Below are 121,896 nucleotides of genomic sequence, written 5' to 3' on the forward strand. Positions count from 1 at the left end.
TTGGAGCAGATGGTTTGCATTACTTGAGATCTTGCACAGGAATTCAGTCTCCCACCTCAACAATTTTTGTATCTGCTTACAAATTAAATCATCGTTTCATTTTTGACCTGAGGTCATTCTCTAACTTCACCACCCCTATTCCTTATTCACCAATATGCCAATCATTTTTACTTTAATTTCCCTTGGTGCATGTGTAAATGTGATCCCAGAGACTTTAGTATCCAGATGCAATTTGCCTTTGAGTTGAAAAATTACATCTTTGTGTCAAGTACTTAGAGATGACAAATTAATTTTAAATGATCATGAATGACATACATGCACACAAGAAGCATACGTGTGAAGATGATTATTGATATGGATGGTAAAACTTGCCACATGGACCAGTGAATTGTTTAGACTTCCCAACATTATGCATTTCTCAGAATGTGCTTTCTTTGTCTAGAAAGCACAGGTGCATGTCCAATTGCTACACACATGCCCTGATATGGATTTGAACTCATACATGATTTGAAATGTTTAGAATCATAGATTATTAGAGCAATACAGCATAGATTCAGACCCTTCCGCTGATTGAGTCCATGCTGACTACAGTGCCCACCCATTTGTCCCAATTTCCTCACTTCAGCCCATATCCCTCGAAGTCACGCCTCTGTATGTTCCTGTCCTGGCTTCTAAAATGATATCATTGTACCTGTCTCAGCCACTTCCGCTGGCAATTTGTTCCATATACTCACAACCCACTACATGCAGAAGTTGCTTTACAGGCCCCTTTTAAATCTTTCCCCTCATCCTAAATTTATGTCTCCTAGTCTTGGACTCCCCTACCCTACAGAAAAGACTGTTACCATCTACCTTACCTCTGCCCCTCATAATTTCAAACATTCCTATAGGGTCACTCCTCATTCTCCTATATTCCAAGGAATAAGGACCTAGCCTGGCCAATCTTTCCCTAATAATTAAAGGCCCTCTAGTCCTGGCAATATCCTTGTAAATCTATTCTGCACTCTTCCCAGTTTAATCACTCATTCCAGCCAACTGGGGTTTCTTTCTAAATGCATTTAACTTTCTTCCTTTTGTTTCAATCTTGTCAAGTTTTGATCGAAGCACAGTGCTAACAATGGTCCCTGCTTACCTTAGTCCACGTTCTGGGAAAGAAGGTTAATGATTTAAATAGATGCTGTTAAAGGAGCGGTATTAATTAAGTGCTAGGTTACTGCTTTTGAGTTGCAGTGATGGCATTAGTTTTTCAGTTAATTTGAGACTTTTTAGATAGTGGCTCTGTTGGCTTAGCATCTATAATTTTCCTTTATTCTGTACAGTTCTTAATTAAACAGAGTGAACTATCCACTCTGTGCCTGTATCTCTCCCTCTGCACTTGGGCCATCACTGAACTCCTGTCACGTAGCATAAGCAGAAACACTGCAGTGGTTCGCCAGCAACTTCTCAAGGGCATTGAGGGATTGGCAATAGATGTTAACCTGCTGCTATTATTCACATCTTACAATTGAATATAAACAAGCTACTAATAAGTACAACAGATGGATAAAAAGAATGGCAAATAGATCTCAATGTGACCAAGTGTGATGGTTAAAAAAGGGTAGGATAGAGTGTTTCTAACTGGTTAGAATATAGAGGTGGTAGAGATCCAAAGTGAGTTGAGTTTCTGCATGCATACAGTATCAGCTGGTTCCTGCTCCACTTCCACTACATATGGAAATTCCTTTTTAGTGGGAAGTTCTGGGAACTGTGGGCCAGTCTATTCTCTGTGCTTGATTTTACACAGAGTCGTGCCAGATGTTAGGGAAGCAAAATCAAACAATTCTGCGTCCAACACCAGCATGCCACCTCCTCAGATTTCTCAAGAGTCTGACAGCAATGAATGAGGGGAGAAAGAGACAGAAAGAAACCATCAAAATGAGAGAAATGGGGACAGAAGTAAACAGATAAGATGAATATCAATCACCGAGAACAAAGAGAAGCAGGAGAAATGGAGAGACAAGAGAAGAGACAGGAATAGGAAAACAGACAAGAAATAGAAAAGTAGGAACAACGACCCCTACATAGATGGTAGGGGTATGGAGAGCTATGGACCCAGGGCAGGTCAATGAGAGTAGGCAGTTTAAATGGTCTGCACAGACTAGATGGGCTTAATGGCCTGTTTCTATGCTGTACTTTTCTATGACTCTATAACTAAGAAAAAGTGGAATGTGTATAATGAAAATGAAATTCAAAAGTGGATGGAAAGAACATATAGAATTGAAAGAGAGGAAGAGACCACGATTGGGTATGAAGGTGGAGAAGAAAGTAAAGGCCCAATGTTTCTCGTGGTCTGCAAAGGTGTGCTGGATTGCTGCAGCATGGTAACATCTATTGTTCCAGACAATCATCACAAACTCTGGTCAAGGGATGTATGAGACAAGATTCGATGGAGACCAGGGGCATGTGCTGAACGAGGAGCACCATGGCCATTGACCAACCAGATCGGTGCTGTGGTCAGGGGGTGGTTGGGAGAAAACCAGGAGCCTTGGTCCCTGGGGAAAGGTTTTATGGTGATCGATGGAGGTGACGAGGGGTGTGGGGAATGGTAAAGGCATCAGGGCAAACTGTAACTGTCGTCAGGAAAGGAGTGGAACTGTTGTTTTAAGAGGTTTGGGAGGAGGAAGGAGGAGAGGGAGGTCATGCTGGAATTGTTTTGGTGATTGAAGTTCGAAAGTATCCAGCTGAAGTGTTCAAATAACCCAAAAGAAGCTGTCATGCTTCACTCTGGCGAGAGAAAAAACTGAAAAAGTGTTAGTATTAAATTTTTGGACAAAAAAAATTCAAAAAGGATGTAAGAATATAATTATATGTATTATATCACATTAGATGTAACAAAATCTATTTTCACATGAGTTAGAGCACTTAATGGAAAATGGTAATCACATTGTTGCCTATCTTTCTTGAATTCTAAGGATTTCTGCACACTCTGAAATATACCCAGTAACAAAAGCCATTAAAAACATTAAAAATAGTTGTCTAAAAGAAAGGCCTGATCAGATTATAACAGAAGTTATATTTTATATATATATATATATACTAAACTACCTCACTGATATGTAATATCAGCTCATTATTAACACTGGCTGGCTCTCAGACAAAATTTTTGTAAACCATCTCTCATTCAGCACTTGTGGTGAACAATGTTACAAGTTAAACACAGTAGACATTTGAAAGGAAAGGAGACCCAGGTTATTCAATTTGTGCAGTTGGAACTCAACATGAGATGGCTGAAGCCTCAGCTTGTGTCTTAAGAATTTATTTTTATAGTTTTGTGTAAAACTAAATACTTTCTGTACTTGGAATTTGAGCCAGTTCGTAACAAACAGGATTTTTTAAAAAGAATGAATTTCAGGCAGGAGACCCTCCTGAAAGTGGAATTATCAGTAGTTTTAGCACTATTTCATTAGCTGATTTTCCTTATGTTCCAACATGCGTTTTTTGCCAGTCTGTTTGACCTGCTGTTGATTGATCCTTGTAACCCGATACATCTTCAACAAATCCATTTTACTTCCAATAAAAATAAGAATAGCAGATAGCTGGTTGGTTGCATTTTATTCGAAGCCCAAGGGGACATTTTTCAGAATTATTTTCAGGTTAACTTTCTTTTCCTGTTGTGATGTATATTGGTTCATTTATGTTTTCACTTGAATAAGGCAATAAACACAGGTAGAACTATAAACAAGACATTGAAACCATTACACTCACTCATGGTTCAGTAATAAAGCAGAAGATGTTTATCGGGCAGCACCTGTGGAGAGAACAACAGATTAATGTTTCAGGTAAGTAATTCTTCCTCAGACTGGCGGAAAAAAAATGAAACATGCATACAAAAATGGGTAGTTGTGAAAAACATGTGAAAAATTTTACAATAGGGTGATATCAAGGTTATCTTTTTCAGTTTTAATGAAGGGTCCTGGTCCTGAAATGTTAACTGTTTCTCTTTCCATGGATGCTACCTGACCTGCTGAGTGCTTACAGCTTTTTCTGTACTTTTTTTAAAAAAAAATCTTTGACATGTAGATCATTAGGTTCTTAGGATTTGTCGGCTTTCAAGTACTTTTCTCAAGTACTTTTTTTGTAGCTAATACTTATTTCCTTCAGTTCCTTTTTACCGGTAGACTTCTGGTTCTCCAATATATTAATCAGTTTTTGTATAGCGATAGACATGAAGCAGGTGTTTAATTCCCCTGACAACTGCTTACTCCCCATTGTAATTGTCTCTGGCTCTGTTTGTACGGAATCTAGATTTGCCCTCACATCCTTACCTTATTAGATACCTATAGAAGCTCTTACAATCTCTTTTTATGTTCTTGCCTATGCATGCTTATATTCTTCCCTGCGTTTATTTTTTAGTTCTCTAAACACTCCCAATCCTCAGGGCTACTGTTATTTCTCACATCATTATAAGCCTCTTCCTTTGATTTAATGCCATCTTTAATTTCTCTTGTCAGCCATGCATAAATCATTTTTTGTTTAGGTTAATTATACCTTGAAGGATTTTTTGGTACGTGTGTACTATTTTCTGAAATACTAACCATTGTCTGTCTGCTATCAAACTGTTGAATGTCTTTTTCAATCAGTCACCGCATCCTCTCCCCTCATAACTTCATAGTTCCCTGAGTCAAGATTCGAGTTTTGGGTCACTTTAGTCTGTAAGTGATTATTTGGGCAATCTAACATGAAAACGATCACTTTTAAGAACAAATAACATGTTAAAAGTTTATGGAAATGGTTTCTATTTCCAGAAAAATCATCCTTTATTGTTGAAAACCTCTGCAATTACTGCATTCTATTGCTTCTGTTTCTCTTCAATGCCCATCCCTGGCTGTCCCTGAGTAAGTGGTGGTGAGCTATCTGAATGAACTGCTGCTTCTTAATGATGAAGTTACTTGCACGACACAACTGGGAAGGAAAATGAAGGAACAGCAATAAATTTCTCAGTCAGGGTAGTGTGTGTTTTAAAAAGGAACCTGCAGTTCGAGGGGTTGCAATGTGCCTGTTGCCCTTGTCCTTTCTCACCTTTTAGACTGGCTAATAGAAAAACCAAGTTGGGTAACTGTTCTGTGGCTGCAGTCTGACAATGGTGGAAAGAATCAATGGTCGGTGCAGTGACTGGGATGCAGATCAAAGGTCTGCTTTGTTCTGAATGTCGTGCTTTGGGGAAATGGTAAGTATTTCTCAGGTCTCAGCAATGACAATGGTAATGAATTTCATGTCTCGGTACATAGGACTCTTTTTGTTAGACCATAAGATACACGAGCTGAATCAAGCTATTTTGTCCATCTAATCTGCTCCACCATTTCATCATGGCTGATCGATTTCCCTCTCCTGCCTTCTGTCATGTATTTCTTCCTCCCCTGACTAATCAAGAATCTATCAACCTCTGCCTTTAACATAAGACTTGGCCTCCACAGCCTCCTGTGGCAATGAATTCCACAGATTCCTCACTCTCTGGCTAAAAGGACACTTCCCTGTTCTGAGCCTGTATCCTCTGGTCTTAGACTCGCCGACTATAGGAAACATCCTCTCCACATTCACTCTATCTAGGTCTTTCAATATACAATAGGTTTCAATGAGTATGCCCCTCATTCTTTTGAATTGCAGTGAGTAGAGGCCCAGAGCCATCAAATGCTCCTCATATGACAAGCTGTTGAATACTGGAATCATTTTCGTGAATCTCCTTTGAACCCTTTCCAAAGTCCTTTCTTAGATAAGGGGCACAAAACTGCTCGCAATACTCCAAATGAGGCCTCACCAGTGCTTTATAAAGTATCAACACTACATCCTTGCTGTTATATTTTATGTTAAAGGTAGTCACTGCCTGGTACTTTGGTAGCAAGAATATTATTTGCCATTTATCAGCCAATTGTCTGGAATACTGTCTAGAACCTGCTGCATGTAAACATAAACTGTATCATTTCTGGAGATTTGCATATGAAATTGAAAACTGTTCAACATCACTGAACATCCCACTACTGAAATATAAACAGAAAAGCCTGGATATATGCACCAGGCCATGTATGCATTATTTTCTTAAATGTTAACCATTATTTGTCCCCCTGTCAAACTGTTGAATATCTTTTCTCAATAAGCCATAACCTGCTCTCCTCTCATGATTTCATGGCACCCTGTGTAAATATTTAAGATTCTAGTTTAGGGTCAAACTGGGATTGATCATTGCTGCAATCTAACATTCACACAGTGACTTTTAAATCCATTGAGAGAAGGGAGACACAGTTAAGCATTCATGTCACTGAAAAGAACTGTAAAATTTAGAAACAAATCAAGTTTTAAGTTGGAGGAAAAGGGTATGGAGTGGTGAGGCCATAAGTAAGGATCTGTTACTGGATTGTGGGGGAGAAAAGTGAAAGGAAGGTTATTAATGGAGGCACTGAAGATGGTTGCATCTGAGACACTGACCTAAGGTACTCATGTAACAATGTCCTGTGGATAGGATGAGTGACTTCGTTTGTACATGGCAAGACTTCAGCCATTAGTGTGTACTTCCTTGATGCACTTTGATTTAGTTTTAGCAGTGTCTCTTTGACATGTTGCTCTGTCAATATCTGCCTTGAAGTCATAATTAGTCCTTCTCACCTCACCTCCAGGATTCAGCTCTTTGGTCCATGTTTAGACCAAGACTGTGTTGAGGTTTGGAGTTGAGTGCTGCTGACAAAACCCAAACTGACTATGGGTAAGTAGGTGACTGGTTAATAACTGGCCCTTGATAACACTGTCAGTGGCATGTTCCATCACTTCGCCGATAATCAGTAATCAGTTAGACATTAATTAGCTGATTAGACTCGTGCTATGATGTGATGCTTTTTTAATAGAAACAAGTATTCATGGTAAATGTTCAACTAAATTCTGTTTAGGGAAGACTGACGAACTTCCCTCTCTGAGGATGCAGCTGTGTAAGCATCCTCATAAATTTATTTGTGCAGTGACTCCTGGCTAACACTGTGGACTCTTATAGATCTGCAGTTTTCCAATGCTCGATATTATTTTGGAATGGTTGTAAGGCAAATAAAATTATAATTTTCAATATGAGGAACTGATTTCCTAGCTTTTGTGGGACTTAGACTAAGCAAAAAGACAATGATAAATTTATTGTCTTGTAGATAGATAGATAGATAGATAGATACTTTATTCATCCCCATGGGGAAATTCAACTTTTGTTCCAATGTCCCATACACTTGTTGTAGCAAAACTAATTACATACAATACTTAACTCAGTAAAAAAATATGATATGCATCTAAATCACCATCTCAAAAAGCATTAATAATAGCTTTTAAAAAGTTCTTAAGTCCTGGCGGTAGAATTGTAAAGCCTAATGGCATTGGGGAGTATTGACCTCTTCATCCTGTCTGAGGAGCATTGCATCGATAGTAACCTGTCACTGAAACTGCTTCTCTGTCTCTGGATGGTGCTATGTAGAGGATGTTCAGAGTTATCCATAATTGACCGTAGCCTACTCAGCGCCCTTCGCTCAGCTACCGATGTTAAACTCTCCAGTACTTTGCCCACGACAGAGCCCGCCTTCCTTACCAGCTTATTAAGACGTGAGGCATCCCTCTTCTTAATGCTTCCTCCCCAACACGCCACCACAAAGAAGAGGGCGCTCTCCACAACTGACCTATAGAACATCTTCAGCATCTCACTACATATCAGGTTATTATTTCCATTGAAATCACAAATCTGGATTAAATGTTAAATTCAATAACGTTAGCATTGGTTAAAAGCTCATATTGGAGATATTAATGGGAGGGGAAAGGATTACATTCTCAGGAGCATCCCAAAGTTTTAAAAGAGGTGGAAGTGGAGACAATGGTTTCGCTAGTCATAACAGAATAATACTCATGTAATGTAACAAGTATGACCCCACCATTAAACTTGCTACATAGGATTATAAAAGGGGCATGAAAATAAAGAAATACATAAACCTGTTAGTCTGACATCAGTAATAAGAAATTGCTGGAATTTATTATTATACAAACACTAAAAGTGTATTTCAAAATTGCATTATTTGGCCATTGAAAATTGCTCCAAGCATGTAGATGAGTGATAAAATCTGGGGAGAGTTGTTGGAAATTGTCAGAACATTCTAGTTAATTATTATTCCTAGTTCTGGTAATGCAAAGAAAACTATCAAATAATGATTCATTTCCAAGGAACATTGGGGCTCCAAGCTCTGAACCACTTGCTGGCCTATTTTATTTGGGAAGTATGCATAAGGTAATACTTAATAATTCTAATCTTTCAAGGATGTTTTGTATTAAATTTGAATTGTATTATTTATGAAGTAAATAGTATAACAGTATTTATCTGGTTCTGCACTATAATGTTCAGCTTTTCCTATCTAAGCACAGAAAACAAAAAAAAAGGTAAAGATTATTCAAGTGAGCAAGTGTGAGACTTCTTTTAATATGATCCCATGGTCATATAAAGCGCTTGTCTTTTACTCTTTTTTTTGTCACATTCTCCCAGTCCATCAACCGATCATCCACTGTGGCACTCATAAAGTAATGAAAAACTTGCACAAAATGTACCTTTCTCTAATTCTCTGTAGATAGGCTAAGAATATTTTATAAACAGGCAATATGATGTTGTTTGATGGCAGTTCTATAAAAATAAAAGTTACTTCTTGGGATCATTCTGCACATTTAAAGATTTAAAATAATTCACTGAACAGAAGCATGAATACTACCTTGTTTATTATACTTACTAGGTGGTCAATTAGTTTGTTCTACCATGCATGTGATACCTTTGTTTATTTGGAAATATCAGTGATATTTTTTCAAGTCAAGATAATGTGTGTATAAATAGAGAACAAGGAGGTGGTCAGATTCCCATAAATCTGCAGCTCTTGCTTTTCAAGGTGTTTGATGTCAGGGATTTGGGAGGTGTAGCTGATAAACTTGACAAGTTACTGGAGCATATTGTATAAGCTGGTACACATTTCAGTCACGATGAATTGCAGGTGGAGGGGTGTATGTTTAGAGTGGTGAATCATCTGCTTTGTCCTGAGTGGTGTCAAGCATTCAGAGTTTTTTTGGAGTTACACTTGTCCAGGCATGACTCAACCTACTAGAGTAGTTTCCCTTTAATACTGAATGCTGAGGAATTGTGTTTCAGAAGCCGTTTCAGTACAGTTACAACATTGGCAGCTACCTGGAAAATTGCCTAGGTACGTCCTGGTCACAAAATACAGGAAAACAACAATTTGTTGAAATACTGCTCAGTCTACTCTCTATGAAGGATGCCATTAGACATCACCAGAAGTGCTCTCCAAAAACATTTATGCACCTCATCACTAATCTCTTCACTTATGCTCTGTGTGGGTTTCCCTTGGACCACCCAGTCCCAAATATGGCACAAACAATGGACTTCCAGAGGTGAAGTGTATCACTGGAGATCACTACAGACATTCCTTAGAGGACTGTCCTAATTCTAGCCATCTTCATCAATGAACTTTCCTCCATTATTAGGTCAGAAGTTGTGATGTTCACAGGTGAGTTCATAATGCTCAGCTCCACTTGCATCTTTTCAACAAATCAAGCAAGTCTTACGCACATGCAGCAAAACTTAGACAACATTCACCCATCGGCTGATCAGTGAAAGCACAAAAGAACTAGACAATGGATAACTCCAAGAAAAGAGAGGCAATTCATGACACTCAATCGCATTGCCATCTCTGAGTCTTTCGTCATCAAAATGTTAAAGATCACCATTGAGCAAAACCTCAACAGGACCAGCTTCATTGTTACAAGAGCAGATTAGTTCTCATGTTTCATGCAGGGTGTAATTCGCTTCCTGACATTCCAATGCTTTTCCATCATCTACAAGCGAATGGACAGAAGCACAATTTAGTTAAGAGCATCACCAACAACTCCTCTACCACTGTGAAAAACAAGAGTAGTAAGCTTGAAGCAACACCATCAAGATGATACACCATCATGGTTTTAAATATATTTCCGCTCCTTTATCCTCAATGGTTTAAATCCTGGGAATACTCTCTACACAACTCTATCAGAGTTCTTTCAGCAGAGGGATGGGTTGGTCTTCAAGCTATGTCCAGATTACAAAGGTAACTAAAAAAGAAATCAGAATGGACTGCATCAACTAGACTACCCACATTGCAACACTTATTTACCTTCTCACAAAAAAACACAAATTAATAAAACCATATGTTAATGTGATCAATCCCTGCATCTCCAAGTGAAACTAACCTTTTCTTAGATACTTTTCTATTATCTCCCCACCTATTATGTTTGATTCAATTGCCTACATTCAGCTAGATTATCCATACAGCTTTCTTGAATTAATGTACTACATTTGGTGCCCCTCTGCACCTCTCCCACATCTCATGGTTTTCTGTATTGGAGAGATCATCCAAACCCCGTACCCAAGGAGAAGTTTTCAGCTACTCTTCTCTTAGTTATGAAGAATGACCAAAAACATTTTTCTGCACCACAGGCTTCTCCAGATCCTCTGTATGGAAACTGCCTTCCATTATTGCACTCAACTGTCCCATCTTCTTGCAGCACTTGGCTATAACTCTTGAGGGTCCCTGTGGTTCTCATGCACAAGGAACGTGCATCCTGTAGAAGCAGGGTCTTTTCAGGAAAAAAAATCATTGTTTTCCATTTAAAATAGCTTGGATGATTTTTTTCCTCTCTCAGACAATCTTGAGTCCTTAGAACCCACTTTATCTAAGTGAAGTGAAAGCAGAATCTGAGTATTTTTAAGACAGAGATAGAAAAGCACTTAATAAGCGAAGGGGTGAAAGATTATTAGGAGTAAACAGAAATGCAGAGTTTGTGGTTACTTTCAGATTAGTGATGATCTTATTAAATGGCAGAGCAGGCTTACGAAGCCTATTCCTGCTCCTAATTCATGTGTTTGTATATTCCCCAGCGTAAATTACTGAAATAACCCTCTCCTTTGCTCTTTATACTAGTATTATCCCAATCAATATTGAAGTACTCGAGAATTCTTTCACTTCTCTAATTTCCCTGTAGATTTGCTCCTCCAGCCTATCATGCTATTTTATGACCTATGAGACTATTCTTTTTCATTAAGTGATAATGAAAGATGACAGTTTGTGCGGGAAAAATATTAATATGCCAACTTCGTGTAAAAGGGAAAGGACTTGCATTCACATTTATTCTTTTATTGAAGAAAGGGCCAGAATACAAACATCCTTGAATATCTAGGATCATTAAGGTTAACACACAGTATGATGCAAGATCATTAACTTGAAAGGTTAACTTTCTATACATGCCTCCTGATATTCTGAGTATTTCTTTAACTTCAGATTTCTGGTATCTTAAGTTTTTTTGCAATTCTGCTTATATACTTTATTAGTTTTAGAAATTATACATCTGGAGCACTGACAATGTGAGCTAGTCATACACTTAACTAGCTTCCACATAAGAAATAAGAGCAGAAAAAGACCATAAAATCTCTTGAACCTGCTCCACTTATAAATAAAATTCTGCTGGTCTTGCTGTCAACTCTACTTTCCCATCTGATTCATGGCTACCATAGTTGATTTCTGCACAGTCCATGGGTCTAACTTGCTCAGCTCTCACAACTCTCTTGGTGAAAGGATTCCAAAGATTTGTGAAAGAAGAAATTCCACTTTATCTCTGTCTACAGTGGAAATCCTTTATTCTGATGCTTTCTTATGAACATGTAATATGCTAATTTAAATTACTGTTGGCCTATGTTTTATCTTCAATACCTGGTTCCTTATTCCCTTCAGAAATAAATACACTATCACATATTTCTTCAGTATGGGCTATATATCTCTTGCATCAGCTAGTTGATCAAATTGATATTTCTGACTTCTCCAATTTTTATGTCATTTACTTTCTCAGCAATATAATTTCTGTGTATTATATTAGCTCTCTCTGAAATGCTTCTCACTGGCACTCAAATACAAATCATGATTTTTCTTTTGCTTCATTTGCTTTACCTGCGTCTCTCGGAGTGAGTCCTGTGGTGGAATGTGGAGATATATGATATTTGAATAAGCCGCGACCTAAATGATGATTTGTAATTGAATTTGGAACACTCCAATTGGTCTACAAGGATACACACAAAAGGACTGCTGCAGGTTAGAGCTATGAGGAAGACAGTGAACCAGGATCTGATTCAGTTTATTAGCACTGGCCTAAATGATGTGAAATTTGTTACTTTGCAGCAACAGTACGTAAAAATTCTAAACATTACAAAAGCAAATAGATCGTGCATGAAAAAGGAATAATGAGGTAGTGTTCATGGGGTCACAGTCTGTTCACAAATCTGATGGCGGAGGGGAGAAGACGTTTCTGAATTGCTGAATGTGGAAATCCAGGCTCCTGTAGCTCCTCCCTGACGGCAGCAGTGAGAAGAGTGCATGTCCCATATGTGAGGTTTCTTAAATGTGGATGCCGTTTCCCTGAGGCACTGCAGCTTGAGGATGTCCTTAATGATGAGGAGGACTGTGCCCGTGGTGAAACTGGCTGAGTCTGTAACCCACTACAGCCTCTTTCTCTTATGATATGCACCCAACCGTGCCAGCTTCTGGAATTTCGATGCTCTCCAGAGAATGGCTAGCTGCTGCAGCCCCTTTAAGGATTCAGGACCTTCCCGCTAATTGGCTGCCATATTTTGGTGCCAAGATTTCAGTATTCAAAGAGAACCTGGACGTAAGCTCAACGTGGGTTATCGTCTAGCGTCTTGTTTAATGCTCAGTTCACATTTCAGTCTTGGTACCGCGTCTCGATTCCAGTCTCAGATACTCCAGCACTTGGGTCCTAACCGTCCTCATCAAGGCCTCTCGTCACAATTGAGCCAACAACGACCCAGTGGGTTCTCAGATTCTTTCGTCCACTTGGCCACAGCAAGAGGATTTCTTGACAGAGCCTGGAGATTCATGACCTCTAGGTTGCTGTGTGTCAACTTTCACAAGGAGGAAAGCAGAGTCACTTGGGTGAGCCTCAGTGGAGCTAGTACGTTTTCTGACCCTGGAGAGCTTCGATGGTGTGTCAGGGCTGTCGGTCAGTGGCTAACCACACTATAGAGTTACAGACTTTTGCCCAAGAGAGTGGCTGGAATGAGGAAGCCTTGACCACTCAATACCACCACTGTCTCCAAGATGAGCTAAAGGATGCCCTCTCCCTGGGAGAGCCAGCAGGAGACTTGGAAGTCCTGATTGAACAAACCACCTGACTCGATTATAATCAAGAGGTCACAGAAGGCTAGCCAAGCCTGGTCTCAACCCATCGCAGTTCCACCCCTGAACTTGGACCATGACCAGGCCATCTCCTGTTCAGGATACTGCTGAGCCCATGCAGATTATTCACACAAGCCTCTCCGCCAGTGAGAAGTCTTAGCAGTGGGGTCAAGGCTGCTGCTATTACTGTGGGGAGACAGTTTGGTTTCCAAGTTCACTGGACTCTTCAAAGTCCTCGAGAAAGTAGACCTAGTGGCTTACACCCTACAGCTCTCCAAGACCCTGAAGGTCAATCAACTTCAACATCTCTAAATTAAAACCTGTCAGCACCACACCCTCAGCCCTACCACATCAGCTCTGCTGCCACCCAGGTTTACTGATGGGGAACAGGTTTCACAGGAAGAAGAGTTTTGCTCTCATGAACTGTTTGGGATGTTTGACAGTGTCTCATGGACTGAGAAGGATTTAGACCCAAGGAAAGATGCTGAGTGCCTGAAAAGGTCATCTTGAATCCGACTCTTATCCACAATACCATCACTATCTCTCTAAGCAGCCAGGGCCTTCAGGAGCCAGCTTCCTGAGTTTTGATGCACTAATTCTCCGGAGTATGGATAGCTGTGGATGCCCCTTTAAGGATTCAGGAGAGTTACACTAACTGGCTGCCATGTTTTGGCGCCAGGATTTCAGTATTTAAAGAGAACCTGATCGGAAGTTTGGTGCTCAATCATACGCTCACATGGGTTATTGTCTTATGTCTTGTTCAGTGCTCAGTTCTCATTTCAGTCTTGTACCATGTCTTTATCCTAGCCTCGGATACACTAGCACTCGAGCCTAACCGTCCTCACCAAGGTCTCTCATTACACTTACGATCCTGTGCATTGGTGCCTCCATACAAGTCTGTAATTCAACTAGTCAGAATGTTCTCCACAGTACACTAATAGAAATCTATGAGTTATTTGTAAGAATTACTGTATAAGAAATTTGTAATACTTGATAATCTTGCACTTGTTAGAGCATTCACATAGCTTTCATGTGCATTGAGCTCCATTGACTAATAATATGAGGGGTGATTGATAGGTTTGTGGCCTAAGGGAGAAGGAGTCAATTTTAGAAAACCTAGCACATTTATTTTTCAACATAATCCCCTCCTACATTTACACACTTAGTCCAGCGGTCATGGAGATACAGATCTTAGACCTCCAGAATGTGTCCACAGATGGGTGATTGATAAGTTTGTGGCCTAAGATAGAAGGAGATGAGTTATACAGCTCTCGTTACATGTACATGCAGTTCAACTCTTTGAGTGATTATGCAGAAAGTTTGAAGTTAATAACTCATCTCCTTCTACCTTAGGCCACAAACTTTTCAATCACCCCTGCTGTGGACACTTTCTGGAGGTCCAAGATCCATACGCTCCACAGCTGCTGGACTAAGTGTGTAAATGTAGGAGGGGACTATGTTGAAAAATAAATGTGCTAGGTTTTCTAAAATTGATTCCTTCTACCATAGGCCACGAACATATCAATCACCCCTGGTAAATGTTCTGGTATCCCAAAGCATTTTGGTGACCAAGAAAGTTACAAGAAGTCCAAGTACAGAAAGCCATCTCATAGGCAAAGTGGCAATTCTGGACTAATCTTGAATCAACGAAGGATGCTCGACAGTTATGGCAGAGCTTGAATAAAGTTAAATCAAGCACCATAGGCAACAACAGGGCTTTGATTCCAGATGAGGTCAATGCTTTCTATGCTCAATTTGGCCATCAGGACATGGAGGAACCATCATGAACTCCCACACCCCTGATGATCCTGTGGTTTGAGTCCCTGAGGCCGATGGGTAAACAGCCCTCAGGAGGGTGAATCCATGAAAAGTATCTGTCCCAGATGGAGTACCTGGCCAAGTATGAAAGAGCTGGAGTGTTCACTGAGATCTTTAACCTCTCACTTCAGCAGGTTGAGGTATCCAACTGCTTCAAACAGTGGTCTACCAGTGTCTAAGATGGATGTAGTAACGTGTCTTAATGACAATCATTCAGTAGAACTTACATCCACAGTGTTTAAGTGTTTTGAGAGTATAGTAATGAAACATAACAATTCCTGCTTGAGAGAGACTTAGATCCATTCCAATGCACCTACCGGAGCAATGAGTCCACAGCAGATGCCATCTCATTGGCTCTTCACTCAACCCTGGAACATCTGGAAAACAAAGGTGCGTACATCAGGATACTCTTTATCAACTACAGCTCAACATTCAATACCGTCATCCCTCCAAAACTAATCAATAAGCTTCAAGACCTTAGCCTCAATGCCTGCTTTTGCAATTGGTTCCTCAGTTTCCTCACTTGCAGACCCTAGTCAGTTCATATTAGGTACAACATCTCCACAATCTCCATCAGCACAAGTGCACCACAAGGCTGTGTGCTTAGCCTTCTGCTCTACTCACTTTATACTTATGACTGTGTGGCTAAGCACAGCGCTAAAGCCATATTCAAGTTTGCAGACTACACCACTGTTGTAGGCCAAATCAAAGGTGGTGATGAAACATCATGTAGGAAGGAGACTGAAAATCTGGCTGAGTGGTGCCAAAAGAACAACCTCTCACTCAATGTCAGCATAACCAAAGAGCTGATCATTGACTGTAAGAGGAGGAAACCAGAGGTCCATGAGTCAGTCCTCATCAGAGGATCAGAGGTAGAGAGGGTCAGCAGCTTTAATTGCTCGGTGTTATCACTTCAGAGGACCTGTCCCGCGTCCAGCATGTAAGTGCAATTACAAAGAAAGCACAGCAGAGTCTCTGTTTCCTTAGGAATTTTGCAAAGGTTCAGCATGACATCTAAACCTTTGACAAACTTCTGTAGATGTGTGGTGGAGAATACATTTACTGGCTGCATCACAGGCTGGTATGGAAACACCAATGTCCTTGAATGGAAAATCCTACAAAAAGTAGTGAATATGGCCCAGTCCATCATGGGTAAAGCCCTCCACACTATTGAGCACATCTACATGGACGGGAAGACAGCAGCATCCATCATCAGGGACCCCCACCACCCAGGCCATGCTCCCTTCTCGCTGCTGCCATCAGGAAGAGGATACAAGAGCCTCAGGATTCATACCCCCAGTTTCAGACAGTTATTACCCCTAAACCATCAGGCTTTTGAACCAAAGGGAATAACTTCACTCAACTTCGCTTGTCCCATCACTAAAATGTTCTTACGCCCTATGGACTCATTCTCAAGGACCCTTCATCTCCTGTTCTCAATATTTATCTATTTATTTATTTGTTTGTTTGTTTATTTATTTATTTATTATTGTTTCTTTCTTTTTGCATTTGCACAGTTTATTGACTCCAGCACACTGACTGAACACTCAAGTTGAGGCGATCTTTCATTGCTTCTATTATGGCTATTATCCTATTATGCATTTATTGAGTATGCCTGCAAGAAAATGAATTTCAGGCTTGAATACAGTATATGTATATGTACTTTGAACTTTAATTTGAGATTGCAAAAATCAATCGTATATTTTTCCTTTACATGCAAAACCTTAAAATGGTGTAATGGTAATGATCATTGTTAGCAGTGGAACCTTTTGCACTATCATGGATCTGTTTCTGATTGTGTTTACTTTTGGATGAAATTCTAGTTTTGCATCGTCTTTTTCCTCGGTGTCTTGTAAAATTTATGCTCTGTGTATTGCCTGTGATGTTGCTACAGTTAAGTTTTCCGTTATACTAGTGTCTCACTATACTTGTGCAGGTGACAATCAACTTGACTTGACTTGAAAGAAGGCATGAAGGGGTTTTTATGCTCTCTGCCTCACAGAAAGTCAAACTAAGCCCTTCTCAGTAGCTAAAGAGTTGCTTCCTGAATCGCTGTGGACTCTCTTCATGTTGAGTCATCTCTATGTTATTCAACAACTCTAAAGAAATTGCAGAGACTACCACCATCCAATAACAGTGGCCTTTTCTAATCTCACTAAAGCTTTGAGTCTATCATCTAATTCACATTTCATCTACATCTCATGTTTGCTTCATGAAGACAATGTTCCAACAATAGATTTTATGACAGTCATTCTCAGTGAAGTCCAGTACCAACTATGACTGCATGATTGCTCCAATATTTTTTTCAATCTTTAGCACCACTTATCCAAGAAATTTCCCAAGAAGTACAGATAACCTTCAGAACTCATCTAAAACTGTTCAACTAATGGCAACTACTAACCAGAATCAACGTCACCCAACCTCAGCAAATGACTGACATTAAGCAGATGGATTTTTGTTTGTGTGTATTCAGAGGCCAAGATCCAATCCGTCATTAACCTGCTCACTGAAGCATATGAGAAGTAATTCTTACACTCAGCAGCATACACAAATTTGAGGTCCTCTACCAACCTGTATGACTGTATAAAACAGACCTCTGCCAAGAAAAGGTTCATGGCAAGACTAGGGAAAATGTGGACACTTTCAGATCTTGGGAGCTACCTCTCAGCAAATTAATGATGAAATTTACTGTTGCCTTCAGAGTGTGATTGAACCATAGTATGTTTCAAGATCATTGATTTCTGCAGCTATCACTGGAAATTTATTGCTCTGCTTAATTGCAAATGTACATAAATCATACTTTCACTACCTGTATCAGATGCTTTAAATGATACCCTGAATGGATTACCTCCTTGGGCATAAGCACACCTGCTCAATCAATGTCTTGTTCTCTCAGCCAATCCTTGGTTTTCCTGCATATTCAACTACAACTACAGGAAATTTTAATTATAAACCATTATGATAGACAATGCATTGTATCTGAGACACGAGACTCTGTAGATGCTGGAAATCTTGAGCAACATATGCATCACCCTTCATCAGGACCTAGAGTATTGTGTGCAGTTTTGGTCCCCTAATCTAAGGAAAGACATTCTTGCCATAGAAGGAGAACAAAGAAGGTTCACCAGATTGATTCCTGGGATGGCAGGACTTTCATATGAAGAAAGACTGGATCGACTAGGCTTATACTCACTGGAATTTAGAAGATTGAGGGGGGATCTTATTGAAATGTATAAAATTCTAAAGGGATTGGACAGGCTAGATGCAGGAAGATTGTTTCCAATGTTGGGGAAGTCCAGAACGAGGGGTCACAGTTTAAGGATAAAGGGGAAGCCTTTTAGGACCGAGATGAGGAGAAACTTCTTCACACAGAGAGTGGTGAATCTGTGGAATTCTCTGCCACAGGAAACAGTTGAGGCCAGTTCATTGGCTATATTTAAGAGGAAGTTAGATATGGCCCTTGTGGCTAAAGGGATCAGGGGATATGGAGAGAAAACAGGTACAGGGTTCTGAGTTGGATGATCAGCCATGATCATACTGAATGACGGTGCAGGCTCGAATGGCCGAATGGCCTACTCCTGCACCTATTTTCTATGTTTCTAGGACGTGATGAATTTTATTTGACCTAGAATCTTGTATGCTTCTTGAGACTAAGTACACTTTCTGTCAGAAGATAGGTGGCTGAATTTCCTGTTTTTATCATCTCTTTCCATGATAGAAGGTATGCAACATGCACAGTGATAACATTCTGTTAAGTGACCTTTACAAAATTTGGGAGGTTTGGCAAAAAATTATCTTTAAATTAAATTGTTGGGAGGGCCTTCAACTGTAATTATGTGTTAAAACTTTATCTGCCTGGATCAAGGCAGCACCTGCATGAAGAATTTGCACTCAATATGTCATTACTGTGTTGCCTGGTGGGAAGGTGATCAATCCCTAAGGAGCCCTCTCCACACCAACCAAAGATCAGCTGTAGAAAATACTGTCATGGATTTGTGGGAGAGGAGAGGTTAACAGCAGACTTCACTCTGTGGCACTCTTATAGTGAAATACAGATTTATTTATCACATGTACATCGAAATATACAGTGAAATGTGGCATTTGCATTAACGACTACACAACCTAGGAATGTGTTGGGGCCGGTCTTTACATTCTGGTGCCAACATACACTCAAAAGCTGTTTTTTTTAATAAGGCCCTCATTGGTCACGGTTGACCATAGATGTTGCATTCTAGCTGTCATATACAAGCCAGGGCAGCCACTTTTTTTAAGTACACCCGCACATTATTGCAAATACCTAAGCAGCCAATCACATAGCAGCAACTCAATGCATAAAACAGCAGACATGGCCAAGAGGTTCAGTTAATGGTGAGACCAGACATCGGAAGGGGAAGAAATGTGATCTAAGTGACTTTAACCGTGCAATAGTTGTTGGTACTATTTGAGTTTTTTAGAAACTGCTGGTCACCTCGGATGTCCACACACAACAGTCTCTAGGGTACGGTGCGATAAACAAAAATGTTCAGTGAATGGAAATTACATAGGCAAAAACAGCTTTTTAATGAGAGAGGTCAGAGGAGAATGCCCGGACTGGTTCAAACTGACAGGAAGGCGACAGAAACTCAAATAACTACGCGTTACAACAGTGCTGTGTAGAAGAGGATCTCTGAATGCACAACACGATGAACCATCAGACATAGGAGATACCTAATAAAGTGGCCACTGAGTGTATCATGCCACAGTGCTCGGCAGAACACAACAAACAACAAAACAACAACAGCAAAATAAGTCCTTTTCCCTTCTGCCACCCTCCCTCTCACCCACCCACACACAGAGACATCCCCCCAGCCTCCAGGCTTTGGCCATCGGACTTCAACTTCTGGACTACAGATCAACCTTCAGACTCCCAGACTAGCCGATGACAGGACCCCGAACTCCAGGCACACCGACTGACCAGCCCTCATGTCTCTTGATCACACAGATATCTGATTCCGGAATACACCGACTGGGACAGCCAGACATCCATGAATGTCCTTCGTCACTTGTCCACGTTGCTGACCTTTGAGCACAGAGACCTGGACTGTGGATGTCCTCGATCACCCATCCACATCGCTGGACTTCAAAAGCAGAGTGGGGATAAGCACCATGGATGCACTTCGTCATCGGACCTCGTAACTGGACTTTGAATGTGGAGCGCGAAGACAAGAACTGACCTCTGACTCCTCCACATCCTCATCGTTAAACCCTCATCTGTCCTCCAACTTCCCCAAAGTTGCTATCCTTAACCACTAGCTAACCCTAAACTTCCAGGTCTATGTTTCTTCGTGTTCCCGCCCATTCTTTCTTGTTGTGGATTGCTAGCTGGGGGTTTGGGTGATGCGTTAGTTTTGTGCGAGGGAAGGGTTAGGAGTGTTTGGCGTTTGCAAATTGTTATTTATTTTTCTTTACACATGGGGATTGGTTTTGATGTCTTTTTCAACTACTTAAATATGGATTTCTGTATTCTACAGCTCTCTGGAAAAGACAAGTTTCAGAGTTGTATTTTGCAAACATACTTTGATAATAAAATGAACCTTTGAAACTCCCTTCTCTGTCCCCAAAACCATCCCTACAAACTTAAAAGATAACTAAGTCTGAGCCATAATCTCAGTAGAGACTGTAGCTCAGCACCATCCTGAAAACAAAAATCCATATCATTTTGAATTGACTTTATTTCTTACATCCTTCACATACATAAGGAGTAAAAATCTTTACATTATGTCTCTGTCTAAATGTGTATTCATAGTAATTTATAATAAATAGAACAATCAATGTAACATAGAAATACACTCAGATCAGCGTGAGTTAATCAGCCTGATGGCCTGGTGGAAGAAGCTGTCTCGGAGCCTGTTGGTCCTGGCCTTTATGCTGCAGTACCGTTTCCCAGATGGTAGCAGCTGGGTTAGGTTGTGGTTGGGGTGACTCAGGTCCCCAATGATCCTTTGGGCCCATTTTTCACACCTGTCTTTGTAAATGTCCTGAATCATGGGAAGTTCACAACTACAGATGCGCTGGGCTGTCAGCACCACTCTCTACAGAATCGTGCAATTAAGGGAGGTACAGTTCCCATACCAGGCAGTGATGCAGCCAGTCAGGATGCTCTCAGTTGTGCTACTGGAGCGAGTTCTTAGGATTTGGGGGGCCCATACCAAACTTCCTCAACCATCTGAGGTGAAAGAGGCATTGTTGTGCCTTTTTCACCACACAGCTGGTGTGTATAGACCACATGAGGTCCTTGGTGATGTGGACGCTGAGGAACTTGAAGATGCTTACCCTCTCAACCCCAGATCCATTGATGTGAATAGGGTTTAGCCTGTCTCCATTCCTCCTGTAATCCACAACCAGCTCCTTTGATTTTGTGAAGTTGAGTGAGAGGTTGTTTTCTTGACACCACTGTGTCAGAGAGATGACTTCTTCCTGTAGGCCACCTCGTTATTGTTTGAGATTAGGCCAATCAATGTAGTGTCATTGTCAAATTTAATTAGCAGATTAGAGCTGTGGGTGGTGACACAGTCATGGGTAAACATGGAGTAAAGGAGGGGACATGGTACACAGCCCTGAGAGGCTCCTGTATTGAGAGTCAGAGGGATGGAGGTGAGGGAGCCCACTCTTACCACCTGCTGGTGATCTGACAGGAAGTCCGGGATCCAGATCCAGCTGCACAAGGCAGCGTCAAGGCCAAGGTCTCCGAGCTGCCTGTCGAGCGTGGATGGAATTACGGTGTTGAAAGCTGAACTTCTGGGACTTGACTGATGAAATTGGGAAATGTGTATCTGATGCTGGTCAATTGGCTGACATTCTATTGTACATCATGATTAGAAGCCTCCAATCCAATCACACACACACACACACACACACACACACACACACACACACACACACACACACACACACACACACATTATTCTTTGGCTTTTGGTCTTTGTAGATTTCTTCTGATAATTCATTTAACCTTGTTGTTGTGGATTCTACAAACCCTATCTAACTTTGCCTTGCTGAGAGTCATTGGCAGTTTGTTGGAAACTTTAAAGCAGACATGACACCAGTAATCCACTTTGAGCTACAAGATCTGAGAGGAAGTCCTACTAATCTCTGTGAACTCTGCACTGGAATCTATTAGCTGATAACCATCCACAAAATGCTTTCCATTCAATATTATTCCTTTCTGATGAACAGCTTGTGGTTAAGGATGACACTTTAACCACAGACAACCATTAAATCTCCACCAGGCAAGAAATTTGAAAGATAGGAGGTGCAAAAAAGAATACAAATTTTTATTATATTTGAGATGAACCAGAATACTATAGAATTACTTTCATTGATGTTGCAAGCAGGATGTAATGCTTGATAAGGCTTTTACTAAAGATGTTGTCAGTGTCTCCCAGCCCCTGGAGGGCACACTGATCAACCTTACTACAAAACATGATCTGTCTGTCTTCAACAAGTTAACTTCCCATGGAGTTATTAAGACAGGCTTCAAATTATATAGTTCAGTGTCCACCTTTGAAAAAAACTAGTTCTTAATGCTCTCAAATATCATAGGGATGCCTTCATGTGAGTTTCACGAAGCACCAACATCGGTTACGGATTCGGTATATTAGTACTGATGAAACCTGTGAATGACTTGAAAAGTCAAACGGAAAGGAAGTGAAATGACGCACAACATACATTAGTTATAGTTTATGTTCTGTAGAAGATAAACACTGTTTCTCCAAAGACTAGTTCCCTTATTCATATTTCATCCACCTGTGTATTTCTGTGCTAATCTAGCCCACTCCATTCTTGGTCAGATACTTTTATCAATGATTGGATTTCCAGAATTTAATTCTTTTATACAGTATATGCCTCAATGACGTGTGTGTGTGTGTGTGTGTGTGTGTGTGTGTGTGTGTGTGTGTGTGTGTGTGTGTGTGTGTGTGTGTGTGTGTGTGTGTGTGTGTGTGTGTGTGTGTGTGTGTGTGTGTGTGTGTGTGAGAGAGAGAGAGAGTATGTGTGTGGTGAGGGTCCTATCCACTCCATAGAGAAATACACAACTATGACATGTGAGAAATACTTGGTCTTAGTCTAGAGCTTGTTATTAAGGTTGACAATCTCCTTCCAATCTGTAAACTTTGCTCACCAAATAGAAATTCAAGCCTGCTTGATGTCAAACTGGATTTACTTACAGCCACAGACTTTGTGGCCTGAAAGAGGATAGAGCTTATACACTCTGACTGTCTGCCAGCTTTGTCTGAAGGATCAGCTTTGACTGAAGTGATTAGCAAAAACTTTGGTGGAAAAAATTGCCTCTCAATTATTTCAGACAGGGGAATCGTTTGTTTACTGACTGTTACAAAGCCCTTCACTTGAGACATGCTCATATATTTCCTCAAGATAAAGGCAACAGGGGTAGGACGGAGACGAAACAAAAGAAGCATAATAAAGATATGGCTAAACAGAAGAAGATAAACTAGGTGTCTTTTCATCAGAATCTATAGACCATGTGGTTCTCTTCATGATGTCCCAGAGGAGATTCATTACGGAAATATCCTGTTGCAAACTGAATCAGCAACATCCTCAATTGCAAGCAGAAACAAAGAACGGACCAACTTATTTTACAATGTTCTTCTTATTCCCACTGACTCCACATTTGATGCCTGTCTGTGCTGTTAATATCTGCGGGACTGAAAAGATCCAAGTATGCTGTTTCTGTACGTGGTCACAATTCATAAAACTGTGGGAAGTGGTCAGGGCTCCAATGTCGCTGGAAAGTTCCTCAGTCTTGCTCTTGTGAGGTTACCCAGGTCCTGCATCAGAATAAACAGATGATAGATTAAAATGATCATAGAAGTTAACTCAAAAGAGTAGAAAATAAAATGAATTCAGATTCTCATCTTCATCCTGCTCCTGGAAATGAGTAAGCACAGTTCAATGTTTGCAGTCTCAGTAGTATCCTATGGACCCTTCAGTAAAGTTTGCTATAGTCACTATACATACTTTTCCCAAGTCATTTGATCACTGGATACTCTGGACTCATAAATATTCATAGATCGATGACCTACGTCAGCTAGCAGTATTTTGTGTCAAACTGTTTTGGATTTGACTGTTCAGTGTGGAATCATAGTCTATTATTGTCATTTCAATATGTCTCAGTCCCTTAAAGACACTTCCCTGTGAGTGTGATCTTTATTCAGCGTGAATAATATACAGTGAATGTCTATAAGCATTCACTGTATAGCAGCCTGAGACACCCCAGGATCTGTGAAATGTATTTTCTTTAACCCCTTCCTCTTTTCGAATCTCTCCACCATGCAACCTTCACTTTACAAATCCTAGACATGTTTTGGCCTACAGTTTTCTGTACAGTGCTGTGCAAAAGCCTTAGGCACATATATATAGCTAGGGTGCCTAAGACTTTTGCACAGTACTGTAGTAATTTTATATATTACAGTGTACTGCTGCCACAAAAGATAAGCTAATTCCGTGGCATAGGTGAGTGATGATAAGCCTGATTCTGAAATGGATCTGTATTGTTGACTGAGAGTGGGAGGGGGGGCAAGGAGAGGTGAATTATGGTTGGCCAAAGGGGAAGGGAGAGGGGAGGGAGCAGGAAGCTCCAGAGACACATTCTGTAATGATCAATAAAGCAATTGTTTGGAATCAAATGACCTTGCCTAGTGTCTAAGGCCTGGGTGTGTCTGCACCTGTGCCACCACCCCAAACATGTCACTCCTTTTCTGCCACCTGTTCCACACCCCTCACTCAGTGCTCCGCACTCAACATTTCCAACATGTTGTTCCTGCCAGATTTCTAAACTTGTTCTCTGCTCCACATTGACAAATACAGTACCGTGCAAAAGTCCCATATAAGTCACCTGGACCAGATGGCGTACACCCCAGGGTTCTCTAAGAGGTGGCTGAAGGGATTGTGGAGGCATTAGAAATGACCTTTCAAGAATCACTAGATTCTGGAATGGTTCTGGAAGACTAGAAAATTGAAAATGTCACTCCACTCTTCAAGAAGGGGAAGAAGCAGAGGAAAGGAAACTATAGGCCAGTTAGCCTGACCTCAGTGGTTGGAAAGATGTTGGGACCGATTATTAAGGATGAGGTCTCAGGATACTTGGAGGCACATGATAAAATATGTCATAGTTAGCATGCTTTCCTCAAGGGAAAATCTTGCCTGACAAATCTGTTGGAATTCTTTGAAGAAATAACAAGCAAGACAGACAAAGGAGAATCAGTTGCTGTTGTGTACCTGGATTTTCAGAAGCCTTTTGACAAGATACCACACATGAGGCTGCTTAACAAGTTAAAAACTCATGATATTACAGGAAAGATTCTAGCATGGATAAAGCACTGGCTGATTGGTAGGGGGCAAAGAGTAAGAATAAAGGGAGCCTTTTCTGGTTAGCTGTTGGTGTCTAGTGGTGTTCCACAGGGATCTGCATTGGGATCAATTCTTTTTATGATATATGTTAATGATTTGGATGATGGAGTTGATGGATGTGTTGCAAGATTTGCAGACGATATGAAGATAGGTGGAAGGGAGGTAGTTTTGAGGCAGTTGAGAGGCTACAGCAGGGCTTAAACAGATAAGGAAAATAGGCAAAGAAGTGGCAGATAGAATGCAGTGTTGGGATGTGTATGGTCATGCACTTAGGTAGAAGAAATGAAAGGGTTGACTATTTTCTAAATGGAGAGAAAATACAAAAAAGTGAGGTGCAAATGGCCTTGGGAGTCCTTGTGTAGGACTCCCTAAAGTCTGTGGTGAGGAAGGCAAATGCAATATTAGCATTCATTTCAAGGGGACTAGAACATAAAAGCAAGGATTTAATGTTGAGAGTTTATAAAGCACTACTGAGGCATTACTTAGAATGCTGTGAGCAGTTTTGGGCCCCTTCTCTGAGAAAGGATGAGCTGAAACGGGAGAGGGTCAAAGGAGGTTCACAAAAATGATCCCAGGATTGAACGGCTTGTCATATGAAAAGTGTTTGATGACTCTAGGTCTGTATTCATTAGAATTCAGAAGAATGAGGAGTGACCATCGAATGGTGAAATGCCTTTGTAGAGTGGATGTGCAGAGAATGTTTCCTAGGGTGCAAGAGTCTCAACCAGAGGACACAGTCTCAGAATAGAGGGGTGTTCTTTTAGAACAGAGATGAGGAGGGATTTCTTTAGCCAAAGAGTGATGCACCTGTGTAATTCTTTGCTGCAGGCAGCTGTTGAGGCCATGTCTGTATGTATATTTAAGGCAGAGGTTGATAGATTCTTGATTGGTCAGAGCATGAGTGGATATGAGGAAAAGACAGAAGATTTGGACTGAGAGGAAAATTGGATCTGCCATGATGAAATATGTATGCTGTAAAAATACAAAAAATGTATGCTGTACTGTTCTGTTCAACACTCTACTTTTGCCACAAAACAATAAATTTCATGACATATGTGAAATTGAATTGACTTTGTTTCCTGGATGGTAGCAGCTGGGTTAGGTTGTGGTTGGGGTGACTCAGGTCCCCAATGATCCTACAGGCCCTTTTTACACACCTCTCTTGGTAAATGTTCTGAATCATGGGAAGTTCACAACTGCAGATGTACTGGGCTGTCCGCATCACTCTCTGCTGAAATCCTGCAATTAATGTACGTACAGTTCCCCATACTAGGCAGTGATGCAGCCAATCAGGATGCTCTCAATTGTGCCCCTATAGAAAGGTCTTAGGATTTGGGGGCCCATACCAACTTCCTCAAACGCCTGGGGTGAAAGAGGCACTGTTTTGCCTTTTTCACCACACACCTGGTTTGTATAGACCACGTGAGGTCCTCAGTGATGTGGATGCCGAGGAACTTAAAGCTGTTTACCCTCTTAACCCCAGATCCATTGATGTCAATAGGGATTAGCCTGTCTCCATTCCTCCTGTAATCCACAACCATCTTCTTTGATTTTGTGACATTAAGTGAGAGATTGTTTCTTGACACCACCATGTCAGAGAGATGACTTCTTCCTGTAGGCCACCTCATTATTGTTTGAGATTAGACCAATCAATGTAGTGCAGATTAGAGTTGTGGGTGGCGACACAGACATGGATATACAGGGAGTAAATGAGGGGACTTAGTACACAGCCCTGAGGGGCTCCTGTGTTGAGAGTCAGAGGAGTAGGGATGAGTGAACCCACTCATACCACCTGCCGACGATCTGACAGGAAGTCCATAATAAACCTGATTCTGATGCCAAACTATGGCATAATTAATACTGATATTAAATAAGTAATGCAAAAAGGGAACAAAAATAGTGAGATAGTGTTCATTGGTTCATTGTCCATTCAGAAATCTAATCGTGGAGGGGAAGAAGGTGATTCTCAAACATTGAGTGCGTGTCTTAATGATGGATGCTGCTGTTCTGTGGCATTGCCTTTTGAAGATGTCCTTGATGGTAGGAAGGCCATTTCCCACAACAGAGCTGCCTGAGCTTACAACCCTCTGCAGCTATTTCCAGTCCTCTGCAGTGGCCACTCCAGGCCAGAGAGTGATACAACCAGATGAAATACTCTCCCTGTTACATCTACAGAAATTTGTTAGAGTCTTTGGTGACATATCAAATCTCCTCAAACTCCCAATGTAGTATACTACCTCAGAATGCCTTCCTTGTAATTGCATCAATAGGCTGCATCCAGGAACTTGAAACTGTTCACCCCTTCCACACCCCTCGATGAGGACTTGTTCCCTCAACTTCCTCTTCCTGAAGTTTACAATTAATTCCTTGGTCTTACTGACATTGAATGCAAGGTTGCTGTTTCAACACCATTCGACCGGTGATCTATCTCACCCCTATATGCCTCCTTGTCACAGTCTGAGATTCATCTGACAATGGCTGTGTCATTTGTAAATCTATGGATGGTGCTTGCGCTGTGCTTTGCTACAAAGTCATAGAGAGTAGAGCAGTGGGCTAAGCATGCATCCTTACTGTGTGCCAGTGTCGACTGTCAGTGAAGAGGAGATGCTATTTCCAATCACATTGTCTGTGGTCTCCTGATGAGGAAATTAAGGATCCAGTTGAAGAGGGCAGTACAGAGGCCCATGTTTTGAAGCTTATTGATTAGCATTGAAGGGATGACAGTGTTGAACATTAAGCTGTACTCAATAAACAGCAATCTGATGTAGGTACTGTAGTTGTCCAGGTGATCCAAGACCGAACGGATGAGATTTCAGCTGACGTAGACCTATTGCAGCGGTAGGCAAAGTGTATTCTTACTGCATTAGTTAATCCAGCTGCGTGTTCTACGCTCCCCTCTTGGTCTAAAATTCTTCAGATGAATGAGATCTGTGATACTGCTTTGAGCCAGCAGGACAGATGTACTTCCAGCAGTTTAGCTCTATTTCATATCACTGTGTTATTTTTATGTTTAATAGTATGCTCAATATTATTGATATTCTCCATCTTTAGTATTTAATATCCAAATAACCATTCTGATAAATGGATATAATGCACTTGCCAATGAATGTAGATTTTCAGCATATCTGCACTCACTCATGGGCAGCAGTTCAGTCAAAGTACTCAGCTTCAGGTTTATATCCCTACATGGCATTACTTCTCCATAACTGTGCAACCTTCGACTGTGATACAATCTACTTCCCTCTCACCCATTCCTTCACCCCCCCACAAAATATTTGGTTCTCTTATCTCCTCTCTTTCCATGCCTCTCCCTCAGCAATTACACCTACTTTTTAAATGCCACTATCTGATGACTGTATGTCATCTTAAACTTGGACAAACTTCTATAGATGCATGGTGGAGAGCATCCTCACTGGTTGCATTACGGCCCGCTATGGAAACACCAATGCCCAGGAACGGAAAAGCTTACAAAAAGTAGTGGACACAGCCTAGTCCGTCACAGACAAAGCACATCAACAAAGAGTGCTGCCACAAGAAAGCAGCATGCATTCATCAGGAACCCCCACAACCAGGTTATGCTCTCTTCTTGCTGCTGTCATCAGGTATAGAAAGACATATTGAAGCCTTAGGTTCCAAACCACAAGGTTCAGCCACAGTTACTACCCTTCAGCCATCATGCTCCTGAATCAGTGTGGATAACTTCACTCAACTCAACTCTGAACTGCTTCCACAAACTAGGGACTCACTTTCAAGGGCTCTGCAACTCATGTTCTCAGTGTATTTTTATTAGTTATTTATTCATTTGTATCCTTTTTGCACAATAGTTGTTTGTCAGTCATTGTTGGTGTGTATTTTTCATTGGTTCTGATCTAATGTGAATTCATGCAAGAAAAGGAAAGGTGACACACATGTACTTTGAAGGTAAATTTATTTTGAACTTTGAACATCTTTACATCCTCTCCTCTGTTACGACTTCACAAGGTCCTGAAGACGTGCAACCCTGAGGATGAGACCTTTCTCCTTTCTCATCACGCTTAGGTCTGGTACTACTATTTTCTGTAAATAAGGCTTCAAATTGCTATATTAAAAGAATCCTACAATTATATATAAAAAATTGAACATATGACATTCAATAGGAAGCTGAGGAGAAATGTATTTACAATTAATGCTGTTGGGGAATAAAATGCTTTGCCAAAGGGAATATTTGAAGCAGAAATCATTGGCAGCTGTGGAGAAAGAATAAATAAAAAGGAAAAAGGATTTTCCCTGCAGCTTTTACGTACTCGGGCAGTCTGAAAGCACTTCACAACCAGCAATTGACTGCTGCACTGTTGCCATGTAAGAACGTGAACATTTCGGGGAAAGATCAGAATCAAGGGATTAGTTTTGATTAACTCCACCAAAGGACAGTCATAATATAATAGGCCCAAATGGTCACTGTTTGTACTGTACTCTTCAATTTTTAACATATAAATAGGACTTCCAAAGTGTTATAATATTTGTTGTTCTGAATTATCTCCCAGAATGATGGAGTATTTAATCAGTGCTAAAATGGACATTTTATCTTATTAACTGCCAGGTTTTAAGTTACACCTGATTGGCCTCAATTAATGAAACTCAAATGGACCAGAAGTAACACAATGATAGCTAATTAAAATTTTCAGCCTGGTTCGTTGTTTACTAATCACAATGTAATAGATTTCAATGGCTTTGATGACATACACAGTTGAGGTTCAATCTGTTACCTTTCTAGCTTTGCAGCTTTCGCTTGAATTCTCCATTGAAATCTCAACCATTCTGAAATAGTAAACAAATGACTAACGTGCGAAAATCTGCAGGCGCTGGAAATCCAAAGCAACGCGCAGAAAATGCTGGAGGAACTCAGCAGGTCAGGAAGCATCTATGGAAGGTCCTGATGCAGAGCCTTGACCTGAAACATCAACTGTTTACTCTTTTCATTAGATGCTACCTGGCCTGCTGAGTTCCTCCATCATTCTGCGTGTGTCGCTTTAGTGAACAAATGAGACTGTTCCCTCAAATCTGCTGCAAATGCATCACTCACGTACCTCTCAAACACTTTGCTGTTTCCCGCACCAGTTACTAGAAGTTAGCCAAGCACAGGTAGACCTGCTTAATCACTCTGCTCTGCTCCCTTCCATTCCAATGCCACTGTGTCAGGGATGATGAGAGCTGCAGTCAGCTCTTCCTGAGAATGCATGCAACATTACTGAGTCTAAATTTTCTGCTCCCTGTTTCTTTCTCTCTCAGCGAGATAAGTCAGAACTTTTGCCTCTTTTCACTCCACTCTTCTTTAAGTATTTACCTAAAAAAAAATGAGCTTGTAGGAACCACTTTTATGCAGAAGTTGTCCCTTTTATATAGAACAATTGAATCTGTTTCCACTACTAGACCTAGTAGTGAGATACAGATCCTAGCCACTCCAGGACAGAATGTAGACCATAGAACAGGCCCTTTGGCCCATGATGTTATGCTGACATTTTAATCTGCGCTAAAATCAATCTAACTTTTCCCTCTTACATAGCCATTTTTTAATCATCCATCTTCTTTATTAGGAGTTTCATAAATGCCCCAATGTATCTGCCTCCGGCAGGGTGTTCTACACATCCACCATGCTCTGTGTAAAGAACTTACGTTCCACATATTTCCTTCTGATACTCCCTTCCAGTTTCACCAGCTGTCCGCATATATTTTATATTTTAACCAATTAAATACAGATTATCATCTGCCTTCCCATTCCAATTTATTGACAGTTTTCCAGAATTCATTTCTGCCTCTGTCATCTGCCGAACCTTCTGTTGAACATTTGTGCAAATTTCACCCACCCAGACATCCTCCCACAGGGAGTGGATTTGATGATTTTATTTACCATTACCATCCTGTGCGCATCAGCATCATTCCCACCACTATAAATATTCATAACATTCCCAGACCACTAATCCATTGCAATCTCCACCATCCCACGCCCCTGGATGTTTTCTGTACCTCTAGGATATGCATAACATAATATAACCTGTGTTCTACAGAATTATCTACTGCCATGGCTTATAATCTATCAAGCAATTATTCTGGGTTGATGTTGCTTGGTGTTTGCATAGAGTAAGTTGTCACAATTAGGTCAGAGGAGCCACGTAAAAATGCGCTGTTTAATGTATCCATTGAACGCAACAGATTGCTAGTCCAGAACTACCGAAGCACCTCTTTGTACTTTGCAATGCCATCACAGCTTCCAATGCGTAGAAACATTCTGTAGATAAGATTGTTCTCCATTATCTGAAACACAGGCACAAAAACAAAGAACAAAGTTTTTTTGATCATAACACTTTTGATGTTCAGACTCTTGTTATATTATTCAGCTGAAGGATGTCCCTCCCTGGACCTTGCCCTTTGCTGTTTCTGTATTTCTATTCTCATCATTTATCTGTGGTTCTTGGTATCTATGTTACTCACAAGTTCCTCACAGAAATGTCTCTATGAACAGGAAGAAAGGCCACTGTGGTGTGGATAACAACATGGCAGGTGTTGCTTTTTAGAACAGTCTGAAGGCCAAATGAGTCTCTCACCTTGTCCTCCAAGTTACGTACATAGAAACATAGAAAACATACAGCACAATACAGGCCCTTTGGCCCACAAAGCTGTGCCGAACAAGTCCCTACCTTAGAACTACCTAGGCTTTACCCATAGTCCTCTATTGTTCTAAGCTCCATGTACCTATCCAGGAGTCTCTTAAAAGACCCTATCGTATCCGCCTCCGCCACCCTCACCAGCAGCCCATTCCATGCAATCACCACTCTCTGCATAAAAAACTTACCCCTTATATTACATCTTATAATACAGACTTGTGATTGATTATGCACAAGATGATATTTCACTTTGATGAAATAATAGATGATTGTAATTGCAAAACACTGAGGAAGCATGAGAAGTTAAAACAAATATTTAGTAAAATCTGTCCAGTCTTCACCAACACTCTTTTGTCCACTCACCTTCAAAACCACGTTCTCCTGAAGCCACTTTTGTATGTTTCAGTGATAGTCTTGCTCTGTAATTGTTGTATACCATCAATTTTTACTTTCAAGAGAGAGAGCGAGATAAAACACAAAAATACAGTCCTGTTGTGGAGGCTTCTTTCAGAGGATCTTACATTATCAATATTCTGCACCAGTCTAACTAGAGCAAACTTGGAAATTAATACAGAACTACTTTTCTGAATTGACGTATCATCTCCAATCTTAACAAAATAGAAACAAAATTAAAGGGTTGCACTTTTCTCCAGCAAATAGTGTTTTTAAAAAAAAATTGAAATAATTCCAACGAGAAAAGTATCAGTAAGAGGTCGATTGAAATTGTGTTTGAACGGGCCCTGGTCAACATTATTAGTAAGAATAAGTTACATCTTGTTCTTTGAATTCTGTAACATATGTTGACCTCAGTATGAATATAATGCTATTTCAGTTCAAATGCCAACAAAATTAAATACTTCTGCCAGGATTTGGCACAAAAGTTGTTAGACTTTTGCAAAACAAGTCAACTTTTTATATCTGAGACTAGGCATCAGATCAAAACCAGCAGGCTTGGTGTGTTTAGATAAGGTAGAAGTTTAAGTACTGTATTGAATGGGTATATACAAATTATGCAGCTCATTTCCCCATGTTTATTTTACAGAAAAAGTCATAGTTCAAAATTATACAGGAGAGTATGTTGATGTAATGCAGCATTTCCACTTTTTCATTGGCTTATTTCTGCTTAAACAATAATAGCTTGGGGTGAAATCAAAGTAGTTTTTCCTCATTAAGTCACGTCAGTGTGGAAGAATACGATTTGAAAAGACTATCTATATTGACCAGTGATTGAATGGACAACTTGATACTTGCGAAAAGTACAATCTTTGACATCAGTGGTAAATTATACAAAGTCTGGGGGTGGGTATCTAATGTAAGTAGTGGAAGTTGTCATATTTCCTCTACTTGGTACAATAATACAACTCTTATTTCTCAACTTTGCTAGTGGCTCCAAAAAAAATCACAACTTGACTAAATGAACACTGTACTTTCAAAACACTCAATGCTAAAGCATAATGAAGAATAATACATTTTTGTCAAGTGGTAGGTTATTTGACCCACACTAAACTACGATGCAATATTTAACTGAGAACTTCCTTCAGTTTAAACTTTCCTTTGACAGCTCATGACTGACACAGTGGCCAAAGGAACCAGTCATTTTTTTACCTTGATGTTAAATAAGTTAAGCCATTATGTCTGAAATGTTAGACCAAATGAACATTTGACTCTGGAAATCTGAGTTGACTGCTGTCATTATACCTGATGGATATTTGGTGATGACCTCAATTTTAAAAGGTGACTATAGAGACAGAGTCAAATGAAGAGAAATACAAACCCAGTGGTGATATTAAAGAAAAACCACTCCATAATTCACTGGAGTTATTTTAAATAAAATTTCTCCTGCTGATTAACTTTCTTTCTTTAACAGTAGTAAATTATATTAAGATGTGGTTCTGTGGCTAATAATCATCATGTCTCACTCAGAGGATTGTGCTTCACGGTGAGGAAATGCTTGAAATTTCTGCATCTTTCTAACCTACTGGAAGCTGATAATTTTAGCTAGGAACAAAGATACTTCATTAATGAAGGAGTATTAAGTGGGCAGTGGAAATGATTTGTACAAACCCTCACTGAATAAATACAACATTCCCCATGCCCCCCCCCCCCCGATTCTTGGATACCTCTCGTCTCTGAATGCTTAAATGGAGAAGAAACTGTTGGGATACTGATAAGAACTTTGGGTCCATGCTCTTAGAGCATTGGGAGATCCTGATAAGCAGTCAAATGAGTCCATCATCTCACCATCTATTCACCCTCCTGCCTCCACTCGCAAATTAATGTCATTTTTGGCAGTCCCATGTCATTTTCTTCAGCCACCTTAGAGCCAATAAAACTGGAGTGGAGGCAAATAGCCCTTAATCCCAAAAAGAGGAAGATTATGAAAAAAAAACTTAAAATGGTCAGCAGCATTCTTCATATCACTTTTCTCCATATCAACTGCTTCTGGAACTTTCTAAACACACATTATTACATTTCAGCAAGAAGTGATTCACATGACGCAACTAAGGGCATGGTTGCCTTGAAGAAACAATTATTGTCCATTAGTAGTATGTGGGACAAGCTACCAGAGGCAGTGGGAGAAGCAACTACAATTACAACAGTTAAGAGACAGGAAAGGTTTAGTGAGGTATGAGCCAAACACAGGCAAATGGGGCCAGCTCAGTTAGGCAGCTTGATCAGTTTTGATGAGTTGGGCCAAGCAGCCTATATTCCATCTTGCATGGCTCTGTAACCTTAGGTTATATATGGCACATATATTATGTCCCTCCTTTAGAAAATTAAAAACTCAAAGAGAAAAAGCAACATGTAAATAGCTACCCAGTTAATATGATCTACTTTGGCAAAATGTCTTGCAAGTGTTCCAGTCAATGGAGTGTGATAAAGACACAAGGACACAATGGGAACATGTGTCAGCTACTCAGCCCCTGAACACTGCCATGCATTGAGTTTGAGGTGCCCATGCATCAACACCTCTTCTCCGCAAATTCCATATAGTTTGAACTGATTCATCAATATTTATTTACCTCCCCTTTTAAATACCTCCAGTGCTCTAATCTCCACAACTTTCCAAGGTAGAGAATTCCAGAGATTTGTTGCCTTCATCAAGATGAGATTCCTACACACGTCAGTTTTAAATTAATTGTGTTCACTCTTTTAAGATTTGCTGCTTCAGTAAAGCAGCCTACATTATCAAAGACCTCACCCACCTGGGACGTTATCTCTTCTTCCCACTCCCAATGGGCAGAAGATACAAAAACTTGAACACACGTATCACCACACCCAAGAACAGCACCTACTCCACTGACTATTGAATAGCCTCCTAGCACAGTAAGGTGCATTTTTGACCTTATAATCTACTTCATTATGGCCTTGCACCTTATTGTCTTATTGTTTGGCATCAAACAAGAGAAAATCTGCAGATGCTGGAAATCCGAGCAACACACACAAAATGCTGGAGGAGCTCAGCAGGCCAGGCAGCATCTATGGAAAAGAGTACAGTTGACATTTTGGGCCAGTTGATTTTATTTGACATTTTATCATTGTTTTCCATTGTACCACCTCAATGCACTGTTGTAATGAAATGATCTGTATGGGTGGCATTCAGAACTACGTTTTGCACTGTACATTAGTACATGTGCCTCATTCTTCTAAATTCCAAATAATACAGATTCCTAACAAGGGAATCCTCTCATCCAAGGAACTAACCTAATTAATCTCTTCTGGACTGTCTTCAATGTAATATATCCTTTCTTAAATAAGGGGATAAAATTGCAGAACAAGTCTTGTTTTAACTGGTTGCAGTTCTGTCAGTGCTTATTGTGATATTGCAATTCTTCAGGATCAACGTGCACCCTCTAGTACATGTATGTCTTCTTCACTCAAGTAAATTTTGGACACTTTTTCAGAGAATAGGCATAGTCCTTTAATGTGGGATGCTTATCACAGACCAGAATTAACATTTACTGGGATGTGGATTACGGTCGATAACTGTGATTTTCTGCCTCTGCTGCTGTGAGTCTAACCACTTTTTTAGCAGTGTACCTCTCTCCATCTGTCTTCATCCTGTTAGTACTTTTACCACTTGCAGCTTGTTTTGCTCTTGTGAGTCTAATAAGATCTTTTAATGGGGGAACCACTTCTTCAGCAGAGCACCTCTCTCCGGCTGCCTTTCTCCTCTTTGTGCTTTTACCACTTGCAGCTTTTTTGCTTTTGTGAGTTGAAGTCCAATACATCTACTCATATCTGTTTGGGACTGTTCATCATCAGTCCCGAGCAAAGAGATGAGTCAATGTGCTTGGAACACGGTATTGCACTAGTAGGATCCATGACCTTGAGTGGGTAGGCTCAGCTGCTACATGGTATCGAACCTGATAGTGAAGATCCCTTGTCCACTATGCTCTCTGCTTTTCCACAAATTGGAAAGTGTTCTAATGTTTGCTAGTCATCTGCCAGTCCTTTGAGAACTTCATGTGCTTTTTCTGCTTTAAACTGAGGCTGATAAGTTTCAAGATTCAAGATTGTTTAATGTTATTTCAGTACACAAGTGCGAAGAAGAATGAAATCATTGTTGCTCAGGCTCCAGTGCAGCACAAAAAGTACACAAAAATAATAAAAAATACAATAAATATAAATACATAAGACAGCCTATACACATAGATAGATTTTATGTCCATAAAGTAATGTTAGGCACAGGAGTGTCTGTACATAAAGTCACTCTGACAGGACATGATAATATAGTGATGATTATGGAGAGGGGTGTGGAAGTGCGGGTTAGTAGATGGAGGTGTTGATAAGTCTTACTGCTTGTGGAAAGTAACTGTTTTTCAGTCTGGTGGTCTTGGTGTAGATGCTATGCAGCCTCCTCCCTGATGGGAGTGGGACAAACAATCCATGGGCAGGGTGGATGAGATCCTATATGATATTACTGCCCCTTTTCCAGCAGCTTTCTGCATATATGTCCTTGCTGGTGGATAGGCTGGTACCGATGATGCTTAGGGCAATTTTGACTACCCACTCTAGGACTGTGCGATCTGCCGTGGTGCAGTTTTCATACCATGCAATGATGCAGGTTGTTAGGATGCTCTCTACTACGCATCTGTAGAATGAGTATGGATGTGAATTGTCCGGCTCTGTTCAGCTTTCTCAGAAAGTAGAGGCATTGGTGAGCTTTTCTCATTGTGTAAGATGTGTTCTGGGCCATGAGAGTTCGCATGAGATGTGCACTCCTAGGAGTTTGAAACTGCTCACAGTTTCGACAGCTGTGTACTGAAATAACATTAACCAATCTTGAGTTAGATAGAGCTCTTATAGATAGTGGGGTCAAGGGATATGGGGAGAGGGCAGGAACGGGGTACTGATTGTGTATGATCAGCCATGATCACAGTGAATGGGGGTGCTGGCTAGAAGGGACGAATGGCCTACTCCTGCACCTACTGTCTATTGTCTGTGCCACCAATGTAGAGAGGAGTGTGAGTTCTCCTGACGGTGATAACGATTTTCTTTGTTTTGTTGACATTGAGGAAGAGGTTACATGCCTGGCACCAGACCTTGAGCTCTTCCACTTCCTCCCTGTAAGCAAACTCATCATTGGTGATGAGCCCCTCTACTGTTGTGTCATTGATGAACTTGCCAATGTGATTATTTGGTGTTTGGCCATTCAGTCGTGTGTGAGCGGAGTGTATAGCAACGGGCTCAGCACACAGCTCTGAGGAGCACCGATGGTGAGGGTGATGGGAGGGGAGAGTGGTTGTATATGCTGAGTATCTGTGCTCTGTTAGTTGGGAAGTCCAACCCATTTGCACAGTTGTGTATTTAGGCTGAGGAGTAGGAGTTTGTTGAATGTACATCGTGGGTAAAGCTCTCCCCACCATTGAACGTATCTACATGGAGTGCCATTGCAGGAAAGCAGCATCAATCATTAAGGACCCCCATCATTCATAATATGCTCTTGTCTTGCTGTTGCCCTCAAGAAGGAGGTACAGAAACCTCAAGACACACACTACCAGGTTCAGGAAAAGTTATTACGTCACAGCCATCAGGCTCTTGAAAAAAGTTTCGAGTTTCAAAGTATGTTTATTATCAAAGAATGTATAAACTATACAACCTTGAGATTGAGAATCCTGACGAAGGGTCTCGGCCCGAAACATCGACAGCGCTTCTCCCTATAGATGCTGCCTGGCCTGCTGTGTTCCGCCAGCATTTTGTGTGCGTTGTTGTTTGAATTTCCAGCATCTGCAGATTTCCTCGTGTTTGCAACCTTGAGATTTGTTTGCTTACAGACAGCCACAAAGCAAGAAACTCCAAACAACCCAATTTTAAAAATAATGACCAGCACCCAATGCACAGAGAAAGGGAAGAGAAAGCACAAATTATGGAAACAATAGAAGAAAGCAACAACATTCCATACCAAATTGAGTCCTTAGATCCAAACCCTGGAGCAGTCTGGAATAGGCCCAAAGCCTTGGTCAGCCATCCTATCAGTGGGCATGGAGCACAGCAGCTGAGGCAGCCTTCATAGCCTCATTGCCATGGAGCTGAACATCGCAGGAGAAAAAGTATATCTGGACCAGCGTTAACTCCACTCAGCTTCACTCCCCATCACCGAACTGTTCTCACATCCTATGGTCTCACTTTCAAGGACTCTTCGTCTCATGTTCTCAAAATTATTTGCTTATTTTTTATTTTTTTCTCTCAGCTCAATCTGGTAAAACCTGAGGTACAGGCATAGCCAACCACACTGATTTCTCAATTGCAAGGAACTTTTGGACATTCTAGTGGTGATTATTATTGTGGCTTTCTGCAGATTTACATTAATATTGCTGAGTAGGTCTAATCATTTAATACTATTGTGTAGTGACTTTGGGATGATATGAATTGTAGATATTACTATTGGGACAATGTATACCCTGTTCATGATCCATAGTCTTTCAATTTCCTCTTTTAATTCAGCATATTTCTGGTGTTTTTCACTTACTGTTTTTTGCATGTTATGTGTTTGGAGTGGCTATATCTATTAAGTATTAAGTTCTTGCTTGTTTTTCCTGTAATATTATATCCAGACAATTTATATGGATTGTCCTATCTGTAATAATGGAATGGTCATAATATAATCTGTAGGACTCTGACTCTAAACTGGATGAGACTTGTATTTGAAGTAAGGTATGGTGTATTTTATGAGATTATATTTTAAGCAAGGATTTGGTGAATGATGTTTGCCTACTTGATTGTTCCTACATAAGTAATCAGATTGAGTTAAGCTGCTGCAGGATCCTGTCATGTGTATTATATTTAAATTATTATTATTGTTGTTGTTGTTGTTATTATTATATTTTATTTAATTTTGTGTTTGCAGAGTTTGTCACCTTTTGCACACTGTTTGGCTGTCTGTCCTGTTGGCTGTGGGTTTTCATTGATTCTATAAACTTGAATGCTGAACCGAAATCTGGAAACCGAATTCTGCCGTAAGTGTCCAGGGATGACGGTGGCTAACTTGAAGGATGTGGGGACAGCAGCCTGGATGAGTGAAGTGTTGAAGACGTCAGTGAGCTGGAGTGCACAGCTTGGGGTGTTGTCTGGCTCTGCTGGGGATTGGCTTCCTGCAGAGTCCTTCTCAGGTCTGCCTCTGTTACAGGCAGTGGCTGCACACCTGAGAAGGGAGTAACTTTTGTGCTGTCATTGTGTGCGTAGAAGTTGTTTAGAGCATCAGGGAGGGAGGAGTCACTGGTACAGCTGACACTGTTTTACCTTGTGTAGTCAGTAACATCCTTGATAGGGTGGGATTCATTACCCTACAGGTGTTCCTAAGTTTTTTGTGCGTAGCCAGTCTTTGCCCTCTTGAGGCCTAAGATGGAGTTTCTTCTGGATGCTCTGAGAGCTGTCCTATCACCGTGTAAGAAGAGCAACATGTCAGTGATGTCGCATTCGGCAAACTGTCCTTTATCTTGCGAATGATTAAAATCTACTTGCTAGGAATTAGAAACGTAAAAGACAAACACAGCACCAGACAGGCCTTTGCCAAGTTCATGATGACCATCAACCACCCCTACATTGATCCAATTTTTTAATTCTCCCAACAAACTTAACAATTTCCCCCAGATTATATGACTCTCCAACAGTACATATTCAGTAGAATTTACAGTGACTAATAAATAACAACTCATATATCTTGGGGGGTAAACTGGAGCATCTGGTGAAAACTGACTTGATCACAGGGAGAGCATGCAGACTCCACACGGACAGTATTGAAGGTCAGGATTGAACCAGGGTCCTTGGCACTGCAAGGTAGCAGCTCTTTCAAAATGGATAGGAAGGGTTTCAAGGGAGATGAGTCGAATACAGGGAAATGGGACGAGCTCGGTTATCAACATGTCTCCATGCTATATAGCTGTATGACTCCGTTTCTCTACTTTCTGTCCATAATTCCAAGCAGTGTCACCAGACTCACTTCCGCATTTGGATGAAACAGAATTTGGCCCAGTAACAGATTGACAGATGCTTTACAGCAGTGATTCCCAATGGGAGCAATACCACCCCCCCATAGGTTACGTGTCCTAAGGGGGGGGGGTGTTAGGGGAAATAGAAGTCGTCAGGGGGCATTCAAAATTGTTGGAGGGATGGGGTTGGTATGCAGCACCTTAACTTGAGGTGCGGGACCTGACGGACAGTTAGTAGAGCAAGCACTTCCAAAAAAAAGGATAAGGCACTGGAACATGAAGAACCATAGCTCTGCAGGTGGTGATCACTCATCATCACAACGTATCTGAAACTCGGTAATCTCATCTGCCCTTGCCAGCCAAACAGACATTATTGGGGGTGCATAAATTAGCAACCAGGGTGTCCAACAGTTCCCCTACACTCGCAGCATGGAATGAGCTCATGCAATTTAATAGTTGGTAAGTCAAGTACACCCCCTCAACTTCCTCTGCAGATCTACGGAAACCAGCTCACACAATGATACAGCGCTGGCCGGAACCAAACAGTGAAATAAAGCCAATTAGTGAACCTGCCAACCCCAAGTATTCTTCTTCAGGTGTTCAAAGTGACTTTGGCTTCATATGTGCAGTCAAGAACCACCTTTGGGCATTATGAGACTTTGTGTGATTGGTCAATCGTGCTAACTGGAATAGTATAAAGGTAGCTTGCAAACACGAGCTCCATCCTAACTAACATTCAGATTCTAATCTAAATCCTTGTCAATGTGATTTTCATTGTTGTAATCATCGTCATCTTCACCTTGCCAGTCTTTGTGTGCTGCTATCATTGCTCCATCTGTGTCAACTCGCTATTATCATCAGCATCTGATAGACATTCCCAGCTTGTGTTAGCTTTTTATTTTAATTTAGCCCCATTAATGATGGATAAATACATATGGTATGATTTCTATGAGTCTGAAGGTGATGAAGCCTTGAATTCCAATACTGCTAAGGAACAGAAACTGCAGAAAGTGTGTCAATACAATGTTACATACCTGGAGTATGGTTTTATTCCATTCCCGTCAGATCAGTGAGCCCCATGTGTCTTATTTTTAATACTGTACTGTTTACTGAAACCATGAAACCCTCAAGACTCGAGGAACATTTCCATAAAAGACACTCTATAAAGGTTACATATGGTATTATGTATTACTCAGTTCCAGAAGATGAAAGAAGCATTTGAAAAGTGTTGCACACTCGAGTCATTTGCCAAGAAAGCTAAAAATCACTTTGATAGTAGTCTCATTGCTTCCTACAACATTTCCAAAATGATAGCAAAGTGTGGAAATATCATACAATTGCTGAAAGATTAAAATATATGTTGAGGATAAAAGTATTCTGATTAGGAACATGATTTCTTGTACAACAGATGGAGCATTATATACAACAGGTCACCATGTTGGTTTAGTGGCATTTATGAAAAAATAAATTCTAATTCTGTTTGTAATCCATTGTGTAATTCATTATCAACATCTCGCAGCCAAAAACCTCAGCCAGCAACTTCTTTCAAGCATGACTCTTGTAATAACTTCTATCTACAAAATTAAAGTTCATCCATTAAATAGAATATTTTGCCAGTTATGCCAAGGTAATGATGAAGAGTTTGAACGCTTGCTTCTTCACACTGAAGTGCATTGGCTGTCAAAAGGCTGCTGCTTAAAATGTTTCCTTGATCTTTTTGACAATTCTGTTGAATATTTGCTCAAAGTCAAAAAGAGTTTGGGAAACAAGATTGAACTTCTATGTGGAGATATGGCATACCTAGCCAATCTGTATGACAAAACAAATACTATAAATATGAAACCAGGGTGAGAATTTCGATCTAATCCAAGCAAAAAGTGCAGTGTCTGTTTTTATCGGAAAATTGGAAATATGTAAGTAAAACACTGGGAGAATGTTTCCCTGCATAGGAAGTATGGCACTCTTTTTCACAGACAGTGATTTGCAAGAGTAGTGCTTAAACCCGCAGTCACTGAAGAAGGATTTTCAGAATCGATTCAAGGACTTGAACGATCTGGAAATTGTGGGCTGGGTAACTAACTCATTTCTTTGCAAGGTGGAAGAACGGGAAGAGAGCTTGCAAGAAATTATCAAAATTCAGAAATGATGAAGAAGCAAAAGAGCTTTTCAAAAATGTTGACTTTTGTGATATGTGGTTACACTGTCATACAAAGTTTCCTGGTCTTTGAAGAAGAGCCAAATTGCTCTTCATTCCTCGTTGTTGAAAGAGGCTTCAGTGTAGTGAACCACATTCTAAAAGAAACAGAAACCGCTTGGACATTGTTATGTGTGGAGACTTAAGGCTTTCGCTGTCACAACTTGAACCAGTTATTTCAACTCTTGCTAAAAACTTTCAAGCTCAAGGATCACATTGATATTGAAGCCACTGTACAACACACAGGTACTGTGTAAGCTAAGTTTAAAGGCAAATAGAAACTTAAAGCAGAATCATTTTTCTCATGTTAGCATATGGTCAACATGTTTTTACACTATGGGGGGTGCCAGAAAGTATATTGTGCCCAAAAAGGCATTGGGAAGTATGAAGGTGCTTCAAGGGGGTGTTGGCAAGTATGGAAGTGTTTTAGGAGTGTGTTGGGCTGAAAAAGGTTGGGAAGCACTGCTTTACGGGAACGTCATCAAACAAAATTTGACAGATATGAGATGTTTGAACAGGCAACCCAAACTTGGCCAGTGTAATATGCTCTGAGGAATGGCTTCAAGAACAGGATATAGATAAGTGGTGTGATATGAGGGAAGGAATTCTAGAGTTTAGGCTTAAAGCAGCTAATGGCAAAATGAAGGTCAGAACTGAAGGACTAAAGAAATCCTGTAGGAATGGAGGGCTATAGGAGAATGCTTTTGTGTGTGAGGATAATTTTTTTCCTAAGATTAAATTCTATTTATTGTACAGAGGGTAAAAAAAAGCCAAACTTCTGTTTTGGAGTGTACCAAGAAAATCAAGGAATTCAGAAATATATATTAAACAAAAGCTTTATCTACTCAGTATCAACAAGAACCAAGAGATCTTGTTCTTATTAAGTAGTCTGCAATTTTCTGATTCCCTCCATATACTAACTCTTTTGTATTGTAGAAATATCATTTTTCCTTGTTTAATTTTATGTTATTCTAAGGAAAAAAGGTCTTAAGTAAAATACTTTTTAAAATATGCATTCATACAATTTGTCTGGTTGAAGTTAACAATATCCAAGCAATGCCAACAAGGAGCAGTTTTCTATACAAAGGTTTCATGTTTATGAACTCAGTAGGAGATCAGCGGATTGTATAGATTCAAAGTTCTTAAGACTTTTTGATCCTGATATGCATTCTGAATATAACAAATACGAAACTGTTCCTGTGAAGCATGAAAGAGAATATGACAAATAGCTACAGAAGTACAGGAAATGTGTATTCTAAAAGTATCCTTCAATGCTTAATCTTTTAAGGCTTGGAGTTGTACTGTCAAATCATTTGCCTTTTATATAGAGACTGACAATATTAACACCAAATCGTTTTTTTTCAGAGCTTTTCAAAAGAAACCTGATACTTTTGAAAAACACATATTGTTGTACAGTTAAAAGTACACTACTATTCATCAACTGAAAAGGAAACCCAGTTGTCAAGGGATTATCAATTTAACAAATTATGACTTTTCAAGAGGAAAACATTGAGACATTTAATATGGAATTGCACAAATGATTGCAGATAATCTGCCTCGTCTGTAATCATAAACAACTTTTATCAGCCTTCTCTCACTGAAGATCCCACGTCTTTTATAACTGACATTGAATATATTACATTTAACAAGTGTATATCCAAAGCATCTATAAAACAGTTCTTCTCAATGCCACTGAGGCATGGAATTCTTGTCCTGCTTTTCAAGCTTTGCTTTGTTTGATTGTCGTATGAAAGGAAGATAAATATCCAGGTGAAATTCAGAGATAGTTAATATTAGTGTGAGTATGATTTTCTCCCAAGACTCTAGGCTATATTGTTGAGCTTAGGTGATTCACATATATTCTCCTGTTTCTGCTCTAGCTTTCAGAACATGCAAACACTACATCTTTTGTTACTTATTTTCTTAGAAATTCAACCCTCTTTTGATACTTCCTGTCAGGTTTCAATGCTTCAGGATTTGCGAGGCGGCTGCTCCTGGGTGGTGACTTTCAGCTCTGCTAACTGTGCCTGCTGGTCCGTTGTTTTACCTCCAGTAACAATGCTCTACTCAACTCTTAAATCATTCTAAGCATAGCCTTTGGCTAAAATGGAAGAACTTATGATACAGAAAAAGATTACAATTAATTAAAATTAATTTGTTCCCTAACTTCAGTCAAATGAGTGCAAATCTATATAGAATTAAAATCATTAAAACCACCGAGTCATAACCTCATCTTAGTAGCTAAGTTTACTATAATTTATTAAAATTTACTAGTTAATTATTCCCACCAAGTGGGAATTCTTTTCATTGGGACAACTTCTTAACAATATTTTTTTCATGAACTTAATATTTCAAGGTATAATGAAAATAAATTAAGAATGTTATTCCATAAACCATCTCCCTGTATGAGCCTCTGTATATATTGACCTGACTGTTCCTGTTGCTGACATACTGGGTAGCTGCCCATTTAATTTATGAGCTGCATAACCACCTATACACGTGACTTCCTCAGATATACTTATATTGGTACTTGAACTAAGTTATACTCTATTTGCTGAAGTCCCATTGCTTTTAGAAGTAGATCAGACCCAGCGTTTAGACGAATGTTTCCTCTGCTGCACAAGGCAATGTTATTTTTTAAATTATCTTTTATGCTTTCACTGAGTCTTGAAATATTTGCACAGCAAGCTAGCTATGAATTTTCTGACTTCCTCACTGATGCATCCTTGGTGCATTGCAGCCTGGTATGGAAACACCAATGCCTTTGAATGGAAAATCGTACAAAACGTAATGGATTCGGCCCAGTCTATCATAGGTAAAGCCCTCCCAGCAATTGAGCATATCTACATGAAACGCTGTTGTAGGAAAGCAGTATTCATCATCGGAGACCCTACCTCCCAGGTCATGCTCTCTTCTTGCTGTTGCCAACAGGTAGAACGTACACAAACCTCAAGCCTTGCACTGCCAGGTTCAAGAAGAGTTACTACCCCTCAGCCATCAGGCTCTTCAATAGAAGTGGATAAGTACACACAACTTCATTTGCCCTATCTTTGAAATGTTCCCACAACTTCTGGTTTATCTTTTATTGATCCTGATTTAGTTACTATTCTATAAATTTGCTGATTATGCCCACATGAAAACGAATCTCATGGGTGTATATGGTGACATATATCTACTTTGGTAAAAAAAAAATACTTTGAACTTTAATGGTTGTTTCCAAAACAATCACGTTGGCTGTTTGATTCAAAATTGTTACTACATTGAGGATGGTGTGGCTGGAGTTCATGTAGCAGCATTATTTGTGACTGATTTTGTTTTCCTTTAGTTTTTGAGTTGAATTAAAAGGAAATAACTTTATTTCTTATATTCTTTACATGAGTGAAAAAATCTTTACGTTATGTCTCCGTCTAAATGTGCAATGTACAACATATAGTCATTTTTAATAAATAGTATGTACAACAGGACAGTTAATATAGCATAGAAATACATTTGTATCAGTGTGAATTAATCAATCTGATAGCCTGGTGGAAGAAGCTGTTGCAGAGCCTATTGGTCCTGATTTTTATGCTGTGGTAACATTTCCCGGATGGTAGCAGCTGGAACAGTTTGTGGCTGGGCTGACTTGGGTCCCCAGTGATCCTTTGGGCCCTTTTTATGCACCTGTCTCTGTACATATTCTGAATAATGGGAAGTTCACACCTACAGATGTGCTGGGCTGTCCACACCACTCTCTGCAGAGTCCTGCAATTGAGCAGAGTACAGTTCCCATAACAGGCAGTGATGCAGCCAGTCAGGATGCTCTCAACTGTACCCCTGTAGAAAGTCCTTAGGATTTGGGGACTCATGCCAAACTTCTTCAACCATCTGAGGTGAAAGAGGCATTGTTGAGCTTTTTTCACCACACAGCCGGTATATACAGAGAATGCGAGATCCTCGGTGATGTGGCCAATTAATGTAGTATTGTCAACTAATTTAGTTGGTGGGTCTACAGCCAATGGGTATACAGAAAGTAAAGGGGGGGCTTAGGACACAGCCCTGAGGGGCAACTGTGTTGAGGGTCAGAGGGGCAGAAGTGAAGGAGCCCACTCGTACCACCTGTCAGCGATCTGACAGGAAGTCTAGGATCAAGCTGCACAAGCCAAGGTGAAGGGCGAGGTCTCTGATCCTCTTGTCAAGCCTGGAGGGAATTGTGGTGTTGAATGCTGAACCGTAGCCCAAGAACAGCATTCTCACATAAGCATCCTTTTTTGAAGCAGGAGAAATTTTAAAAAATCTGTAAACAGACCTGCCAGTTGAGCCACGCACATCCTGAGTACCCGCCCTGGGATGCCGTCCGGTCCCGCAGCCTTGTGACTGTCGACTCGTTAGAAACACCTGCGTACTTCAGCCTCAGAGATGACCAAGGTGCAGGCCGCTGTCTTTGGCAGCTCTCCCCGGGGGCTCAGTGTTGCCGACATTGAACCAAGCTTAGAAAAGATTTAGCTCATCTGGAGGAGAGGTAGTGATGTTGGCAGCACCGCTACACTTAGTTTTGAAGTCTGCGATGGTTATTTCCATAAGCTGCATGTGTTGCTGGTGGAGAGAAGTACAGCATGTATACAAACCCTTCAGCCCAACAGGCCAGCAATGACAACCAAGCACTCATGCACACTAATCCTACATTAATTGGTTTCTTTCTTCCCATAGTCATATGAATTTCACGCAATCTCCACAAGAGGCAATTTACAGTAGCCAATTAACCTGTCAGCTCACATACATTTGTGACATGGGAGGAAACCAGAGGCCCCAAAGTGTGCATGTTCCACACAGATACCACCAAAGTTTAGAATTGAACCTAGGTCTCCAGTACCGTTAGACAGCAATTCTGCTACCTCTGTCACTATTTCGAGAGTAGGTAAAAAGTTTTAGTTGCCAAATTGTTGCCGATTGTACACTATCTCTCATTTCCTGTGGCAGCAAATTTCTGGCAACCAAGTTCTTCCCTAACGCATGTGTGAGTCTTGGGACTGTATTCAAAAGGATTCAAGTCTTTAAAAGAATTCCACAACCTCTGCTGAAGTTTTGGTGAAAGTTCCTCATTAAATTGCTTCTGTAATGCTTCGCCTGTCCTCTCATTGGGAAGATTAGGTTAATTTATTCCAGCATTGATAAGATAGAATCATTTAATGCATCTATTGCTGAAGGATATGAAGATATGGAAAATTTAACCATAAGGAAAAACCAGTGAATCCATTGTTTACATTGAATTGAAATATGAAACATTTCTCATAATTTTGCTGTACATTCTACATATACTTCAGTAGTGTTAGTGAGGTTTGAATTGAAGCAGCAGAAATTCAGATCAAAGCTAAATATCTGAAGCCAAGTTTGAGCTTGATCCCAGGTAGGATTGATTTGGCCATCGAAAGCCCAGGCTGCACTGACACATGCTGATGTGTAGACCTGAGGCCCTGCCTCAGCTCCATTATCCTGTTCCAGATTCAGGATTAGCAGCTAGATAATAGTACATAATTGAGTGTGGTTATGATTGTCTGCCTCAGATTCCGAGAAAGAAAATTAAATAATTCAACTTCTCCTAAATATTGTCGGTTGCTGGAGAAAAGGTACATTAGATGAGACAGAGCTACAGTTAGAAAAGCTTTTATCTCACAGCACCAGTGACCCGGATTCAAGACAGACCTCAGGTGTTAGCTACATGGATGTTCTATATTCTCCCTGTGCCAGTGTAAAAGATGTGCTGTTCGGTAGGTTAATTGGCCACTATAAATTGCCCCTGTGCTTATGGATGGTAAAAACAGAGGGGTGGGGGTGAGGGTTGATGGGAATGTTAGCAGACTAGGCTACAGGGAAAACTAATGGGGGGGATGGGATTGCAATGAGAGCCGGCATAGGTTTGATGTCATAAGGAAATACAGAAATATTTGGAAAGTTGGAAAAACTAATGAATTATTGGAAACTTTCTTTGACTATTAAGTGATCTGAATTTGGTTCTGCCAACTTGGCTGATTTTCCCTTCTTGTAATAAAACAGAATGTTGTTCTGGCCTAGGTTTTCTGTGCCTTTCTCCTAATTTTATTAAGTGGTCCTGAGAATGACAGCCATGGAAAATGAGCAAGGTGGTATATTTCAACCAGCTCTTCTCACCAACACCTCCCCAACATCAAGCATTCACACCTGGTGATAGAAATTTTAGTAAGGAAAAAAAGCAGTTTCTGTTTTGTTTTTCTGAAAGTTATTCTAAAAGAGTGGTAGACAGAAAGTAGTAAAGTACAGGCCAATTCCTTAACATCTGTCAGAAGAAAAATGTTAGAAGTTATTATCAAAGGCATGGTAACAGAAAACTTAAATAAATTGAATGAAAAATTCAGGCAAAATCAACACGATTTTCTAAAAGGGAAGTCATGTTTAATCAATTTATTGGAGTTCTTTGAAGAAGCAACATATGAAGTAGATAAAGGGGAAAAAGGTGGATATGCAGAATCTAGAATTTCAGAAGGCATTTGATAAGGTGCCACATCAAAGTTTATTTTGGAAAATGAAAGCTGATTGTCTGAAAGTAACATGTTGCTAACAGGAAGCAGGAAGTTGATATGAATGTGTCTTTCTCTGGTTAGCAAGATGTAACACACAATACGCCCTGCAGATTGGGGCTGCGACCTGAACTTGTTATGATTTATATTAATGACAGACACTAATACCCACTGCTGCCTGTAAGGAGTTTGCACATTCTTCCCGTGATCAAGTCAATTTCCTCCAGGTGCTCTGGTTTCCTCCCACAGTCCAAAAACATGCCAGCTGGTAGGTTAATTGTAAATTGTCCCGTGATTAGGCTATGTTAACTCCTGGGTTGCTGGGTGGTGTGGCTCAAAGTGCTGGAAGGGCCTATTCCACGCTGATTCTCAATAAATAAATATATTTTCAAGCAGCTCAAAGATAAGTTGTGTTGCGCGTGACCAAGTGGTTAAGGCATTGGACTAGCGATCTGAAGGTCAAGCGTACCAGCCCCAGCTGAGGCAGCGTGCTGTGTCCTTGAGCAAGGCACTTAATTGCACATTGCTCCAGTCCACCCAGTTGAAAATGGGTACTGGCAAAATGCTGGGGGTTAACCTCGTGATAAACTGGCATCCTATCCAGTGGGGTGGGGGGGGAGTCTTGTACTCGTACTGAAACCGGCATAAGCACTGGCCTGATGAGCCTATAAGGCTCGGGACAGACTTTAACAAAGATAAGTTGGAACCTAAACAGTAAAGTAGACAGGAGATTATTAGGGGATATACACAGGTTGAGTGAGAAAAGTTTTGCAAATGGTAGGTAATTGAGGAAGATGTAGAATTGACCTTTTGTGGCAGAAAAAAAAAGAGAAAACATCTGAATATGTAAAAGGTGAGGGATTTCAGAGCTCTAAGCTGCAGAGGAATCTGGGAATCTTTGAGCATGATTTGAAAAACGCCAGTACGCCAGTGAAAGAAGTCATTTTGGAAAGCTAAGAGAATGTTAATATTTATTGCAACAGGAGTGAACATCAATGTAGGGAGGTCATACTTCACTTGTACAGGGTGTTGGTGAGATAATGTCAGGAGCACTGTATACAGTATTAGTTTCCTTCTTTAAGAAAGGAAGTTCATGCATTTGAAGTAGTTTTAGATTAATACCTAGCATCGGTGGGTCTTATGGAGAAAAGCTGAAGAGGCGAAGCATGTATCCTCTGAAGTTTAGAAGAGTGAAAGGTGACTTGATTAAGACATACAGACTCAGAGGAGCTTTGACAGGGTGTACAATATGTCAAGAGGATATTTCTTCTTCAGGGGTGCATGAAAATCGATTTCACTATTTAAAAATAAATGATGAGGCAATTTTTTTGGAGTATCATGATTTTTTTTTTCAAAAGGGATCGATGCTTACTTTCTTATTTTGATATAGAAGGAGGCCAATTGTTGATCAGCACCATGCACAGCCCTCAAGATTTCTTTAGGTCAGTTCTATCCTATAACTGAAGCAGAACCTCCTTACCTTTCTATTCAATTCCACATGTAGTCAAAAACATTGTTCGGCTTCTTAATTATTTGATCTGCCCTTTGAAGCATCTTGAAGTCAGATCTTTCTGCATCTCAAAACTATGTAATCTCTCACCATCTAAATAAAAAAAACATTTTAAAATTTTTTCCTTGCCAGAAGTTCCAATATGATAACCTATTTGCCTGATCCTTATGCACCCTTTTTGAGCCATTTATATCTCTTTTGCTGCTTTCTGTCTTCCCTCGTTCTAGCAGCTAACCTGGGGTAGAGTTTTACTGCCACTGTTCTAAACTGCTTTGCCCTCTTCACCCATGACATCTGTGTTTGCTTCCCTGCATGGCTCCCAGTTAAACAATTGTCACCTTTGTTTTCAATTCCCTTCAAGCTTCCCCCCTCACCCTCTCTTTGTGATCTTCTCCAGTCCCCTGGTTACTTCATTCCTGCTGAGTTTTCTGAGATTTCCCTGCTGCTACATTTCTGGCTGCGTGATCATTCCTAAATTTAATTGTTCCTCTATTGGCAGCCATTCTTTCAGCTACCAAATCCTGAAACTTTGAACTACCTTCCCTAAATCTCTCTTCATCTCTACTTTCCTTTCTTTCTTAAACTCTGCAGCTTGGCCAAGATTTTGGATGATCTCTCTTAATATTTTCATGCAGTAAATATGTGACATAAACGGAGGGAGCATGGTTGGGGTAAATGAAAGCAGGCTCTTCCCACTCAGATTGGGTGAGACAAAAACTAGAGGTCATGGGTTAGGGGTGAAAGGTAGAATGTTTAAGGGGAACATGAGGGGAAGCTTCTTCACACAGATGGTGGTGAGAGTGTCGAATGGGCTGCCAGCAGAAGAGGTGGATGTGGTTTCAATTTCAACATTTAAAAGAAATATGGATAATACATGGATTGGAGGGGTATAGAAGGCTATGGTCTGTGTACAGGTCATTGGGGCTTGGCAGATTAATAGATCAGCAAGATCTAGATGGGCCAATTGGCCTGTTTGTGCTGTAGTACTCTATGACTCTATAAATAAAAGACTTGCTGTAGAAGAACTAATAACTTTCCTGATGTAAGAACCCTGACTGCTTCTCCCCATTGATAAATATTTGAAAGATCGAGGTTCAATGAATTTGGCACAGAAGAGGAGTTCTGCATAATCATATTGAATGGCAGGCCTATTCCTGCTCCTGTTTCCTTCTGTTCTTGTGCTATTCTGTAAACAGATGCAGAGTTACTAGTATCGCTGCTGTCAACATGCCTGGGGCTGGCTAACAGCCCCAATTGGAGAGGATGTGACATGTCTATAATCTGTAATAACTGACAATCAGAGCAGATGAATCATTTTGCCACTAAATCACTAGATCTGCAGCTGAATGAACCAGAGAATTTTAGTGAGTGGCTTACATTCTATTTCCAGGTACTGTGCAAAATAATAAAGAGAAAGCAGACCAATCTTATACAATCTATCAAAGGTATCACCTGGGATAGAGTAGGAGCACTCTTGCCTTCAAGTAAGCAGGTCAAGTGTTCCACTCACACTCTACCATCTTGTACATTTTAATCTAAGTCGACAGTTCGACTGAAAAACACAGCACTGTCATTGCTGCTATCTTTTGCAGAGGTCTTTAAAATGGGGATCATCCTACCTCTTCAGGTGGTAGGGTGGCAGAATCATAGAATCATGGATGGCCCAAAATGTCCATGCCAACCAGTGACCATCCAGCTAGTCCCAATTTCCTGTGTTTGGTTCATATCCCTCTAAGTGCCACCCCTCTTAGAAGGTACTATTCTACCTGCCTCAACCACTTCCTCTGGCATCCATAAAATCACCACCCACTCTGTAAAAATGTTGGCCCTCAGGTCCCTTTTAAATATTCCTGAATCACCCTAAATCTATGCCTCCTAGTTTTGGTCAGACTTACCCTGTGGAAAAGACTGTACCAACGTACCTATGCCACTCATATTTTTAAACAATTCCATAAGGTTGACCCTCATATTCTATGTTCAAAGAAATGAATATAGAGCATAGAAATCTACAGCACATTACAGTCCCTTTGATCCACAATGTTGTGCCGACCACGTAACCTACTCTAGAAACTGCCTAGAATTTCCCTGCCCTCTATTTTTCTAAGCTCCATGTACCCATCTAAAAGGCTCTTAAAATACCCTACTGTATCCAAGAACTAGGCTGGCCAACCTCTCCCTATAACTCAGGCCCTCTAGTCCTGGCAACATCCTCGTAAATCTTTTCTGCACTCTTTCCAGTTTAAGCACATCTTTCCTACACACCCTATCCTCATTATATGCATCTTCAGACAATGCGGATTCATAGTTACGTGACAAACCTATTTCCAACTTCTCCTTATATGCGTCAAAAACTCACAGTTATGCGAGGCTGTTGGGACGAGAAGCACCACTTTCCCGCCAATACAAGTCATGTGCGCACACCTCATAGTCTCACTCCCGACAATCTCGCATTGGTTTTAGCAGCGTGTGGATGTGCGGTCTTGCGCTCTTAAACTTCTAATCTTTTGTTGTTATTACCTACGGTGCACTGATTTTGTGCTTGAAATATTTAACTATGCCTCCTAAGCGTCCGATGTCAAGTCCTGGGCCATCAGCCAAGTGGCAGAGAACTGCTTTAACACTTGAAAAAAAGTTGGAAATTATAAACAGGGCCACGTCAGGTGAAGGTAACACAGCTCTGGAACACTACTTTGGCCTGGGTGAGTTCGTAAAATTGGTGGGGAAGCATTCTCAGATCTTGAGACTGTTGACGTGGTAGAACTGCTGGATTCTCATGATGAAGAAATAAGTGTGGATGACCTTCCGCGTTTAACTCAGACTGAAGATGATAACAACGATGAAGAAGAAAGTGTCGAGTTGCAGGTGAAGGATTTTACGGAGGAGCAACTGGCAGAATTTTAAGGCTGTGGAATACTTGGCACAAATGGCGGTGGACGTGGACCCAGGTTTAGAACGGAGTCAGCATTTCAGTCGTTCCCTGTGGTCAATCCTTCTTCCCTACAAGCAAATATATGCTGAAAAACAAAATGCTGCCCAGCAAACAACTCTCACCACTTTCTTCAAACCGGTGTCATCTCCTGCTGCCGGCAGTTCTGAGAGTTCTGTGCATCTTCCTTCACCCCTTGCTGTGCTTGATGATCCTGAGGACCCACAACTATCCACCTTATCCACGTAAAGCTGCCCAACACCACAACAACCACTCATCTCCCAGAGCGAACACACCTGCCACTGTTGGTGGGTACTGTACACCCTAGTATGTTAACTTTCTATGATTTATTACATTGAATATTACCTTAAATTGATGAAATATAATACAAATGTTGCCTTGTGGTACTGCTTTTGTGTGGTATTGGTATGAAAATGTGAATAACTTACAGATAAAACATATTTAGGAAGCCCTCCAGAGCACATCCCTATTTTATCCATTTAAATAATTATTCACATTATGTGTTTTTCATACTGTGCGTTGACTGCAAGGAACGTATCCCCTGCATATAACGAGGATAGGGTGTAACAGGGTGACCAAAACATGTGATCAACACGTGCAGAGGTACCGCTAAGCCCCATCAATGTATTACACAACTGCAACATAATGTTCAGACTCCTATATTCAGGGCCTTGACTGTGAAGGCCAACGTGAAACACCTTTTTCATCCTGACACCACTTTCAATGAATTATGTGCTTGTCCTGCAAAGTCCCTCTGCTGCATTACAATCCTCTGTGTCCTACCGTTCATAGTATAAGTCCCAATACCAACTCCCGCAGCACACCACTTACCACTGTCCCCCTTGCGAGAAAAAAACCTTTATCCACTGTCATCTGCTTCCTACCTGCCAGATAGTTTTGATTGCCCCTAACTCATGCCCCTTGGATTCCATGGGACCTACCCTGCCAGACCAGCCTACCTTGTTAGAGTCCAAATAGACAACCTCAACAGCCATAGCATCATTTACTTTTAGGTTAGCTCATCAAAAGACTCTAAATGGTGTGCTAAATAAGACTTACCACACACAAAGCAAAGCTGGGCCCTTCTAATCAGACTCTGTCTATCCAAATTCCAGTAGATTCTGTCCCTCAGAAATCTATCCAGTAACTTCCCTACTGCTGATGTCAAGCTGAATGGCTTCTAGTTTCCTGGCTTGTCCTTGCTTCTTTTTTTTAACAATGGGGCAGTATTGGCATCCTTCCATTCTACAAGGATTTCAGCAATGGCTAACAAGGAAGCAAATATTCAGAATCAGAATCAGTATCAGATTTAATGTCACTGACATAGGTCGTGAAATTTGTTGTTCTGTAGCAGCAGTACATTGCAATAAATAATAAGAAAGCTATAAATTACTTAACTAAGTAAGTAGGACACAAGGAACAAAATAAAAAGAGAAAAGAATAGTGAAATAGTGTACATGTGTTCATTGTCCATTCAGAAATCTGATGGTGGAAGGAAAGAAGCTGTTCCTGAAACGCTGAGTTCGTGCTTCAGGCTCCTTGATTATAATAATGAGAAGAGGGCATGTCCTGAGCGATGGGGATCCTTAATGGTGGATGCACCGCTTTAAAAGATGCCCTCAGTGCTCAGGAGGATGGTCCCCATCATGGCTGAGTTTGTATCTTTTTGCTGCTTTTCCAATCCTGTCAGTGGCCCCTCCATACCAGACAGTGATGCAAACTGTTAGAGCGCTCTCCACGGTACATCTGTAGAAAATTTGCATGAGTATTTGGTGACATACCAAGTTTCCTCAAACTCTTAATGAAATATAGCCGCTGTCGTGCCTTCTTTGTAATTACATCAATATGTTGGGCCCAGAATAGATCACCAGAGATGTTGACACCCATGAACTTAAAACTGCTCACCCTTTCCACTGCTGATCTCTCAATGAGGACTGGTGTGTGTTCCCTCAACTTCCTCTTCCTGAAGTCCACAATCAATTCCTTGGCCTTACTGACATTGAGTGCAGGGTTGTTATTGCAACAGCAATCAACCAGCTCGTTCCTGTATGCCTCCTTGTCACCATATGAAATATTGCCAACAATAGTTATGGCATTGGTTATTTAAAGTAGTTATAGATGGCAGTGGTAATGAGGATAAGCTCCCACTACCCCCAGTGGTGTGCATCTCAAATAGCTTCTGACAACCAAGTCCAGCTCCTGGCCTTCACATGTAGCTTAGCTACTAGGCCCAGTGGAACCGTTTCTACTGACAGGCAAAGGGGCAAAAGTAGGTTACTGCCACCTCAAAGCAGTCACTTCGAGCAGCGGGGCTCGCCAGCTGTGGTTGGCAGCTCATCTTGAGGCCATCCATTGCTTGGAGTCAACCATGGATGTTGGGTCTCAGCAGTCTATGTGATACACAAGCCAGGGCTGTACAACAGGGAGAGCAAGCTGTTGCCCATGTAGCAGGGTTCCCCTCTCCATGAAGCTGATGAATCCAAAGGGACAAAAGACACTAACACAGATTGGCACGAGTTGCCAGTCAGCGTTGAACTCAATGTAGAATACTCCATTCCTAAGATGGCAGCTGATCGAGGAAAAGGAAAACTCAAATCAAGCTCAAGCCTCAGCTGCCTTGCAGCTATATGTACTCATGGGGAAGGCTTGGGAGTAAACCCCAAGGGAAAACCAGAGTTGCAGTCCCTAAGGCAGTCCCACACTGACTGGCAACTCCTGTGACATCGCAGGTGCCACACCATATCAGTCTCTGCTGTTCTTTTAGATTCATCAGCTGCATGGCGAGGGGGAGCCTGTTACATGGACAACAGATTGTTCTCCATATCATACTGTCCCGACTTGCATACTGGCTTGTGTATCACGTAGACGGCTGAGACGCAGCATCTATAGTTAACCTCGATTAACGCAGAGGCACACAGTTGTGTCGATGGCAAACTTATAGATGGTGTTTGAGCTGTGTCTACCCACACAGTCATGGTGTAGAGAGAGCAGAGCAGTGGGCTATGCACACATCCCTGAGATGTCCCAGTGCTGATTGTCATTTCCAATCTGCACTGACTGTGGTCTCCCAGTGAGGAAGCCAAGGATCCAGTTGCAGAGGGAGATACGGAGGCCCAGGTTTTGAAGCTTGTTGATTAATATTGAGGGTATGATGGTGTTGAACACTGAGTTGTAATCAGTAAACAGCAGCCTGATGTAGGTATTGCTATTGTACAGGTGATCCAGCGCTGTGTGGAGAGCCAGTGAGATTACATCTGCTGGCTGTAGGCAAACTGCAGCAAGACCAGATCCTTCCTTTGGCAGGAGTTGAACTTGGCCATGACCAACCAGCTTCTCAAAGCACTTCATCACAGCGGATGTGAGCGCAGCTGGCTTGTGGTTGTTGAAACAGCTCACCCTGCTCTTCTTGGGCACTAAAATGGTTCTTGCCCTTTTGAAGAAGGTGGGAGCCAACTGCAGCAGTGAGAGATTGAAGATGACTTTAAACACTCCTGCTGGTTGGTCAGCACAAGTTTTCAGTACTGTACTAGGTACACCATCAGTGTGTGACACCTTGTGAGGGTTCACCCTCATGAAAGATGTTCTGACATTGTGCTCTAAGACGGAGATCACAGGGTCACCAGACGCTGCAGGGATTCGCCCAGGTATAGTTTCATTCTCTCTCAGAGCATGCATAAAAGGTGCTTAGCTCATCTGAAGGTGTATCTTCACAGTAATTCATGATGTTAGGTTTCGCCTTGCAGGAAGTAATGACCTGTAAACCCTGCCAGAGGTAGCGTACATCTGATTCCATCTCTAACTTCAATGAGAATTACTTTTGTTTGCTCTTAAAATAGCCTTCCATAGATTGTACCTGGACTTCATGTATAATTCTGAATTACCGGTCTTCAATGCCACAGATCTAGCCCAAAACAGACTATGTGTCATGGTCCTGGCTGTCCCCCATCTTGCTCCTATCTCCTTGATTATGCTGTAATTCCAGTCGTTAGATTCCCAATTGCTGCTAGTTCACTTAATTACAGCACACCTGGATCCCATCAGAGACTACAGTGTAAGAACCCTGGCGTCACAACTACGGGTTGCCAGTTCGGTGTATTCCCGTGCTAACTTTGTTCCCTGACCACTTAGAGCTGTTAGTTCTAAGTCCAGCTCTAGTTTCAAGTTATTGCATGAAAACCCTGTCTCCGTGTCAGGACTCCATATCAGAGCTCCGTGTCAAGATTCCTCCTGGTTATCTGTTCCACGTTCGTGACTGTGCAAGCACCTCTCACCCCTGTCTCTGTCCAGCATTTGGGTTTGCCCACAGTCGCTCTGTGTAACTCTAGGAATCATTTGGTCCATCCACGGCTTTCAATCCAGTATGTTCTCAAAGGTGCACATTCATCCACATAGATCTTGAAGTCGGTGACAACTGTAGCATATACATTCACATTCAAAGATGAATCCCTGGATTTTGTTCAGTCCACTGACTTGAAGCTGGCTTGTAAGCATCCTTCTGCTTCCCTTGATCAGAACCTCTTGGCCCTCAGCACTGGTGCTGCAGTCTTTAGTCTCTGCCTGTACAGCGGGAGTAGAAGTAGAGCCAGGTGACTGGACATTCCAGAGCGCAGGTGTGGTATGGCACAGCGAGCATTCCGGATGGTGGCATAACAGTGGTCAAGTGCAGGCTCCTCTGGTTCCACAGGTAATATGTTGGTGTTCAGAGACTTCTTCAAGATTCCCTGGTTGAAATCTCCTGCAATGATAGGGAAGGCATCACAGAGAACTGTACACAGCAGTCCCTGATGTCCTTCTGGTACTGCAATCTTGCTCTGAGGTCTTCAGTTTTATTTTCCATATACTGGGCATTCACCAACAGGACTCTTGAGAGTGAGGTCCTTGCTCCCTTTTTCTTAAAGTGCAACTGCACTAACCTGAGTCTGCCATCTGCAGTCCACCAATTTTGAGGATTGATAGATTTATTAAATGTCTTAAACAATGTTGCTTACCTAAGTACCCATGTCTATGACTGAATTTCAGCTGTGGAGGTTCTAAGTGGGAATATTTCCATAAGGACCCCTGCAATTTCCTTTCTAACCTCCTTCTCTGTCAGGCCCCGGGGATTTATCCACCTTCACGCATGGTAAGGATGAATATACTTCCTCCCTGTAATACACATGTCCTTCAAAACATCACACCTGTTTCCCTTACAAGCATGATTTTCTTCACAGGAGACACCAAGGAAAAATATTCATTAAAAATCTGACCCCTCTCCTGTGGCCCTGGTGTTTCTAAGACACTTACTCTCTCCCTAGCCAACTTTCACTCCTAGTATAGCTATACAACCACTTGGTATTTTCTTTAACCCCATTTGCCAAATCTATCTCATACACTCTTAACAGTTTTCCTAATCTTTTCAGAGTCATGAAGAGATTCACTTGATCCCAACCTCCTAAACTCAATATATGCTTCCTTTTTCTTGTCCAGTATCTTTTGTCAGCCAAGGTTCCCTAATCTTACCAGGTTTACCTCTCACTCTAACACAGGGGTTCCCAACCTCGGCTCCACTGACCCCTTGCTTAATCGTGTTGGTCCGTAGCCTAAAAACGGTTGGGAACACTTGCTCTACCAGGAGCATGCTGCTGATGGGTTCTTGCTATTTGTTTCTTCCCTTTCAAAGAGGCTTCCCAAAACAAGCTCTGCCTGTCTAATTCACCCCAATATTAGCCCTGCTCTTTAGGACCATAACCTGTCAACAATTTCTATCTTTTTCTATTACTTTCTTAAAACTAATAGAATTATAGTCACTAGAGCCAAAATGCTACTTCAGATATTTGCCCTAACTTATTCCCAAAGAGCAGGTCCTGTACTGCAGCCTGTCAAGAATGCCCCTTTGTATATTGACTCAGAAAATTGTCCTGGACACATTTCACAAGCTCCATGCCCTTTGAACTCTGGTAGGGACATTATAATCTCCAGCTAACGTAACCCTGTTATTCCTACGACTACAAGCAGTTTCTCTCCACACCTGTTGCTCAAGTTCCTTTTGACTATAGGGCTATAACACAGCCCCACTACAGCAACCCTCCCCTTCTTGTTTCTAAGTTCTATCCATCTTGCCTTACTAGATATTCCGAAGAATGGCACCTCTACGTACTACTCTTGTCAATCAGGCTAGAATCCCTGTAACACACACAAAATGCTGGAGGAACTCAGCAGGCCAGGCAGCATCTATGGAGAAGAGTAAACAGTCGATGTTTCGTACTAAGTGCCTTCATCAAGACTGGAAAAAAAGATGAGAAGTCAGAGTAGGGAAGTGGGGGGAGGGGAGGAAGAAATATAAGATGGTATGTAATAGGTGAAACTGGGAGAGGGGGAGGGGTGAAGTAAAGTGCTGAGAAGTTGACTAGTGAAAGAAATAAAGGGCTGGAGAAGGGGGAATCTGATAGAAGAGGGTAGAGACCATGGAAGAAAGGGAAGGGGAGGAGCACCAGAGGGAGATGATGGGCAGGTATGGAGATAAGGTGAGAGAGGGAAATGGGAATGGTGAAGGGGGTCGGCAGCAGTTATTGGAAGTTAGAGAAATCAATGTTCATGCTATCAGGTTGGAGGCTACCCAGACGGAATATAACGTGTTGCTCCTCCAACCTGAGTGTGGCCTCATCGCGAAAGTAGAGGAGGCAACGGACTGACATTTTGAAATGGGAATGGGAAGTAGAATTAAAATGGGTGGCAACCGGGAGATCCTGCTTTTTCTGGTGGACAGAGTGTAGGTGCTCGGTGAGACGGTCTCCCAGTCTACATGGGGTCTCACTGATAGACAGGAGGCCACATCAGGAGCACTGGATACAGTAGGTAAACTGCGAAGGCTAGAATCCCTCTTCGCATACTTGTACCTCTGTCATGCCTGTATCATGGAACACCAAGTTGCCTGTCCTGCCCTTCTCTCAGCCATGTTTCTGTTATAGCTATAACATCCCAGTTCTCAGAGCCAGTCCAGGCTCTGTGTTCACCTGCCTTTCCCTGTCTTTATAGTGACCTGGTTATCTTGATCACATGACTCACTCTTGCCGGCTACCGCTTTATCCCATGGCATGCTTCTGCTCTGAGTCCAACTCCCCCGCCAATCCAGTTTAAACCATCCTGTCTGGCACCAGTAAATTTCCATGCAAGGATATTGATTCCTCTCTAGTTCAAGTGCAAACTGCCCCTTAGTAAAGTATCTCTCCCTTAGCTAGGACGTAAAGTATCCTTAATAAGAAGGACAAGGAGTTTTGTTCGTGTAATGACCAGCATTTGTGCACCCACCTATATAGTCCCAGACATCTTGCAGTTTATATGTTTACAGTACGCACACTGATTACAGTGTTTCTTACAAGACACCACGTTTGTGAGAAGTCAGCTGGGATATGCTGAGGTCATCACTGAATCTCCATATTTGTTTCACCTTGTTGGCAGTCAACATTTTCCAGCATCTATGTTGTTATACCATTTTTCTGAAAATTATATTCAAATGTTATTTGATATTTATAGAAATGTTATACTACTGTAACACATTATAATTACTCAGTAATTGAATGTATATATTTTCATTTCCCATTTCACATGCTTAAATATTTCAGCTCTAATTACAATATTCATTACTTAAATGGGTGGACAATTCCCAGGCTGCCAGAACTGAGCTACTGTATGTGCAGAGCTGACCTTCAGCAAATGGTCTTCACAGTCCCTTTCACCCTCTGGAGAAATTACTGGCTTTGAATTTGGATCTCCCTCTAGTGGCTCAAATGGAAGCAAGAGCAGCCTTGAAAAATTAAAGGCATAAGCTTGCAGCTCAGCGATCATACATCATCAAAGAAATACTGCAAGTTTTTTACTTTCCAATCTGGGGGTGGAAGATGCCCATTGCTGGAGGACTGAACATTTCCCGTGTGATTTGGCATGTATACAAGATCGTGCGTCTGCCATCCAGTTCCTGAGAGCAGGCTTCCACTTGGGTTTGGCAGGGCTGGTCTGCAGTTTACCTGCAAAAGAAAGCAGTCAGAACAGCACCAGGCTAGATTATGAAGGCCTATAATCCAGCAGTTTGATGTGTAATTTGTTTAGGAATGCTATAATGAACATAACTGAGGATGTATTCTTCCAGTTGTGTATGAACTGATATTGTATATGTGATTTTAATGGATCTGAAAACTATTCAGTAGTTTTTTGATGGAAGTACAGGAATGTGAACAAAATTATACCGTGGCACTATACAGATCCTTAGATTCAATTTTTGTTGATTAGATCATCTTAATTGATCTTTTAAACAGTAAGTATCATGAGCAGTAGGTAAACACGAGGAAATCCGCAGATGCTGGAAATTCAAGCAACGCACATAAAATGCTGGTGGAACGCAGCAGGTCAGGCAGCATCTATAGGGAGAAGTGCTGTCGACATTTCGGGCCAAGACCTGTCGTCAGGACCCTTTGTCCTGATAAAGGGTCTCGGCCCGAAACATTGACAGCTCTGCTCCCTACAGATACTGCCTGACCTGCTGTGTTCCACCAGCATTTTATGAGGAGTAGGTACTGGGATTAAGGCACTGAGATATGTTTCATGAGTCCTGATGAAGGTACTTAAAACATAGAGCTCATGGCCACAGGGATCTCCACCTATCTCAAAGGACAATGAATGATGATGATCATTATCACAAGCCTGAGCAGAAGGTATTGAGATCCTGAGATGCCCGGTCATCTAGATCCCCCTCTTGGCCTCACCAGTGTAGTACAAAGGAAAACTTATGAAGCAATAAGTTTGGCACCAGCTTGGCTGCAGGAGCTGCCAGAAGGACGTTCAATGACGTCCAGCCGTCTTAAGGGCTCCTCTCTGGATTTGCTGTCTGGGTTTACTCCCATAGTCTTCATCTCTCCTCCCTGTTCTCTATAGTTCAGCCTGAGTCCAAAGGGAGTTCAGTTTCCGTGTATTGCCGGCGAGAAGGAACTACATGAAGCTTGCTGTTGGTCAGGCTATGTACCAGCAGGGAGAGATTTACACCTTCAGCTCTCCTTTTTGCAAAGTTGCTGGCCAGCGATGGAAGCTGAAAGTGAGAACAACAAGCACTACCCAATGCACTACCACACTGGACATGTCACAACAACCATTTTGACACAACTCCACAGCGAGTAGGTGAAATAAATAAATTACGTTTAAAAGGAAGCTGAACAGGTATCTGATGAACAAAAGAATGGAGGTGCTATGCTTTTACATACTTATGTATATGTGCTATATGTGACTTGTGCTGTGTGTGACTGTTGGTATCACGTTTTATACCTTGGCCCCAGAGAAACACTTTGCCTGTATTCATATATGGCTCAATGGCAATTAAACTTGAACTTACATTCAAATGCTTTTCAGTTCTTGTATAATTTCTGTAAGACTATATGTCTTCAGTAATCGTATACAAACATCTACTTACAAGATTGCTATATTGTAATAGAACTACCACTTGCTTTTAAATGTGTCAGCAATTCAGCAATAATTATATTTGCATCTTGCTTTTTGAATATCTATTGGAATGAATTGACTTCAAAGTGATTCATTATATAGCACTATCAATAGGCAACATAAAAAGAATATTTCTGGGAGGTCAAAGCTATTGAACAGAATGGTGGTTCATGACACCAATGCAGCATCCAGCGTCTCAGGATACCACAGATTCACAGAAGGTTCATTAAAGGAAATGCAGTGGAAAATCCAACTGTTGGTTGTTAAAGTGTGGATAGGAGTTTGAGAAGAAGCAGAAGGAAACTAAGTATTCAGGTGTTGAGGACATCTGTCCTGTTAACCTCATATTCATTCAGACCCAACTACTAAAGATAACTTTCACCCCCAAATATTCACATGTGACCCCCTTCATTAGTCTCGCACAGACGTTATCTTTACCCGTCCATTCGCATTACAGAAGCTGCCACCTGCCACATATCACCTTCAGAAATAGCTTTAGTATTTGAAATGCGACTGATTTAAAACCTGTCAGGTCTGATCATGCAATTAAAAGCTCTTACTGCAATACATCTTATCTTATCATTACACCATAATTATAGGAACTATTAAAGAGCAGAGTTTCTCATTATGAACTGCCACATGGGCCATGTTTTATCTGATAAGAAATACATAAACCCCAGAATTTAAATGAAACCTGAGATTTGCTTAATTGCCATAATCAGGTGTCATAACGGTATGTAATGGCGTGATTGATGAAAATGTTTGGTCCTGTTTTATATCATTTGGCAACAGCACCAATTGAAATGTGAGTGCCTTTCCGGAGCTGGTGGTTACAGCTTGCGCTGACACTTTAGGACTGGTATAGCACTAAAGTACCAGAAAAGAGTAATTCTATACATCTTTAAGTTTCAGAAAAAATAGTCTTTATATGAGTAAAAATAGTTCGAAGAACTTATTGGAATATATATTTTAATAAGAAGCAGGATATTCTGATTCACAAACATAACTCCTAGGGAATGTGTATGTTTTTGAGTTGATCAAGATGAGTTATAGCAGTGCCACAAAATACAAGTTCATGTTGCAGTCATCAGCATTAAGCATTAAATCACATTGGGGGACTGATTTATTCTATTTTGTTCATCTGTGGAAAGTGGGTTTTGCTGGCATTTGTTGTTCAGTCCCAGCTGCTTTGGGAAAATGCTGATGGGCTTTCAGAGACCACACTCAGCAAGACTGTGGTTGTAGGGACAGCTGTGGAGAGCGTCCATCAAAGGGGTAGAGCGCTGTCCACTCCTTTGATGATGAGAGGGATCATTATTGTAGAGCCGCAGAAAATTAGTGATGCACCCACAGTTACTCCACGTGCACTGAGCAGGACTGCGGAGCCCATCTTGATCATGGCTGGTTCGTAGTGCAGCCATAGAAAGCCCAGTCCTAACTCTCTATCTAAACAGTCAGCTGGTGCGTTGCAGCAATGTTCTTCCTTACAAAACCCATGCTCCATGAATCTACAGGACATAGCACACAGGGAATTGGGCTATATTATATGTTTATTGTGTGACTGTATGTTTACTGCTATCTTCTGTTTGTGCTGTGTATGACTGTTGGTAATGTGTTTTGCACCTTGGACCCGGAGGAACACTATTTCATTTGGCTATATTCATGGATATTCATGTATGGTCAAATGACAATTAAACTTGAAATTGAACTTTATCACAGATGCAGGCACAGGATGACACAGAATCTGCCACCTTAAACAGGATGTTACATTGTTTAGTCTGGGGCTTGCTATGCCTCACTAGCATGGTCTCCCGCAGTGAAATGTGGCTTGACTGTGAGACAGGCAATGGGAAAAGGGTATGTTTGTGTGAAGACTTAACTTGAGAGGCCTTCACTTCCCATCCTCCACAGCAATCTCTCTACACTGCCTCTCACAACCATTCCTAGACACCATCCAGAATGCTACCTCGATTCCTTTCAGCATCCTTGGCAAGCTCCTTTACAGGCTTTGTACAAGTTGTTGGCCAAGAGCCTCTCAGCAGACAGCTGGGATCTGAACTCTGCGTTAACTCAAACCCACCAGAAGTGAGGCACATTGGAGCTGGAGGTAAAGTTTAACACAGGGAAGCTCAAGGCTTCATGTGAGAATTTAGCAATGTGATGTTTTTGTTCTGCAGTTAAAACAATTTAAGATGCTGCCTTGCAGCACTTCCCCATTTTGCTCTTTCTTGTTTGCGGATAAAAATATGTCTTTTAAGTTGACTGATGACAGCAGGAAAAAGTGATTAATGACTACTGGTCAAAGGAACCCAGTCTTTAAGATGCACTAGTTGGGATACATTGTCCTCATGCTCTCCTTTTCAACTCCTCTTCCTTCCTCATTCACCTCTCACTGCTCTTCTGTCTTCTCCTCTTGCTTCACTTCCAATTCCTCCTCCTCCTCCTCTAAATTGTCCTCTCTTCTTTCTGCTGGTCCAGTCTTTGTTGCTGTATGCTGAGTTGCACAGCCAGCCAGTTCCAAGTCACTTCCAGTTACAGACAAAGATATGATCCATTAAGAAGTAAAGTATCTCCAAAAAGGATCATTAAGACTGAGTGTCATATAGAACTGAAGCACTCTACAGCCCACTGAGTCCACACTGACCACCAAACACTTGTTAACAGCAACCCTACACTATCCTCACTTTCCCTTCACATTTTTGTCAGCTCTCCTACCCACATGGGGGACGATTCCACTCACCTACACACGCTAAGGACAACTTGCATTGACCATAAAGAGCTTAATGGCATGGCATCATGACCACATCATTTCCCTCAATGTCAACAAAACAAAAGAGCTGGTCATTGACTTCAGAAAGGAAAGGGATACACATGCCCCTGTCACATCAGCAGTGTTGAGGTTGAGAAGGTGAGAGCTTCAAGTTCCTAGATGTAAACATCACTAATAGCCTGTCCTGGTCCAATCATTTTGATGGCATGGACAAGAAAGCTCAAGAAACTTCCTAAAGGGGGTAAAGGAATTTGACAAGTCCCCAGTTTTTATCAATGCACCACAGAAAACATTCTGTCTGGATACATAATGGCTTCGAATGGTAACTGCTCTGTATGTGGCCACAAGAAAGTGCAGTGAATGGTGGACACAGCTCAGCACATCAGAGGAACCAGCCTCCCATCTATAGACTCTGCCTATATGGCTCGCTGCCTCAGCCAGCATAATAAAAGCCTCACCTATCCCAAATATTCTCTCTTCTCCCCTCTCCCATGGCCTGAAAGTACATGCCACCAAGCACCTCCACTCGCTGTATCAAAATGCCACACAATATCTACTGATGTCAGTTTATCCATGATTAACTAAAGAACTCAAGGGCAATGTTGAAATGAATGGAAAATCCAATAATATTACAAGGAGTAGAAACCTGGGAGCATTATTTCAAAAACTAAAGTTAATTAAAAAGTAAAAAAGGAGAAAATAGATTACCAATGTAGACTAGTAAGAAATATAAAAATCTACAAGCATATAAAAAAGGGCATAATTAGCTAAGGCAAATACTGTTCCCTTGGGGGATGAGATGAGAAAATTAATTTTTGGAAATAAGTAAATATCAGTAACTCTGAACGGAAGTTTTGCATCAGCCTTCTTGCTAGATGACTTTAAAAGCATACTAATTTTTGTAGGAAATCTAAGGACAAACAACCTTATCCTTGGAGAAAAGGTACAGGGCAATCGAGACCACAGTCAGAAGTGGATAGAGTGATAGTCAGTGTATCGCTTTTGATCATCCAAAATTCACTAAATTCTGGAAAACTCCCAGTGAATTGAAAAACCACAAATGTAACATATTGATTCAAGAAAGGAGGAGAGAGAAAGCAGGAAATTATCCCGACATCTGTCATTATGAAAATGCTGGAATCCATTACTATAGACGTAGTTGCAGGACATTTAGAAAATCATAAAACAATCAAGGAGTCAAAATTGTTTTATGAAAGGGAAATTGTGTTTGACAAATTTATTAGAGTTCTTTGAGGAAATAACAAGCAGGGTGGATAAAAGGGGGCCAGTTGATGTGGTGTATTTGGATTTTCAGAAGACATTTGATAAGGTGTCATGTAAAAAGTTACTGCACAATATGAGAGCTCATGGCAATCGGGGTAATATATTACTGTGGATAGAGAATTGGTTATGTAATACAAAACAGAAAGTGGGAATAATGGTTCATTTTCAGGTTGGCAGTCAGTGGATGCCAAACAGATCAGTGCTGGCCTCTCAATTATTTGCAATCTATATTAAAAGATTAGATGTGCTATGGCCAATTTGATGCTGGTACCCAATACAGGTGGGACTACTTGTGATGAGGATGCAAAGAGTATGCAAAAGGAAATAGACAGGTTAAGCGAATATGCAAAAATATGGTATAACATGGGAAATGTGTAAGGTTATCGACTATTGTTGGAAGTATATAAAAGCATATTATCATTTAAATGGACACAGAATAATTGAGTATTTGGTGTGTGTTTTTTTGTATGTGAAATAAAGAATATTAACATGAGAATATCAATAATGAGACAGGTGAAAGGAATGTTGGCTTTCAGCGCAAAACAAATGGACTATGTTTGGATTGGAAGCAACGGAGGCAAAGCAGAACAGATTTCTTAGCATGAAGGCATTGTCTGATGAGAAAAGATTGAGGTGGTTGGGTAAAACTCAGAGAGCTTAGAAGAATGAGAGATAATGTTGGAATTTGTATGATTCTGAGAATACAGGGTTAATTAAATGGCAGGAAGAAGTTTTCCATCACAATGGAATCTAAAGGGAGTTTCAGAAGAAGGCATCGTCCATTTAATGTAGACATATTTTTGGTCTACAAGGCAGTTAATAATTATGAGAACGTTAAGCGACAGGAGCTGAGGTCAAGATTAGATCAACCATGGGCTTATTAAATGGTGGAGTAGGCCTAAGGGAAGATATGATCTATTCCAGGTCCTATTTCTTTTGCACTTAGGTTCTTATTCCAGACATCCTGGCTGATCTGTACCATAGCATCCTGAAGATGTCAAAGCACCTGCTGGTATCTTATTTTGTCATACTTGCTACCATCAAATGCTTTTGGACTTGAATAACTGAGTTTCTAATAGGTGCTAACAATGCAATTTGAAGTAGATGAACAAAGAGCCTGTAGCCTCTTTGTCAATGTACTTCTACAGTTACACATAACATTATGAATCGTTATGAATCAATGACTTCTGATGTTCTTCATTTCACAAACCCAGTCTAAAATTCAGATCATCATTATTGCTATGTTTAGAGCTTAGTATATAATATGACACAGTCCAGTGCAGCCCTTCAGCCTACCACACCTGTGCTAAACACAATGCTGAAATAAAGTCCAAATAAATGCTGAAATAATAAAGTAGTCCGCCAGAGCCAGCAGGATCTCCCAGTGGCCACACATTTTAATTCCACGTCCCATTCCCATTCTGATATGTCTATCCATGGCCTCCTCTACTGTCAAGATGAAGCCACACTCAGGTTGGAGGAACAACACCTTATATACCGGCTGGGTAGCCTCCAACCTGATGGCATGAACATTGACTTCTCTAACTTCCGTTAATGCCCCTCCACCCCTTCTTACCCCATCCCTGATTTATTTAGCTTTTCTCCCCCTCCTCCTTTTATTTCCTCTCTTTCTGCCCATCACTCTGCCTGTTCCCCATCTCTCTCTGGTGCTCCCCTCCCCCTTTCTTTCTCCCTAGGCCTCTCGCCCCATGATCCTTTCCCTTCTCCAGCTCTGTATCCCTTTTGCCAGTCACCTTTCCGGCTCTCAGCTTCACCCCACCCCCTCCAGTCTTCTCCTATCATTTCGCATTTTCCCCTCCCCTCCTACTTTCAAATCTCTTACTCTTTCCTTTCAGTTAGTCCTGATGAAGGATCTCGGCCCGAAACGTCAACAGCGCTTCTCCCTATAGATGCTGCCTGACCTGCTGCGTTCCACCAGCATTTTGTGTGTTGCTGAAATAAACTAATTCTCTTCTGCCTACATGTGATCCATATTATTCCATTCCCTGAAATTACATGTGCCTATCTAGCAGCCTCTCAAATGTATATTCTTTCACCACTACCCCTGGAAGCTTATTCTGGACACTTACCACTCTCCATGGAAAATACTTGTCCCATATATCTCCTTTGAACTTGCCCCCTCCCATCTTAAGTACGTGTCCTCTAGATCATGACATTTCCACCGTGGGAAAAGGATTGACTGTCGACCCTATCTATGCCTCTCATATTTTTACCAACTTCTACCAGGTTTGCCCTCAGCCTCCAACACACCAGAGAAAACCACCAAAGTCTGTCCAAGCAACAGACACAAGATGCTGGAGCAACTTAGCAGTTCAGGCAGTATCTATGGAAAAGAGAGAAGAGTCGACATTTCGGGCCACGTCCCCTCTTCAGGACTTGAATAATAGATGACAAGTTAGAACAAGAAGGTGGGGGGAGTGGAGGAAGATGTACAAAGAGGGAGGTGAAAGGTGAAACGGGGAGAGGGGGAGTGGTAATGTAAAGAGCTGGGAAATTGATTGGTAAAAGGGATAAAGGGCCAGAGAAGGAGGAATCTGATAGGAGAGGGGAGAAGACTGCGGAAGAAAGGGAAGGGGGAGGAACAACAGAGAGAGGTGATAGTCAGATAAGGAGATAAGATGACAGAGTGAAAGGGGAATGGGGGAATGACGGGGGGGGGTGGATTTGAGGCATGCAATTACTGGAAGTTCAAGAAATCAATGTTCATGCTATCAGGTTGGAGGCTACCTCAACAGGGTGTTTCTCCTCCAACCTGAGTGTGGCCTCATCGTGACAGTAGAGGAGGCCATGGACTGACATGTCAGAATGGGAATTGGAAATAGAATTGAGATGGGTGGCCAACGGGAGATACCACGTTTTCAAGCAGGCAGAGCGTAAGTGCTTGGCAAAGGAGTCTCCCAAACTATGTATACAGGAGGCCACACCAGGAGCAGCCGATTTAGTAGATGACCTCAACAAACTCACAGGGGAAGTGCTGCCTCACCTGGAATGACTGTTTGGGGCCCTGAACGGTAGTGAGGAAGGAGGGGTAGGGGCAGGTGTAGCATTTGTTCTGTTTGCAAGGTTAAGTACCAGGAGGGAGATCAGTGGGGAGGGACAAATGGACAAGGTAAGTGAGGGGAAGAGGAACACTATCTTCAGTGACCTGATGAGAGGATGGGGTGAGAGTAAATGTGTGCGAAATGGAAGAGATGTGGGTGAGGGCAACGTTAATGCTGGAGGAGGGCAAGTCCCTTTCTTTGAAGAAGGAGGACACCTCACTAGTTCTGGAATGAAAAGCGTCATCTTGAGAGCAGATGTGGCAGAGATGGAGGAACTGAGAGAAGGGGATAGTCCAGGTAGCTGTGAGAACCAGTGGGTTTATAAAAGATATCGATAGATAAGCTGTCTCCAGAGATAGAGACAGAAAGATCGAGAATGGGAAGGGAAGTGTCGGAAATGGGCCAAGTGAATTTGAGGGCAGGGTGGAAGTTGGAGCCAAAGTTGATGAAGTCGACGGGTTCAGCATGGGTGCAGGATGCAGCATCAATGCAGTCATCGATGTAGCATAGGAAAAGTTGGGGAGTGATACTGGTGTAGGCTTGGAACATAGACTGTTCCACTGTTCTCCAGCATCTTCAGGCTTTCTTGTCAAAATTTGTCCATCCTGACAAATTTAGGGAATCTTGGTGGTTGAGAGATATTGAGGCTGTAGTCAAGAATGTTTAAGAGGTTAGGGACGAGTGAAGCCTTTGAGAAATTCAAAAATATTAGAAATACTTGATCTTTAAAAAACAGTTTTTAAAAAAAAGGAAGAGAAAAAGAACAGGGAAATCTGGTATGAGAAGATTAAGAAAAATCCCAAGAGATTCTATAGCTGTATTAAAGGGTAAAGTGTGGCTAGGGAGAAAGAGTATGTCCCCTTAAGAACTAGCAGGGCTGACAATGTTTTGAGCTGCAGGAGATGGATGGAATTTTTAATGAATATTTCACCTCAGAGTTTACTATGGAGAAAATCAAGGTTGCTCATGAGATTGGCGAACAGTGGAGATGTTTTGGAACACATTCATATTACCAGGGGGAGATAATTACAGCCTTATAGCACATTAAGAGTATTTGTCCACGTTATCAACCTTACAGTACATTAAGATGGATAAACACCCAAGCCCTGATATAGTGTATTGTCAGATCTTTTGAGAGGTGAGAGAACACATTTTGGAGGCCCAAATGGGGATAGTTGCTTCATTGTTAGCCACCAGGAAAATTCCTGAAGAGTAGAAGGTGGCTGATACTGTTTTGTTGTTTAAGAAAGGTAGCAAGAACCGGGGGGAATAACAGGCCAATCAGTTTGACGTCAGTAGTTGGAAATTTACTGGAGAAGATTCTGAGGGACAAATCAACATGAAACTAGATAGACAGTTTCATGTCACATTTGTGTATAGGAAGTCATGTTTAACAAGCCTGTTAGAGCTTGTTGAAGCAACAACCAATAAGATAGAAGAGGATAGGACAGTAGATGTTGCTTATTTGGACTTTAGCAAGGCTTTTGACAAAGGCCAGCATGGTAGGTCCCATAGAATCCAGGGAGTGCTCGTTAGAAAGATTCAAAATTGGCCCAGAGGTAGGAAACAGATGATGGTGAATGAAGGTTGTTTCTTAGAATGGAAGTCATCAACTAATTGTGTGCTGCAAGGATCAGTTTTGGGACCCATGTTATTCATTATTTGGATTTCATTATTCATTATATTGATGCCAGTATATAAAACATGATCAGTAAGTTTGTAGATAACACAAAATTAGGAGGTTCTTTTGATAGTGAAGAAGGTTATTGTAGATTATAGAGAGATCTTGATCAGTTAGGAAAATAGGCTGAGGAGTGGCAAATGAATTTCAATACCGATAAATGTAAAGTGATACATTTTGAAAAGTAAAACCAGTGTAAGCCTTATCCTATGCGTGGTAGGGGCTTAGGGACTGTAATAGATCAGAGGAACTTAGGAGTACAAGTGCATAGTTCATTGAAAGTAGCATCACAGCTAGAAAGGGTGATGCAAAAAGATGATTAAAACCCTGGCTTCTATCAGTCATGACATTAATTTGAGGAGCTGGAACATTATGTTGCAGTTCTATAAGTCACTGCTGAAGCCACACTTGGAGCATCATGTACAGTTGTCATAACACTTTTTTTGGAATGATGTGGTTAAAATGGATAGAGAGCAGAAAAGATTTGCATAGATGTTGCCAGGACTAGAGGACGGAGGTATAGAGAGAGGTTGGCCAGGCTGGGACTTTATTCCTTGGAGCGTAGGAGAGGGAGGTGTTTATAGATATTAGTAACATCATGAGGGACATAGATAAGGTAAATGGTAGCAATCTTTTCTCCAGGTTAGGAAAGTCCAAAAGTTGGAAGCACAGGTTTAGAATGAGAGGGGAGACATGAGGGGTATCTTTTTCATGCAGAGGATGGCGAGAATATGGAACGAACTGCCAGAGCAAGTGGTTGAGGCACTTAAGAAGCATATGGATAGGTATATTGAGGGGGAGGGCTTAGAGGAATATGGATCAACTGCAGGAAATGGGGACTAACTGGCTGGGCACCATGATTGGCATGGAAGTATTGAAATGAAAGGCCTGTATCTGTGCTGTATTAACCATGGCTCTCCTTATAGCTTCTAACCTCTAAATCAAGCAGCATCTTGGTACACCTCTTCTGCACCCTTTTCAAAGGCTCTGCTAGGAATTCGCTGTGGTATGTTAGCGCAACATGCAATAAAAACTACATTCAATAATTGTAAAGAATTAATTATATAAAAATAAGAGTTTGAGCTTTAAGTATGGATATGGAATAAAATGTACATAAATACTTAAATTAAAAGTGGTTAAAAGTTTATACAGTGCAGTGATTGGGGTAATAGATGGAGTAGGTGTGTTAACTAGAATTGTTGATCAGATTAACTGCCTGCCAGAAGAAACTTTTAAGACAGCATGAAGTTTTTGTCTTAATAATTCTCTCACGCTTTCCAGAAGGGAGATTGAGGTTATTGTGATTGCACCAGGATACTAGCTTGTTTAATCTGGGGTGGTACTTGGATTCTAATAGTTAGTAATAACAAGACAAAGACACCTATACTCGTAATTCAGGCCCTTGTGAGAAATATCAAGAACTTCAAGTGCCCAGAGAAGTGTTTTCCCAGAGAAAGCACCTGGGATTTTATAATCTTCTCCTTATTTGTCAGCAGAACCATAATGAGTAGGTACAACAAAATGTATTCCATTTTAATTTCATCCTGATTACTTGCCATATACAAATACACTGTATGTATTGTAGTTATAAGTCAAAAAATGGAATATATTATCCAAGATGCTTCCTGATATTCACACCATACCAACATTAGATCCAACAGTGGGTGAGGGAAGATTCAAAATTGAAGATGCAGAAATCTTGTATCATTACCAGACAACTGGTTGTGGGTGTTCTTTTAATTGGTCAATGATGATAGATATTTGAGTAGAAATAGTAAAGAGTCAGTGGCAGGTCTTCTTGGTGGGCATAGCCAGGCTACTATGAAGATGACTTAAAGTATTTTAAGAAACAAACTGTAAACAAGTACAAAGTGCAGATCTTTTGACTTTTCCAAACAGAGGTCAATGCAGAATCTATTCTTGCAAAAATGGTAGAGACTGAATTGGACAAAGTGCTTTTTCTAACGCGCGGTCAATATATAACACGGCATACTGTTTCCAGAACAGGAAAGTGTTTATGAAAAAGAAGGCAATGTTTTTGCTGAACTGTTGCCAGCTGGCCATAGTAACGGTGTAAGTTCTCCGTTTTCCTCCAGCATCCATGTTAGTTTTTTTGAGGTGGCCTATAATTGTTGGTGTTGGATGCAATTGCTGTTCAGCATCACTAAAACCTGCTACATGGCACTGGACAGCTAAGGAAAGCAAACTTAATGAAAAAGTTAAAGTTTAACTTCTGCCAACAATGCCACAGCTTGTTCATTTCCTCCACCTACACTGTTCTCTTTGTCCCAGTGCTTACTGTAAAGCAGAGATGGATTTTTTACCTAAGCCAAAGGCAATGTGGAACTGTCTCTTGGGATGGGTAGTAATGCTGACAATAAAACACAATCCAGTTATCCTCGGTCATTTGCTTGCCTTCCATTTTTGCTACATTTTTCCTCAGTCAATTTATGCTTTAATATAATCTGCCACTTTCCACTAACCAAGAAAAGAATAATGACCAAATGCAAATACAGCATATCAAGTACCACATAAACTGCTAATCAGATCTGACTTCAATAGAAATGACATCAATGATAAAAGTACTTATAAGCATTCAATACCTTGACATCAAGTCAAAGTACTCTATAACTAATAGACTTTTTTGTGAATAAAAACTCAGCAAACACTTTGTGGAAAAGAAAGCAAATTGAGAAGCTAAATGATTAATTAGTTTGTGGTAGTGTTAGCTGATGGAAGAAGTTATTCAAACCTTCAGTCTCACATTAAATAGAGGTATGTGATTCACTGACTAGCTCAAAAAGATGACATAACTTTGGTTCAAATTCTCATCCAAGATGAAAGGATAGTATGTGAAATTGCTAACTTTATCTAAATCCCTAACTCTAACTAAATCTGACTGGTGAATCACAGTGACGCATTCTGAGCTGCTAACAAAACTTCTAAAAATACTTCTTCTAAATTACTCATACTGAAATCTGCAGACTGTAATTTTGAACTGTCTTAATGAACTAATGATTCTACAATATTCTGAAGGACTCAATCGACTTTAGCCTCAAGCATGCAGATTCTGCACCTTAAAGCGAATGAAGGTACATTGCCACGGCTGGAAAAGAGGGAGGAAGGGAGGACTCCTTGGCAGGCTGAAATGCTGAGGAATGAAACTCCTCTATCCAGACTCTCATTAGCAAATATACAGTTGTTGGAGAAATAGGCTGAGGACCTAAGGGCAAGATTGCTATATGGACGGGAAATGAGGAATTGCTGTGACCTGTGTTTCACAGAGACGTGGTTCACTCCAGACACAACAGACACTTCAGTAAAACCTGAGGGCTTCTTGATAAACCATATGGAATAAACTGCTGGGGTCTGTGTTCTATGTTCATCTCTTTATATCATGGTTCCTTCTGGCACCTGGCTGTCTTACTCAGGAATTGGGCCTTTAATACCTTGTTAGTTTCCAATCTATTCCCAGGTTCCAATAATTATGAACACCTGCATTCCATCAAACAGTAATATAAGAGTCCTGTGACCACTACTAGAAAGTGCCAGTTCATTGGTTGACATGTGTATGAGTAACCTCACTCCATGGTGTTTAGGACTATCAGTTCTAAGTCAAGCCTTGTTCCTGAATTATCTACCAAGACTCTGGGTAAAAACCCCTTCCCACAATCAATAGGCAATAGACAGTAGGTGCAGGAGTAGGCCATTCGGCCCTTCTAGCCAGCACCCGCATTCACTGTGATCATGGTTGATCATACACAATCAGTACCCCGTTCCTGCCCTCTCCCCATATCCCTTGACCCCGCTATCTATAAGAGCTCTATCTAACTCTCTCTTGAATGCATCCAGAGACTTGGCCTCCACTGCCTTCTGGGGCAGAGCATTCCACATATCCACCACTCTCTGGGTGAAAAAGTTCTTCCGCATTTCTGTTCTAAATGGCCTACCCTTTATTCTTAAACTGTGGCCTCTAGTTCTGGACTCACCCATCAGCGGGAACATGCTTCCTGCCTCCAGTGTGTCCAATCCCTTAATAATCTTACATGTTTCAATCAGATCCCCTCTCATTCTTCTGTATTCCAGTGTATACAAGCCCAGTCGCTCCCAGTTACTCGTTACGACAGCAGTGTCTCCCTCCTCGGCATCCGCGCCTGTGTTCAGCACTTGGGTTTGTTCCACTGCCACATCCTTGCAACACTTTATGGTGCACGGAGGCAGTGTCTTGTTGCACTCTTATTTCCCTTGATCTGGAACATCTGATAATTAAGTGCCGATCATTCTACTTACTGAGAGAGTTCTCATCCATGATCTTGACTGCAGCTTACATACCACCAAAAGCAGATCTTAAATGCCATGATTAGCAAACAAGAAGCAGCCTTCCCTGATGCCTTTCCAATTATTGTCAGACACTTCAGTCAGGCTTTTTTGAAGAAAATTTTGCCCAGGTATCAAAATATCACCTGCAGCACCAGGGGTGCCAACACACAATTAACCACTGTTACACTATGATTAGGAATGCCTACTGTCCCGTGACTAGACCATATTTGAGGAAGCCTGATCATTTAGCTGAACTTCTCCTACCTGCATACAGGCAGAAGCTAAAGGTCAAGGCTCCAGAGATAAGAATAATAAAGTGGTGGTCACAGGAGGTTGAGGAGTGACTATGGGATTGCTTCAAGTCAGTTGACTGATCCGTGTTCAAAGAAATGTCAGAGGATCTGAACAAATGCAGTTGTCATCACAGTTGTCATGGACTTTATAACAGTCATAGACGAGTGTGTCCCCACAAAATCATTCAGTCTTCCCTAACCAGAAGCCCTGGATGAACCATGATATCCACAATCTACTGGGGGCCAGATTGATGGCATTCAGGTCTTGTGACCAAGTTAAATACAAGAGGTCCAGGTTCGATCTCCACAAAGCCATGTCATGTGTGAAGTGGCAATTCTGGACCAAACTGGAATCACACAGAAAGTTACTCAGAAAGCTTGAATACTCTCAGCTCCTACAAAGTAAAACCAAGCAACAAAGATTACAACAAAGCTGCGCTCCCAGAAGAGTTCAATGCCTTTTATGCTTGCTTTGACCGTCTATACTTGGAGGCGCATTCATGAACTCCCACAGGCCCCGATCACTCTGTGACCAGTTTCTGGAGCCAATTGAGAGCATCCTTCAAGAGGATGAGCCTATGGGAAGCATCAGGTCAGACAGGCTGCCTGGCTGAATACCAAATATCCATGCTGATCAACTGACTGGAATGTTCACCGATACCTTTAGCCTCTTGCTTTGGCAGTCTGAGTTACCCACCTGCTTCAAGCAGGCTTCAATTCAATATACTGGAAGAAAAACACAGTAACCTGCCTCACTGACCATCATCCAGTAGCACTTACATCAACTTTAATGAAGTGCTTTGAGAGGCTGGCGATGAAAAATATTAACTCTTACCTGAGAAGCAACTTGAATCCACTCCATTTTGCCTGCTATCATAGAAGGTCAACTGCATATACCATTTCATTGGCTTTTAACTCAATGCTGGAACATCTGGACAAACAAGATGCATGCATCAGGACGCTCTTTATCGGTTACAGCTCAGCATTCAACACTATCATCCTCTCAAAACCAATCAATAAGCTTCAAGTCCCAAGCCACAATATCTCCTTGTGCCTGGATCCCCCATTTTCTCACTAGCTGACCTCACTCAGTTCAGATTGGCAACAGTGTCTCTTCCGCAGTCTCCATTAGTGCAGGTGACCACAAGGCTGTGTGCTTAGCCTTCTGCTCTACTCACATTATACTTATGACTGGAAGGCTAAGCATAGCTCCAATGCCAAGGGTGGTGATGAATCAGCATATAGGAGGGAGGTTGTGACAAGAGGCCTAGGCAAGGATGGTTAGGACCCAAGTGCTGGAGTATCCAAGATTAGAATCGGAGCATGATACAAGAACAGGGTTCTAAGTTAAATGCTAGACGAAAATCCAAAACTGATCGTGCACTGAACCTCACTTCAGGTTCTCTTCACAGACTAAATCCTGGTGCCAACTCATGGCCGCCAACTAGCAGTGAGGTCTGAAGCTTTAAAGAGGCCATGCCAGCTATCCATACTCTAGAGAGTTAGAGCATCTAAACCCCAGAAGCTGGTGAGGTTGGGTGCGTGTCATGACAGGACCTCCTCCTCTACTCCTGACAGTGCTGGTTGCTCGGAGAGACAATGATGTTAGTCATGGTTGAGAACCAGATCTAAGATGGCCCTTTCAGGAACCCAGCACTGTTCCTCAGGTCCAAATTTTTCCCAGTCCATGAGGAAATACTGAATAACCCAAACAGTTCGTGAATCAAAAATTCTTCTCACAGTAAAGACTTGTTCCACATCTACAAACCTCAGTGGTGGCAGGGCTGATAGTGGTGGGGCTAAAGGGCTGGTGTTCACAGATTTTAGTTTGGAAATATGGAAAGTGGGATTGATCTTGAGGGTCTTGGGGAGCTGCAAGGTGTAAGCCAACGAGTTTACACTTGTGAGATTCTTGAAGGTTCCAATGAATTTGGGCACCAATTTCCTAGACTCCACCTGGAGGGCCAAATCCTGAGTCGACAGCCAGACCTGTTGCCCAAAAAACAAAACTGGTCCCTGTCTTCTCTTGCAGTTATCCTTTACTTTAGCCTTCTGGATAGAAGCTAACCAGATCTCTCATGCCCTAATCCATTTCTCCTTGCAGTGTCGGACTAGATCTTCAGTCACAGGGACCCCAAACTCGGCCTCCTGTTCAGGGAAGAGTGGTGGAGAATACCCAAGTTGGCATTTGAAAGGGGACATCCCATGTGCCGAATGCTATAAAGTGTTGTGGGCCACATCAAATGATTGCACCAATTGTCTGGTCTTTCAGAGGACGCAGGAAGCCTTGAGATTGGGTGCAGGGCTCCTTGTTCCACACATACATCTCGCATGCCTGCACGCATTGACGGGCCTCCCTCGCCATTCCAGGCCACCAATATCTTCTCTTAATGGACTCGAGGGTGTGGCAGTCTCGGCTAGAGTTCTGGACTGCTTGGGTACCTCCTTGGCTTGCTCCTGAACTAATGATCCTCTCTCTGTAATTCCACTGCACTCCTGACTGGATTGGGGGGTGGGGGGGTGGCAGTGGAGGGAACTCGCACTAGTTTGTTGGTTGGAGCTGGCTTGTTTGTACTTAAAGGCAGGACTGGATTTGCTGAAGGTTCCAGGTTACACCAAACAGAAGTCTTCCCCCTCAGTGGCCACTGGTCTTGGGAGAGTCTGGAGGCCAGAACACCAATGGACAATGCAATGGTCTTCCCTTTCTTTCAGTTCATGGAAGGGTTATGCTGGGACAGCCAAAGGTGCCCGAAGATCGGGGTATGTGACGAGAGTCGATGACGTAGTAACTAATGTCCTCCCATTGATCCTCTATCCTCATCTGTAAAACCATTGCCTGCTGCCAGATCTGCCCGGAACCTAGTAGTCAGCCATCCAAGACAGTTGTGGGCATGGACTGACTCAACTCCTGCAGTGTATGTTCAGCCTATGGGAGGCCCCCAAGTCCAGGAAATTTCCAGCAACCCCAGAGTCCAAAAAAGCATTCACCTCTCAAGAGGAGATCTCTGCCACCGGTATGACACCGAACGCCGTGAGGTGGAGATTAGTAGCTACTACCATCACAATCCCCTGATACCAGACAGTCTTAACAGTTCTCCCAATAGCTGCAGCTTCCGACATTCGGCTGCAGGTGACCTGTTTCTCCACTGTAATAGCTGCAACCTCAACTCTGATGCCAGAACCTCATATCAGTGAAGAGTCTTGTGCAGCCGATTTGCACAGGCTCGTCAGGATCCTCAGGAGAAGGGCTGGTCATTGTCAGAAATCGGGGCATGGAACTGCGAGACCTTGAGGCCAGGCTCGGGCTAGCCTTCTTCAACCTCTTAAGGCAGCCCCACTCTCGCTCCACCAGGTGCTTAGCAAGGCGAATGGACTGATCAAACAGAGCCTCTAAGTCCTCTGCCAGCTCCCCCAAGACAAGAGCATCCTTTAGTTCACCTTGGAGTCTGTGGCGGTACAGAGTGAACAAGGTCTCCCTATTCCAGCCACTCTCTTGAGCCACAATCTGAAACTCAGTAACTCAGTCAGCTACTGACCAACTGCCCTGACGTACCTTCATCAGATGATCTGAAGCTCGGTTTGCTCCAGTGGGATGATGGAACACCCTCCTCATGGTGGCCATGAATTCCACCGAATCTGAGCAGATCTCCAACCTTCGCTCCCAATGTATGGTGGCCCAGACCAGGACTATCCTGGTCAAGAGAGAGATCATGAAGGCCACCTTTCCGCACTCAGAGGGAACTGGGACAGCTGGAGCTTGAACGCCATCGAACATAGAGAAAAGAAGCCACAGCAAGAGCTTGGGTCACCGCATGATCTCCCTGGGGTCGGAAGATGGACTGACTCTGCAGAGCGACTAACAGCCTCACCTGAGTGACTCTGGCTTCCTCCCTGCGATAATTGGTACTCGGTGACCTGGAGCTCATGTATCTCCAGGCTCTGGCTTGAATTCTTCTCACTGTGGCGGGCCACAGCTGACAAAAGGCTCAGATACCCCACTGGGGCCATGTTGGCTCAATCGTACTATGACAAGAGGCCTCAGCAAGGAGCCAGGTGTTGGAGTATCTGAGGCTGATACAATACTGAAATTCAGACAGTGTTCTAAACTAGTCACTAGATTAGAATCCAAAATGAGCTAACAATTGAGCACTTGAACCTCAGTTCAGGTACTCTTTAAATATTAATTCCTGGTGCAAAAACATGGCCGCCAATCCATACTCCAGAGAATTAGAGGGTCTTATTCCCGAAAGCCGTCGTGGTTGGTTGCCTTTCATAACGGGCTGAGAGGTGCCACCACAACAACATCTCACTCAGTGTCAGCAAGACCAAGGATCTGATTATTGACTTCAGGTGGACGAAACCAGAGGTCCATGAGCCGGTCCTCATCGGGGGATCTGAGTTGGAGAAGTTCAGCAACTTTAAATTCCTCAGTGTTATCATTTCAGAGGATTTGTCCTGAGTCCAGCATGTAAGTGCAATTATGAAGAAAGCAGCATAGTGCCTCTGCTTTCTTAGAAGTTTGTGAAGATTTGGCATGACGTCTAAGACTTTGACCAACCTCTATAGATGTGTGGTGGAGAATCTACATCTATAGGCTGGTCGCATCATCGCCAAGTATGGAAAACTAATGTCTTTGCATGGAAAAACCTACAAAAAGTAGTGGATATGGCCCAGTCCATCGTGAGTAAAGCCCTCCCATCTTTGACCGCATCTAAACAGACTACTGTCGCAGGAAATCAGCATCCATCGTCGAGGACACCCACATTCAGGGTCATGCTCTCTTTTTGCTGCTGTCATCGGGAAGATGGTACAGGAGCTTCATGACTCACCATTGTTTTGTTTTGCACATTGTTTGCTAGCTGTGGTCCTTCATTGATTCTATTGTGTATTTATTGTGATTGCCTGCAAGAAAATGAATCTCAGGGTTGTATGTGGTGACATATATACACATCCATAATAAATTTACTTTCAACTTTGTATTTTCAAATCCAAGAGCACATAGCAACTAGTCATCAACCCTGTCATGATACCAGTAATGTACCACAGTTATTAGTAATTTTATTTTGGATAGAAGAAATCAAAATTATTATTAAGATTGTTTGAACAATTATGTTTCACACGATGACCTCATAGATTGCCGGTTTATAACCATCACTTCGACTGAGAGTGGGAAACAGTTCACCCAAAGTCGCTGTCTTGCAGAATGAACACAGTGCAGAAGCTAAATTTCGATTGCGAAACTCAGTTTCAAGCTCAGATTCATGTAGATCTCAAATGAATAGCAATCTCTGACAGTTTGGGTTGAAAAATGTTCCAAACACATGGTGCAAAAGAAAAGTTCTATTTTTATTAATATTGCACTCTAAGCTAATTGATTAAAGATATAGCTAAACTCAGTTCAGACAGGATACACTGTGGGTGGTTTAGGTGTGGAGTATTAGAAGGATTGTCTGCACCTGTTCTAAACACTCCACTAAATGGCTTTGAAGTGATATCCTAGGCAGCTTTGATAATAGTGGGCAAATCTAAGATTTTGCTCAAATAATTCTTTTTTTTCATCCTGAACTTAGCAAAATAATTTCCATAATGCTTATTTGTAAAATTGGTGTGTCATTCATTGGTAGATTCAGCATGTCATCTGAAACTTTGACAACCTTTTTATAGGTGTGCAGTGGAGAGTATATTGACTGTTTGCAACATGGCCTGGTATGGAATCACCAATTCTCTTGAATGGAGATGCTTACAAAAAGTAGTGGATACAGCCCAGTCCATCACAGATAAAGCCCTCCCCACCATTGAGCACACCTACCGGAAAGCAACATCCAACAACTAGGACATCTACCACCCAGGCCATGCACTCTTCTTGCTGCTGTGATTGGGACAGATCTGTTGACCAACACCACCATGTTCAGGTACAGTCATTACCCCTCAACCATCAGACTCTTGAACCAGAGGGCATAACTTCATACGACTTTATTCACCCCAACACTGAACTGTTCCCATAACCTGTGGACTCACTTTCAAGGAACCTTCATCCCATGTTCTCAAAATTTATTGCTTATTTATTACTTTTTGTATTTACACAGTTTGTTGTCTTTTGCACATTGGTTGTTTGTCCTTCATTGATTCTAATGTGTTCTTTCACATTTACTGTGAATGCCCATGAGAAAAGAATGCTTGCGAAGATATGATGGTGCTTAACAGCGACTCCTTCGAGTTCATCTGTGGAAATAACTTAATTTCTATCTTCAATGTCTTTCTTTTCCCTTTTCACAGTGGATGGGTTCTGTCGGAGACTCTGACCTGGAGTTACACTTAGACTTTGATTCATTGTGGTGGCGAGTCCCACACCCAGGGGCTCATGACTGGCCGCTTATTGATATCCCAAGGATACATCTTAGACAACAAACGGGCCTTCAGGGTTCTGAGGGTTTCACAGTTGTGTGGGTGAGCCAATTCTATGCCGGTGTCACTGACTGAGGCATCACAGGAGAAAACAGAACATTGGGAACAGTGGAGTGGATCAGCTGTTGGAAACTCTGTACTCAGTGAATCAGATTCTCTCCCTCTCCCTCTCCCTCTCCCCTCTCCCTCTCTCCCCTCTCCCCTTCTCCCTCTCTCCCTCTCTCCCCCTCCCTCTCTCCCCTCCCTCTCTCCCCCTCTCTTTCTCTCCCCCCCTCTCTCTCCCGGGGAGAGTTTGTTGCTGATTCTCAAGTTGGAGAACTCAGGTAGCCCCACTCTGAATGCTGATTCTCAATCACAATGCGGCAGAATTTATCATCACAAATTAGTGAGTTGTTTTGTTTATGTCTCCCTCTTGCTGATTGACACCTCTCTGTCCCTTTATTAGAGGCCTGTGGCATGTTGAATTGTTGGCTGAATGATAAGATTTTGTTTTACTGCAGATCATGGTCTATCTTGAAGGTTTCGTTATTGCTTGCTTGTTGGGTGAAGGGTGCTGATGTTTTTTGCTGAAGTTAGTGGGAAAGAGGGAGGGTCGATGCTTATGCATAGGAGGGTGATGGGGTAATTTGGGGTTTCTAATGTTTTGATTGTTACTCATTCTTTGGGGTACTCTTCTGTTTTAAAGGATGTCGACAAAGAACAAGAATTTCAGGATGTATATTTCTCTGATAATAAATGGAACTATTGAACTATTGAAACTATTGAAAATAAATCTCAGAGTTTTATATGGGGTCATATCTGTACTTTGATAATAAATTTCATTTGAACTTTGAACTTGTTACTGCATTGACCAACTTGTAACTACCTGCTACTTAACTAAATGAAAGTAAGCTTAATTTTAATCATCGTCTGCGAGGGTATGTTAAAAAATCTGTATAATTAAAGTAAGAAGTAACTTTAATGGCATTTAACCTGATACTTTAACAATATCATGGGTATAATAAGAACAAGGATGATATTGGCCAGTTGAAAAGCTGCAGGAGAGTGCACAAATGGACCAACTTGATGAAAGCAGAGAATGCTGGAAATACTCAGCAATGACTTGATGAAAGTTGACCTTTGTAAGAGGGGAAATATTCCAGGTCTGAGCCACTAATTATGCCTTCAAATTATGATGCAGAAGTAACTTATTTAAAAATGCTGGGTGCCACTCATCAAAAATTTCAGCATATACGGCAACTCTAGTTTTAATCACTTGCAGCTTGCACTATAAACTAATTAAGAACTGTCCAAGCTATTCCCTAAGAAATTCATAAAATGAATTCTATTCTGCTAATTTGCTGAAAGAGTTTTAAAAACAGTGCAAACTACCTGAAGTTCAACTGCAAAGCTGACAGGAAAATATACTTGTATCTTATTCGAGCTCGACCTGCGATACCAAGCTGACTGTGGGTTGAGAATGACTCACATGGCAGCACTACAAAGCTACCCTATTTTTCTCTCCGACCCACATCAACTATACACACAGTCTTGAAGAAATCTAACTGCTTCTCAAGAGGTCTAGTGCCAGAGGGAGGGGAGAATGTTCAGCGATTCCTCATTTGAAGAGCTACACCAAGAACGATGTGCTTTGAGGGAATGAAAGTAAAAAAGAAAAATCAGAAGAGTCGACAGGATGGGGATCGGGAAAGGATCCTAGGTTTTCCAGCAGATCTGTGGAGGTCCATTTGGGGGTTGCAAGCGGGACCATATGATGGCAACAATCAGGGACTGAGGGCTGCAGCTCTGATACAAAGAATATTCAGGTTTTGTGAAGAGATGTTTGATGTAAACAGTGCAGCCTTCACCACTCAAACGCTTACAGATAGAGACCCAGACAGTGCAGCTAAGTAAATGTAAATTTCCCTTTAGAGACGCCCTGCCACCTGTACTGTCTTCTCTCACCTTCTTACTGATCAGATCCTAATTTAACCCTTTATGTGTCAGAGATATGATGGACATCGCCAAACACCATTGAAATCCATGATTATACTGACACCTTGCATTGACTGCCACAAACAATTCTGTTCATTTTTTTTTAAAAAGACACCTCAGTTAATTGCATAATGAACTTTGTTACCATCACAGGATGCATGTAGACTTGGGGTAGTGTTGACATCACTCAATAGGGCAATAGATAGATTATCTGTACCAAATAACCCAGTAAATCTGAAGAGATTTTCTAGGCAGCTCTTTAACAAGGAATATGAGGCAATGATGAGTGGAATTTCATTTTCACTGTATTTAAGAAAAGGCATTCCTTCAATAAAAATTATTGTCTGAATATATTCAATTGGTACAATTGGTCCTACCTTTATATAATGCTTTTTCCTTCCAAGAAAAGTTCAATACATAACCAACTCCTGAAAGCTGCCACTAGAAAAAAGAGCTTTAGTACTAGAAACCTTTGATGTGAAAGAAGGCACTTTTCAATGCTAAAAGACTGGGTGGGAGATATGACAACAGATGTTTGTGAGTACAGCAAACTGTTCAGCATTGGTATTGTTAGATTCTAATGCCTTCTTAAAGTAGTGGGATGCCCTTAAACTCACTATGGGAATATCACCTATAAATGGACCTTTCCTCTCTTGCTTCAGATTCTCCTATTCTATCTTTTCTTATGTATACTCCTCATTCCCTCTCCTCTTCAAAGTTCAAAGTACTTTTATTATCAAAGTATGCATGCTCTATACAACCTTGAGATTCGTCTCCTTACAGGCAGCCACAAAACAATGAAACACAATAAAGCCCATTAAAGCAAATGAAGACCATCAAACACCAATGTGTAGAGAGAGTAAAAAACAAATAATAAATAAGAAAGGTAAGCTTTAGCTTTCAGAAAGTGTCCTGCCTTTCTCCATTGTGAAATCTCTGGATTCTTTTATTATTGGTGCAGGGATCCCTGTGTATGGATTTCTTATTTTCCAACAGACCTTGTTGACAGCTAGCTCTTCAAGATGGATCCCTGACATTTAGGAACAGTGAAATCATCAAGATGCCTGAGCAGTCAATCAGACTGAACCAATATTGTAGAAACTAACCTGGAGATATTTTAATTACTGTTTTAACTGTTAAAATAAAATTAGATCAAACATATCATTAAGGTGAAGCTGAAATATTCTATAAGTTTTATAAAAAATATTGTTTCAAATCCTTTATGTTTTGAAATGAGGTGTCAGGATGGAGATATGTCTGTACCCCAATCTGAAGCATGAAGTGAAAGGCACTCCTTCTGTCTACTAACCCAAGATCGCTCTTTGGCAAAGTGTAGCACCTGCTTAGTCCCCCAATCAATGTCATGTGAAGCCATGGAGCAGGTGGTAGGTGGTCATATTATAAGCTGGTGTATATCACCAATCTTGGTTTTGCAGGCAATCTTTGAAGTGTTTTGATAATGGCTGGGGTAACCCATCATGTAAAGAAACTGTTCAGAAGAAGGCAATAGTAAACCACTTCTGTAGAAAAATTTGCCAAGAACAATCATGGTGATAGAAAGACCATGATCACCCACATCATATGACAAGGCACATAACCAATGAATGATGCTTTAAAATACTTCTCTGTGAATTTCACAATCCCCAAAGATATAGATAGGTTTTATTCCAGGGCCAAAATGTTAGCTAAGCTATAATTATGGTTAAGTTATCCATTTTAGATCAACAGAAGTTTTTGCCAGAAGAATATCAATGCTGAAGGATTCCACAAAATGTTCTGTTTTGAAAATATGTTACTGCCTTATTTGGGGATATGTATATTGAAGCCATTATAAATGGGGAAAAAGAATGAGAAGAATGAGTTGTTTTCCTTTTGGATTATTGAAGGATACTGTTGACACTTAGTTGGCGGGCATAGTTTGTTGCACTTTAAGTGATTATTCATGGCATTTTACTGTGATAATTTCACAGAATACTACTTATAGTGGGCTTCAACATATGCTGACAAGAACATATGCTAACAAGGCAAGTCACAGTGGTGGAGACAATGTATTGGAATATCACAAACCTGGGGTAAAATAGCTGTTCCAACCGGCTATATTAGGAACCATAAGGTGCATGACCAAAGATTGAATAGCAAATGTGTCAAATAATTGGGCATAACCTCTTGAAGAGAGCAATATTTTGATGAAAGAAGTGTTGTGGGAGCACATATCAAAGTTTCTGATGGAACTTGGGCCAGAAACATCCAATGTGCTGGCAGATTTTCTTCTACCATGCATATTGATTGAAGTTGTGCAGAAATTTCAATCTAAAACCATTAGAAATTGCTGAAAGCTATAGGCTAGGGACGAGGAAGTGGAATCAGAGTGAAGCAAATAGCAAATAAATTGTTACACTAAATAAATATATCCATGCATTGCAATCTTATTACATTTGTAGAATTAAACCTTATCCAGTGTGTACATTATGTGAATGCCCTTATTGATGAATAAATTTTAATCTAAAACATTAATCACGAAAAACAAGACATTTTGAATTTACATACAAAATTATTGTATCAATAAAAATGGTAACCAAGAATGCCAGAGAATCTTTTCCACCATTGGTGACTGATAAAATCCCATTTCTCAGTAGAGTGCTGTAGCAAAGTACAAGGATCCAAATGAAAATCCAAAGTACTAGTCCCAACCATTTGCTATTAGTAGGTACTATTCTCTTGGAATTAACTTCCACAATTGTATCAGTTTGGAATGGCCAAGTGCTTCAGATGCCAATACAATGATCACATTTTGACAAACTGCAAATTCAAACCAAGAAAAGCAGCAATAACTGTAATGAATGGATCTATTTCTTTTAGAGTAATGGCTGTTGTCTATACGTGTGCCTTGTTCTCTCTCTCTTTCTTTCTCTCCCTCTCTCTCTCCCTCTCCCTCTCGATGCAATGTGAATACACCCTTAAAGTCATCCCCCACGTGCGTGCTTTTATTTAATCAACATGTAGTTGCACAGACACAACAAGTTGCTGATGAATACAAACCTGAATGACACAAAATATCATGATCAGCACCAACAGTTATGGGATGAAACAGCGTGAAGAAGGAGTTAAACAGTACAGAGTAGGCTGTCGCGAACGTTAACAAAGGGACGTGTGAATAGCTGCATAATACACAGTGAAACATGGTGATGGCTTTAGTTAGGAAAGTTGATGAATTTAATAGTGCTAATAAAGGCTGGGAGTTGTATATCAAGAGGGTTGAACTGTATTGTAAGGTGAACGATGTGGATGAGCAAAAGGATGCTCCCATTCTTCATAGCTTAATGGATGCTAGGACGGACAGTCTTTTACACAACCTAGTAACCCCTGAAAGGCCAGCAAGCCAGACTTTCAACAAAACTGTCACAATTTTATAAGGTCACTTGAGCCCTGAACTGCTGGTAATAGCTGAGAGATTTAGATTTTACAAAAGGAACCAGTCAAAGGACAAAAGCCAAAGAAAATCTGCAGATGCTGGAAATCTAAGCAACACGCACAAAATGCTAGAGGAACTCAGCAGGCCAAGCAGCGGGATGAAAGCATTTTTGAATACATTGCAGAACTATGCACACTTTCCCAGTACTGTGACTTTAGAGATGGATTTTCTGATGTATTAAGGGACAGGCTCGTATGTGGCATGCATAATCAAAACACTCAAAAGGGGCTACTGTCAAAAAGAGATCTAAGCTTAGAATGGGCATTGACCTTGTAATATCATTAGAGACCGCAGCAAAGGATTCGGCAGGTCTACAGAAAAAAAGGTTAGAATGTGAAATGAACAAAATGTCCCTGAATGGTGCAAAAGGCCAAAAATGTTATCAATGTGGCAAATCCTTCCATGGTGCAAATGACTGTTGGTTCATAGAGAAAGTTTGCAGAAAGTGCCACAGTCAAGGTCATATAGTGTGAGTCTGCAAAGCAGACAAAAAGCACAACTGAGTGAAAAGTTTCAAACACAAAACTAAACAAATGCATAAAGTGACCGAATGTGAAAATAAATCAGCCAACACAGAGTCTGACAAAGGTGAGCTGTCATGCCAGAACTGCATAGTATTTATTGATGCAGATCACAAAATCATATGGATCACAATAAATGTGTCTGGTGTAAAACTGAAAATGGAACTGGACACAGGGTCAGCTTTGCCTATAATTTCAGAGACTGACTACAATAGACTGTTTTCTAAGCTACCATTAGAGAAGACTTACACAGGCTATAAAGAGTCTCCCAAAGGCAAATTGAAAGTGAATGTGACAAATGGAGGCCAAACACAACAGTTAGAGCTTAATGTATTGCAAAGTGCCAGCACCTTTTGGATGTGAATGGTTGAGAAAAATCCAACTAGGCTGGCACTCAATCAAAGCTCTCAATGTGTCATCAACAGACAACTGCAGCCCAAATGGTAGTACTAACCGGAGACTGGCACAGCTACTTAATGCTAATGAGAAGGTGTGTGAGAAGGGTATTAAACTCAAAGGCATGAAGACCAGAATTTTACTGGATGAAGCAGCAACATCAAGATTCCGTAAAGCGTGTCCAGTGCCTTATGCACCATGTCCTAAAGTGGATGCTGAACTTCAGAGCTTAGAGGTGTTTGGAATTCTCTCCAAGATTGAGAGGAGTGATTGGGCCATGCCATGGGGGGAAGGGGGGAAGTGTAATATATGGATCGATTTCTTTTAGAGCAATAACTTCACTTAGCACTACATATGGACTGTTTTCTATGCATGTGTATTGATCTGCTGCTTATGTATACGCATTGATCCATTGTCTATGTATACATGTTGTTCTCTCTCTCGCTGCAATGTAAATACACCCATTAAAGCCACCTCCCATGTGCATGTTTTTATTTAATTGATATGTAGTTGCATAGACACAACAATACCAATTTCTTCAGCAATTGTAGGAGAATTCAGTTCATTCAGATAGGGAGGAACTGGGATTCACCTGCAGCTTGAACTGGCCCCTTTTCCTTCTTGTCCATCTCTCACTATTACTTTCTGTGCTGATCTGAGAGACTTCAGGCCCCTCCTGCAGTCTATATATACACAGAATGAATGCACGTGGAAACAGTATATCATTTATGATACGCTGGTTCTCCTTTTTTAAAAATGGGAAAATACTTTGTCAATCCTGCTTTAAGTTTTCAAAGATGAGATACAGGTAATTTATTAATGCACACATTTAATGGACAAGAACTAGTCTAGTAACTGGTTTTCGAACTCTTTCTGATTTACTTCCTCCTTTTGATGTTAAATCAATTTTTGGACTATTGGTTCTGCATTTCAATGTGCAGAGCTGACAGACTTGTCTGGGATTGATTTGCTACTTTCTAAAGTCCAACACAGACAGTTCTGTGATAAGTTAGTTAATCATGCAGACCGGGTTTATCTATAGTGAATATGATTTCATCCACAAAAACACTAAGTTCTGTTATCATCTTCAATCAAGTATTTTTGGTTCTGTTAGTCTTTACTTTGGTACCTTCTTCTGTGATACCAATTTGTTAGGTAGGCTAGGAACAGTGCACTTTGTCTTGCAACACAGGTTCTTCTGATTAGTGTCTTTGAGATTCAGCTGCTTCTATTCAACTTGCAGAAGTTAAATTTACTTGAAACAAGACCTGTTCTCAGTTTTCATCAAGTTTCATGCTGTATTCCCCATACTGATGTAAGGAGTGTTCTAAACCAACAAGCCACCCCTATGATTTCTCATGCTGAGTTTTGAACGTTGAACTTTGAGTTTTGTATATCCTTGCAATACTTGCTTCTTGAGACTTTCGTTAACCACTGTGATTAACCTCTCAGCTGTTCTATCCGAAGCCAGGTGGCATGAAAGAACATGAGTTAGTTTGTTACCACTGCACCCCATAAAATGTCCAAAGAGAGTTAATCAAAACTGATTAACTGAAACTGAGCTCTTTGAATACAGTAAGACATGTACACATAGACTTCATCTCATCTAAAGTAAGTCTGGCATTTGTACATGAACGTATGTGTTTAATTTCAATTCACTTTGATTAACTATCCGTCGCCTTGTTCACAAAAATTTCCATTTACCTCTGAATAGGCTTAGTATGCCATTACAATGACTCAAAAGGAAACAAGAGAAAATCTGCAGATGCTGGAAATCCAAGCAACACACACAAAATGCTGGAGGAACTCAGTAAACCGGGCAGTATCTATGGAAAAGACTACAGTTGATGTTTTAGACCGAGACCCTTCAGCAGGACTGGAGAAAAAAAGATGAGAAGTAGGTTTTAAAGGTGGGGATAAGGGAGGGTGACCAAATGTGTGAGTCATAAGGTGGTAGGTGAAGCTGGGAGTGGGATGGGTAAAGTAAAGAACTGGGAAATTGACTGGAGAGAGAAATACAGAGCTGGAGAAGGGGGGATCTAATAGGAGATGGCAGAAAGCCATGGAAGAAAGAAAAGGGGAGAGGAGCACCAGAGGGAGTCAGAGGGCAGACAGGGAGATAAGGTGAGAGAGGTAAAAGGGATGGGGATTGGTGCAGGAGGGGGTGGGGGAGTGTTACCCGAAGTTCAAGAAATCGACGCTCATGCCATCAGGATGGAGGCTACCCAGACGGAATATGAGGTGTAATTCCTCAATCCTAAGTGTGGCCTCATCATGACAGTAAAGGAGGCCATGGATAGACATATTGGAATGGGAATGGGGAATGGAATTAAAATGGGTGGCCATTGAGAGATCCTGTTTCTTCTGGCAGATGGAACGTAGGTGCTCGATGAAGTGGTCTTCCAATCTACATCAGGCCTCTCTGATACACAGGAGGCCACACCAGGAGCACCGGACACAGTATATGATCCCAAAAGACTCACAGGTGAAGTGTTGCCTCATCTGTACGGACAGCTTTACGGCCCTGAATGGTAGTGAGGGAGGAGGTCTAGGGGCAGGTGTGGCACTTGTTCTGCTTGTAAGGATAAGTGCCAGGAGGGAGATCAGTGGGGAGGGTCGAATGGACAAGGGAGTCACGTAGGGAGCGATCTCTGCAGAAAGCAGAAAGTGGGGGAGAGGGAAAGATGTGCTTGGTGGTGGGACCCCGTTGGAGATGGTGGAAGCTGCAGAGAATCATGTGCTGGACGCGGAGGCTGGTGGAGTGGTAAGTGAGAATAAGAGGAACCCTATCCATAGTAGGGTGGCAGGAGGATGGGGTATGAGCAGACATGCGAGAAATGGAAAAGATGCAGTTGAGTGCAGACTTGTTGTTGGAGGAAGCAAGCCCTTTTCTTTGAAAACGGAGGACATCGCCTTCATTCTGGAATGAAAAGCCTCATCCTGAGAGCAGATGCGGCAGAGATGGAGGAATTGAGAGAAGGGGATGGCATTTTTACAAGTAACGAGGTTGAGGGAGGGATAGTCCAGGAAGCTGTGAGAGTGTGTGGGTTTATAATAGACATCAACTTATCTATTATAAGGAAGCAGCACCAATACAATCGTCGACACAGTGTAGGAAAAGTGGGAACGGGCACCAGTGTAGGCTTGGAACATAGACTGTTCCACATAGCCGACACACAGGTAGGCATAGCTGAGGTCAATGTGAGCGCTCATGGCTACGCCTTTTGTTTGAAGGAAGTGGGAGGAGCCAAGGGAGAAATTAGTAAGAGTGAGGACAAGTTCTGCTAGATGGAGGAGATTCAAAAGTAATATTAGGTTGTTCTTACATCTTTGGAAACACTGCATCTGCTTATTTAAGGCTAAGAAGAGGTGGTAAATCAACACACACAAAATGTTGCAGGAATTCAGCAGGTCAGGCAGCATCGATGTAAATGAATAAACTGTTGATGTTTCAGGCTGTGGCCCTTCTTTAAGACTTGTTTATTCATGTTATTCTTTTTCAAAGTTACTGTCTGTCTTGCTGAGTTCCTCCAGCATTTTGTGTGCGTTTCTCAGGATTTCCAGCATCAGTAGAATCTCTTGTGTTTATGATTTGCTGGTAAATCAAGCCCCTTGCAACTCCTGCCACAGTAGTAATTCCTCTGTGCTCATTCTGAAGCTTGTCCAAAATCATTTTCTCTAAACTGTAGACATTACCACTTTATGAATCCACTTAATACACACCTACTCACATGACAATTCATTGCTCCAATTGCGAAATGGTCTGTCTAAAGGTCAATTTTAGTCCATCCTTTCAATCTTTGCTCATTCATATTTTCAATACTACTTTTTGAGCTTTGTTTATGACTTCAGCCAATTACTGGGAAAATAACTTTGTCCACATTTAATGTGTGGATCACATTTCACTTCCGACTTGAGAGTTCATGCCATCCATGAATCATTCTCCTCAGAACTACTGCATTTAATTGTACAGTCACATGGTGACAGAAACATTGCTCACCTTGCACCTTTGATGTTGCCATAATAGGTATGGCTAATGGGGAGGCCTTGTATCAGAAGTTGTGATATATGCTTTTCTACTAAAGTACCTGCCTAGCAAAATTCATGGAATGTTTTTGATAGAGCGTCTGTCAAATGCAACTTGAGTGAAACATCTTAATGAGAAAGACTTCACTGGTTAATCTCTTCTTGCATTGATCATATACACCATTTTCTACACATCTATTTCATGTTCCTTCTTGAAGAAGTGATGGTTGAAGCAACATCAAAGCTATAGAAGGAATTATCTGTTATATTGCATTCCCTCTAGAGATCATCTTTGCTCTGCTATAGTTTCAGGCTCTGACATATTGATGATGGTTTTTTCCCTTTTCCTTCACTGGCAGTAAGCCAGTGGTAACAACCTCCAACCCAAAATACACCATTTCACTTTACAAAAATAACTGTATTTGTTTTGCTCTACTTTAACATTGTGAACTTGTAGTCTTCTGAATACTCCTCAATGCTTATGGTGATCAACAGCTCACCTGAATTAGACCAATTATGCAAGATTCTATCCAATGTGATTGAAAAATCTTGGATAAAGACTTGCCATCTTAATGCCCAAATGATAACCTTTTATCATTTTGAAATAAGTACCATTGATCCTAAAATAAGAAAAAGGTTATCATTTTGAAACCTTAAATTTATAAGATTTTTGAAAAGAAACTTTAAAATTATTTAAGGTTATGCCAATTGGCTTTTTATTAAATCGAAAACCTTCTCATCAAGTTCGTCTATGACGGGGCTCTGCATTGAAGTACGACATCGTGACTGATATCCATGAAACCACATTTTTGAGAGGTTTAGTAACATCAGAAGAGTGGAAATTGGGGGAAAAAAACACAATTTCAAAAATACTGGTATGTTTTATTAACGACATTTCAAAAAGCATTTTCAAACCCTCCTGTTTAAAATTTGAATAAACAAATCCTATCAAGTGCAGTTTTATATGGCTCTATGAATAATAATTTATCATTGACAGTATTTGTTAAAACAACTTAACCTGCTCATTATCCAGACAACAATTTATTTGTCCCTATTACAATAATTTATACTCCAGGGATTTTAACTGAGAACATGGTTTTTACATATTATTATGGTTTTCTATTCAATTAGAATCTACAGTTTTAACATCAGGTAACAGTTACTTAACGTAAGACAAAGTATGGATGTCGTTAGGTCTGCAGTCACATAATTATTATCAGTAATTTGAACTTTTATTCCTCAAGGACTTTTGATAAACTAAGAAATATAAATATTTGTGTGACATCAGAAGTGTCCACTGTTAGTGGTGTGATTCTTGTACAAGATATGGGAACTTTGGAAGACCTCCTGTCTCCCTGATAACTATATCTGCATGATGTACACTGACCTGCAGCTCCATCGAGACATGTGTTAAGGAAATGGAAATGCCGCTGGATGACCTTTGGCTCATATGAGAAAATGAGGAGGTGATTGATCAGAGCTACAGGGAGGTACAGTAGTCACCCTGAAGTCACCCTGCATGACTGTCAGGAGAAGGAAATGGAATAGGCAGCCAGTGCAGTGTGGAAAACTCCTCTTGCAAGATGTAAGAGGCAAGGACATCTCTAGTGTCCGTGTTGACTACACCTGCAAGAAGTGCATCCAGCTGCAGCTTCTAACACTCTGCATTAAAGAGTTAGAGATGGAATTGGATGAGCTCTGTATCATTCAGGAGGCTCCTGGGTGCCAGGGTAAAGAACATCCCAGATCGAGTTCTCAGCATTCTTAAGTGGGAGGGTAAACAACCAGAGGTCATTGTCCATACAGGTACCAAGACATGGATATGAATGGTGACGAGGTTCTGCAAAGTAAGTTCAGGAAGTTGTGTGCTATGCTGATGGACAGGACCTCCAGCGTTGTAATCTCAGGATGCCACTCATGCCAAATGCCGGAAATAGGAAGATTATGCAGTTTAACATGAAGATAAGGAATTGGTGTTGGAGGGAAGGCAACAGATTTATTGGATCAATGGGCTCTCTTTCAGGGAGGTGGGACCTGTACATAAAAGACAGTTTGCACCTGAACTGGAAGGGTACTAATATCTCAGCAGAAAGGTTTGCAGAATGATAGGAACCAGAGTGTCAGAACAGTTAGTGTAGAGGTTGTAGAGACAGATATTGTTGAGACTTCAGACAAAGTCAGGAACGAAAAGGTTGAGCATGGTGCAGCTAATGTCCTGAGCTGCTTATATTTCAATGCAAGTATTGTAGGAAAGGCAGATGAACTCAGGGCATGCATCAACACCTGGAATTATGATATTGCAGCCACTAGTGAGACTTGATTGCAGAAGGGGCTGGACTGGTAGCTCGATATTCTGGGTTTCAGTTGTTTTAGACGTGACAGAGCAGGAAGGATTAAAGGAGAAGGCGTGGTGTTACTAGTCAGGCAATGTTCAGTCAGGACAGACTGGAGGATTCATCTAGTGAGGCATTATGGGTGGAACTGAGAAATAAGAAAGGTATGACCTCGTTAATGCGGTTATATTACACACCACTCAACAGCCCGAGGGATTTAGTGGAACAATTTTGCAGACAGATCACAGACTGTTGCAAGAAACACAGGTTTGTTAAAGTGGGTGATTATAGCTTTTCACATTTTGAGTGGGAATCCCATACTATAAAAGGACTAGATGGGAAAGAGTTTGTCAAATGCGTTCAGGGAAGTTTCCTTACTCAGTACATGGATGTCCCAATGACAGAGTAGGTGGTACACAATCTGCTATTAGGGAATGATTCAGGGCAGGTGACAAAAGTTTGTATAGATGAACATTTTGCATGTAGTGATCACAATGCCATTAGATTCAAAGTAAATATGCAAAAAGATAGGTCTGGTTTGCAAGTTGAGATTCTAAATTGGAGAAAGTTCAGATTTGATGGTATCGGAAATGATCTGGCAAGTATGGATAGAGACAGGCTGTTTTTTTACATAATTGTACGTGGTAAGTGGGAGAGTACAAGTAACTTGAGTACAAAGCCCATCAGAATAAAAGGTAAAGAAAACATGTGGAGGGAACTTTGGTTTTCAGAAGATTTTGAGGATCTGGTTAAGAAAAGAAAAGGAGGTACATAGCAGGTATAGGCAGGTCAGAATAAATGAAGTCCTTATGGAGTATAAGAAATGCAAGACAACACTTAAGAAAGAAATCAGGATGGTTAAAGAAGACACGAGGTTGCCCTAGTAGACAACATAAAGGAGAATCCTAAGAGATCCTACAGATATGTTAAGAGCAAAATGATTGCAAAGGACAAAATTTGTCCTCTGGAATATCAGGATGGTAATCCACGTCTGCAGCCAAAAGAGATGTGGGAGATCGTATAAAATCTTTTTTGCGTCTGTATTTTTTCAGGAGACAGACACAGAGTCTATAGACAGTAAGTGAGGCAAAGCAGCATCAATTTTAGCAATTTCACTATACAGTTTACAGTGAGGAGGATGTGTTTGCTGTCCTAAGGCAAATTAGGATGGATAAATCTCCAGGGCCCAACAAAGTGTTCCCTCTGTCCTTGTGGGAGGCAAGTACAGTAATTGCCAGGCCCCAGCAGAGATATTTAAATCATCCTTCACAACAGGTGAGGTCCCAGAAGATTGGAGGATAGTTGTTTAAGAAAGGCTCTAAAAATAAACCAGGAAATTATAGGCCAGTGAGCCTGACAACAGTAGTGGGAAAGTTATTGGGTAGTATTCTGAGGGACTGGGTATATAACTACTTTAATAGGCATAGACTGATTAAGGATAGTCAACATGACTTTGTGCATGGAAAGTCAGGTCTAACCAATCTTACAGAGCTTTTTGAGGAAGTTGCCAAGAAGATTAATGAAGGCAAGGCAGTGGATGGTGTCTACATGGACTTAAGCAAGGCACTTGACAAGATCCCGCATGGGAGGTTGGTCAAGAAGTTTCAGTCTCTCGGCAATCAAGATGAGGTAGGAAATTGGATTAACATTGGCTTTGTGGGAGAAGCCAGAGTGGTAGTAGATGGTTGCTTCTCTGACCAGAGGCCTGTGAAGAGTGGAGTGCCACAGGGATCAGTTCAGTGTCTGTTGTTGTTTGTCATCTATATCAATGATGTGGATGATAATGTGGTTAACTGTTTCAACATATTTGCACATGACACCAAGGCTGGGTGTGTGGTGGACAACAAAGAAGGCTATCATGGCTTGCAGTGGGATCTGGACCAGTTGGGAAAATGGGCTGAAAAATGGCAGATGCAGTTTAATGCAGGCAAGTACAAGGTGTTACACTTTGTTAGGACCAACCAGGTTAGGTCTTACACAGTGAATGGTAGGGCGCTGGCAATACAGGTTAATAATTCATTGCAAGTGGCATCACAGGTAGACAGGTTTGTAAAGAAAGCTTTTGGCAGATAGGCCTTCATGTATCAAGTACTGAATACATGAGAGGGGATGTTATGTTGAAGTTGTATAAGATATTGGTAAAGCCTCTTTTGCAATATTGTGTGCAGATTTGGTCATCTAACTACAGGAAAGATGTAAATAAGATTGAAAGAATGCAGAAAAAATTTACAAGGATGTTGTGGGGTCTGGAGGACCTGAGTTATAAGGATAGGACTTGGATAGGACTTAATTTTTGGAACATAGAAGATTGAGAGGAAATTTGATAGAGGTATACAAAATTATGAAGGGTATAGATAGGGTAAATGCAAAGAAGCTTTTTTTCCACTGAGGGTGGGTAGGAATACAACTAGTGGTCATCAGTTAAGAGTGAAAGGTGAAAAGTTTAAGGGGAACATGAGGGGAAACCTCTTCTCTCTGAGGACCATGAGCTGCCAGTGCACACGAGCTCCATTTTATTGTTTAAGAGAAGTTTGGATAGGTACATGGAAGACATGGATACGGAGGGCTGTGGTCCTGGTGCAGGTCAATTTGAGTAGGCAGTTTAAAAGGTTCAGATGGGCCAAAGGTCCTGTTCTGTGGTGTACTTTTCTATGACACTACCCCTGTGGCCACTTGCCGCTCTGGATACTGCTGTAGGTATGGTCTACCAGGTGAAGACCTAATGTCTGGCACTGAGTCAGACTCTGTGGCTCAGAAGGGAAGGGAGAGAAAGGAATGCAGTAGAGATGGGTGATTCCATAACTAAAGGAGAAGACAGCAGATTCTGTGGATGTGAGATTAACACCCCGGGTAGTATGTTGCATCCCAGTTGCCAGGATCAGGAATGTCTCAAGTTGGGTCCACAACATTCTAAAGGGGGAGGGTGAACAGCCAGAAGTCAGAGAACTTATTACTGTAGTACCAATGACATGGATAGGACAAGGACAGAGGTCCTGAGAGAGAATATTGGAAGTTGGATAGAAAACAGAAAAGCATGGCCTCCAGAGTAGTAACTCTGGATTGCTGCCTGTGTCACGCACCAGTGAGGTTAAGAACAGGATGAGTTAGTAGATGAGTGGGTGGCTGAAGAGTTGGTGTGGCAAGGGTTTCAGATTTCTGGATTATTGGGATCTCTTCTAGGGGAAGTACAGTATGACCTGTACAAAAAGGATGGGTTACTCCTGAACCCAAGGGATCAATATCCTTGGGGGCAGGTTTGCTAGAGCTGTTAGGGAGGGTTTAAACTAGTTTGGCAGGGTAATGGGAACTAGACTGATAGGGCTGAGGGTAGGGTAGCTGGTATACAACTAGATGCAGTGTGTAGTGAGACTGTGAGGAAGGACAGGCAGATGATGGGACAAAACTGCAGTCCTTAAGATCATATGCCCATAAGACAAAGGAGCAGAATTAGGCCATCAGCGCATTGAGTCTGCTCAGCCATTCCATCATGACTGATCCCAGATCCCACAAACCCATACACCTGCCTTCTCACCATATCCTTTGATGCTGTGATCGCTCGGGAAACTATCAACTTCCACCTTAAATATATCCAAGGACTTGGCCTCCACCACAGTCTGTGGCAGAGTATTCCACTGATTTACTACTCTCTCGCTAAAAAAATTCCTCCGTACCTCTGTTCTAAAAGGTCGCCCCTCAATTTTGAGGCTGTGGCTTTTAATTCTGGGTTCCCCCACCATAGGAAGCATCCTCTCGACATCCACCTTATTTAGTCCTTTCAGAGAGTCAAACTCAAAAAGGACTAGAAGCCCATCCTTCCTAGGTTTCATTGTTTTAAATGTGATAGAGAAGGGTTTAAACCAATCTGGCAGAGGGATGGGAACTGCAGTGATGGTCTGAGGATAGGGATGCTGGCTTACAAGCAGAGGTTGTGTGTAATGAGATGGCAGGAAGGATAGGCAGATAATAGGGCAAAATTGCAATCAATCGGATGGGTTGCAGTGTTATAGGAGGACAAAATTGAAAAGGTGACCAATACAGGACTGAAAGTGGTACATTTCAAAGCACACGGTATACAGAATAAGGTAGATGATCTTGTAGTGCAATTAGACATTGGCAGGTATGATATTGTGGGAACCATTGAGATGTGGCTGAAAGAAGATCATAGTTGGGCATATAACATTGTATTGAAAGAATAGGCAGAGGGGGTGGGGGGGCTCTGTTGGTAAAAAATGAAATCAAATCTTGAGAAAGAGGGGGCAAAGCATTGAAAGATGTAGAATCCTTGTGGCTAGAGTTAAGCACAGAAGCTAGGATGTGGACTACAAGTTACAAAGGGAGATAGGAAAGGCATGTAAAGAAGACAATGTTCATGGATAATTTCAATATGCAGGTAGATTTGGAAATCAGGGTCCACCCCCTGCCCCCCCACAAGATGGCTTTTTACAGCAGCTTGTGGTGGAACCCCCTAAGGGAACAGCAATTCTGGATTTGTGTTACATAATGACCCAGATCTGATTAGCGAGCTTAAGGTAAAGGAATCCTAAGGAAGCAGTAACCATGGTGATCATGGAGGCAGGCCCACAAGCTTGCTCATCACTATCTCTTTAGTGACAGCTATTGTATCAAGGTCTTCCCCTCCCATCGCATCTATAACATCTCTCTTTGGCATGTTAGACCCTCCACCATGAAGACTGACACGAAGTAGTCCTTCAAAGTCTTTGCCGTTTCCTCATTACCCAATATCAATTCCTCATTCTCATCCTCCAAGGGACCTAAGCTCATTTTAGCCAACCTTTTCCGCTTTACATAATTATAAAAACTTTTACAATCCATTTTTATATTTTGTTCTAGTTTGTTTTCATAATCTAGCTTCTAGGTTGCTCTGTGTGGCAAAGCATGTTATGCTGTCTGGACATGGAGGCTGTATTAATTAGAATAAGATGTGTAAGCCAGTGATCTGCTTCGAATATTGTTTGTGGTCATTAACTGCATCATCAAAACAAGCTCAAGTTCAATTTCTTGCATAGATGATTACAGTGGATTCTGGTTAACTGATACATATCGGGACCAGTGCATTTTGGACCAAATAAATGGCTGCCCCAATCAGCCAAAGTTTCATGGAAACATTTAAAAAGGTACAAAGAAGACAAAATGAGTAACAAATTATTTATTTCAATGAAATACAGAACAAACTAAAACACTACCAATGTTACTGCAGTGCAATAAAACTGTGTATTATTTCCTAATAGCTATCGTCAGAGGAATTCATCCATATCGCGTTCTTTTGACTGTAAACGAACAAAGTCAGCACAGATACCAAGTGCAGATAATGGACTGTCTTCATACAATGTTTTTGTTGATTATATCCTCCAAATCTTCATTTTCATAGTAACATTGAAGATGACTGTCTCCATGGTTTCTAATTTGTTAAAGTAGTGAAATCATTTCATTTTCACTCCTGGTCATTTCTGGCACCTCCAAGCCTGAATGCTTGAAACCGCAGTGAGAAAGATAGGTCTAAATTGTCTTACTGCTTATTTCTCACCAACTACCTGTGACAAAAATCACTGCTTTTTGAACACAAGCACATACAACTGATACTATTTACAAATTGTTTGCTTGAAGCATGGTGTTGTGTCTAATGGCCACGCGACTGATGATAGCTCTCTCCAGTTCCATTCTCACTCCTTCTGAATGCTCTGCTCTCCACTCCCTCCACACCAATCCTAACCTCACCATCAAACCTGCAGATAAGGAAGGTGTTGTAGTGGTCTGGTGGACTGACCTCTACCTTACTGTGTCCCAGTGCCAATTCTCAGACACCTCCTCTTATTTACCCCTCGAACAAGACCCCACTAAGGAACACCAGGTAATTGTCTCCCACACCATCACCAACCTTACTGACTCTGGGGATCTCGCATCTACCACCACCAAACTCACAGCTCCCGTAGCCTGCACCTCCGAGATCTACCTCCTACACAAGATCCACAAACCCGCTTATCCAGGAAGACCCATTATTGCAGCTTGTCCCAGTCCCACTGAACTCATATCTGCATACCTCAAATCTGTTTTATCCCCCATAGTTCAGTCCCTTCCTACCTACATCCATGATACTTCACATGCTCTGGATCTTTTCAATGATTTGAAGTTCCCTGGCCCACATCATCTTACTATGGATGTGCAGTCCATATACACCACCATCCGCCACCATAAAACTCTCCATTTCCTTCTGGACACAAGATCTGACCAGTTCCCCTTCACCACCACTCTCCTCTGCCTAGTAGAACTTGTCCACACTCTCAATAATTTCTCCTTTGCCTCCTCCCACTTCCTTCAAAATAAAGGTGTAGCCATGGGCACTTGCATCGGTCCCAGGTTTGCATGCCTGTTTGTCGGCTATGTGGAACAGTCTGATTCCCAAACCTATACTGGTGATCATCCCACACTTTTCCTATGCTACATTGACAACTGCATTAATGCTGCTTCTTGTACTCATGCTAAACTTGTCGATTTCATCCACTTTGCCTTCAACTTCCACCATGTCCTCAAATTCACCTGGCCCATTTCCAACACCTTCCTCCCCTTTTTTGATCTCTCTGTCTCTATCTCTGGAAACAGCTTATTTACTGATGTCTATTACAAACCCACAGACTCTCACAGCTGCCTGGACTATACCTTGTCCCACCCTGCTACTTGTAAAAACACCATCCCCTTCTCTCAATCCCTCCATCTCCACCACATCTTCTCTCAGGATGAGGCATTTCATTCCAGAACAAAGGAGATGTCCTCCTTCTTCAAAGAAAGAGGCTTCTCTTCCTCCACCATCAATGCTGCCCTCAACCACATCTCTTCCATTTCAAGCACGTCTGCTCTCACCCCATCCTCCCGCCACACTATCAGGGGTAGGGTTCCTCTCGTTTTCACCTACCACCGCACTAACCCCCATGTCCAGCACAACTTCCACCATCTCCAACAGGATCCCACCACCAAGCACATCTTTCCCTCCCCACCTTTCTGCTTTCCACAGGGATCGTTCCCTAAGCAACTCCTTTATCCATTCATCCTGCTCCACTGCTCTCCCTTCTGGCACTCATTCTTGCAAGCGAAGCAAGTGCTGCACCTGCCCCTACACCTACTCTCTCACTACCGTTCAGGGCCCTAAACAATCCTTCCATCTGAGGTGACACTTCACCTGTGAGTCTGTTGGGATCATGCACTGTGTCTGGTACTCCTGGTGTGGCATCCTGTATATCGGTGAGACCTGTCGTAGATTGGGAGACCGCTTCACTGAGCACCTACCTTCCATCCACCAGAAAAAGTGGGATCTCCCAGTGGCCACACATTTTAATTCCACTTCCCATTCCCATTCCGATATGTCTATCCATGGCCTCCTCCATTGTTGTGATTAGGCCACACTTAGGTTGGAAGAAAAACACCTCATATTCCATCTGGGTAGCCTCTAACCTGATGACATCAACATCAATTTCTCGAAATTCTGGTAATGCCCCCCTCACACCAATCCCCATCCCCTTTACTCCCTCTCACCTTACCTCCTTGCCTACTCATCGCCTCCCTCTGGTGCTCCTACTCCCTTTTCTTTTTTCCATGGCCTTCTATCCTCTTCTATCAGATGCCTCCTTCTCCAGTCCTATGTCACTTTCACCAATCAACTTCCCAGCTCTTTACTTCATCCCTCTCCCTCCAAGTTTCACCTATCACCTTGTGTTTCTGTCTCCCCACCCCCCGCCTTTTAAATGTACTTCTCAGACTTGCCAAGGGGTCTCGGCCCGAAACGTCGACTGCACTCTTTTCCACGGATGCTGCCTGGCCTGCTGAGTTCCTCCAGCATTTTGTGTGTGTTACTTGGAGGAGCTTAGGAGGATTAATGGTATCTAACAGCGACTCCTTTGCTTGCATCTTTGGAAACAGCTCTATTTCCAACTTTAATATCTCTATTTTTCCCTTTTGAAGACCCTGACCTGGAGTTTCAGGCTGACAACGGTTCTTTGCAGGAATGGGACCCACTCTCGGGATTTCACGACTGGCTGTTATTTGGCACGCCAAGGGCTCGGCCTAAGAGCTCAGCTCACATTCGGAAGGCCGAGATCTCGTGGCTCTGGAGACGGGCGGATCGAAGGTCAGTGTGTTATGGGAGAGGGAAGACCTCTACGGCTCTGTGCCCAGAGACCTGAGATCTTTGGGCACAGGCCTTGGAAAAAGTGACACAGCGGACTTTTAACATCATGGAACAATGAATTATTTGTTATGTCTCCCCTCTTGTTGGGAAATGGAGACATCTCTTTCTCCCTATTAGGGAGAGAGAAAGAGCCTGTGGTATGTCGAATACCGCGTGAACAAGTAGTCATTGGAGTACTGCATGTCTGTGTCTTTGCTTTTGCTTTGCTCATGCTTGAGTGCTCAGTGGTGGGTGCCGATCCTTTTTTTCTGCCAGTGGGGGGAGGGGGGATCGTTGCTTGCTGCCACTTATGCACAGGAATGGGGGAGTTGGGGCTTTAACATTTAACTGTCATTCAATCTTTGGGGGCTCTCCTCTATTTTCGGGGATGGTTGCGAAGAAAACGCATTTCAGGATGTATATTGTATACATTTCTCTGACATTAAATGTACCTTGGAAGCCTTTGATCTATAGATTTTATCTTGCTTATTGTGCTAGTTAGAAACTGTTCAACAATTGTTGCCCCAATCAAGCAGCATAGTGACCCAAATAAAAGAAGGAAATCCTGACTACATTCTTGAACAGTTTTAGTTCTTTATGAGTTGTCTCAAATAAGTAGCTGTTCTGATTAACCAATGGAACCAATTAACTGGAATCCACTGCATTATGGGTATATTTTCAGATCTTCGAGTTCTTGTAACACTATTAAGATATTTTTAAGACAATGGCTTCACTTCTTTTATGAGTGATAGCAGACAGCAGACATCCTTCAACAGTTTAAATTCCAAAACAATTATATGGGAAAGAATTAACCCATAAGCTGTGTATTGTTGAGAAATTGTTGGTAAATTCATATGGAGCCAACAGCATGAGTTTGGGCTGAGAATGAATTGGTAGCCAATTTATCACCAGACAATATTTGCTTTCTTTCATTTTCTAGTAAAATATAGCAAAACAGTGGGACAGGTGATTGGATTAATTATCTAAATAATAATCAGGTAATAATAATAAGTAATAATAAACTAAGTAATTAAAAATCATCAATATTGACATTATGATAAGCTGCTGACAGCTTTCAGTTGTTTTCATTACTGTTAACTATTATCATTAAATATGTTACCTGAGCCATACTCAGAGGTATTTTCAACTCTACAGGGCAAGAAACATCTCCTGGGACCTCATATGGGAATCAGACTTGTTGCAACATCCAATGCCTTAGATAGAAAAGTTACAGAACATTTGATAGATTATTTTTATAAAGTAGAGTTCTATGTGTGGATCCAAAAGGGATGGGGGAGAGACCCAAATTGAATTTTTTGCATCTGTATTTATTCAAGAGACTGACAGAGACTTTAGAAGTAAGGCAAAGCAGTAGCCAGGTCATGGACCCTAAACAGATTACTGAGGAGGAAGTGTTTCCAGATAATGTGAATTAAGGTGGATCAATCCCCAGGGCTTGACAAGTTGTCCCTCAGATCCTCTGGGAGGCAAGTGCAAAAATTGCAGGGGTGCTAGCAGAGATGTTTAAATCATCCTTAGCTACAGTTGAGGTACTGGAGGATTGGAGGAGAGCTAATGTCGTTCTGCTGTTCAGAAATGGCTCTAAAAAAAGCGAGAAGATTTTAGGCCTGTAAGCTTGACAACAGCAGTGGGAAAGTAATCTAAGAGACCAGATATATTGAGTACTCGGAAAGACACGGACTGATTATTCGGCATAGCCTGTGTGTGGCTGGTCATGTCTAACCAATCTTATAGAGTTTTTAGAGAAAATGGCCAGAAAAGTTGATGAAGACAAGGCAGTGGATATTGTCAATATCTAGGCCTTTGATGTCTTGCATGGAAGGTTAGTCAAAATGGATCAGTTGCTTGGCATTCAAGATGAAGTAGTAAATTGGATTAGACATTAGCTTTGTGGAAGGAGTTAGAGAGTGGTAGTAGACGGTTGCCTCTCTGACTGAAAGCCTTTGACCAATGGAGTGCTGCAGGGATCAGTGCTGGGTCCATTGTTGTTTTTCATCTATATCAAAGATCTGGATGATAATATGGTTAACTGGATCAGCAAATTTGCGGATGACACCAAGATTGTAGCCTCTATTAGTCTTGATAGACCATGGATTTGCACCTTGGGAAATTTCCAGGGCGCAAGCCTGGGCGAGGTTTTTTTTATGGAAGACTGGCAGTTGCCCAAGCTGCAAGTCTCTCTTCTCCATGCCACGTTGTCCAACGGAAGGGCATTAGGGCCCATACAGCTTGGCACCAGTGTCATCGCAGAGCAGTGAGTGGTTAAATGCCTTGCTCAAGGACACACACACAGCCCCAGCCAAGGCTCGAACTAGCGACCTTCAGATCACTAGACGAACGCCTCAACCACTTGGCCATGTGCCAAGATTAGGGGTGTAGTGGACAGCAAGGAAGACTATCAGAGCTTGCTATGGGATCTGGACCAGATGGTAAAATGGACTGAAAGATGGCAGATGGAACTTAATGCAGACAGGTACAAGGTGTTACATTTCAGTAGGACCAACTAGGGTAGGTCTTACACGGTGAACGGTAGTGCACTGAGGAGTGTGGTAGAACAAATGGATCTGGGAATAACAGGTAAATAATTCATTGAAAATGGCATCACGGGTGGATAGGGTCATAAAGAAAACTTTTGGCACATTGGCCTTTGTATATCAAAATATTGAGTACAGGAGATGGGATATTAAATGAAAGTTGTATAAGACATTGGTAAGGCCTAATTTGAAGTATTGTATGCATGTTTGATCACCTCCCTACAGGAAAAAATGTAAATAAGGTTGAAAGGGCACAGACCGAATTTACAAGGATACTGCCGGGATTGGAAGAACTGAGCTGTAAGGAAAGGTTGAATAGGTTAGCACTTTATTCCTTGGAACGTAGAAGTTCCTGGGGAGATTTGTTATAGATATACAAAATTATGAGCAATATAGATAATGTTAATGCAGGCATGCTTTTTACACTGAGGTTAGATGGGACTACAACTAGAGGTCATGGATTAAGGGTGAAGTGAAAAGTTTAAGCAGAACATGAGAGGGAACATCTTCACTTAGTGTTCCACACTTGCGGAAGCGCAAGTGGCAAATGCCAGTGCAAGTGGTGTGTACGAGCTCGATTTCAATGTTTAAGACAAGTTTGGATAGGCACATGGATGGTATGAGTATGGAGGGTTATTGTCCATAAGCAGGTTGATGGGAGTAGGCAGTTTAAAAGTTTGATATGGACTAGATGTGCCAGAGGGCCTGTTTTGTGCTGTATTTTTCTATGACTATTTGCATGTCACTTTTGCTTCTCTGACTATTGTTTCCAAAGTTTTCAATCCCATTCCCCCAGGTTCCTTGTGTCCATCTTCCCATTGTCCACTTCCACTTATATAAATAGATGGGTTTAGGCAAGCATGAATGATGGAGTGAAATCACATTTCAATATTATTTCTAGAGTATTGAAATATGTTTTCAATAGCAAGGTAGCTAAATTCTCAAATAAATTTTGGTGATATATGGAAAAAAAGGGCACATATTCAAAATCTCTAAATTATTGAGGAGACTGTGATATACTAAGGGGCAGAGAACGCTGGTGGAAGTTGTGTACAGGCCACCTAACAGTAGTAGTGAGGTTGGGGATGGTATTAAACAGGAAATTAGAAATGCGTGCAATGAAGGAACAGTAGTTATAATGGGTGACTTCAATCTACATACAGATTGGGTGAACCAAATTGGTAAGGGTGCTGAGGAAGAGGATTTCTTGGAACATATGTGGGATGGTTTTCTGAACCAACATGTCGAGGAACCAACTAGAGAGCAGGCCATTCTAGATTGGATATTGAGCAATGAGGAAGGGTTAGTTAGCAATCTTGTCGTGCGAGGCCTCTTGGGTAAGAGTGACCATAATATGGTGGAATTCTTCATTAAGATGGAGAGTGACATAGTTAATTCAGAAACAAAGGTTCTGAACTTAAAGAAGGGTAACTTTGAAGGTATGAGACATGAATTAGCTAAGATAGACTGGCAAATGATACTTAAAGGGTTGACAGTGGATATGCAATGGCAAGCATTTAAAGATTGCATGGATGAACTACAACAATTGTTCATCCCAGTTTGGCAAAAGAATAAACCAGGGAAGGTAGTGCACCCGTGGCTGACAAGGGAAATTAGGGATAGTATCAAGTCCAAAGAAGAAACATATAAATTAGCAAAAAAAAGCAGCACACCTGAAGACTGGGAGAAATTCAGAGACCAGCAGAGGAGGACAAAGGGCTTAATTAGGAAAGGGAAAAAAGATTATGAGAGAAAGCTAGCAGGAAACATAAAAACTGACTGTAAAAGCTTTTATAGATAAGTGAAAAGAAAAAGATTGGTCAAGACAAATGTAGGTCCTTTACAGTCAGAAACAGGTGAATTGATCATAGGGAACAAAGACATGGCAGACCAATTGAATAACTACTTTGGTTCTGTCTTCACTAAGGAGGACATAAATAATCTTCCGGAAATAGTAAGGGACCAAAGGTCTAGTGAGATGGAGGAACTGAGGGAAATACATGTTAGTAGGGAAGTGGTGTTAGGTAAATTGAAGGGATTAAAGGCAGATAAATCCCCAGGGCCAGATGGTCTGCATCCCAGAGTGCTTAAGGAAATAGCCCAAGAAATAGTGGATGCATTAGTGATAATTTTTCAAAACTCCTTAGATTCTGGATTAGTTCCTGAGGATTGGAGGGTGGCTAATGTAGCCCCACTTTTCAAAAAAGGAGGGAGAGAGAAACCAGGGAATTATAGACCGGTTAGTCTGACATCGGTGGTGGGGAAAATGCTAGAGTCAGTTATCAAAGATGTGATAACAGCACATTTGGAAAGAGGTGAAATCATCGGACAAAGTCAGCATGGATTTGTGAAAGGAAAATCATGTCTGACGAATCTTATAGAATTTTTTGAAGATGTAACTAGTAGAGTGGATAGGGGAGAGCCAGTGGATGTGATATATTTAGATTTTCAAAAGGCTTTTGACAAGGTCCCACACTGGAGATTAGTGTGCAGACTTAAAGCACACGGTATTGGGGGTATGGTATTGATGTGGATAGAGAATTGGTTGGCAGACAGGAAGCAAAGAGTGGGAGTAAACGGGACCTTTTCAGAATGGCAGGCAGTGACTAGTGGGGTACCGCAAGGCTCAGTGCTGGGACCCCAGTTGTTTACAATATATATTAATGATTTAGATGAGGGAATTAAATGCAGCATCTCCAAGTTTGTGGATGACACGAAGCTGGGTGGGGGTGTTAGCTGTGAGGAGGATGCTAAGAGGATGCAGGGTGACTTGGATAGGTTAGGTGAGTGGGCAAATTCATGGCAGATGCAATTTAATGTGGATAAATGTGAGAATATCCACTTTGGTTGCAAGAACAGGAAAACAGATTATTATCTGAATGGTGGCCGATTAGGAAAAGGGGAGATGCAACAAGACCTGGGTGTCATTGTACACCAGTCATTGAAGGTGGGCATGCAGGTACAGCAGGTGGTGAAAAAGGCAAATGGTATGTTGGCATTCATAGCAAAAGGATTTGAGTACAGGAGCGGGGAGGTTCTACTGCAGTTGTACAAGGCCTTGGTGAGACCGCACCTAGAATATTGTGTGCAGTTTTGGTCCCCTAATCTGAGGAAAGACATTCTTGCCATAGAGGGAGTACAGAGAAGGTTCACCCGATTGATTCCTGGGATGGCAGGACTTTTATATGAAGAAAGACTGGATCGACTAGGCTTATACTCACTGGAATTTAGAAGATTGAGGGGGGATCTAATTGAAATGTATAAAATTCTAAAGGGATTGGACAGGCTAGATGCAGGAAGATGGAAGATTGTTTCCGATGTTGGGGAAGTCCAGAACGAGGGATCACAGTTTAAGGATAAAGGGGAAGCTTTTTAGGACCGAGATGAGGAAAAACTTCTTCACACAGAGAGTGGTGAATCTGTGGAATTCTCTGCCACAGGAAACAGTTGAGGCCGGTTCATTGGCTATATTTAAGAGGAAGTTAGATATGACCCTTGTGGCTAAAGGGATTGGGGGTATGGAGAGAAAGCAGGTACAGGGTTCTGAGTTGAATGATCAGCCATGATCATACTGAATGGCGGTGCAGGCTCAAAGGGCCGAATGGCCTACTCCTGCACCTATTTTCTATGTTTCCATGTTTCTATACAGTACCTATAAAAAATATTCACTCCTCCCCTCTTGGAAGTTATCCTGTTTTAAAGTTTTACAACATTGAATCACAGTGGATTTAATTTGGCTTTTTTGATACTGATCAACAGAAAAAGACTCTTTTCTGTCAAAGCAAAAACAGATTTCTATAAAGTGATCTCAATTAATTTCAAATATAAAACATAAAATAATTCATCACCCCCTTCAAGTCAGTATTTAGTAGATGCACCTCTGACAGCTATTACAGTCTTGAATCTGTGTGGACAGGTCTCTATCAGCTTTGAACATCTGAACACTGCAATTTTTTCCCCATTCTTCTTTACAAAACTGCTCAGGTCTGTCAGATTGCATGGAGATCGTGAGTGAACAGCCCTTTTCAAGTCCAGCCACAAATTCTCAATTGGATTGAGGTCTGGTCTCTGACTTGGCCACTCCAGGACATTAATTTTGTTGTTTTTAATCCATTCCTGTGTAGATTTAGTTGTATGCTTGGTATAATTGCCTTGCTGGAAAACAAATCTTCTCCAAGTCGCAGTTCTCTTGCAGACTGCATCAGGTTTTCCTCCAGGATTTCCCTGTATTTTGCTGCATTAATTTTACCCTCTACCTTCACAAGCCTACCAGGGCCTGCTGCAGTGAAGCACCTCCACAGCATGATGCAGCCACCACCATGCTTCATGGTAGGAATGGTGTTTTTTTAGTGATGTGCAATATTTGGCTTACACCAAACATAATGTTTAGTTTGGTTGCCTAAAACTTTGGTTTCATCAGACCAAAGAACCTTCTTCCAGCTGACTTCAGAGCCTCCCACATGCTTCTGGCAAACTCTAGCTGAGATTTCATGTGGGTTTTTTAAACAGTGGCTTTCTTTCTGCCATTCTCCAATAAAGCTGTGACTGGTGAAGCACCTGGGCACAGTTGTTGTATGCACAGTCTCTCCCATCTCAGTCACTGAAGCTCATAACTCCTCGAGTTGTCATAGGTCACGCAGTGGCCTCCCTCACTAATTCCCTTCTTGCACAGTCACTCAATTTTTCAGGATGGCCTGCTCTAGGCAGATTTGCAGCTGTATCATATTCTTTCCATTTCTTGATGATTGACTTCACCAAGGGATATTCAGTGACTTGGAAATTTTCATGTATCTATCTCCTGACTTGTGCTTTTCAAACAACATATTTGCAGAGTTGCTTGGAGTGTTCTTTTGTCTTCATGATGTAGTTTTTGTCAGGAGACTGACTCATCAGCGGTTGGACCTTCCAGATATAGTGTGTTTTTATTACAATCAATTGAAACACCTCAACTGCACACTGTGATCTCCAGTTAACTAATAATGTGCCTTCTAAAGCTAATTGGCTGCACCCATAATGATGTGGTGCATCATATTAAGCAATTATGCAATCAATTATTTTGTGTTTGATATTCATAATTAATTTAGATCACTTTGTAGAGATCTGATCTCACTTTGACACAAAGAAGTCTTTTTCTGTTGATCAGTGTCAAAACAAAAGCCAAATTAAATCCACAGTGATTCAGTGTTGTAAAACAATAAAATATGAAAACTTCTCGGGGGGGGGGGGAGGTGAATACTTTTTATAGGCACTGTAGTTATCCAAGGTCACTCTACATTAACACAGTGAGTAAGTATAAAATAGGCAATGAAGTAAATCATGGCTTCCTGGGAAAATAAAAACTGTGCCACAGTAGTTGGAGCAACTGAATGTAGGTTCTTGTCATATCCTCTCAGTGATGGTAGCATAACACCACCTAGCCCAGCCCAACTCAAACAGTAATAGAGTACTCTTCTGAAATGTTTCAATTGGCAAGGTTATTTTGAACTGTTTACTCTCAGATCAAGAACCAGCCAATGAAAAGGATCTATAGATATAAATAGAGTGACAAAAAGAAGCCAATGTTTAATCCCTACTGCTATCATTTACTGGAGACAGGATGCCATTTAGAGCAAAAAATGCAATAAAGTTTCCATCATCATTTCCAAAAAGGTAAATCCAGTGTTGCACTGTAGTAAAGAAAAGTGTGGAATGGTAGCATAGTAGTTAGCATAACACTATCACAGCACCAGGGACCCAGGTCAATTCAGCCTCCTGCCTCTGTCCATAAGGAGTTTTTTACATTCATGACCATGTGGGTTTTCTCCATGTGCTCTGGTTGTCTCCCGAACTCCAAAGACCTACAGTTTAGTAGGTTAATTGGCTGCATGGGTGTAATTGGGCAACACAAACTCTTTAGGCCAGAAAGGCCTTTTACCATGCTGTAATTCTAAATAAAATAAATTTAGGAAGGACTCAGTTTGATGACTGAAGTTTTCATTGAATGTAGCTAAGGCTAATCGGATCAGGGCAGCCATGTGTTAGGGAGTGGAAAACTCAGCCAGGGTTTCTGCTACTGATGGCTAATCCTGATGCTGAAATTCACACAGGCTTGAGCATTGGAATGTTGCTCCTGCAATTGAAAAGCCAACCAAAGATAATTGTCTTGTCTCAATTTTCAATACTGAACACCCAGCTAAAGTTGCTAAGGGTTGGTATTGTTATGGTTGAAGCAGTACCTTTAGAAGAGAATTGGAGGACATTTATTTTCAATCCTTGTTTTGATTACTGCTTAGTTATTTTTACTGCTTAGTTCTCAAACTGAAGAGACTCAACAATTGAATGACGCTATCCAGGATGATGAACATATTAGGAAATAATTATTTATTCCTGAATGGCAGGGACTAATGATATTTGGGTCAGCTGACAAATTTTAGTTGACCTTTATAAAGAATTGCAACTCAACTTGCAATTTGTAATTTCAACTGCTTTACAAGTTGCCACAAAGGTCACTGCAGCTATTAACGTCTTTGATAGTGGCTACTTACAGGCAGTTTGCTGGGGATTAAGCAGGGATCAATCAGCCATCCGAGTTGCATTACAAACAATAGGTCACAGATGCCTTTCTCAGGAGGGCACGTCATTAAACATGCTTCTCCAGAATCAGACAGCAGTAATTGGAAACTCAGTTGCAGTTAGATACCACTGATTAGTTACCATGGCGTCGGGTACTATTAATTGTACATACTGTACAATATGTCAAGATGCAGGCTTCAATCCATAATGATTTTACATAATTAAACACGTAATTACACTAATTTACTTGTGGTTTGAATGCTGAAAGTTTGAATGTGCGTCTATCACTTACTGAGTTTGTACCTGGCTCCCCTGTATTTAGTAATTTGCATCCAGAATTTTTGAAATGTTAACTGTTACAATGATTTTCACCTCTACCTGAATAATGATTCACTCAGTTAATTACAGTGTCAATTCTTTTCATAGTTCTCAACTTGCTCTAAAGTCTCACTTACCTAATTAAGTTAAAGTATGTTCCTAAAATCTTCACCCGGTGAGAGAAGCTCTTGTGAGGTTGAAATAAACATACCTTCCATTGGTATAAAGGGAGTAATGCCATGAAAGAAATAGGAATGACACAGCCACTGAGTGTTAAACAATTTGAATGCTTGCACCGCTTTTATTCTTCAAGGATAAGTGTGAAGTCAAAAAACAACATTTTGGGCATTGTGACAGTCCTGCTCACAAAAGCTTCATTTCCCTTAGTTGAAGCTTACAACTTCAATGTTCATTTCCCTCCATTGCCTGATTTCTCCACCCACCATTCAACTCCACCTTCTGAAATGGAATTCAATACTTCCTCATTACGTCTGATTGAACTGAGGATAGTAATTTTAAAAAATTTGGTGAATGGTATTTTGCCTCTTCTGAGGGCCTCTTCGGAGTCTGACTATGAACTGCTTATCAAGAGGTATTGTATGTAGAGCATTGTGACAGTGACTGTCAGCTTCATCAGGGAGCAAGCCAAATCCGTCTCGATGTGTAATAAGAAGGGGCTAATCCAGGTCTTTGTGTTGAATGGTGGAAAATAAAATGAGAGTGAAGTATAGATGTAGGTTGGTGCCTGATGCTCTCAATCTCAGTCTCATTGGGCCAAAGGGCCTACTCCTATGCTATATCCCTCTAGGTCGCTTTAATGACTAACATGTTCTTTATGAGTCCTGATGAAAGACTCGGCCTGAAATGTTGACTGTTCGCTCCTTTCCATAGATACTGCCTGGCCTGCTGAGTTCCTCCAGCATTTTGTGTGTGTTGAGTTCCTTACATTTAACTTGACCACTAAGACTACGCCAACCATCAAGCACCCATTCACATAATTTCATGCCAAATCCTAATGAAAAGAGTTCATACTACTCATAGGGACAAAACACCGGAGATTCTGCAAATGCTGGAAATCTAGAGCAACCACACACAAACTTAGCAGGTCAGGCAGCATCTATGGAGCGGAATAAACAGACAACATTTTGGGCCAAGCCCCTTTGTCAAGACTAGAAAAGAAGAATCCGGAATAAGAAGGTGGGGAAGGGGAGGGAGAACATGCTGGCGGGTGAGAGGTAAAACTTAACAACTTAAAACTACTTGCTGCGATGCTGAGCCCTGTGAGACTTCAAAGTGTATTGAAAGAACTTAAGAGCAAGGAGTTGGTCTCTAATCACATCTTTAAAAAACTAAAATTACTCATAACATAGACACAATTAAATTATATTTTTTTAAAAATATCTAAGCTAAGTGCTTTCTATTTATTCTTGTTTATGAGCTCTGACATTACCTTCCTCCCTGTCTGTCTAAAAGCAATTTATTTTAGGTACACTTCCTCTTTTGTTTTTCACTTTTGGGTACTCTTTCTTTCATCTATCTTACCGATGATCGTCAACTAATAGAATTCAACCTCATTATATCTGATAGAATTTTCTGGAATTTTTTGAGTTTTTGTAATTATGCTGATATCAGCAGTAAAGATAAATGTAGCAGATGAGTTTATTAAGGTGGTGGCCTTCATTGCAACATCTTAAACTAGATTAATCTGGCTGATGAAATGAAGTTGCTGCTGGTGTGAGATGCAACAGAAACAGGGAGTTAGAGTAAATAAATTACCACAATAATATAAACAGAGTATTAACCAAAAGACCAAAAGACATAGGAGCAGAATTAGGCCATTTGGCCCATCAGGTCTGCTCATCATGGTTGATTTATTATGCCTCTCAACCCCATTCTCTTGCCCTCTCTCTGTAACCTTTCACACCCTTACTAATCAAGAAGCTATCGATCTCTGCTTTAATTAAATCCAGTGACTTGGCCTCCACAGCCATCTGAGGCAAGGAATTCCACAGATTCACAACTCACTGGCTAAAGAAATTGCTCCTCATCTCTGTTCTAAAAGGATGTCCCTCTATTCTAAGATTGTGCCTTCTGGACTTTAGACTCACCCACTACATGAAACATCCTCCACACCTCCACTCTGTCTAAGCTTTTCAAAATTCAATAGGTTTCAATGAGAAATCCCCTCATTCTTCTAAATTCCAGTGAGTACATGCCCAGAGCTGTCAAACCTCCTCATGCATTAACCCTTTCACTCCAGGAATCATTCTTGTAAATCTCCTCTGGACTCTCTCCAATATCAGCACATCATTGCTTAGATAAGGTACCCAAAACTACTCACAATACTTCAAGTGTTGTCTGATCAGTGCCTTATGAAGCCTCAGCATTACATCCTTGCTCTTATATTCTAGTCATCTTGGAATGAATGCTAGCATTGCATTTGCCTTCCTCACCACCGACTCAACCTGCAAGTTAACCTTTCAGGAACCCTATACGTGGACTCCCAAGTCCCTTGGCACTTACGATTTCCGAATTTTCTTCCCATTTAGAAAACAGTCTTTGCCTTTTTTCCTTCTACCAACGTATATGACCATACACATCCCTACACTATGTTTGCTAATACATTGCCTTGAAATGACACCTATTAAAATTGGTGTATGAGCTGAATAAATTCCTATAAAGTTTCCTTCCTATTTGAATTTAAAATAAACAGATTAATGTCTTTTAAAGTAGCTGACAGATGTTTCCTATGAATACATTAAGTGTTTGTACACTAATATAGCACTGTGTAACTTCAAAGTCTATGAGATCCCTTGATGTTTCTGGCACACTTTTTGCAGACTGAGTCACATAAGCACTCTCTGAAGTGAAAGCTTATGGTTGTGATTTATGTAAACCTTGCTGCAGAGAAAAATACACATTTATCAGCTGCGGCACCTAATGCCAAGTTACCTCAGTGATTGAGGAATAGGTTGGAATATTATATGTCCAGTTGAAGCTTGTTTGGAAATGGAGAAACTATGACAAAGTACAGCAGGAAAATTACAGTAATAGAACCTTTTATCTTTTTTTAGGAAAGGGTTCTATTATTCTTTTTTATGACAAGTTCGGCAAAGATTATTTGTGCCATTTTAATTGTCACTGTATTTATTGGAAATTTTTCTATGGATTTCAATATTAGTGTGTCAAAGAGGTGGGTTGGTCAGAGTTGATGAATACATTTTGCTAACTGAATTTTGTGACTACAGCCACATTAATATTTGATTCCATTAGTTTGCAAACTCTAACCCAGAAATGCTCTGACCTAGTTTAAAGTTCTGCCGGACAGTGAGGCCTGGAGGTTTGGAGATTAGGTCGTGCCTTGAGTTTTCTATGTGGCATGTGGCATTGATGCAAATAGCTTTCCATTGTACCTTACCTGTGTCTAGGAAAGTAGTTAAGCAATGAGCAATTAACCTACTGACTGATACATGTTTGGACTGTTGGAAGAAACCAGAGCACTCGGATGAAACCCATGCAGCTACAAGGAGAACGTACAAAAACTCCTTTCAGACAGCACTGGAATTGAACTCCGAAGCCCTGAACTATAACAGCATTGCACTAACTGCTACACTACCATGGCACCCTAAATTATTCAATATGGTGGCCTGTTGTTAACCCAGTTCTAGAGGAATTGTGCAGACTGTAGTCAGTGGCAGGTCAGGCGTAGCCATTACTCTAACTGAAGCACCTCTTTGAGATCAAATTTAATTATCATTCAAACATACACACATACCCAATAATACAGCCAAATGAAACAGCATTCCTTGAGGCCAAGGTGTAAAACACAGCACCAACAATCACAAACTGCACAAAGCACATATAGCACATATAAGACAGCAAGTAAGCATACAGTCACACAAAAAATAATAAGTAGCGCAAGTCCCTGAGTGACATATACTGTAAATTGATGGTGCATGGGTGTTATCGACAAGAAGAAGCATTTCTCAGCAGTCCACAAGCAAACGTACGCACAGGTGCATGCACGCAATCCAACTTGTCACTCCACCGATCAAACACTGGAGGACAGAACCAACAGGAGGGGGCTGGCCCCCGGCCCAGCAAGTACACCGTATTACACTGTCTCTGGCATCTCCTCTCCTGGACTGCTGCAACAGGCAAGCCTGTGGCTTGGGGCCTTGTCCTCGCTTCAACAGAGGCTACACAGTTCCCCCACCATCTGTCTCACCAATAAACAAGGGAAACAGGCTTGCTGCAGTTTACATAATCAATATCCAACAGGGTCTTACAACCACAAGAGAAACATTCAAGATAATTACTTGCAGTTAGACTGTACACCACCTTTGTACACTGACTCCGATGCCTTCCTGTAGCAGGTAGTAGCACAGTCCGCACCAAGTCCAGCTCCTCTACCAATGGGCCACTAGCACAGGAGGTAGACCTGTAGTACTTGAAGTGCTTAAAGTCTAGCATTGTCCTGCGATCATAAAAAAGTTGTCTAAAAAAGACACAAACAACTTTGGTTGGCCCTTGAGAAGCTGCTGCATCTGAATGCACTGCTTTCTTACCAGAAGACTGAAAGGAATTATAGCTCAAACAATAATTCAATAGGTCCATTTAATATCAGAGAATGTATATAATATACAACCTGAAATTCTTGTTCTTCACAGACCTCCATGAGAATGGAAGAGGCAAAAGCTGAAAAAAAACAGGCAGCCATTCAATCATCGTTTTTTAAAATATATCTGCATTGGCTGATCCACAGTGCAGCAGTTAATTACTGATCAAAGGTCTTTACATGGCGACTTGCTGTCCAGACAGCAATGCAGAACTCTGCTAAAGGGTGTAGAAGGCTTCAGTTTCTGTGTGCAGTGTTCGGCCATCAGTTCCCTAGCCAATGCCAATGAGTTTGCACACTGAGGATTTCGTTTCCTGTTTGGATTTTTCAAGATACTGCCTGAATGTCAGGCAGTGATCCAGGGTCATAGCTGAGTACTGGGATTATATTCTTCTGTTCCACAGAAAGTGACCTCCATTTCTCATGTGTGAAAGGTTATCAAGGTGGAAACAGTGCAAGTGTTTCCTTTCATTAAGCATTCCATCGACATGCAGAATATCACCTCCAAAAGGTGACATAACCTCAAAATTGAATGAAAGGTTAGAATTTATAATTTCCTGTTCCTGTGATGCAAAATGGAGGTATATGTCTAATATTGGCTGACAAATTCAGAACAGAAAAGAGTCAAAAGAGAGAATTAAACAGATTATCTGAGATATTAATGTAAATTAGTAGGGCCTCTCCTTTAATCTTGTAACACTTAAATCCTCTCCTTATTTGTTGCATTCTTTTATTTCCTACATTTGGACTGTATTCTTTCATCATTTAGAAACTTTGAAAGTAAAGAAAAACTTTAGTTTGATTGGATGAGGAAAAAGCTGAAGAATTTTCTTCTGAAGGAGGCCTTGTTCTATAGTAAATTGAACGCAGCCTTGAATATACCAATATTTACAAAAATTTTAGGAGTATTACATGGATTTGATGGAATGTATAAAATTTATAAATATGAACCTAGGTGGACAATACAATGCAAAAGACTATTAAATCCTGTTTCTTTTCAATAGTCCTTTCCTTTTTCAGTCTTCAGAATTGTCTCTGTCTTTCTTGAACATTTGTGAAACACATGGACACAGATGAATAAGGTCAGGAGTAGACCATATGGCCTGTCAAACCTTTCCTGGCTGATCTAGCCGGGGCCTCAACTCTTCTTCCACGCAGCCTCAATTCCACAGTTTTTCAAACATTAAGTATCTCCTCTTTTAAAACGTCAAGTGCTCTCAGAGGTAGAGAACTCCAGAGATTTATCCCTTTTATGACCAGAGGTTCTAAAATACTTTAGTTCAGAAACAGAAAAAGAATCAAGGTTACTATCACTGACATATGTTGTGAAAAGTCTTGTTTTATGCAGCAGTACAGTCCAATGCATAAAATTGCTGTAAGTCTCAAAACATAAATAAATGAATACTCTAGAAGAAAAATAGTGAGATAGTATTCATGGGTTCACGGACTATTCAGAGCTCTGAAGACAGAGGGGAAGAAGCTGTCATTGGCTGTGGGCCTTCAGGCTCCTGTATGGCAGTATTGAGAGGAGGACATGTCTCGGTTAGTAAGAGTCCTTAAAGGTGGATGCCTTGAGGTACCACCTTTTGAAGGTGTCCTCGATGATGGGGAGGGTTGTGACAATGATGGAGCTGGCTGAGCCTCTTTCCATCCCGCAGGCTGGTGCCTTCATAACAGGTGGCAATGTAGCTGGTCAAAATACCCTCTATGCTATATCTGTAGAAATTTGCTAGAGTCTTTGCTGAGTTTTAAATTATCAGCCCCTTATACTCTTCATTTGGGTTCTCTCACTTTGTGCAAACATCTCAACATTTACCCTTTTACACTCCTTCAGGATCTTGTATGATTCAATAAGATTATTCTTAATTTTCTTAAACTTCAAATAATACAGACCTAACTTTGTTAACTGATTGTGATACAATCCATGTATTAGTCAAGTGAATCTGTTCTGGAGTGCCTCCAATGTTCATATACTCATTCTAAAATGAAGATAACAAGACTACACAAGAAGATGAAAATTGGAAGTCTACTGGTTTTATTCCTCAAAAAGTGTACTTTGAAAAATATACTTTGGATTGCTTTTTTTTATTACTTCAAATAATGTCTCATATGTAAAGAAGGGATGAACAGGTTCTATTTTTAACAATATTCCAGCCAGCAAATGTTTCCACATTAATGTGGCATTTTGACAACCTCAAAACGCCTCCGGAGTGGTTCAAAAATATCAAAATGAAAATTTTGAAGTGTAACCACTGCTGAACTGTAGGAAAATGGAACAGGCAACACGTACGTGGAGAGGTCCGGCAAGCAGTAATGTGATGACCTTTGGTTCAGTCATTTTCATATCGAGAGTAAAATTGGTCAGTGAGGTAAATGACCAGACATTCGGTTTTAGTTATTCATTTATATTTGTTAAGTGAGACAACAAGCACACTCCTCTGTGCTTTTTCAATTTGTACTATAATATTTTTTATATATAGATGAGAGGCATCTCAGGCATCTGACACTGCAGCATGTCCTTTGTGCTTTACTGAAGTGTCAATGCGGAATTTGCTTTGAACTGCTTGGAGGGGTCGCTTAAAACCACAACAGTCTAACTCAGAAGAGAGAGCACTATTACTGAACTATGACTAACTTCTGAACACTATAGTTGATGTAGAAGAATGTAGTAAAAACATAAACTGTGTTTGGGACCAACATAGAGAGTTGCCATGTAAGTTTTCTCTATAACGAATGCAAGTGTTATTAAATATTTGACCAGGCTCAATCTGATTTCAAAATAATAACCCGATCGATTAACTATGGCTATTCTTAGCATTAACTGAACAGCAAATTGAAAAGTTATTTAAAGTTCTTCTTGTGAGGACTGTGCTTAACCGCAATAGCTGTCAGCTGAAGCCAAGAGCTTGCAGACTTCTGTCTCATGGCATCTGGGAAGCTTGGCCAAATGGAAGATCTCCCATGAGCCCAGAGCACAGAATTATTTCTCTCCTTACGGGTGGAGGGGGGGTGAGTGGTGGTGGAGGAGCTTAAAACTGGGAGGGAAAAATATTGACTTTAAAACTTGGGAAAGTATGACGGCTTGGGAACATGTACTTAACTGCAATATGGAAACAGTAAATCAAATCCAAACTAATGGAGAAGGCATTAACTTGGAATAGTGAAACAAAAACTAATGTAATACAAATGCAAAGAAAACCCCAGGTGCCTGAAATCCGAAATGCAAGATTAAGAAACACTAGAGTAGTCAACAGGACAAGCTGCATCGGTAGAAGGAGAAACCAAGTTAGTTCTAGAAATTATTACACTTTTCTCAGTTCTGATGAAAGACTGTTGACCTGAAGAATTGAAAGTTGGAGTGGGGACAATGGGATATATTGTGTCCTTGAGCAAGGCACTTAACCACACACTGCTCCTGCACGTTTATAGCTCAGTGGCGGTGGTTGGTGCAGTATGGACAAGACAAGACAAGACAAGATATGAACTGGTGGAACATGTCATTCCATTAGTGCAGCACAATGTGGTAGAAAACAGCGATCGTTAAGTTTTCACAAAGTAAACCTGGTATTTGGGGGGGTAAAACACACATTATACGAGATGTCTGATTGTTTCCCAGAGTGCCATTCTTTATCAAAAATATCTTCATGCCAACCAAGTTACCTTATACATTGAAGTCAAAGTATTTTTTACTTCTTGGACAGGAGGTATTCCTAGGACTAATTTTCAAGAATGTGGAACAATAATTGGGAGGAGAAAATAATAGCATAGGAGTGTCTCAAAAGAGCTTCCAAAGGAAATCTGAAATTTATTTGTATTTAATGTTGTGTGAATAAAACCATTCCTTAGGTAAGTGGAGCATGGATGATGGACTCCAAAATGTTTGTGGTGCTACCAAGGATGACAAAAATTCCACTGTTCCAGACTGTGTACAGTG

General features: G+C 41.2%; 1 long non-coding RNA gene across 1 annotated transcript; it reads right to left on the minus strand.

Moving 5' to 3' along the window:
- Positions 1–31,646: 31,646 nt before the first annotated feature.
- On the minus strand, positions 31,647–118,147 carry LOC140736578 (uncharacterized). The gene is made up of 3 exons (XR_012100978.1): positions 117,993–118,147; positions 32,492–32,547; positions 31,647–31,778 (listed from the first exon to the last, which is right to left on the minus strand). It is a non-coding gene; the product is annotated as an uncharacterized lncRNA (long non-coding RNA).
- Positions 118,148–121,896: the final 3,749 nt, after the last annotated feature.

This window comes from Hemitrygon akajei, chromosome 12 (genome assembly GCF_048418815.1).
Source record: "Hemitrygon akajei chromosome 12, sHemAka1.3, whole genome shotgun sequence".
NCBI classification, from domain to species: domain Eukaryota; kingdom Metazoa; phylum Chordata; class Chondrichthyes; order Myliobatiformes; family Dasyatidae; genus Hemitrygon; species Hemitrygon akajei.